General features: G+C 32.0%; 2 protein-coding genes and 1 long non-coding RNA gene across 7 annotated transcripts; 2 read left to right on the top strand and 1 right to left on the bottom strand.

Annotated features, from left to right (window-relative positions):
- The first annotated feature begins 7,970 nt into the window (after positions 1 to 7,970).
- Positions 7,971 to 104,795, top strand: LOC143056672 (uncharacterized). 4 transcript variants are annotated; one of them, XM_076229827.1, is made up of 60 exons: positions 7,971 to 8,038; positions 11,197 to 11,346; positions 16,800 to 17,022; positions 18,617 to 18,835; positions 19,608 to 19,821; positions 20,453 to 20,637; positions 20,897 to 21,022; positions 23,086 to 23,216; positions 24,851 to 25,043; positions 26,330 to 26,427; positions 29,950 to 30,131; positions 35,281 to 35,459; positions 36,958 to 37,176; positions 38,547 to 38,735; positions 39,301 to 39,402; positions 39,772 to 39,970; positions 40,616 to 40,764; positions 41,945 to 41,981; positions 44,848 to 44,951; positions 46,306 to 46,541; positions 47,245 to 47,548; positions 52,142 to 52,235; positions 53,331 to 53,504; positions 54,013 to 54,092; positions 55,288 to 55,408; positions 55,893 to 56,081; positions 57,169 to 57,302; positions 58,076 to 58,138; positions 59,595 to 59,612; positions 62,271 to 62,393; positions 62,789 to 63,505; positions 64,212 to 64,344; positions 64,944 to 64,985; positions 68,312 to 68,494; positions 70,610 to 70,775; positions 74,926 to 75,100; positions 76,523 to 76,669; positions 77,080 to 77,169; positions 77,755 to 77,861; positions 79,257 to 79,341; positions 79,688 to 79,834; positions 80,431 to 80,595; positions 81,019 to 81,117; positions 82,214 to 82,308; positions 82,658 to 82,805; positions 84,000 to 84,117; positions 85,586 to 85,787; positions 86,666 to 86,732; positions 87,675 to 87,836; positions 88,962 to 89,054; positions 89,924 to 90,097; positions 90,446 to 90,517; positions 92,283 to 92,393; positions 93,909 to 94,070; positions 94,340 to 94,555; positions 97,496 to 97,588; positions 99,024 to 99,209; positions 100,404 to 100,510; positions 100,726 to 100,874; positions 101,595 to 104,795. In XM_076229827.1, exons 2-60 carry the CDS (start codon positions 11,285 to 11,287, stop codon positions 101,762 to 101,764), a joined length of 8,928 nt encoding a protein of 2,975 aa, XP_076085942.1. In that variant the 5' UTR covers positions 7,971 to 8,038; positions 11,197 to 11,284; the 3' UTR covers positions 101,765 to 104,795. The 4 variants fall into 4 exon arrangements, with proteins under 4 accessions (XP_076085942.1, XP_076085944.1, XP_076085945.1 ...); XM_076229828.1 differs by having other exon boundaries at positions 7,995 to 8,081; XM_076229829.1 differs by lacking the exon at positions 59,595 to 59,612.
- LOC143056673 (uncharacterized) lies at positions 49,420 to 51,719 on the bottom strand. Its single transcript, XR_012972454.1, has 2 exons — positions 51,571 to 51,719; positions 49,420 to 50,063 (listed from the first exon to the last, which is right to left on the bottom strand). It is a non-coding gene; the product is annotated as an uncharacterized LOC143056673 (long non-coding RNA).
- A 3,782-nt stretch (positions 104,796 to 108,577) lies between the features above and the next one.
- Positions 108,578 to 120,848, top strand: LOC143057299 (uncharacterized). Of its 2 annotated transcripts, none has more exons than XM_076230596.1 (12): positions 108,578 to 108,621; positions 110,577 to 110,763; positions 111,751 to 112,021; positions 112,600 to 112,773; positions 113,298 to 113,485; positions 114,287 to 114,446; positions 115,449 to 115,560; positions 116,212 to 116,362; positions 117,222 to 117,366; positions 118,689 to 118,860; positions 119,376 to 119,548; positions 120,750 to 120,848. In XM_076230596.1, exons 1-12 carry the CDS (start codon positions 108,593 to 108,595, stop codon positions 120,806 to 120,808), a joined length of 1,821 nt encoding a protein of 606 aa, XP_076086711.1. In that variant the 5' UTR covers positions 108,578 to 108,592; the 3' UTR covers positions 120,809 to 120,848. The 2 variants fall into 2 exon arrangements, with proteins under 2 accessions (XP_076086711.1, XP_076086712.1); XM_076230597.1 differs by lacking the exon at positions 108,578 to 108,621 and adding an exon at positions 109,080 to 109,206.
- The last annotated feature ends 4,513 nt before the right edge of the window (positions 120,849 to 125,361 follow it).

Here is a 125,361-nt window from a genome sequence, read left to right as displayed (position 1 = left end):
TAAGAATCGACCTGCTTAGCGCACTTGTTATTCTTTGCATCCCTCATCTGTTCGTCTGTCATCCAAAAACTTTTCTTTAAAAAATTCTACTGATAATGGATTGAAGCCAAAGTATGTCTTCTATTGGGTGGTCAACTACAAAGTTCGTTTTCGTGGTCCATGTTGACATCTGACAAGAGCAATACTAATAGTTCATGGAAAATATAAGAGCTAGGTAAAAAGTGTAAATTGCAAAAATTATCAACACCAAATGTATTTGTCCTTGAAATTTCACAAATTCTGTTGTCCTGTTCAGAGAGTTATTGCCCTCAGATATACATTTTTATACAACCGCAAAATGTGTTCGTTCGTATTATATGTTATCACACTGTCAACTATGTCGTTGTCGTCTTCTGAAGATATTGATATGCTTCTAGACAATAACTTGAGTATAACTGTATGTATCTCTAATCAATTGTATCAGACGGTTGTATAACTAAACATAAAGGTTGGGATTGATTATGGGGGTTATGGTCCAAACCGTTTAAAAATAAGGGGTCAAAAGGGGCGTGGAATATGTTTCTGGACAATAACTTGAGTATACAAATATGAATCTTTATTTAATTGTACCAAAATGTTAAATACAAAAAAATGAAGATTGAGAATGATTTCGGGGGTTATGGCCCTTTAATACCATTTGGGAAAATAAAGGAAAAAAATACACTTCTTTAATACTTTGTACAAATTGCTTATTTCTTGAGCAATTTCAATGGGGTTTAACTCGATGTCTTGAATTCTTAGGATTCTTTAATATACGTTAAGTCTAACGATCTTTTTATTTTAGTTTTTTGTCCACATTTAGGTCCAAAAGGTCAAAGATTATACCGAATTTCATTTTAACAAAAAATGAATTGAAGGGTATATTATATATGCTGAATCAAAACTTGTATTTTGAATTAGATTTTTTTTTTTTGGCCCAGTTTTCAAGTTGGATAAAAAGATTAAACATTGTTTGGTGTCATTCAAAAACTTTATACTTGTGGTTATTTGATATGTTGAATCCAACAATATATTGGACCAAAATAGGTAAAAATCCAATTTCTATTCTTTAGTTCTTCGACAAAATTCATTCTGTGACAGAACCATATGATGAGTAAAATATTTAGTCACAATCCAAATCAAGCTTGAATAATTATAGTGTCAATACTTGTCCCCCTTCATGATTCAATCTCTTCGGTCGTAACTAGCTGCGCAATGCGGAACATTTTTATTTTCATTGTCTTGCTGTTGCTTAAGATATCATTCAAACACGTGAATAAGAAAGGACTATATGCTCAAAAAAGAGGGACGAAAGATACCAAAGGGACAGTCAAACTCATAAATCTAAAACAAACTGACAACGCCATGGCTAAAAATGAAAAAGACAAACAAAAAACAGCACACATGACACAACATAGAAAACTAAAGAATAAACAACACGAACGCAAAAAACTAGGGGTTATCTCAGGTGCTCCGGAAGGGTAAGCAGATCCTGCTCCACATGTGGCACCCGTCGTGTTGCTTATGTGATAACAAATCCGGTAAATAGTCTAATTCAGTAGGTCACATTCATGAAAGGGAAGGGAATTGTAGTTACGACGTAAGGAACATATCCGATATCATTTGTAAAACGGTTATTCCATAACGGTCAACGACATCGTAATAGACGGTCCGTAAAATTTACGAAGGGATGATTTCATCTTCACCATTTGGAACTCTTGGTTTAATAGCTTCCTTGTAAGCAGCAACCCTCTATCAAGAAAATCATGATAGGAAATGCAAGCACGGAAATATCGTATCAATTGGGAGATATATACCCCGTATGCAGGTGCTGCTGGAATGTTGCTACTTAGAAATGGAAAGTTCACAATTGGAAAGCTGAAATCATCTCTTTTGTCGTAAAGTTTTGTTTTCAACCGACCCTCATTGTCAATTTCTATAGATGTAAGTCAAGATATGAGGCCGACTTAACTGTATGATCTGTGGTATCCTTTATCTCTAGCTCGATGGGATAGATGCGTTCCACATAGTCACCAAATTTTGAATAATTTAGTGAAAGAACATCATCTATATAGCGGAAAGTAGAGTTAAAGGATATTGCTAACTTCTTATCTTTCTTCCTAAGAAGTTCCTGCATGAAGTCAGCCTCATAATAATAAAGAATTGAAATTGTCACTAAAACTTACTTATTCAAAGCTCTAAATTCATAAAAACTGTTTTGGGTCATCTTTCTAAAGAAAAATTTTCATTGGCCATGGTCAACCCATGAAGATTCGGTCAAACAATTATGTAAACAAATAAATTTACATTCCATGGAAACCAACCTTTTCCAAAAAGAGGCTAGTTTTATTAACAGTGACCATGAACAGATATGCATATTCTATCCTTCATCTTCCATCAGTACAACTATCATTCGCGTCTGGCGTGATTATAAAATTCCAATCCTGGTATCTATATGATGAGTTTATTTACAACCACTGGGGCGATGCCACTGCTGGTGGAGTTTTAATTCCCCGAGGGTATCACCACTCACCAGCCCAGTATTCAGCACTTTTGTGTTGACTTGAGTTCATTGATATGTTCATAATTATAAATTACAATGTAACTGTAAAGCCCCAGTCAGACTATCACGTTTCGGCTATCCCGTTGTGCTACGTTAGCGAATCGTATCGACACGTACTTGAAACGGCTATATATACGTAGAGCTATGCGTGGATTGACACGTGATCAGTCCCTTTTGTAGTGGTCTGCACAATAGAAACGTGACTAAAATAAAAAAGTAGTAGGAACGTGGAAAAGCCCAGTAAAACGTAGAAGAAACGTAGAACTACGTATTAGAAACGTATCAAATACGTATACTAAAACGTATATATTTGATTCTAATCACTAGGTGTTATTACGGTTTAGTACGTATCTGTCACGTTGTATAAGGTTTTTGTGCGGTACATTACGCTTCATGGTACGCATTACTAGGTTTCAGGGCGTTTTGCTAGGCATTATTACGTGTCTATGCGTATAACTTCGCATGTGTATCTTCTTCTACGAATAATCAAACCAGGTGTATCCATATTTGCCGCCAATTGCTGAAATATTTCCTCAGTCTAAGAGCAAGATGAACAGACAACGGATGGAATTGACAAATTGTGGAATAGTGATACATAGTTATTTCAATAAATGGTTGCCAAATCTATTCTTGCACCCCAACTACATAGCTGAACACTGGGTTTATTTAGACCAATTAAAATAAAGTAATTGACCATGGTCATGTCCATCGCCAGGAGCCCAAGCCATTGCATGGTGACACTTAAAAACTTTTTTAAGGGACTCGTGATTTGTTTGACTAATACTTTTCTTTACTTTTCTTTCTGTTTTTCATGTTTATCAGTTTAACAAACACAGTAAAGACAATGTTTTCATAGTTTGTAACATGTTTATTTCCCAGAGTACTGTGTCTATCAAGTTTGTATGCCTAGGGAAAGCAAAAAGAGGTCTTGTTGTCAAATAAACGTTTTTCCTTTTAGTCATCTTTTAATTTATCCAAGTGTTTTTAAATTTTATTCTTTATGGGTGTTTTCTGTCTTGCGAACACTGTGGAGAATACCAAAGAAATCGACTGTAATACATATATTTGGATTAAACCATTATGTAGCATTCCTTTGTTGTACAGTCACTTCCTACATAAACTGAGTTTTAATTTCCTTTTTTTTTAATATCCCTTTTATTTTAAGGCGTTCAGAAAATAACGCATATTGTGTTTGCAAATCTACTTGATCGTTCGTACATCTCTTAAACGAAGCATTTCTCCTGAACTTACTTTGCTCCTTCTCTGCATCTCTGTACTGTCTTTTCTGAATGATTTTATTAATTACTGACGCCGTTTCATATGTCAATTGTCATATCGTAGTGACACGTGATACTGCGTATAATAAACGTAAAAAACAGTAAGAAAACGTGCGAAAACGTGTTTAAATAACCGTAGCGAAACGAATTAGAAACGTACTTATCCCTTGTAGTACAACGTAGTTTATACGCAATAAAACGTATTGAAACTTAGTAGAACGTGCCCCGTGTATTTATCGAAAAACCTCAGTAACAAAACGTAACAATACGTAGACGAACGTATCAAAACGTGACATTACCTAGTAAAATGCAAGGAACGTTAAAAAAATATTAAAAAATTCATCAAACGTAGCATTTCTAAACGTACTAAAACCTAGCTGTCGAAACGTGACAGTGTGATACGTTCGATTCGTAGTAAGCACGTTTTGTTACGTTCCACTAAGTTTTGATACGTATTTACTATATAGGTTTCACCTTCGTTTAAATTTTGACCACGTTTGTTGTGGAAATTTCAAAACATACGGGGCAGGTCCTGTATAGAACAAATGATGACTACGTTTCGAAACGCTTCGTTACGTATACTCCCGTTTCGCTACGCTTTCAAAACGTAGTAAAACGTAACTCTTGAAACGTGACAGTGTGAATTGGGCTTCACAAAACTTTTAATTTTTGAAATACTAATGCTTTTCTACCTTAGGAATAGATTACCTTAGATGTATTTGGCAAAACTTTGGGGAATTTTGTCCTCAATGCTCTTCAACTTCATACTTTATTTTGGCCTTTTTAACATTTTTTTTTATTCGAGCGTCACTGATGAATCTTTTGTAGACGCAACGCACGTCTGGCGTAAATATAAAATTTCAATCCTGGTATCTATGATTAGTTTATCTATTCGTGTAGGCCAACTCTGATTTCAAAAACTGAAAAATTTCCATTTTGTGATTGAGATAGCTTTGAACTAGGACTTAGTGACCTCAAAGGAAAGGAAATTATCAGTTTTTAAAAATGTGTCCGATGACCCTGTCTGCTAACCTACAAGGCAAACATGGCTAAAATATGCAGTTTTTGACTTGGATCTCTGAAACTAGTGCAAAGGTATACAAGAGGGACGAAAGATACCAGAGGGACAGTCAAACTCATAAATCGAAAATAAACTGACAACGCAATGGCTAAAAATGAAAAAAGACAAACAGAAAAACAATAGTACACATCACACAACAAAGAAAACTAAAGAATAAACAACATAACGGTTGCATTATTTCATGCATCAATTGTAAATAAAAATATCAGTTTGAGCGACACAGGCTCCTCGGAGCCTCTAGTTCCAAATTAATTTTTTTTATAAAATGTTTCTTACCTAGCCACTGCACTTGGTTAGATTGAGTCACTATGCTAGGCTAATTGGGAAGACTGAGCCACCAGGTTTGACATAGTCTTAAATATGTGTTTACCTTGCCATTACACTTACAAAAAATGTAGTCAGAATGAGCAATTATGCTTAGGCCCACTGAGCGTACGCAATCAGATCGTACAAGTATTAGCAGATACGTATGAGAATTTCTCGTTGCATTGAAGACCTGTTGGTGACCTTCTGCTGTTGTCTGCTCTATGGTCGGGTTGTTGTCTCTTTGGCACATTCCCCATTTCCATTCTCATTTTTACATAGACTGGCTTAAATTCGCCATATGTATCATAAATATATAGTATCCAACTACTAAAGGACAACGGTTACAGAATTAGTTCAGATCATTAGTCATCTGTGTATCGATTAATCATCCGTTCCGTATTCTAACAACAGTGATTGAACAACAGTTATATACATATCCAAGCTGTTCTGAAATTTGTACATAATCATGCATGATCAGCCTGGAAATGATAAAAAAAAAAAGAGTTACATAACAGCTAAATATGCAACTCCAAGTCAGATTATGAAAAGAAAAGAACATTTCTCACTATTCAAAGAAAACACTTTGGAGTAGCACAACCTAGTCATACTGGTGTCATTTCGAAAGAGTTGTCGTACATATGTTAAGATGTTGCATAAATTGACGAAAAGCTACAACTATATATTTAGACACTGGGAAGTGTTACAATGTTTATATATAAGCAGAAACCTGTGAACTTTTAGCCGGTAGCAATTTCAATATTGAAGTTATTAGATTGATGAAGAAACAGAAACTAGTCATGAGACAAAACAGAAACTGCACTCCCATTAGACCAGTACATCCTACCCTTACTATAATGAAATCACATTCTCTCACAGATTCACTCCCTATCTACATTCCACTCACAATCATACACCCTTAACCTTTCCATCATTCTAGCTTCCTCTCTCCCTTTCTCAACCTTTCATATTTTCATAACACCCTTAACCACCTACCACCTATACCCCTGCTGCTTTGAATTCGTGTTAAGTCTCTATGAGAAATTTGGAGTAGTACATGAATACGATATTATAAAAATGATGTACCAGATATGGGAAACTGATATTTTAGAAATAAGAAGACAATTTAGAACTTATTGACATCAACATAATGATACTGAGCCTCTTTCAGAAATGTTGTCTTATTTTCTACACATAGTGGTTATCATAGCATTCGTACAATAATATTAAAAGCCAAAGTTACAGAAAGCCAAGTTGTGTAATGTAAATTTGAAAATAAAATGATGAACATTATGAATGTCAAAAGATTATATTCAACTCTTAAATTATTTGTTTGGGGTGTGTCGATGAAAAATTATGTTGTAAAAAGTGAGCACAAACCCGATATTAACCCCGAACGTATAAAATCTACTGATGGATATTCAACTGGCAAAAATGCAACAAAATACAGGAACAAGATTATTTTTTGAAAAGTTGATGTTAAATTAATTCGCCCCATTATTCACCTTATCAACGGAAAACTAACTTTACATGTACCTATCCTGTATTTGCCACCTCTATCCGGTGAGATGAACAATGATGACCCACTGGCACTGTGTAGGTTCTTGTTGAATCCTTATGAATATTGTCACCGTATGAATATTCTCGGACACCACAAAAACAGTGCGCTTATAAAAATCAGTTGGATAAAGATATTGAACCAATGCTTTGTACACTGTACATACCCCACCAGCCACCGATATTTTATCTATAAAGTTATAAATCGTATTTCCGATGGGACTGCAACTTAAATGTCATCACATATATATCATGTCCATATCACATTACTATTTTCTACTTCACTCCTAGTTTCCTCCCGGCACTCCTGCTTGCCGTCCGCCAATAAAAATTGGCCGTCACGAAATAGCCTAAATGCAGTGCTTAAAAGTGGCGTTAAAATTTCAAAAATCAAAATCAAAACAAATATATACTTTCTTCCAGGTCTACAGTTAAGATTTTTTTTCTGGATGGACATATTTTTCTACATGACCTACGATAAGTTAGTACTATGTACGATTGGATATCTCAACTTAATTGGTTTTATGCATATCAGCTCTGGATCATAATGTAAATGTTGTTGTTTGACAAGAAATGTAATTAATTAATTTTACAAAGCAAGTTGACAAAGCAGAAATGCCGGAATATTTCATCAAACAGAGTTCCACTGATGTCGATCTTCAGGTTCATAATTTTGCATACTAAAAAGTAGTTGACAAATGATAATTAGTCTTGCAGAGGATCAACTTAATTTTGCTCTGTCTTGTTGAAGTGTGTAGCTTCCACAATCAAGCTTGGATTTTATATGTTACTTCGTTTGACCTGGGGAGCAAAAAGCTCCCCCACCTCAACCTACCCGCACACTAAACCGAACATAATGCAGAGGCGGATTAAGGGGGCCCAGGGAGCTTATATAGGGAATCACTGAAGCGAGACTGGAGCGGACCCCTCTTAGGCAGTCATTGGGCCCCCACTCCGCAGTGGATCCATCAGTGTAATGAGCTTTCAGCACCAATAATTATTTAACGGAGTCTTTTTTTTTTTACTTAGTTTTGCTTATTTTTTGACGATTTGTTTTTATTTGTGGTGTTAACAGAAAGTTGTAATCTAAATCACGCTCAAATGGTAAATTTAGTTTCTTTTTTTCTAATACAACAGCTATTCCGGAAATATTACCGGTTTTATTCCGGAGCTTATTGTAGTTTATCTTACCAACAACCCAAACGAATAAAAACAATAGTCGAATATTATGTTAAATAGGTAATAATTAATTACAAGACATGCAACATACTGGGTTTGTGAGGTATTTAACATCTATATAAACTTTTTAAACCACTGTCATATATTGAACATGTAAAGTAAACACGAAATGCATGCTTCCTGTAAGTGTTATGTAACATGTATCACAGGCACTTGTTTCTATCCATTGGAAGGCCAACTATCAACGTAGTGCCTGTGATATGTATACAGTTAGCCTTATGAAATTTTGTCACCTCCAAATGGACAATATTTCACCATGAAATTCTGTCCTGATAATGACAATAGTATTACACTATGAAGTAGTGTCCATGGTCAGTATTTTTTTTATTAAATTTTGTCCAACAGACAATATTTGACGGAGGACAATATGTTCACTATGAAATACTATTATCCGTCACCCATGAAAACAATACTCAATCAAATTATTTCAAATTAAAAACCTTACACAAGCATGCAGCATGCACATTTCAAAATTTATATTACTGAAAGTGAAATCATTTTATAAAGCAAGTTTTGGTATCTCTATCAAGTTTAACATTCATGAACTTCAAGGTTTTTTGTAACATCATTTGTTTTCTTGTCAGTGTTTTCCCCAAATATTTCATTTAGCATCCTGGTAAACAGGGGAAATTGAAATAACATCTTGTTTCTAAAAATTATAGCATCACATCCATAACATAATTTATAAGAAAACCACTTCAGATAGCATCACATTTAAGATTGTAGTATCACATTACCTTGATGCTAAAAGGTCCAGGGGAGAACACTTCTAATCAAAACATTTGGAATTAATTTCATTATTTTGTAAACAAAATGACTTAGCATTTCTTCTGATTTATTTAGTATACTATTACATGTATTAGTCTTTATTGATTTTCAGAAATACTTTCCGATACAACTTTTTGACTAAGAAATTTGAAAGTATAATTCCTTACCATTTATAATCAAAAGTAGTTTTCTATTTTTACCTGTATCATGTTATTAATTTGTGTTTATTTGTTATTGTCAATCAAATTTTACACTTTTATGATATCATAATCCAACATGATATTATGCTGATAACCTCCCCTTCATGAGACAAAGTTTCATGACAATCTGTCTATGAAATATTGTCTCAATACAACAAAATATTACCTCCCTTTATTAGGACAGCTTTTCATAGTATTCAGCTGTCAAATATTGTCTTTATACAGATGTAATTTCACAATGAAAAATTGTCCTTCGTTGGATATTTTTTCATAGATAAGGACAATATTTCACGATACATGGTCATGAAATATTGTCTTGGTGGACAATATTTCATAGGACAATATTTTGCTTTACATATTCATCTATAAACAGATATTAAAGAATTAAACACACGTAGGCCAAAGATGTGCTATAAGAACAATTCTTTTAATTACTGAAAACCTTCCGATTTGACCACAGACTTTTTTGTCTAACTCTACTTTTGTGAAATAAGTCTTTCATTAATTGTCTTTAACCTAGGTCAATACATAATATACTCAATATCTTTACTTTACATAATAATACTAATTTATCTATTTTCATAATATAATTGAAATTAAATACTATAAGTAAAAAAAACCTTTGTACTACATTGTCACACTACAAATGTAACTAACACTTCCCAAATCCTTAATTCTAGATGTCATTTAACCCTCAGGGGATTAAATAATAAATAACTTTATAATATTGTGAAAATTTATATTAAGAATTTATCAAGTAAATGATTCCTAAAGCTATCATTTAATATCTTAACAAAATACTGAAATATAAGAATTCTAAAAACATGCTGACACCATTCCCCTTTTGCATTCTCAATTTTATCTATAATAAATTGGTTATATATAAAATTATATATATATATATAGATGGATAGATACAACTCGTCTAAACATCAACCCAACAATGTTAGATCTGTAAATTTGCTTTCACGAATTTTTTGTTCTTCCCTCACCAGGATTCGAACCCATGCTACTGAGATATTGTGACACAAAATCGCCTGCACTGTAGCCGTCCCGCTAGACCACACGACCACCTGGGCTTCATAAAAAATGAAGCTTTTGGTGCCCAGGTGTTACCTTTCCACGTTAGTTTTAATCCAGTGTCGTACTACAGTACATGATATATATGGCACGGAGATGTTATTTTTACAGATCAGCTAAATTATCTATAGCAAAGGATCCTACAAATTAATGTAAGAAACAGTCACAGAAATAATTATATTTATAAGTACGTCTCAACCAGTGACAACTCTATAACAGATTTATCCATTGGATCACCATCAATACATGGCTGTGTACATTCTGTATATACAACTCGTCTAAACATCATTTTGAACATCAACCCAACATACAAAAGTTCATAATTTGAACATGTTGAAGGAACACAAACTGAAATTATATGTATAGGCCATCTCTGTTTCTAATAATTACAATGTGTTGATGCTTGAATTCTTTTACTTCCATCCCAGGCCCATATTGAGTAAAAGGTTTGGTTTAAGGTAATTTATCATGAAGTTAAATCTTGAAACATATTTATTTAAAATGTATGCTAAATTAATGTTTTTTCATTTTTCTGAATTTTGCAGTTTTTAATGAACAGGTCTATAAATGTGATAGAGAAATGTGTCCCATCTGTATCAGTGTATTGTTACATCGAAGTTACCAGTTCTGGCTTTTATTTGACCTGAGATCAACAGAGAGCACCTATTAACAGTTCATACCTGCCAACTTTTCAAAATGCCCATAGGGTTTTACGTGCAAGATGATTAATAGTCCAACAAAACCTTCAAGGAGGCCTACAAATATACTTTAATGCTGTTTTTTTGGCTTCTTCATGCTTTAAACAAGCTCATAGCCATTGTAAAATTAATTGTTTTCTTTAAAATTGTGGACAAAATTGCTCTACAAATTTCCATTTGGGAGCCTCCATGGGGAAAATCCCCCGCAAATAGTGACAGTTGGCAGGTATGACAGTGTTGGAGATTGGGTTTGAAACTCTCGACTGAGTGAGAGCACACTTGTCTTCTTTCATTACTTTGGTTTAGGTGTAGTCTTTATCATGTTTATGAAGAATGAAATCGTAAACATATTCTTGTTTTAAGCTATTTAACCACTTTTAAAGTCTAACATTGTTTTTTTGTATACTTTCAGGAATACAAATGTGAAGAATCTGTAAAGCATTGAAATGAACTGATTATACAGCAAATTATTTTGAAATAAAGAAGAAGAAATAGAGAAAATGTCAAAGAAGTTTGGTGGGAAGAAAAAAGGAGGGAAAGCTTTTGGTAAATTTGGAAATGTGTAAGTAGATTTATATCCCATAATGTAAGTTTTGTGACTGTGTCATTTACATTTACCCTACATCTATTCAATAATGTTTTTAACATACATTAGGATATATATTTAGATATTAATTTCCTGGGGTTTGTCTGTGACCAAGGGAATTATATTACAAATCATGCAAATGTTATGTGTTGTATAAAACTTTTACTTTTAAGACACACTTTAAACAGTTAAATATTGTAACAAATACTGGGCCAAATGGCAGATGGCAGATTATATATACTCTTTTTTAGGTATTTCTAAAAGAACAATAGAGACCTCAGGTTGGCTTATCAGTCAATATACCAGTTCTTTTTTTCAGAAATGACTGCCCTTAATTCTATACTACCGCATGATTCTGGGTACCTTGCATACATAGTAAATTAATTGTTTTATTCATCCATTCATGTATATGAAAATAAGAAGATGTGGTATGATTGCCAATGAGACAACTCTCCTTAACACACCAAATGACATAGAAATGAACAACTATAGTTTACAAATTACAGCCTTTAACAATGAGGGGAAAATCCATACCACATATGGCATCAGTAATAACATTAATGTTTCCATGTCTAATGTTTCATTGCTAACTGCTTAATAATATAAAGTAATGATAGCAATATACAAAATGAAGTATTATCTAATTGATTAAGTTGGTAAGAACCTGTTTCAGTAATTATTAAGCTTTGCAAGTGAAAAGAATAGCCAACAATACAGGATCTTACTCTACATGTCTGAATGACTGATTGTTGGTTGTTTAAAGTTTCCCTTTATGTCTGTTTAGGATTAATTTCCTCAATATTTAATACTTCCTCCTATTGTAAAAATGTGCTGATAATTGAATATTTTCTTCTTAATTGTTGCATGTACATTGTTTCTAGGAGTAACAATAGATATAAGAAGATGTGGCATAAGTGCTAATGAGACAAGTCTCCATCCAAGTATTAATTTGTAAAAGTAAACCATTATAGCTCAAATTAAGGTATTAAACATGGATCCTCACTTTGAACAGCAAGCCATTAAGGACCCTTAAAAATCACTAGTGGAAAACCATTCAAACATGAAAACAAACATGATAAACGCTTCATTATCTATATAAAAGCAAGAAAACTAGAAACACTTATGAACCACATCAACAAACAACAAGTCTGTTTTGGATTTCTCATTATTTATTACTTTCTTCCACTATCTTTATCAGTTGTAAACATGTGTTGATAATTGAGTATTTTTTCTAGTTACATGCACATTGTTTTAGGAGTAACAATGTGTTTTTTTTTGCATGAGATTTGAAGAGCTAGTTACACTGGATAATATGGAGGGGTCATGTTTAATGTTTTCTCTATAATAATCATTTCTTGTTCAAAAGCGTTTTCATTATTAATGAAAGAAAAATAATCTTGCAGTCATAATTTACATTTTTTATGCACAGATCCGACACTGATTCTAGTGAAAATGGTCTGAGCTTTGGAAAAGCTTGGAATACATTCAAAAACATTCAACTCGAACATAACGCAGCTAATTCAGCTGAAACAAGTATACCAGGAATAGATGAACAGAATAAATCGTCAGTAACATTAAAAAGTCTCTCAGAGCTGTGGAGAAAAATTTTAGTTTTTGCTTGAAATAAGCTTCTAATGACTTAATTGCATTTGGTTGATGATGCATTTTCCTTTTTTTGTATCCATTATTTATTATGCAAATGGCATTTGTTTGATTTTCTTTTTTTTGTATCCATTATTTATTATGCAAATTGAATTTATTTTCTTTATATCTCATTTTTCTTAAGACAAATAAGTTCTGTTGTGATTAGATTGGTTGTGAGGTTGCACTTAACTATTTTAAAGAAACCTTTAAACGTTGTCAGATTCATTAAAACATCATTTAAAGTATGTAAATGATAAAAAATATATGAAAAAAAATGTTAATTTTAAAAATGAATCTTAATTTATGATTTTTGTATTTGATTTACAATTTTAAAAAAAAACCAGAAATAAGATGTATCCTGTAATGACTATTTTTCCGAAGATTGTTTTGAATTTTTGTCTATTATTTTGAAAACTAAAATAGATAGAGATTTATATATATTTTTCTTGCATCAGACCTGGTAGAGAAAAAAAACCCAGTTATTTGTGTAAAGGTATTAGAAGATTTGGTATGAGTGCCAACAAAACAACTGTCCATCCAAGTTACAGTATTTAAAAGTAAACCATTTAAGGTCAACACAGAGCCTTGACTCAAACCGAACAGCAAGCTGTAAAGGCCCAAAAAATGACTAGTGTATTATGCAAAACCATTCAAACAAGAATGATAAAATGAGATATATTAAAACCTTTAGAAAAAATTACTTGTGAAATATTCTTCTTATAAAACACATCAACTGGATAATATTTATTTGAAAAAGGTTTTAGTAGTTTGATACTTACTTGAGGAACATGCCCATAGCTTTAAAGGTGGATGGTCTTTTAAATTTTACTTACATAATAAATTCTGGTGGCAGTATGTGACAGCTTTGTCATGACATCAATATAAATATTTATACTGCAACTAGTTGTGATTATTTCCTTAATAATTACATTAGATGTATGTTACATTAGATGTATGTTTCATTATAATACGTTATTCTAATTGGCTACACTGCAATCTCACGTTATTCCTTCAGCAACTTCATTACACAATAAAGTGCACATGTAAATTAAATAAAAACTTGATATAAATCGTGTTTTCATGATCCTATAGATAAAAATGTAATTATAAGTATTGAATGCTTCTTTTTGTAACTTCATATTGTTGTAAAAGCGTTGACTGTGCGCACATTTTAGAATGCTGCTTTCGCGATTAATACAAAATGTACTTAGGTCAACACGTTTACACCCGAATATAAAGTTACAAAAAGAAGCATTCAATTCTTAAATATAGTAACATAGCTATATTTTGTATAATGTCAATTTCATCATGGAACACTAAGACTTTCCACAATCAGACGTCCATTAAGGGATTAAAATAAGTTTGACATTTGTGTTACAATTAAAAAAGCTATCATATAATTAATTTAAGTTGCAGTATAAAAACAATATTAGGTCAATGTTTTAAAAATATAAACTTTTTTGTACTAATGGCGCAAAACTGGGGAACCGCTCAGTAAGAACCTCGCCCTTCCCCAGTCTCTTACAAAAAAGTTTAATATTTTCCTGACATTGACCTCAATATTGTATATTTATTTATGAATTACGAATGTGTCGAGTTTTGTGATTGGATATTACAACACAGGGACGCAGTATATATTCAGGAAATGTTTTTCACCCTAATTGGAGCCTAAAAAATGTCATCAAAACTAACGTAACTATGTGACTTTAATAATAGAAGGTCAGAGGTGCAAAGAGGGAAAATAATGATATTTATCCGTTTTAAATTGGATATATATTATCCTGAAGTGTAATTTCTTCCATCAAATAAAAGTTTTAATGTTAAACCCACGGGGGTTAACTTCGATATCTGTTTGGTAGGGGTGTGCCATTTTTGCCTCAAAAAACGTACCCATTCTAATATAGCATTCACTGAAATTCAGTACCTATAGTTATATAAATATTCAAGAAAGAATGACCTATACTTATATACAATATTTAAAATATGACCCATGCTTATATACGCACTAACTCATCATCACTCATAATTTATAAATATACCAGCTACCATTAAGTTTTTATACGCACGTCAAAATTTTGACGGGACGTATTATGGTATACAAATGTCCGGTGTCCGTCCGTCCGTCTGTCTGTCTGTCTGTCTGTCCGTCCGTCCGTCTGTCCGTCTGTCTGTCCGGCGTAAACATGTCGCACCGTAACTTGAGAACGACTTATCTAAATTTCATGAAACTTAATATAGTTGTTTTTTATGATGGTCAAATGATCTGTATACTTTTTGGCGAAAATAAGATTTAAACTTTTTGAGTTACGGCACTTTGTAACTAAAACAGGGGTGTGTTTTTTTTCACATGTCGCACTGTATCTCAAAAACGATTTATGATTATTGCTTAAAACTTTACACACTTCTTAGTTATATTAATCTTAATATCTGTATACTTTTTGGTGATGATTCAAAATTTCATTTTTGAGTTATTGAGTATTTTGTAAAAAAGGGGGGAGGGTTTTTTACATGTCGTGCCGTATCTCAAAAACGATTTATGATTATTGCTTAAAACTTTACACACTTCTTTGTTATATTAATCTAAAGATCTGTATACTTTTTGGTGATGACTCAAAATTTTATTTTTGAGTTATTGAGTATTTTGTAAAAAAAGGGGAGGATTTTTTTTACATGTCGCGCCTTATCTCAAAAACAATTTATGATTATTGCTTGAAACTGTACACACTTCTTTGTTATATTAATCTAAAGATCTGTATACTTTTTGGTTTGATTCAAAATTTGATTTTAGTGATATTTGTAAAAAAAAAACAGGGTGGGGGGGGTTTCACATGTCCCGCCGTGTCTCAAAAGCAATAAATGGTAATTGCTTAAAACTTTCTCAGAAACTATTTATGAGTATTGCATAAAACTTCCACACAAGACGTCGGGCGTATCATGCGCTCATGGCGCAGCTGTTTATTATATATGAATTGACATCGTTTGACCATTAATAATGTGAGATTCTCAATAGCATATTTATATATGATATGTAGATCATACCCCAAATCAATATACAGTTATCAAACGTAAATGCATTTTAATATATAGGATGTCATTTAAAAGGAGGGTAATTTTTATATAAAATCTCGCAAAATTATGACCCATATTTTTGGCACATCCCCGTTTACCCAATAATAAGAAGTTATCCCCCCGTGGTTAAACCAAAATTAAATACTGCACAGACCTGTCATATCAATGAAATTACTTCCCTTTGACTTGATTAGACAAATCCAATATGATAATCTGTTTATTACACAAATCTCCCAATGCAGCATTATGGATGATAAGTTGACATTATTGTTTTTGAATTTGGGAAAAATATTACAAATTTAAAACAAAAAGTGCTTAAATTTATACATGTAAGTTAAACTGCAACTTCTATTGGTGAGGAATTTTTCTGGTCAACCTTTTGTTTTTGAGATTGAAAATGGAGGTTTTTCAGATGGATCACTGTTGCAACTCATTCAATTCTATAAAACTGCTACCAATCAAAATTTGCTAGCTTGACCTAAACCAATACACCTGACATTAAACTGCATCTAGAATGCTCAGTGCTGAAAGGTTGAAAAGCTAAAGAAAAGGTTACAAATTTAAGTGGACTAGTAATTATTAGTAACAAATTGGGCAGAAGGAAAAAATCTTATACCTGAGTTTTGCTTGTTGAAATGGTGTATTTTGAATTAGTCTAGAGTGATTTTAGCTAACACATGTTAAAAAATAAGTATGTTTTTGATATTACTTTTCAGTGACCTGTCTAACACTAATTCCAGTGAAAATGTTCTGAGTTTTGGGAAAGCTTTAAAATCTGTGAAGAATATTGAAAATGACTATACTGCAGCTAATACAAGTAACCAAGGAAAACTTGTAAAGAAAATATCATCTGTATCATTAGAAAAGACTCTCAAAACTTTGGAGAAAACAGTTTTCAAATGGAAGAGCTTATCTACTAACTACATAGCATTTGTTGAGGTAAAAAACTGTTACCAGGAATAATTATTTGATTATTACAGATATTTATTAGATGAACTTATTGGCTGGCCTTTCAATAAAGGTTTATACAGGAAAATAATTCATTTTTTACAAGGGCATACATTTTTGTGATTAGGAAAATATTGTATTTTTCATTGATGTTTCATTTCATGGTTTTTACAAAGTCTGCATACAAGCATAAAGAAAACATGAACTTCATTGGACGTTTAGGAAGAATTGGTATGATTGGCAATGAGACCTGAAGAGACTAAATGATGTAAAATTTAGCAACTATAGGTCACTGTACAGCTTTCAATAATCGATAATGAGCAAAACCAAACCGCATTATAACAGAAACATATATTCTACAGGGTTATAATATAAATGTTTCTGCAATAGCAATTAAGTAAAAAAAGGACATTTTTAAGTTTGCAAAGAATCTTCACGAGCAAATGATCTACCGGTAATATTAATTCAAAAATCTAATGACATATAATTTTAGCTGTTTTTTGCAGTTTATTTCAAACACAAGAAACTTAAATGCTTTAAGGTCATACGATACAGTTACAAGGGAGGTAATGAATTTGCTTACGTAAAATTTTATGTTCGCGACATCAAACTGTGATATATCGGGAAATGATGCATTTTTCGACTTATTTTTATCATTCAAACTGATTTAATTTGAAATAGAGTTTATGGACACCACTTTTTTAAAATGACATTTGGTTTAATTACAGATGAAGATTATTTGTACCAATTTTCAAAAAAGTGTCAATAATGCATTTTTTTTAAAATTTGATAAATATACAGCATAAAATATGAAGTTTTTTTCTTCATTCATGAATATTTGAAAACTATGATTTATCTGTAAAAATAAAATGCATAAATTTAAAGAATATCTTTATAAAACTGAAATTACAGAAAATTTAACAAAAACAGCTTGTGTTTATCTTTTAAAATAAAAAAGTTATGTATTTCTGTCGAAAGGAAAACTACATTCCACAAAACCAAATTTTGTGCAAATATCTGAAATTTCTACCTCATTTTACTTAAACAGTAGCACATGAAGGTATATATTTTATTTAAGGAAAGACTGTAATATTTTTCTGTCTATGAAGAAATAAGCATAAAAAATGTGGTGCACACTGAATAACGCGCATAGTGGGTTATTAAACAGTGTGCACCACATTTATTATGTTATTTCGAATAGACAGAAAAAATATTACAGTCATTTCTTATAATTTAATTCTTAATTTTATTCTAAAACGCAGAAAACCATGAAAAAACGTTGATGACGTCAGGGTCACATGACTAAATTATGTCTATGGTCTGATAACAAAACAATATCAGCCAATCAGAAGACGTGTTACATCCAAAATTAAATTATTACATATTTGGTTTAATCAGGTAAAAAATAGCCTATATGCAAATGTTCATCAAAATTTCAATATAGGATCAAAACTGTATCGTATGCCCTTAAAGAAGGAATCAAGATATATATATAACAATAAGTTTTTTTTTATGGACTCAGAAATATTTATTGGACAGATAAATAAAGGTTTAAAATTCTCTTGAATTATGCATTTCTTTGCAGGATTTGTATAATAAATTGAAAGATGTAAAGGAAAATGAACCAGTCCGTTTAAACTGGACTGGTTTAGAACACTTGACTGATGCTGTTTTTGGTTGCCTCCTTGAAAAGAATGATGTACCAGGATACAAGTTTGTTATCGGAATTGTTCTCACTGGATGTAATCAGCTGACAGACGTTGGAATAAAATGGATGTCACAATGCTTTCCTAAACTGAAGGAGGTAAAATTATATCAAATGTTTTAATTTGGTTTCAAATGCATCCTATAAGGCTTTGAAGAGAGTTATGACCCTTTGAAATATTAATTGTATGGAAAGTTGCAATGTAAATTGTCTCGTGTATTTTCATGCCAAATTTTTATGAAACTTTTATAAACTTTTGTTATAGATTTATATTATTAATGTGTTGGACAAGTTCGAAAATCAGTGTAATCAACTAGATTTAAAAGAGTCATGGCTTTGGACATATTGATATAATTGAAAATTGTATTGTAAGAACACTCAAGGCTTCATTTCACTAACATATGCTTAGAAAGTTTAAAAAAAAAACAATAAAATATGTGCAATACAGGGCACATTGGAACTTTTTTTATTATTAAATTTTACAATATGAAAATTGTAACTGACTTTAACTTTTTTTTTACAAGGAATATCTGCCTTTTTGATGTAAAGTTCTGACCATGCAAGGGCTTACCAGCCAATGTAGGTCGTTAAACACCACCAGTTATATAAAGTACTATACAACATTTATTCATAAGATATTTTTTTAAAGTACATGTATATCAATGATATTTCAATTTTGACTTGTGAAAGATGCTTGCAACCCACAGTATACAGGTGATTTTCTCCACCAATCAAAACTTACCACCAAGATATCGCCAATAGTACTGAAAGTGGTGTTATAAACCATCAATAAATCATAATACCATCTGTTTATCCTTATATATTTTTTCCACAGGTTTTTTTTCTATCTTTACATACATTTTTTCCACAGGTTTCGTTAGCAGGATGTATTAAAGTGACAGAGACGGGTGTATACAATTTGTTAGAGAACTGTTGGGACCTGAAGTCTGTAGATCTGACTGCCACAGGAGTAATGATCCTACCGAGCCAGATTGTTGGTAAAGAGGTTGATACAGCGGGATGTCCACTCGTCTCTCCTAGTGAAGGATTTGTACAACAGTATGGAGGTTTAGATAAAATGAAAGGTATTCACCACCTTGTGTTAATATTCTACTTTATGCTTCTATATTTTAGAGGGGCCTCTGTGGCTGAGTGATCTAAGTAGTTACTACTGTATTCACTAGCTATTCAACACTGAGGTTGTGATTTTGAAACCTGCTCGTGCGGGTGCACACCACTGCAATCTTAATTTACTTGGATTGTCAGTTTTCCTATCAAATGTTGGTGGTTTTCGACGGGCGCTTCGGCTTCCTCCTCCAATTAAAACTGACTGTCACGAAATAGCCCAAATGTGGTGCTTAAAAGTGACACCACAAAATCAAATAAAATCTATTTTTAGTACCATAAATAATAGATGAATCTGCAGTGCAGTATCTCAAGTAGGTAGATTGTACATGAAGAAAGAACTGTGCTTTTGGAAAATTTACAGAGTACTTTCAAATGGTCTCTTTCTCTTTTCCAAGTTTTATTGCTATAGTCCAAAATCCAGTATAAAATGTTGAGGGCTTTTTTTTTTTAAATACTTCTATTGTTTTATGTCATGTCTGCTTGAATTGTCTAATATGTCATAAAAGTCCTTTACATTCAAAAGATATATGAAGTTTTAAGATGTGGTTTTAAAATTTTGTCAAATACGTGTTACATTTTGTTTTGCAGAACCATCTTTCAAGAAGCCAGACAATAAGAATTTAATTAAAGTTTGTGTAATTCGTCCAGAGAATTCTACAAGTAGTATGATGCCATTGTTTTCCAGTGAGACAAGTAATTTACCTGTGTCATTCAAAGAGGGATTTAAATTTGACAAAACAGACATTACAGCTAATATCATTGAATTTGAAGAGGTTAGTAAAGACTACAGCCGATTGCATTGAGTGTGAAGGTAAAGTTAATATCTTTGGTTAGCTTGCTTTTTAGCTTACCAGTAAAGTCATTATTAGGTTAGGTATACTACCCTCCTTTCACCTTGTATATAGGAAGTGGCCCCCCAAAGTATTTGCCAGACATGAAATGTGTTTTGAAATAACTACATTTTTACTATGAAGGACAACATTTTTATCAATCTTTTTATAGTTTATAAAAGTGCTTTTATTTTATCTACAGGGAATGATCGATAGATTTGTATCTAAGAGATCAGTTGTCATGGTAACTTATGAACCAGAGGAGAAGAAATCTGTGGATGACATTGTTTCTTGGTTGTTTTCTGTATATTGTCAAGTCTTGTCAAAGGTAAGTTTTAGGAAGGTTACTATAACTTCAGAAATTATTGTGAGGTTTTTATTATTGCGAATAATGCGACAGAGTTGAAAATGCAATAATTTAAACTCATATTTTGGAATTAAACAGGATTTTTCTCAAAATTGTAAAAATCAAAATCACATTTAAGTCTAAAATGACAAAATAGCAATAATAAATGCACGCAATAATTTCTGAATTTACAGTACTATTTTATAGAATCAATTGTCTGTTTTAACTGACCAACAAATGTCTTGCATTGCGGTCTTAAAACTTTGGAGCATGTTAATTGTACTCAGAAATAAACCAGTTAGCCATTTTAAGCATAAATTTTGTACTCTGAGTAAAGTGTTTTGACCGAGAGCCCAGGGTCCTCAGTCATAATACTTTACTCAATACTTGGAGTACAAAATATGTGCTGGATACATCAAATCCTGGATTTTGATTGGTTGATTTCTGAGTCTTAGTACACTTATCATACTCGAAAGCTTTATGACAGCAAGGCCTGGTCTTCTTATGTATGCATTAACCTAGTATGTGGTTTGATATATTTCAATGGAAGTGTATGGAAGCATAGGAGTCTACATTCAGATCTTGGTGGTCAAGTTGGCTAAGTAGTTCATCTGCTGTGGTCAGTAACCTATCAACTCTTAAAGGGGCACTAGCTGTCAAATTCATGTTCACCGATTTTAATCAAATTCTCATATTTGATTTATAACAATGTAAAACATTTATCAAAACTATTTAAAGTCTAAAATAATCAATTAACAGGACACGGGCATGAAAATACGTAGCTTCATTTTGTGTGTATTTTAGTCTAGACGCCATCTAATTAACTATCAAGTTGACCTCTAAAATCATCCAATGACCATATAAGCGATGTAAACATAAATATAGATATAACTAGATTAAGCAAACTCGTGCTGTTGGATTTTTCTAGGTCTATTTAATTTCATATTATAGATGAAAAATAAATGTCTATCATCGTTTTACCTGTATAAAAATGATTTTTTTGTGGATCAAATCAGTCAATCAAATGAATTACCTTGGTTTCACTTTCAATGTTGACATTCTTTTCCTTCACATAACTTTACACATACAATTCATGTGTTATACATCTCAAGCTAAGGGATTAAATTGAAGTGAATAATTCATAATCAATGTTTTTTTTACCTTATTTTGACAAAATTGAACCATACTGGCTGCTAAAAGCGAATTATTATTTCACTATTTGCATTTCATTAATGATTGAGCAAAAAATAATAATAAATTAGATTTTTTATATATCTCGTAGCTAGTGCCCCTTTAAGGTTGTGAGATTGGCTAGTGGTAATGTGTTTTTGACTCTGATATTAACGTACCAATCATGTCTGTCAATAGCTCAAGTATACTTTCTGAAGTTATTATGAAATGTTAACGTGCAGTTTTCTTCAATCAATGTCATTTATTATATCTAGTCTAGACTGTTTTGTGATTGGTAATATCATGAGCTTTTTGTACAACTCATTCTGTTCTTAATTTGTTAATGGTCACCTGTCTTGTATAGTTAGTGGATTTTATTAGTAGATGTTAGTAGATTTTGTTAGTAGATGATAGTAGATTTTATTAGTATATGCTAGTAGATTTTATAAGTAGATGTTAGTATATTTTATTAGTAGATGTTCATAGATTTTATTTGTATATGATAGTAGATTTTATTAGAAGATGTTAGTAGATTTTATTAGAAGATGTTAGTGGATTTTATAAGATGTTAGTAGATTTTATCAGTAGATGATAGCACACTTTTTAAGTAGATGATAGAAGTTTTTATTAGTAGATGTTAGTGTATTTTATTAGTAGATGTTAGTGGATTTTATTAGTAGATGTCAGTGGATTTTATTAGAAGATGTAAATGGATTTTTTTAGCTGATGTTAGTAGATTTTATAAGTAGATGTAAGTAGATGATAGTAAATTTGTTGTTACTGGTACCTATTTTTACTTGAAAGTTAATGTCGGACGAAAATCTTTTTTATCTGATAAATTGATTTTGACTTTTATTTTTAACTTATTTTGATAGGTTTCAAGAGCATGTGTGCTGTTTGTAGCCATGGTTAAAGATGACAAGACAAAAGTAGATCAACATTTGGCTGCATTCAAGATCATGTTAAAAACAGCAAAAGATAAACTTATTCAACAGAAAAAAAAGTTGTAAGATTAAGTGTTAGTCATAGTGATTTGAACAAGTAAAGTAGCAGAAAAGGTTAATGGTTGCACTTTGTGAATACAGCTGTTTCTCAAACCACGCCTCTTTTGGGGAGATTTAGAATATTCATAGAAAATTAATTGTGTTACATACTAGTTCCCAGTTATGCTTTCTGTGTTCCATCTCATAGAGACATAACTTGGGAATGTTACCAGTAAATATACATGTGCATATTGTTTACATTGAAATCTGTGGTAACCCTTCATTCGAGGTAGGGGTAGTTTAGAAAATTAGTGTTAGTTTAAACTCTGAAAAGTTCAGGGCATATAAACGTTGAAAATATGCCGCACAGCCCTATATTTTGACCTTTGAATAAAATTGTAGTGCATATGAACTTTCAATTCTAGGATAAGATTTTTTTCAAAACTTCATAGTAAAAGTGGTACAGTTTTAGCCGTAAAAGGAGTTCCTATGGGAAATTGCATTGTCAATATTTACAGAAATTCAACCTAATGTTGAAATGCTTTTATAGATACATGTATATGCTGTAAATTAACTAATACTATAGAGAAAGATTATTTTTATGCCCCACCTACGATAATAGAGGGACATTATGTTTTCTGGTCTGTGCCTCCGTCCGTCTGTTCGTTCGTCCATTCGTTCGTGCCTCCGTTTGTCCCGCTTCAGATTAAAGTTTTTGGTCAAGGTAGTTTTTGATGAAGTTGAAGTCCAATCAACTTGAAACTTAGTACAGATGTTCCCTATGATATTATCTTTCTAATTTGAACGCCAAATTAAAGTTTTGACCCTAATTTCACGGTCCACTGAACATAGAAAAGGATAGTGCAAAGTTCAGGTTAAAGTTTTGGTTAAAGTTTTTGGTCAAGGTAGTTTTTGATGAAGTAGAAGTCACATCAACTTGAAACTTAGTACACATGTTCCCAATGATATGATCTTTCTTATTTTATTGCCAAATTAAAGTTTTAACCCCAATTTCACGGTTCACTGAACATAGAAAATGATAATGCGAAGTTCAGGTTAAAGTTTTTGGTCAAGGTAGTTTTTGATGAAGTGTCACATCAACTTGAAACTTAGTACACATGTTCCCTATGATATGATCTTTCTAATTTAAATTCCAAATTAAAGTTTTGACCCCAATTTCACGGTCCACTAAACATGGAAAAGGATGGTGTGAGTGGGGCATTCGTGTATTATGGACACATTCTTGTTTTTTTTAACTTTCCCAAGCAGAAAAATAACATGAATATGAATAATGACTGAAGCTTAAAAGGTTGTCCAAGAGGAAAGAATTTTATCAGAATGCTAGAAATTGATAAAGCTGTAATTCAACAATATTTCTTTTGACTGACCTCAAACCTTTTTAAGTGAGAAAGGTCAACAATGAAGATTTGTGGGAAACCCTTCAGTATTGCAATTAGACATTAGAATCTGATGAATTCTCGATAATATTTTCACAAGCCTACACTAAAATGTTGTGATTGACTGAAACGTCCTAAACAATGGAAGTTCAACAAATAATGTGACATTATTTTTATTTTGGGAATATGGAAAATGGAATTATCCACAACGCTTAAATATATGAAATGGCAAATTAAAAATGAAATTAAATATTTTTAAGATTGGAACAAAAACCAACAGAGAAGTCACCCATTACAAGGATAGACCAGAGTAACTTCACATACACAAAAGAATTGATAGAAATGATGGAGACACAGGACACCAATGTTACATTTTTGACCTCTGTCAAAGGTCAAAACATAACAAAAGTCGTTGAAGGTCAAAACAGGACGCCTAACACTGGAAGAAGTCAGGTGTGTAGAATTAGATCTTAGATCTGATATTGGGTTCTTAAAAGAAGTCAAAAGATCTTGAATTGTTAATACCATTAAATAATGCATACCCTGGTATTCATTGTATAAATCTTATAAATGATGATCAGTTGATTAGGAAGGTTCAATTTACTATTTGATTGTAATTCTATCTAACTGCAAAGACATCTTAGACTACAAAACCCATAGTTAATATAAGACAAAGGAGAAACATTTTAATGACTTTAAAATAAGACTAACTTGATCTTTACTTAAGGGGGTTCGCGGGTCTAAATCATTTATATAGGATTTCTCCATATTTTTCTATAAATGAACTTTATCTTATAGTTAATAGAAAAATAAAATAAAAAAGTGGGGTCACCGTTCATTTGCGCTAACAATCTGCCTTCGAAAGAAGCATACATTTTTGTAAAGGCGTCTTTTTTCTGTTGAAGTAATAGGAGAAATAAAGGTAATATCGAAATAAAAAAAGGAAATTTATTACAGAAATCGCTAAAATTTTACAATAATTTAGTTTAAGTACAGCTTATATGGAAATTATATTAAAAAAGATAGGTCACCGATGAGTTGAAAAAGATATTTCAATTTTAGAGCCAAAAAATGGCATTTTTCCACCAAAGGGAGATAATTTGGAACTTTTTCAATGATGTATACATTTTGAAAGTCATCTGGGGCCAACACGAATTGATTGTTTTGAATGATTTTTGTACCATATGATAAAGTAACAATTACAAAAGGAAATAAATAAAATTTGTAATGAAAAACAAATGTTTGATTTTTTTCTGAAATTTTTATACCCGGGAGCCTCCTTAACAAAAGTAAATGTCAGCAACCTATTAGTAAAAATATTCTACCTGTGTAAAATGTCAGCAACTGTATGCCTTTGATAAAATTGAGAATAGAAATGGGGTATTTGTCAAAGAGACAACAACCCGACCATGCATAGAACAGACAACAGCAGAAGGTCACCAATAGGTATTTAATGCAGCGAGAAACTCCTACAAGGCGTCCTTCAGCTGACCCCTATACTAGTTCAGTGATAATGGACGTCATACTAAACTCTGAATTATACACAAGAAACTAAAATTAAAAATAATACAAGATAACAGACTTGTCATAGTGATCTATAGTTGTTAATTTCTGTGTCATGTTGGTCTCTTGTGGACAATTGTCTCATTGGCAATCATACCAAATCTTCTTTTTTTTGTCATAGTGTTAGATAGAGTGACAATTAGTTTAATCAATTACTGTGTATTGTATTTTTGTAGAAGGAGATGGAAGAACTTTTAGCGAAGGTTGTCCCAGTTGTAGATGCTGCTAGATCTGGTTTAGAGGATATATCTAAAGGAGGCATTGCAGAGCTGAAGTATGAGTCTATATCCTTGTTATACACATAAAACCATAGACAACTTGTTATCCTTATCTGCACATACATTCCTCCCTAAAACTGAAATTAGTTTCAGCTCTCTAATTTAAAAAATGTCATGATACTTATACACAAGGCTTTTTAGTACAAAACACAGATAAATTTAGAATTTGGGTGATGTCACCTATACTGTTCTATGATAATGTATCTTTATAACTTATATACAAGCATCATTTGTGTCCTATGGACACATTTTCCATTTACTGTAAATTCAGAACTTATTGCGAGGTTTTTATACGCCGTCAAAATTTTGACAGGACGTATTATGGTATACAAATGTCCGGTGTCCGTCCATCTGTCTGTCCGTCGTAAACATGTCGACTCTAACTTGAGAACAACTTATCCAAATTTCATGAAACTTAATATAGTTGTTTCTCATGATGGTCAAATGATCTGTATACTTTTTGGTGAAAATAAAATAAAACTTTTTGAGTTACAGCACTTTGTAACTAAAACAGGGGGTGTTTTTTTCACATGTCGCACTGTATCTCAAAAATGACTTATGGTTATTGCTTTAAACTTTACACACTTCTTTGTTATATCAATCTTTAGATCCGTATGCTTTTTGGTTTTGATTCAAAATTTTATTTTAGTGATATTTATTTTTTTGTAAAAAAAAAGATAAGAGGGGGGGGGGGGGGGTTCACATGTCCCGCAGTATCTGAAAAAAACAATATATGGTTATTGCTAAAAACTTTCTCAGAAACTATTTATGATTATTGCATTAAACTTCCACACCAGACGTGGGGCGTATCATGCGCTCATGGCGCAGCTGTTTATTATAAATACAAATAATGCAACTGAGTGAGTATTGCAATAGTAAGAACACACATTCTTATATCTGATACATATATATATATATGTATGCAGACTTTCCTGACATAGCAATACTTCATCTCCAATGCTTGTCCATTTTTTAAAAATCGCAATGATAAATGCATGCAATAATTTCTGAATTTACAGTATTTATTAACTGAGATTGGTATGCTTGAAATGAATTTGAAACACTCCCTGTTAAGAATAATATTCAGTGAAATCTGTTCCATCTATTAAATCAATAGCCTGAACATTTTATTTGGCTATGACACATATATATATGCATGTTGGATTAGTTGAGAAAAACATGTGTGCATAAAAAAAAGAAGATGTAGTATTATTGATAATGAGACAACTCTCCACAAGATAAAATTGGGAAAGGAAATGGGGAATGTTTCAAAGCGACAACAACCCGACCACAGAGCAGACAACAGCCGAAGGCCACCAATGGGTCTTCAATGTAGCAAGAAACTCCCGCACCTGGAGGCGTCCTTCAGCTGGCCTAAATGACAAAGAAATTGACAGCTATGTGAATGTTCAGCCTTTAACAACAAGCAAAGATCATACCCCATAGTGTGTCCTTTAACAACAAGCAAAGATCATACCCCATAGTGTGTCCTTTAACAACAAGCAAAGATCATACCCCATAGTGTGTCCTTTTACAACAAACAAAGGTCATACCCCATAGTGTGTCCTTTAACAACAAGAAAAGATCATACCCTCTAGTGTGTCCTTTAACAACAAGCAAAGATCATACCCCATAGTGTGTCCTCTAACAACAAGCAAAAATCATACCCCATAGTGTGTCCTTTAACAACAAGCAATGACCATCCCCCATAGTGTGTCCTTTAACAACAAGCAATGCCCATACCCCATAGTGTGTCCTTTAACAACAAGCAAAGATCATACCCCATAGTGTGTCCTTTAACAACAAGCAAAGATCATACCCCATAGTGTGTCCTCTAACAACAAGCAAAAATCATACCCCATAGTGTGTCCTTTAACAACAAGCAATGACCATCCCCCATAGTGTGTCCTTTAACAACAAGCAATGCCCATACCCCATAGTGTGTCCTTTAACAACAAGCAAAGATCATACCCCATAGTGTGTCCTTTAACAACAAGCAAAGATCATACCCCATAGTGTGTCCTCTAACAACAAGCAAAGATCATACCCCATAGTGTGTCCTTTTACAACAAACAAAGGTCATACCCCATAGTGTGTCCTTTAACAACAAGCAAAGATCATACCCCATAGTGTGTCCTTTAACAACAAGCAAAGATCATACCCCATAGTGTGTCCTCTAACAACAAGCAAAGATCATACCCCATAGTGTGTCCTTTTACAACAAACAAAGGTCATACCCCATAGTGTGTCCTTTAACAACAAGCAAAGATCATACCCCATAGTGTGTCCTTTAACAACAAGCAAAGATCATACCCCATAGTGTGTCCTCTAACAACAAGCAAAGATCATACCCCATAGTGTGTCCTTTTACAACAAACAAAGGTCATACCCCATAGTGTGTCCTTTTACAACAAACAAAGGTCATACCCCATAGTGTGTCCTTTAACAACAAGCAAAGGTCATACCCCATAGTGTGTCCTCTAACAACAAGCAAAGATCATACCCCATAGTGTGTCCTTTAACAACAAGCAATGCCCATACCCCATAGTGTGTCCTTTAACAACAAACAAAGATCATACCCCATAGTGTGTCCTTTAACAACAAGCAAAGATCATACCCCATAGTTTGACCTTTTACAACAAGCAAAGATCATACCCCATAGTGTGTCCTTTAACAACAAGCAAAGATCATACCCCATAGTGTGTCCTTTAACAACAAGCAAAGATCATACCCCATAGTGTGTCCTTTAACAACAAGCAAAGATCATACCCCATACCCCATAGTGTGTCTTTTTACAAGAGTTCATGATTGATGTTTGTTAGATTCAAACAAGTTTCGTTATTTCAGATGTCGCATTAGTTTTTAGTTTACAATTCAAAAATTTTATTTATGATTCCACAAAATCATTTATTTGCATGAGTTACTTTTTATAGTGATTGGTAAACAAATGACAAATTTGACAAGATTAATTTTGTTATGATTTCAGGAAATGCTGCTTTGAAATAAAGATATAAATGTATGAAAATCTAGGATTTATTCTTGAGAAATGTTTCCTTCAACATTTTTTGTAGTGATATAAAATTCAGGAACTTTCTGTATGCTTTTAGTAGGTTAATCTAAGAAGCGGTTTTGAAAAAAAAAATCAATTTTAATGGCTTAGATGTATGAAAGTGCAATTGCTTATTTAAAGGATTATTTTTAAAATACAATTAATTCACAAAGCATGTTTTCAACAACTCTATCAGTTATGTTGTTAAACTTATTTCTTTGAAAAAAAGATTAAGACAAAATTTAGAACTACTGTAAATTAAGAAATTATTGCGATGTTTTTACAATTGCGACCAGATTATGATAGCAATATTAAAACTTGCATTTTGGAATTTTTTATATGAACTAAACAGGATTTTTCTGAATATCGCAAAAATTAAAATTGAATTTCAGTCTTAAATGACAAAATCGCAATAATAAATGCATACAATAATTTCTGAAACTACAGTAATTTTTTTTCTATATTGCAGAGCATTAAATAACCCTCCAAAGGCTGTATCAGATGTATGTGCATGCCTTTTGATTCTAAAGAGTAAAAAGGACACCTCCTGGAATGCTGCTAAGATAATGATGGGCGATAGTTACTTCTTAAAATCACTTCTAGAGTTTGATGTATCTACAATAAGTCAACAGCAATTCAATGCTGTTAATAGTAAGTTGAATATTGACAGTCTATTGATATTTTAAGTATTACAGTGACTTGACTGTTAGTGTTGCTCTTCAACTGTTGCAACCCATTCAAAATTCTGACCAAATTGCAAATTGTTTTATCAAACCAAACTGTTCAACTGGTCAGAGTTTTCAACAAACCTGTTGAGTCAAAATGTGAAAGTGCAAGGTGATAAAATAAAATACATATACAAACTGTTAAACTAAATTTTCAACATTAAAGTGGAATTAAAGTCTTATAGGATTGTAAGTACGTTTTATTTTCTCACCTTGGCTGTGGTTTTCAACAGCAGTTTGTTCAAATTTCTGACCAGTTGAACAGTTTGGTTTTATAAAACAAATTGCAATTTGGTCAGAATTTTAAATAAGTTGCAATAGGTGGATAGCAACACTAACAGTCAAGTCACAGTAATACAAATAGGATTACAAATTCAATCTGATTAATTAACAAACCTGTTTTCTAGGTATTATTTGTCTTAAAGTTAGCCTAACAATGATAGATCTTCAAATTTAGCCAAACAATGTTAGATCTTCAAAGGACAAGGTACACTAAGGGCCGTATTTGGCCCCCTATTTTGTCAAAAAATCATTTTCATCTTATAAATGAACTCAGCATCATAAAATATCTTAATATATTTGTTCTTCAACACCACATGCCTAATTTGTCTTCTAGCATGGCAGAAACCTGATTTTGGGTTGGCTAAAGTGTGTTGATAACGTCAAAAGAAAGAAAAATGTCCATTTGTGGACTGCAATCCTTCGTTTTTAAAGACCTCCTCCAACGTGAGCCACAGTAGTTTTTTATCTGTATATCAAAGTGGAGTGTGTTTTATCGATTTAAATCAACACCTTACATAGTGAAAACATATGCACTCGGGACACACGATAAACAGGCGTTTTGCAAGTGTCCCCCTCATAAAATAAAGCGAAAAAAGTTTGAATATTTTGTTTTCCTTTTTTGAGTTCTTTGGTATAATGTGTAAAATCGGGACAAGATACCTTGGGTCGAGTCTGTAATTGCATACGACTTTGCAAAAGACCACCGCCGAAAAAGTTAATTCTGTTTAATATTAACGTGAATCTTCTTTGTTTCGAGTACACATCGTCTCGTATAAAGGAATTTTAATTGAGAGGTAGTTCTGGGGAGGTAGTTAGCCCAAGTCCCAGATTTCTTTTTTCATTTCTATCATGACTTTACAGTATGCCTAAAAATACATATATTTACCACATTTGAGACATTGTGGCAACGTAGTGTAGTGGTATCGCGTCTGCTTTTGAATGCCACGATTTACGTTCGTATCCCACTCAGTGTATATTTTTGTCCAAGACGTTTTTCTTCAAATAATATTTAAAAATATTTCAACGAGATAGTATGGCTGGAGTATTTGTTTTGATTATAGCAGCTATCAATTTAGTTGGTTGTCAATACACATTCTTTTTTAGTATTTTTCAATGGGATGTTTAGGGACATTCTTCACGGTTCTAGTCTCACTTACAGTGTTTCTATATATGCCGTTGATTTCCTCTGATTCTGGGTGGTTTAGTTTTAACAAATAAAAGCTGTAGAGGCTTTTTGGAAAAATAATATTGAAGGAAGTACCTATCTATATACATCATGTAGTTTCAAACGCACATGAATTTTTAAGGGTGTAACTTTTGTCAATGGATAGCAGACAGATGTCCTTACAAATGATTTTTGTATTTGAAAAGTTGAAATGATTAATAATAATGACATGATAAAAAGGTATAAAAATAATCATGGCCAATCTAATCATTATGATATGTAACTTTTGCTATAATATATATATATATATTACTCGCAAACTCTTTTTCAATTTATAACTTTACATCTAACCCTGTCTTTTAACAAATATGAAATTGGCATCCTGAAAATGTAAACCATGGGCGCAACATAATGCAATACATGGACTGTCTTGTGTCTGTTCTCAGTAAAGGGTATAGTTATTTTGTTGTATATCATTAAAGACCTAATGATTTTGCTATTCAAAGATTAGATCAATTTTTAAGCGACCGGGAAAATGTTTGCGTCCGTATAATATACTCATATGTTGTTGTTTGGTGTTTGTTGTTTATATCTTGACCAATTTCAATGGGATTTAATTCCGGGGGTTCTCTAAAATGCTGCATCTAACTGTGTTTTTATGTTTTTGGATTCAAGGTCCCGTGTTTAAATTGGTCTAAACATGAGGTTTAAAGGTCCAAAATTAACATGTATGCCAAATATATCCGTGAATATATTTTTATCTATCTTGGGCCCGCCTTCATATCGGTCTACAGTACAATGAGGCCTAAATGGTCCAAAATTATATTTTTTTGGTTTTACGAAAAACAAAATTCTTGCGGTTCTTTTGATGAGCTGAATCTGGTTCAAATTAAATTCTTTAACAAAAAAGTGAATACATGGGATACTTGATCTGTATGTTACCGTTTATATAGATTTTAGATTTTAGGCCATGTTTGCAAATTATTTTACATTGAGGTCTGAAATTAAACTTTCTTTGATTTCATAAAAATTAATTAGTGGGGTTCTTCGGTTTGCTGAATCTAACAACATATAGAAATCGGAGTTATAAAAGTTATGTATCTGCTTACCCTTCCGGAGCACCTGAGATCACCCCCAGTTTTTTGGTGGGGTTCGTGTTGCTTATTCTTTAGTTGTATATGTTGTGTCATGTGTACTATTGCTTGTCTGCTTGTCTTTTTCATTTTCAGCCTTGTCGTTGTCATTTTTTTTTTTCAATTTATGAGTTTGACATCAGTGATATTCCTAGTATTTAGGGGAAGGAGCTCAGGGCCCATGCAATTGAGAATAAAGTTCGTGAAATGTTGGATTGTGGGGAAATATATTAGTTTATTTATTCCTATGGCACACAACACCAGCCGCTTGCAACTTTGAAGTGGGGTTTTGGGACTAGGTCCTCAAGAAAATTTTGGAAAATTATGTGCAAAATTCTGCATTCTGAAAAGGAATAAGTTATAATTGCATAAATTGTGAACAAAATTCTAGAAATTTGTAAAAAAAATACCACACTACGACACCAACAAAATCTTGCAACGATGTCTTTATGAAAGGATATACAAATGGTGATTTTAGAGCTGAAAATTGAGAAAAAAGAGCATATTTCTCTTTGGGACAGGGGCCCATAATCGGACCCAAATATGAGGATTAAAAAAATCCCTAGACTGTCCCTCAGGTATCTTTCGTCCCTTTTTTATGAAGTCTGATTTTAATGTTAAAACTATAGGGCAAAGGTTAATCATTATGTTTATGATGTCATGAGTAGGTCTGCATAAAGGTCGATATAATTTCAATTTTGAATAAACACTTTTTTCGTATGTCATGTTTATTTATTTATTTATTTTTTTTGTTTGGGGGGGGGGGGGGGGGGTTGTTTGTTGAAAGTGAACACCAAGCTATTTTCATCCATTGTCGGACAGAGATAAATCTAAAATAGCTCATTTAATTAGACGACAAAATACTATTAGAAAAATACAACATCAACAATGAAAAAAGTCGTTGCTATGCAGTTATTACGGTTGCTAGGTAGTTTCCTAGCAAAAATAAACAAGCCAAACAAATTGTAAGATTTGTACAATTGTCCTAAAAGTACCTAGCAATAGAAACATAGCTTTGGTTAACATATTATTGTTTACGTAAGCCATGAACATATACCAAAGTCTATTGTTGCTTAATATACACTGCTGTTGCTAAGGGCTATACTGGTGGTTAAGGTGTTGATAAATACTTGTTCAATTAATATAGTTAAGCAAAACATTACTGCTTTAAATTTCCATATATGTATTTTACAATTATACATTTTGATTCATATACATGATTTAGAAAATACGTTTTTTTTTGTTAGATAACGTTTAAAATAGCATGTTATTGGCAAGTTTCAAATCTGTTGCTAGGCAACCAAAAAATGGGAATCACCAAAAAAAAAAGCCATTTTCTTAAGCTTCTATACCTAGTCTAATGAAATTGTAAAATTTAATGTCTTTCAAGAGGGGGCTAAAAATGGCCCTTATTGTACCTTGTCCTTTAGCCAAACAATGTTAGATCTTCAAATTTAGCCAAATAATGTTAGATCTTTAAATTTAGACTAACAATATAAGATCGTCAAATTTAACCTAACAATGTTAGATCTTTAAATTTATGTTGGCAGGATTTGAAGATCTAATGTTGTTGGGCTAAATTTTTGACGAATTATACATACATTATGGTATCATTAAAAAAATCATACATCTTAGACTAAAATATCAATCAGTACACAGACTAAAATATCAATCAGTACACATCGAAAATCCAATAGATTTAGTGTAAAAAGTTATGGACAGTCAAGAGAAAAACATGACCTGTCTAGATCTGTTATTTAAAACAGGATAGTGCATCATCAGCTTAATTGATTGGCTGAATCATTACATAATACTAAATCAACATTAAATTGTATACATTAAGGTTGACAAGAAATATATATTGACTGGACATGACCGTACCTAATTGTAGCTGATTTATTGTTTGGACATAGTTCATAAAGAAACGATACGGAAACAGATGTGTTAGAAACATACTGGCTATTATTCTAATGATTTCTGATAATATCAATAAAATGTCATTCACACTAAATTTTAAAGTGATGCTAGTGTATCAAACTTGTAATCTGTCACTTCAATTTTGTTATAATCGCATTCATTTCCTCACACCAGGGTACAGAATGCAAACAGGGTAAATAAATTGGCGCTGATTGCATTCCCAAATTCAAAACCATTTGAAAACACTTCATCTAATAAATCACACTTATTTGTGTCATTTATTTGACAAAACATCTACTTTATGATAAAATTTGTATTTATTTACAATTAGAATTCTGTAGCTAAGTTAATGAGCAGTTCCGATAGATTTTCTGTCAGACACTGCCATAATCCATTAATCTAGTGAAGTCCTGTAAAGTCCAAGATTTTCTCAATTTCACACAGTAAAGCCTATCAGATTCATTTCCCGTTAGATATACTGTTCCCAGGATTGACTCCAATATACTATTTATTCATTTATCATTCATCTAGTACACAAAAATTTAACTAAGAAGACATTCTCCTTTTGTTTTATTTAGCAATACTTTCTGATAAATCTCAAAACTTGACTGTGGAAAATGTGAAAAAAATGTCAGTGACAGCTGCAGCTTTTCTGAAGTTTGTACTGGCCATGATGGAGTACTGGGTTGTGATGAAAGAAATGAAAACCCCTAAGAAAGGTTACCATCAACTTACCAGAGAAATCAAAAGAGATAAGGTAATTGTTGATAAGAAAGCCATCAGAATTTACTAATACAGTCAAACCTGTTTATGAGACCACCTGTATTATTTAGCAAAAAACCTGTGTTATAAGACCATTATTTTAAATCCCTCTGTAGTGCATTTCATCAAGTTTGAACCTGTATTAAAAGGCCACCTGTCTTAAGAAACCAAAGTTTTGCACTACCTTTAGTGGTCTCTTAAGACAGGTTTTATTGTAGTTATGTTTTTTACAATTTCTTTTTTTGTATGACACACATTTTTTGAAATTTATCAATGTAAATGTGTAAACTGGACCAATTAATTAAGTTAGGGTACAGTTCTCTGTATGATGTAATATTTTGAGGCATGCACATTTGTGACCTTGAGTTGTGATTTTGTTTACAAAGAGAATCATTTTTAGAATGCAAAATACTGCTAACTTTGTAAATCTTTGACCAGAAAATGCTTAATCCCTGGAAAGGTGAGGTTCCCCCACCGTGAGGATAATTTGAGGGTTCATTAAAGTGTTTATTTGCTTTGATTCATGTTGTAGTCATTTGCACTACATACTCATTTCACATAATCAAAACGCATGATTCAAAAAGAATTCTACTTGGTCTTGTGAAAAAGTTTTACTTTAAGGTACTCTGGCTCTAAGTCTAGATCTAGAGCCTGACTGATTTCTTGATTTTGTTTTTTAACAATTTTTTTAAAGGACTGCTTTTGGACTATTTCCAGGTGGCTAATTTTTATTTTTATTGTACCTCAAAGTAAAGTCCTTAAAAAAATGGTTAAAACACAGAAATCAGTCAGGCTCTAGATCTAGATCTTTTAATCATCTTTTTTTAAGGACTGCTTTTGAACTATTTCAAGGTGCCTAGTTTTTATTGGTGGAGGAAGCCGGAGTGCCTGTAGAAAACCACCAACCTTTGATAACTTCTTGAAAAGTTCTACAATAAAAACTAATTAGTTTTCTATTTTTCCTACCAGTATTTTCAAAGCATTAAGAGAAACTTCCATCCTGCAAATTATAAGAAGGGTTTCCTTTAAGACACAGTCAACTCATTATCTCAAAGTCATCCGGACCAGAGAAACTTTTAGAAATACCTATTCTTATTAGGAGTTCATATTGGACTTTTCTGAAATTTTTAGTCAGCTGACAATTAAATGTACTTTGATATCTATATTGTTCATATCATTACATCTGATTTCCTTAAGCTTGCAAAGTAAAACTTTGGTTGACTTGCTTGCTTTGTTTTTATAATTATTTATACAAGCTTTGTAAATAAGATTGACATCTTTAATCAATATATATATAGGCATAGTTTAACCTGTATATATTAAATTTGCATTTAATTGGATGTTATCCTAATATTTTTGTACAATATACAAACAAAGCAAGCAAGCTAACCAATGTTTTCCTCTACATGCATTAGGAAATTAATCAAATTCATCAATATTCAATCTGTACCGGTAGTTTGAATATAACAAAATGTTTGTTTTTTTATTTCTAGCTTAGCAACAACTTATTGGAAGAGATACTTAGTGCTGCAGAAAGAACTTTTACACTGTATCCAGAATTTGAAGAAATCTCTAGTCACCTGTACCAGTATATATGCTCAGAAACTTCTATGAATATGTTTAAAGGGGATGATAACACTCCAAGTGGTATTCTGTCACTAGAGGGAGCTGCACTCACTACAGCCAGAACTATGGAATGTTTACATATGTTTGTAAGTTGATACATCAAAACTGTAAATTCAAAAAATATTGTGAAGATTGGTAAAAAATTCTAAATTAATTATTGGGATATCAGGAAAATCTTCATAGAGATACATGTATATCGGATATCAGAATGCAAGGTCTCATTATTGTAATATTCTCCCAATTCCTTTATCTAAATAAATAAAAAGCTTGCAATAATTTCTGAACTTACAGTATATATATATAAAAAACAAAACAGAATACATTAATGAGACACCCAACCATTAAAAAAAAAAAACCCAAAAAATTAAAAAACACAAGACAATGTTAGTAATAAAGAATGATGCCCACCAAACAGTATGCTGATTGAAAGAACCAAAGCATAAACAATGAAAATCTGTATTGTACTGAAAATAATGCTGATGTACAAGCATAACAATATGTAACATACCATATGTCAACTATTGAAGTATGTTTTTTGCTCATTGTTAAAGGCTGTGACCAATATGGCAGTATATAGTTAAATGACTTCCAAAGCAGTGTAAAGTTATTATCAAGATTCCAATTTGTTTCGTAATTGCTATACTGTAAATTCAGAAAATTATTGCATGCATTTATTATTGCAATTTTATGGGAATAGACAAAAACGAAAATTTAATTATTGCGAATACTGTACTAATAAATGTCTATGGTTCTACTCAAACACTTACTTGAGTTAATTACCACACATGAACCATTTGCTTTGAAAAGTTTGGCAAAAGGACAGAGGGAGTGACTATGAGCTACACTCAAATATTTGCATTGATCATAAAATGAAAACATAGAGGTCCATTATGTAGACAAGTTATTGTTGCTTTGACACATTCCCCATTTCTATTCTCAATTTCTTTTTTATAAGTTATTAAGGAAGCTGGCTTGTCATGTTTTGGATTTTTTGATAGATTTTCGGAATCCTCTGGTTTTATCCATTTGAATGCCTGGAAAAAATTTGCCCGGTGACCCCCATTTTTCTTTTTATAAATCTTTTACATGTATAATGATAAACAATCTGTAAAAGTCTTATAAAATTTTAATTACTTTTTAACAGTTTTTGAGAACTTCAACTTGTCAATTATAAAGATATGCAAAGTGAAGAGAGAATATTTTCCTGCCAAAATTTCAATGGCATATATCTCGAAAACAAGCACGGAGACCTGTATATTTTTTTTGCTCTTTGGATTCCTTTAATAACCCCCTATCTATATAAACTAGTGTTTTGAAAAGTTAATTACTTTGAAACTGAGAAGCGAACTTCCTTCAGACTACCATAAAACAGCCATCAAGGAAAAATTTTCTAACCAAAAAAATCTGTTCTCTGTTACATATAAGTAACTGTGGCATTTCTGATTTTGTTTTCCAGGGGAAGTTACTCTATGTGTATCAAGATGACAGCCATATAGTAATGGATGTCAAATGGATGTTTAAACTATTGTCAACGGCAACCATGAACCAAGCCAACACAGGAATGTTACCTCATGTTTCAGAAACAACTAATGTGGTACTGATTGATGATATGGAAAAGAAATCAACAGAACTCAAAATAGGGGAGGTAAGTCATTTTAAGTAGACATTTGTAAATTATTTCAAAGAAAAAATGCAGTTTTAGCTAAAATATTGGTTCAAAATTAACTTTTAGAAACAGATAAATTATCCAGCATCTAAACACTCTTATTGTAAAAAGAACATTGGAACTTTTTTGCCCTTATCAAATTTACTTTTTTGAGCTAAAAGTAGGGGCCATTTTAGGATCTTATTGAACCTATTCTTTATAAAGGTATAATAAACTGGAAACAAGGTTATATCTTGTTAGATTTGATTGAACTTTTTTAATATACTCTATGATTGTATAATGTTAACTAATAATGTGTGATTGTCCATCAGCTCATATACATTATTTTGTCATCAACGTTTTTTTCATGATTTACTTGGCCTTAAAATGACCTGGGTTATTCAGTTTGCATCACATTTTTTATGCTATTTCTTGATAGACAGTAAAACTATTAAAGTCATTCCTTAAATGGCTTTTAATGTGATCTGAATTGAGTGATAACTGAAGTCTTTAGATCCTGTTTGAGTAAATGCATAGGTTTTGAAATTGATTCTTTTTTTTTCAGAAAAACTCTTTTGCCATGTTAACCAAACTTGGACTTGGCATGTCACATAGGATTGCCTATGTACCTTACAGAAACTTAGAAAATGAACCACCTGTATCCATGGTAATGTTATTGAAAAAATAATATAAGAACGAAACAAATATATATATATATATAGATAAAAGGGAAATGATTAAATTAAATGATAGAATATCTGCCATACAGATTCAGCAATATTTGCATTATATGTTATATAATATGATGATGGAGTTGTGTCCCTTTGAAGTGTGATCTGTTTTATTGCAATGATCATAAAAAAAAAAACAGGGAGGTGTTATCTGCAGATCATTTCAATGATTATTCTTAGGAGTATTTGTGTCTCATAAACTACTTTAAAAATTGGACACTTTCTGGAAAATTTCTTATATCTCAAAGCTTATGTAATTATTTTAAAACAGACTTTTGTGTCACATTCAAATTTTCAATTTTTAGGATGAATATTTAGGCAAGGATTCACAAGTTCAAGAGATTAAGTACCAGTTTAACCTGGTTCACAGTCTGTGTACTGATATTATGAACAAGATATTTACGTGTACTTCCAATATCAGGCGACCCACCATTTTATGGAAGAATGGCATTGTCATCTTAGAAAACCTCTCTCAGATTGCTATACAGTTGAAAAATTCAAAAGGTAGGCTGTATATACCTGATAGCAGTAATGATGATATTAACTTGAATCTGGTTCTTATATACCTGCCAACTTTTCAAAATGTCCATGGGGGTTTTACATGAAAGATGGTTCTTATAGTCCTACAAAACCTTCAAGGGGGCCTTCAAATATATTCTAATGTGGTTTTTTGGTTTCTTCGTGCTTTAACAAGCTCATAGCCATTGTTAAATTAATTGTTTTCTTTAAAATATTGGACAAAATTGCTCTTACAAAATTTCCACTTGGGAGTCTCCATGGGGGAAATCCCCCGCAAATAGTGACAGTTGGCGGGTATGTAATCTTATCCATATATGCCATGTTAACTAATCATTAGCAGTTCTGTTTATTATGTTTATGCGAAAGAGATTAGAAACAACAGAAAGAAATGTTTTAATTCACAATGGGAGATTTTTTGTGAAATTTTACTGTTTACTTCGGGTTTTGTTTGCTTAAAATATTCGAGGAAAAGGCCACACAAGTGCATATATTTTATAAATATCATAGAGGCAGAATTATTTATGTAGTTTTAATGAAAAATCACTTAATAAGAAAGTTATAAATGAATGTTCTAGCTCAAATGATATTGTATTTGAATGTATGTCATAGTTAGAATTCTTTGTTTTACAGAAAATCCCCATATAGAAGTTGTAGTGCAGACTTCAAATAGTCAGGCTGGTGATCTGAAAACTGTATTACCTAAAATCCTTCTACATCCTGCTAAAAAGATAAAACTAATTGTGGAGTATGTCCTAACCAATAGTGGAATTCCTTTCAAGGTAAAACAGTCTTTTGGGTAATTTAAGTTAATTTAGGATATTTTAAACAAAGTTGCTACAAAAGGTATATTGAACAGAAATATCATGTTATGGAGGGGTATTTTGTGAAAAATACCCGACTTAAATTCCCTAAACCGCTAGGCATACTGTTTAATTACTCAGGATAGATTCTGATTTAATTCATAATACCGTGGGAATAATACATGTACTTAAAAGCGTTTTATGTAACACCTTTTTTTCCGGTGCCCCAGTGTGTCGGATTACACAGGTTACACTATATATATGCAGACTTTAAATATATTTACTTACTTTACTGACTTATCGCTGTCAGTAACACAAAGTACATGTTTTAAGTGCATTATGTACATTCATTTGTTCTGGCAGTACTTACCATTCTGTATGTAACTAATGTGAATTCATTGATATTTGTTGGATGCCAATTTTCGGTTGATTTCGTGGTTGCATGTTAACAACAAATTTAAATATTCAATGAATTGTAATTTTTCCATTGGCTTGTATGCTGACTTTTAAAAAACCAGGAAGTAAAATATCCACGATAGTGTCAGTTTTCTTCTTTTCCCAAAAAATTGATACTCACGAAAATAAATGAATCTACAGTAAATAGAACACATCTCTGAAATTTGTATAAAATCCTTGATCTCCTAATGACTAATGTTGATCAAAACATTCAATATAAAAAGAATACAAATTTTTGACACAGGACACTTATTATTATATTACTGAAATTCTTCTGACATTATATGCAAAGAAGTAGATTGTGGCCTGTTGAAAAAACATTTAAATCTTTGGGCCAATACTGAGGACTCGTTATTGTTCGTTGGATACTATTTTGTGGTTTTTTTGTTGGAAGAGGTAAAACACAATTTTTTTTTTTTTAAATTCAAATTATCGTAGGTTGTATGTAGACTTTGTCAAAACCACAAAATCACATATCCACATATCCACAAATAGGCCAGTTTTCTGCACTCCACGAAAATTGGTACCCACTAAAATAGATAAATCTACTAAAGTTCAAATTAATGAAATTATGATCATGTTATTAACTATTTTTAGTTTCTTTTACCTATATTCAAATTTTATTTTTTGATATGCTGCATGCAGCATAACTCAGTTTTTTTATGCAGTGCACCAATTTTAAATCAGCAATTTTCTCATTCAGGTTGAAGCTAAAGAAAAGCTGAAAACAGTTCCAGAAGGTAGGAGAAATAACATTACATACACAAAGTCATTATCTTTTTAAGTACATAATTGACAGTTCTTATATGACAACCTATAGTGTCAACCAGTATAAACACAAGCTTTTAGTCATCAAAACACATACCCCCTCTATGAGTAAACACTAAAAAAATCTAAAATGAATTTATCAAAAAAATAGATTGACTAAGACTTCTTATCTGTTAGATAGAAGATACATTGTGTCGTGTATAAACTATAATTTAATAAACAAAATTTCCTTATATTTACTTTTAGTGCAGTTATGACCAGATAAACTCAATTGGCAGAAGGAAAACACACATTTTACGTAGACCAAGTTTCAAATACAATACGATTATCCCTGTTCTAATGCAAAATTAAATAATTTAATTAAAGATGTAACACGTCTTCTTATTGACTGACAGTGTTTGGCTATCAACTCATAGACATAATTTTGTCATGAAACCATGATGTCATCAATGTTTTTTCTTCGATTCACTTCGATTTCAAAAGGAATTTAGAATAAAATTATAAGAAATGACTGTCTTTTAAAAAAAAAAAATGGTGCCCACTTAAAAAAAAAAAAGTTTGCCAGACTATTCAGTGTGCACCACTTTTTTTATGTTATTTCTTTTTTTTTCACAGTCATTCCTTAATTATGAGACAGATTGACAGTTATGTTGAAATCTATGTTTTATATTTTACTAAATGTTTGACATCTCTATATTGAAAAAATGTCACAGTAGTTGTTGTTATTTTTTTATCCGCAGGAAAATATTTCCCTGGGATATATTTTCCTTTGCCGTGAAATTCTATCTGGAAAGTTAACTTATGGAATAGTTATTAGAAAAAACTTATCCTTTAAAAATACTATGAAATAATAATAGTGTATTTGAAATAAAGCAAAATTGTTAAAAAAATGTATTATAATGAGAAATAATTTCACAAATTATCCTTGAAAAAATTTCCTGAAATATTCAAGTCAATATCTTCCTTTTAAAAAGAAAATTATTATGAAACATAGGGAAGAAAACCAGAAGTAATTCCAAAGATCGTAATTGTGAAAATAATATCATGATTAAATACGCCACAAGTTACCGTTCCTGACGTTATCGAATAACGTTCACACATACAAGCCAATGCAGCAGGTTTTGCAATCACAAAGTGATTAAATAATAATTAAAAAAAATAATTTTGGTTACCATGTGACATTTTTAACGGTAACTTTTTCTAAATGCAAAGTGCAGAGAGTTTTGATGCAATATATAACGGTTAACTTATTTGCTTTTTTGTTTTCCAGCAATTCTACTACTCATTGTTAATCTTTAAAAATGTATTACTTTACATTTAAATATTCTGTTTCTTTAATATTTAAGCATCTACACGATTTATCTATATATATTCGTATGCATAACAGACTGAGTTTTATCACTTTATTTTATTCTTGGTTTATTTTTGCAATAAATACTTATTCATGATGCACGCCGTATCCCAATCAAAATATTGTTTTGAAAATAGAAATATGATTTATAGAAACTTAGTATGATGTGTAAAAAACACAGGCAATTGTACATCTATTTTAAAATTCGTGTTAAAATGGTCATTTAAAACACCGCTCAGGCAAAATGGATAAAGTAAATTTATTTGGATGAGAAATTGGATAGAATTAGGTGAAAAAGCACAATACAAGCAGACTTTAAAACTCATACAGAAAATAGTTTGTTAGTATGGAATGTAAAGAAATGGTTTAACTTGGTAATTTTGCCAAATAACTTTCTCTGTGTTCCAGTGTAAACAGTCTCTGAAATTCATTGGTTTGTACAGAGTAAATCTGATATAGTTTTGGAAACATTTTTTTTTTCACGTGAACTTTACAAAAATATGAAGGTAATTTTCATGATTTTAATTAAATTTTAAAATAAAGATATATTATTTGAATAATCTTATTTTAAAAATTTACGTGAATTTAACGTGTACCAAATTCCGGTGATTTATTCATGAATTATTATCATAAGATTCACGTGGAACCAACCAGTTCAAGCAAGTTTCAAGTATATGCTTATTTGGTGTCAAAATCAGACGAGATTAATGTTAATTCATGTGAGTGAAATTTTCATGTGCAGGACGAAATAAATTATATCAGTAGAATTTTATATTGCATTACTAGAAAATTTACGACATGGGAAATGAAAATAAAATAAACACCAGATCCCGACACATATTTTGTTTTCCACATCTCTCAGTAGGAATAACGATATATTCTGTGTTCAATAACGTCACACGTTTTTGGTCAAATTTTAAGGGTATCAATCAACTTTGAAGCCATTTATCTAAAAAACAAGGATGGTGACATATGATTATCGATACGTGTATGGATTCAGCTTGCAATCCTGGATAGTATGTTAGTTTTTTGTTGTTCTCAGTATATAAGAACATAGTCATCCATTGGAAAATCTATAAAGGTAAGCCGATAAATAGACATTTCCCCTATATATTATTAAGTAAATTTGTCACCAAAATTTACGCTTTCCTATCAAAATACCAAGAAAACAAAAATGGTACATATTCCGATGTAACTCGATTCAAAGAACACGTGTGCCAAAAAGTTTGGAAATCGGGAGATATTCCATTCAGTATCGGGTTACCTTAAAAGACAATAACCCAGAATAAAATTTGAAAATATTTCATTTCATTTGTGTGTGTTTTACCAATAAATGTACTAAGTTTTTAGCAATCAAAACTGACAGCAATAATCAAAAGAGAGAAGCAGGGTTAGTGACACCATATACAAAAATTATAATAATTAATGAGTCACTTCAGTTGATATTTTTTGTAAGTATATCTTCAAATTTCTGTTGTTTTGAAAAGGTATCTGTGGATTTATTGATGGACATAGAATGTCTACCAATGACAGTGGTGCTGTGTTGTGCCAAAAGTGTGGAATGTCCAGCAGACACAATGAGTTTATGATGGTAAGTAAAGCATATCTTGTTTTTATTGAAAGTTTAGGATTAATGCAAAAAAACATATTTGCCTGGTCTGAGATATATAATCCTTGTGTAAAAAGTATTTATGCCATGGTGTTGTCAGTTTGTTTTTCAACTTTTGAGTTTGAAAGTATCTTTGGTTTCTTTTGCCTCTCTTTTTGTTGAGCCTAAGACTTTTGTGGCAAAAGCGAGACTTAGCGATCCTACATTCCGCCAATGCAGGCTGCGGTGGCATCCATAATCTGTGGTTAAATTTTTTGAAATTTAAATAACTTTCTTAAAATATCCTGGACTTCTACCAAACTTTGACAGAAGCTAGTTTATGATCATAAGATAGTATCCAGAAGTAAATTTTGTAAAATAAAAATCCTGTTTATCCGTATTTAACTTAAAAATGGATTTAGTTTTTTTCTGACAGTTAACAATACATTCACTTTGTGGTTAAGGTTTTAAATTTTTAAATAACTTTCTTAAACTATATTGGATTTGCACCAAACTTGGACAGAAGCTTGTATCTTATCAAAATCTAGAATCTAGAAAGAATTTTTCTGTTTTTCTGTATATTACTTATACATGGACTTAGTTTTTCATCCAGATAACATTACATACAGTCTCTAGTTAAAGTTGTTAAAACATTTATTAGATTTATAAACCATCCTGGATTTTTACCAAACTTGGATACAAACATCTTACTATCAAAAGATAGTATATGGAGGTAACTTTTTAATAATATTTACCCCATTTTTGTTGAGCCTGCGATTAACCACAAAAGAAGGCAAGGCACTTAGGTTCTGCAGAACCCTTATGATTTTTTTTTATCCAAGATATTTGGGATTCAGTATACCATAACATAGACTTTGTCATTTCTGTTTATATTTTTGGGAGACAGCCAGCAACACACTTCTTCCATGAAAGTCTTGCCGATTTTATTTGACATGTGACGAAAGTTTGTCTATTTATAGGAGTATCTGTGAGCCTTTGATTGTGCATAAAGTGGCAATCAAAATTTGTGTTTTATAATTTGTTAATTGTAACAAAATAAGGGGCAGGTGTAATTAAACTATTTTTGACAAACAATGAGTTTTTCCATGTACACAACTACATTTTTCTAATAATAATATTCCACATACATAAATAAATTTTTCTAATATTCCATGTACACAACTAAATTTTTTCTAATATTCCATGTACACAACTAGATATTTCTAATATTCCATGTACACAACTAAATATTTCTAATATTCCATGTACACAACTAAATATTTCTAATATTCCATGTACACAACTAAATATTTCTAATATTCCATGTACACAACTAAATATTTTTAATATTCCACAGGAAATGAAGAAAAAGATGTTAATATCTGACTCAGTTCACCAAGTAGACACACCTGAAAAGGAAAAAATAACAGGAGAAAGTGTTATCGATTCTGACATTGTATTTAAGGGTGTTGAATCCGGACAAAAATATCCTTTCATTGTTGTTCAACCAAATCTTCATCCAATTTATCAACCAGACATCAGTTTTACTCCATTGGACTTAGATAAAGTAGAAGATGTTGTAATTGAACTCAGGTTTGTTGTATAGTCTAGATTCCTATTATATGAGACCCATTTCAAAGGTGGCTATACTTCTGTTTTGAGAGCAGATATAGTCATTGGACTTTAATACACATGTTGGAATTTCACGGTTCACAGAACATAGAATTAAATAGTGGCAGAGGGCATCATGTCCTATAGATAAATATTCTTGTTTAAGTTTAATATTGTCAAATAAACCAATATATGAGGGTCTTGATGGGGTTCCTTCATTTCTTATTCTATAACTTCGTATATAATAATCTATTCCTAATATTCCAGTACCCCACTATTCTCTTTTTATATCCCCACTTTATACCTCTGTCTGTCTGTCTGTCCATCTGTCCCATGAAAAATTTTGGTTGCATCTTTTGTCCGGAACTACTTTATAAGAATACATGTATCTGAAAGTTAGTTTCAGGGTTTATATATTAGTCAGATAATACCTCGTGATGTGTTTTCAGATTCATCACTCAACAACTTCCTGTTGACCGAACACTTGCATCATTTTACACATGACAATGATGACATCCAAGTATATTTGGTAGAGGTATCATCTGTGAGAAGTAGTTCACAGTTTCACTTTTATTTTGCCTTTTTTGTCTACTCTTTATAATTTTGAACTTTATTCTGTACTTTTTGCTCATTATTCACTATTCTGTAAAAATACACATTTATATATGGTTTTGACTTGTTTCAGAACAACTGTCCAGAAAGGTACAGTGCTGTCATACTCCTTCAAAACAGGCCAAGTTAAAAATCCTCAAGACTCAAAAGTACAACAAGTCTACAAGAAAGACCCACTTGGAAAAACTGTTAACTTTGCAATGTCACCTTGGCCAACCACAGAAAAAGGCGATATGTTTTCTAAACTGAAGTTGACAATAAATGGCGAAGCTCAGATTGAATTGAAGCTGCCGACAAAGTTATATGTACCAGTATTAGTTTACCATGGTGTTAAGTCAGCTGACATGAAGTCTGTTATCATGGTTCATGGACATACGGTGAGGTTTATAAAATCTACATAGTCCTTCAACTCAATTTAGAAGATGCATGTATTGTAAACCAACTAAATTTTGCGACTTTTACGAGTAGAAAAATAATGCGAATTTAAATAGTCACATTTATGTATAACTCGGATCTTTTCTTATTTAAGTAAATCAAGTAAATTAGATAATGGCAAAGTAAATCGCTGCGATGTAGACTAGATAGGGCTAAACGCGAAATAAAGTATCCACGAAAATTAGTTGGTTTACATACCGTTACTCATGTATGTAGTGGTAGATTCCTCTGTAATTAGGGCACACCTGGAGAGCTGCAAGGGTCCAGTTTAAATCATGTACACCTCCTATCAGGATTAATGGAGATGTGTCACTAATGTTTTTACAACAATATTTTTAAGGAAAATCCCTACCCCAACACAAAAATGTGTAGAAAAAAATAATTAATTTGTTTGTTTATCGTTAATCATGATCGACTTCGTCTTATATTCATAATTTGTATAGATCATTAAAAATTGAATACTTATTGTGTTCATTATTAATTGGGTTTGTATTAAGTTTTTTCTATGATTGTCGGTAAATTGTTTTCTAAGTGTTTTTTTTTCTTTCAAAATTTACATTATGAGCTTGCATTGAGTTTTTTTTTTTTTATTTTTATGATTGTCGGTTTATTTATGGTTTCTCCTTTTCACGGTTTGTGTATTTAGGACTTACATTTAATGATCATTTAATAGAAAATGGCAATATAAGTCTCACTTTTGACCTCGAATAGAAAGAGATTAAACCATATTTTAAGTGTAAGGAACTGATAAATATACGATAAAAACTCACAGCAGCAGGTATTGCTGCCTTTTCATGTAACAATTTTTGTAAGAAGAAACATTTTACTATGTTATACTTCTGTCAGCTTGGTAAGTTGACTTCAAAGCATACACCAGTTTTAATGCCACGTTGATATCTAAATGTTTCGAAATGTACACGTTTCCCTTCTTTCTTTCTTTTTAACTTTTGGACTAGTTAAAATCTCCTTTTAGTTTTGAAACGGACATGCACATGTGTAAATAGTTTTACAACTATTTGACTTGATTTGTAAGTCAAAACCTTTTTGTTTTACTTTATACAAACTGCACGAAAATGCGCCTACCTTTGTTGTTGATCAGGCTGATTTAATTGATGGTTGCCTAACGTCCAGTGGAAACTATTTCATGGCATATTTTTAATATATTGATGTGCGAGTGTATGACATTTCTTTTCTGTACAGTATATGCAATATAATATTGAACTCTCCACAAGAAACCAAATGATACAGACATTAACAACTGTAGGTAACCATAAGGCTCTTATCAATGAGTAAAATTCATACAGTTTTTTTTTTTACTGCACTGCGAACTATACAAGGTCTATTTACATGTATGAAAAAGGTTTAACAATTCAAACAAGAAAACTAACCGCCCGATTTATGTACAAAAAAATCCAAATATGATATACAGCAACAAACCACAAGTGAATTATAGGCTTCTTACTTTGGAAAAAGACAAAGATAATAAAGGCATGATAATATATTTCACCATTATCACAAGCCGTACAATTTTATGTTTTTGTTTGTTTTTTGTTTGTTATGTTTCCCCCCCCCCCCCCACAGTAAGCATCTATAAATCATATAAACCAATTAATTTGGTGTGGCTTTTGGATAAACCAAATTACATCATTCTGTAAAAAAACACTGTCATACATCCCATTATTCTGAAATGAAAAGGACCAGTCAGACTGAGAATCAGAACAAGTATTTATGTATACAATATATCTAGACTATCACTACACATCATTCCATCCTTTTTCAATAATTAAACCAAGATATAAGAGAACAAAACTCATTCCAGGTATAAATAATATTTTTATTATCAAACATTCACTTATAATGTTACTGTCAATGATAACTGAGAGCTTCGTGCTAATTTCCCTGCAACTGATCTGGTACAGTTCAACTGTATGCAAATTTCGGTATCTGTACAACTAAGGATATATGTACATGTATCATTGATGCTAACTTGTAATAAATTGCATAAAGTCTGAAAGGGAGAATGGGAGAAAGGCATGGTTCTTCATGTTCATTGTGTGTCTCATTCACTACAATATATCTCAATTACAAATGTATTGTGTAATAAATTGCTCTGTGTCTTCCAGTGGTGCAAGAAAAAAATCAGCATGGCAATCAAATTCAAGCGTACATATTTTTTCATTCTCAAATGGCTGTTCTTTTGCTGCATAAGTGTGGTCTGAGTGTTCATCTAACAAGAGTTCTCCTTTGACTTCTTCTGATGTAATAGAAATTTCCTCAGAACGTACAAACTCGACCAGAGATGTGTCATAATTGGATGATCCTTTTCATCTTCAGTGTGGATTGAAACTTCAACAGATATCTCCTCCATAATGGTATCAACAGCTGTCCATGGTCGAGGATTACTTTTCTTTTTAACTCCTTTTGTTAACTTACTACATCTTTTCCTCTTTTGGCATTCTAAATTAAAAAAAAAAATTTTAGAGTTGAAAAGAAATTTGAATTTGTAGAGCCTATTATACAACATCTATTTGTCTTACTTTTAAACTTTACTTCCTACATGTATGTCATACAACATTCTGCAGGTTTTTATTATGCTAAATCCTATTTTAAATTTCATTTTGTCATGTATGGACCTTTCAAGCTTGCTATTAGGAACAAATATTTGATATATTTGTCAATTGTTAAACATCGTACAGTGAACATACAATGTAAGTTGCTGACATCAACTTTACTTAGTCTCTGCTTCTATCTCATGAGGGTCTGGAAGCAGGGGCGGATCAACCCAGGATAAAGGGGTGTTCCAACCACATGTCCCCATTCAAATTCATTGATCATCCAAAAAAAGGGGCTGGATCCGCCAATGGGAAGGTGTTTACAAAAGGTAAACAGACAGAAAGTCACAGGACATAGAGTCACAAATTTGGTAGGACAAAAAGTCACAAATAATCTGTTGACAATTGTTTGTTTATATAAGAGAAATATCTTTAAATATTTACTTTTTAATACATATATTCATATTAAAGTTTAATAAATGTGTCATTATATTTGAAAAATGAAGATTTATTTAATTTTAATCATGCAAAAGAAAGATTTCTTGGCACCATGAAGCCATTTAAGTGCCAACCAGTTTGACATTTTGTTTTTTCAACAATTATTTGATCATTTTTTAATTGTTTTTGATAATTTTTTAATTGTTTTTGATAATTTTTGTTTACAAAGTTGGTTTATATACAATTGTTCAAGAATAGAAATAAGCGTTTTTTTGTTCAAAGAAATAATCAGAAAAAATGAATTGTGACTTTCTGACACTGTCCTACATTCATACAATAGGAGTATTGGAATAACTGCATAAATTGAAATCAGAAAAGTAAAGACAAGAGGAAACATTTTATCAAAATATCAAGATTGGAGAATGATGGGGTGCTAAAATAAATAAAGAATAGAGAATAATGGGCAAAATTTATAAAGAAAAGAAGAATATATTGGGAATGTGTACATGTCCATGGTATACACATATATGCCCCGCTGATCTTATTTTAACAAGATAACATTTGGAATTTATACAGGCTCATTAAATTGCATATTTATTCGATAATTTCTAAGTTTTATGAAAAAAAAGGTAATTCTCGCATAGCTGGATTTGGGTATCAATGTGAAAAAAATAAATCACCTTTGATGGTATTTTATGAAAACACTATTTGATCAAAATATACGAAAATAGTATCATTTTAACGAGATAACAATCGGGAGTAGAATAACACTTTAAAATTGTATATAAAATCGTAAATTTTAAAGTTTTATGGAAAAAAAATGGTGGGCCACACCGGTTCTACAACAATAAAGAGGGGAAGCTGAATGGACCGAATTTAAATTGGTCTGCATTTGATTATTATCATCATCTCAGTACATTATAGTATAAACAAATTGGTAGAACTAGTTAAATTTATCTTTTGAATATACTTACATGCTTTAGCTGTGAAAGCAATCGACATAAACGAGAAAACAAATCTGTAAGCGTATCGTCTCTTTTAACAACAATGGCGGAATTTTCTCATCTCGATCCTCCTTCATCCCAGGTCACATCATAATCACAAGCACTTCCGGTGGCCAAGTGATTTCATTGGCCATTATATAGACTCTACTAGAGTTGCTAATCTCTTGTATTATATGTCTCTGCTGGAATCAAGAAATTCATTACACACTGACAATTTAAATTATGCAAATAATCAAAATGTAAATGTAATTAATAATAGGCAAAATGTAAATAAAAATTATGATATGGGAAAGAGACAATTTAAACAATAAAGTATAAGGTGGAATCAGAAAATTGTTATTATTAGAAAGAATATAAAGAAAATTTAAAAGCAAGGAAACATGTTACCATACCAACAAAGGCAGATGTTTATAGATGACAGTCACAAAACTTATAGAATTGGCTTCATGAGTTGTCACAGTCAGAATATCATGAAAATCTTATTATATAACAAAACATGGCGGTTATTTTGGATTTATGTTCTTATTGTACTCTTTTGTAGCAAACAAATGGCCAAAGTACAGAAGTAAAACCTGGGATGAGATTAGAAGCTTTGGATAGAAAGACACCAAACTTTTGGTGTGTTGCTACTGTTCGTGAGTAAAATTTAAACAACCTTAGAAGCTTTGGATAGGAAGATGCCAAACTATTGGTGTGTTCGCTACTGTTTGTGAGTAAAATATAAACAACCAGCTATGAATAGAAAGATACCAAATTTAAATTTCATATTTATTTCTACTGTTTGTGGTTTGTGGACAAACCAGAGCATACATACACTTGTAAATGGATTTGAAGATTCAATATTATATAATATACCAAGGTGACCCATACCGTATTCGGCCGTGTATAGTCTGCATTTGTGTATAGTCCGCACCCTTCTTCATCCCCAAATATTGAGGAAAGAGTCTAGTTTGCTTGTATAGTCCGTGGCAAGTTTTGACAAGATCTGGTCCGCGAACAATGACGGAAAATACTAATTTGCGTTTTTTTTTGCTGAGATCAGCAATATAGTAAGTATTGTTGTTGAAAAGATCAATAGTCAGTTAAAACTTATGATAATTTTTAAATGGGATAATTAAAGATATGATTTTAATGTTTGTTAAAGACCGGCAACACGGTACTCATTGTTGTTAACAGATCGATGTAAATTTATGATCAGTTTGTGAAAGTGGACTTAAAAGATACGTATTTAATCTATTTTAAAAGTCTTCAAAAGATTCTGTTTAATTGCTTAATTAAATCGTCTTTCAGACTATCATTCTTTACTAATTAATTTAAAGTCCCAAACAATGAAAGTAAGAACTGTATTCATGTAATAAATGTGAATTAATTCAATCATGTACATTTAACTATTGGCTTATCAGTGAAAGTGGTAGCTTGCCCAAGCCAATAAACTGTTTAAAATTCTGAAAATAAATATTGCATTTGAAAATTAAATTTATGTGTGGTTTAATCATTTTATACCACTAAGCTGAGTAAAAAACCCAACAATTACAAAAAAGGAATATCCAAACCCAGCATATATATAGTATAATATGGTAGTTTATCAAATCATTGTTTTTAACATTGCTGCACATGAGACCAGACATAATTCTGTTAAATAAACATATTCTTAAATTAAGCTGAATAAAACTAAATAAAACTGGTAAAAAATAAAATTGATATAAATGTATCTGATTTTGTATTTCTAGAGACAATCAACCCAGACGACTCATTCGTGATACATTTTGATGGTTGGACTAGCGGCTATGATTATGTATGTACTCCTGACTCTACGGACATACATCCTCTAGGTTGGCTGTATGCTACTACTCACAAGCTTGGTACACCGTCTGGCAAGACTATTCGTTTGCAAGAACCTAAGCGTAATTATTTAAATTTATATAATAATTTAACTGTTGAAAAACATTACATGTCTCATGTGACCTTGTATGATCAATGAATATGACATTTGTATTGTATCCTTATTATGCTAAATGAGAAATTACATAATAGTGGTATTTTAAATCAGTGTCTTAGTATATTATAGTCATGGTAAATTTCCTCAAATGTATTGGAAATTAAAAAAAAATAAGAAAAATCAATTATGCAAATGCTTTTACTTGAAAAAAAACAATTTTAGGGGAAATTTCCAGCCCTTGGAAGAGGTTGCTTTCAGTTATATATATGAAATCAAAATGTACAGCACTTTTTATATTCAAAAATTGACATTTTTATAGCTGTAGTAGACTAAGCTTTGACCATGAAATATTTATGAACTGGATAAGATTAATGAAAAAGTTTTTTTCAAATATAAACAATTTTGATTTTAACTTATAATATTAAGCTGTTTTGATCCATTAAAAACTAAGACTTTTTTATATTTATTCTTAGAGTATGGTAAAGCATTTGATTGGCCGATATATTGTGAAGAAGTTGGCTGTTTACCAGTTCCATATGATTTTTTCAGTGATGTAAGTATAATATTATGTCGATACATTTCAAAATAAGCATAAAATATATTCCAATTAGCTCTCGCCACAATATAGCCTTTTTTGTCGTAATGCGGCGTAAAGCAACCAACAATCAATCAAAATAACCATTGATTTATGCTCAAGGAAATAAACTTGTTGAATGCTTCTTTAAAATTTCACAGAAAATTTGGAAATGCATAAAATAAAAATAAAAATAGATTGAAAATGAAACAAGATTTCCTATGGTGTATCCAACAATTTATTTACATCATCTTTATCTTAGCATATGTTTTTTTCACAAAAGTGAAAAATTTATATGCAGCTACAAATAAGATATTCTATAATTATTTCATGGTCTCATCAAATAAAAAGTTTTTGGTACTCACAATCTTTCAATTATAGGACGGTGTGATAAAACCAAAACATGGTACATTACTTCTGGATTCATATAAAAAAAAAGAGCTAAAAAATTATTCCATTGAATTGAAATTTTTATATATGAAGTTAACCCTGCATTTCATTGTAAACAAAATGCTTTGATCCATAATCTGAGCCATAAACATACATCTTGGCTCATTTAAAACACATTTTCTTTTAATTTGATGTTTCTACAAAATATTTTGGAAACGTATCAAGGTTATCTGGTTACTGAAGTTGGTAAATAAGGAAAAAGGAATGAACAGTGAAATGTCATGTGAAATTTGGTCTGTAGTACTGGACATGATAAAGCATTACTCATGCCAAGTATTACTTTTTTTCAAACAAAGATGAATTGTATTTTCTTAACAATTTTGCCCGTTTTTATGTTGGATCAAATATTGGTTTTATTGACCCTCATCCTGAAATAACACGCAACATGGAATATTGTTATGTAATTTGTAACATGAAAAAGTAAAGATAATATTATTATCATGATCTGTGAAACTTTAAAAAGAAATTGGGTAAAAGTCTTTTAGACAGCTACCTAAACAATACAGTAAATGAAAAAAGAGGAAATCAGCTTTCAGTCTGCAACAATAGACAAGCGAATAAAATGTAATGATTTGGCTCTTATGACCCTGATTCAACAAATGTACATAAATTTAGCAGAAGACACTTGCTATCTGTCAATCAGGACAAAATTATGTTTATGACCTGTCAGCAAATCAGAAGATGGGTTATATCTAAAATTAAATTATTTGTTTATAATCAACAGGAGCAGAAAGGTGAAACTACTTCTGACGAGACACAAAGAGTTTACGATCATCTAGGAATATCAATGGTTGGTTCTAGCAAGGATACATCTATTTGTTCGGTGGAAAATATACCTGGATATTGTAAGTAATAAATGGATTGATTTAGATCTGCGAATTTTCAAAACTAATAGGGAATTTCCACTATAAGAGATGTTAAAGATGTTGGCCTTTAGCTGTTTTCTGCTCTTTGATTGGTTTGTTGTCACTTTGACAATCCCCATTTCCATTCTGAATTTAAATGATGTGAATTATACAGAATCCTCTGGTTTTACCCATGTGATCCTCTTAAACTTAAATACGAACTAGTTCAGCAAAACGGGTGTCAATCTCACACTAAATTCAGAAACTAAATTTAAAAAAAATAAGACTAACAAAGGCTAGGGACTCCTGACTAATGACACAATGGCACAGGCAAAAATGTGTCTGGGTTAAACATGTTTTTTGTTAGATCTCAACCCTCCGCTATACCTCTAGCCAAGTTGGTATGTGCGGTATAAAAACATCCTGCATTTGAAATCTGTGTGTTTAAGACTTTATGTTATATTTATTGTATATTTCTTTTCAGTTATAGAAAATCAAATGATGCAGTTAAGAGACCAGTCAAGCGATGAACTGATTAGTTTCTATAGCAACCATCGCCAGTTTCTGTGTCTCTTACCCGAGAAATTTGATTTGAAGAACCTACGATTTCCTTCATTGACCTCAGTAATGGATATAGAAAAACAAAATGTCCATTTTATATGCCCCGGACATAGTAAGTTACAGCATTATTCATTTGCAATGTTATTGATGTTTCATTAATAGTTTCATCTCTTTTTGGCAGGTGTTCACTTACATTCTGATTCCATTTAAAATTTTCAAATGTTTTTGAAAAAAGGGAGGTTATTTCAAAGAATCTGCAAGTTTGAAAAACAAATGTACCTTGTTGTAAAAAATATCACTAACAGAACATAGGAGACAGCAACCTCAGTCTTGCAATTTGCACTTCTTTGGTCAACAATCACCAAAAAAAACACCATCCATTGGCATTGATTCACAAGAACCCTTACGTGAGGGTACCCAAATTGTACCTATTTTGACAGTTTTTTAACCTTAGTTTATTTATGCTTCAGACAAAAGTTTTCATTATGTGTTTATTTTGAAGATGTATCATTGTTTACTATATGGTTTTACTCATTTAATTTTGAATCCATATGGAATCATAGAAAAATTGGTTTGAACTGACCTCCAAACTATCAATGATTCCGTAATGAGGAGTACCCAAATTGCATCCCTGCTTAAATTTGCATTGTCAAAAGTCGAATAACAGAGCTTTTTTTTTTAATTTCTTCAAATATGTTGAACAATTTGATATAAGTCTGTGCTTACTCTTCATTTTTTAAGAAATAGATACTTGTAACATATTGAATTTGCTAATTTTAAAAAGATGACGTTTTGATGACGTCGCATGACAATGTTTTCCGTACATTTTGCTTTTTCAGTAAACACTTCATCTGTTGATAAATATTGTGAACGTTTTGTGTATATCTAAATATTTTTACCTATTTTGAAAGACGTGCATAGTATCAAATCATAAAAATACAAATTGTTTAGTCTCAAGGAAATGTTGTAAGATCTCGCTGCTATTTTTGCTAAATAGGTGCAATTTGGGTATTCGGTGCAATTTGGGTACCGTTACTTTAGAAATGTATGAATCAGCTGTGTCACATTTTCCCAGAATTGAATTTGACATCACACCATTTTTTTTTGGCAAATACCTGAACATGAGGCAACTAGTCAGCAATATTGTAATTCTCTTCAGTAAAGACACTCGGAATAATTATTATTTTTACTTTTTACAGAAATGGAGCTATTGCACATGGTTGATCATGCTGGACTGCCACTACATCACTATTTGATATCATCATCTGAAGTTGATATAAACAGCTTGTATGCTTATCTCGAGATGATCTATATGGGACTTATATTACAACCTGTAAGTTAATATTGTTATTATTATACCCTGCTTAAAAAAACTGGGGTTATATACCGATACTGTTTTACCTCTGTCTCTCCGTCCATTGGTCATCCATCCATCCAACAGTTGTCCATCCCATTACATTTTATATCTTTTGTCCCGTCCATCGGTCATCCATCCATCCAACAGTTGTCCATCCCATTACATTTTATATCTTTTGTCCCATCTTTCTCAGTACTACATTACATGGATTTCTTAAATTTGGTTTATATATATGGACAGTAAATTCAGAAATTATTGCGATATGTTTTTATTATTGCGAAAAATGCAACAGTCTTATAAACGCAATAATTCAAAACCGCATTTTGTAATTTTGTATATAAATTAAAATTTCTCAAAATTGCAAAAATTAAAATTGTTTTTTAATCTTAAGGTGGTACCCAACACCTTGACTAAAATTAATTTGGCTCGTTTAATTTCATAAAATTTTGAATAAAATATTTACTTTGACCCCTTGAAAAAAATATAAAAATTTCAAAAAACTTGAACCAATCACTTTCTAGGAAAAAATTGGTTGGATATATAGCAGTTTGACAAACACTAATTTTGATCAGTGAGAAGTTTAACATTTCCTTAACAATACAACATAATTAAAACCTTTAGCTGATTTTACAGAGTTATCTCCCTGTAGTGTTAGGTATCACCTTAAATGAAAAAATCACAAAAATAAATGCATGCAGCAATTTCTGAATTTACAGTACCTTGAAGTCAATGATTTGTTTATTTTTCAGAGTCTCTTACCGTCAGAACTGGTCAATATTTGTCCTGGTGTAGATATATCAACAGAAGACAAGGTATTTATACAAATATAGTAAAGTTATCATTAGTTTCTTTTTGACAGATAAAAGAAAATGCCTTCCTTGTTTCTTTTTGACAGATAAAAGAAAATGCCTTCCTTTTTAAAGAATCATGGCAAATGTGCATACTTAAGCTTCCCATCTCTATATTTTTAATTGTCTATCATGGAAATCTATAAAATTATGGAATTCCATGGATTATTGGAACCTGTTTTCCATGGAATTCCATGGAAAATAAAGAGAAAAAAAGGAAAAATAATATTTCGATCTAAAAACATAGAAAATGATTGAATAAGTGAAGCATATAATGTTTCCATCACGGATGGAATATATTCCGTGGAATTCCATGAAAAAGAACAAAATTTCCATAATTTTCCATCATTTATTTATGCTGCATGGAAAATCTAAGGATGAGTTGGTTTAGTTGTTTTTTCCTTCTATTTGTAAACCTTGTTCAGAAAAATCTGAATTCTTTGATTCTTACAAAGATAGGCACTGAAGAAAATTTTAATAATTACATAAGTTGTAATGAATAACTGTGATTTCCCAGTAAAAAACAATCCTGTAATTCCACATGTGAAATAAATTTTGGGTAATTGCATTATCATCGTTGAATATTGATATAGGTATGATTTGATATTGCAAAAATTTGTGAGAATGCTATATTAGCATTTCACCAGGAACAATATTCAACAATATCCTTATAAAATACTTATTATGTATTCTGACAAGTTATGAAATGGTATGCACACATTAACACTTGATCAATATGGTACCACTGTAATACATGGAATATGGTATGTACACATTAACACTTGATCAATATGGTACCACTGTAATACATGGTATATTGTTGGTGGTTATTACTTGATTTATTTCAAACAACTGGGCGGGGTTTAAGGTGGTACCTAACACTACAGGGAGATAACTCTGTAAAATCAGCTTAACATTTTAATTACGTTGTGTTGTTAAGGGAATATTAAGCTTTTCAATAATCAAAATTAGTGTTTGTCAAATTGCTATATAACCAGTGTAATATTTCTGACAAAATGGTTGGTTAAAATTTTTTGAAATTTTTACATTTTTGTTAAAGGTCAAAGTAAATACTTTGTCAAAATTTTATGAAAATTAAACGAGCCAAATTGATGATAGTGAAAGTGTTGGGTACCACCTTAAGAAGTTTGCTTATTTAAGACCAGTCCATCTATAGACAGTAGTTTTGGGATAAAGTCATCAATTATGTGTCCTGATATTCACCCAAGATCATACACTAAGTTCTTTTGTATATGTGTTTTGTGACACTGATAGATGATCATCACACACATCTTCAAATAGACTGTCCTTATGCAGATTAAAACATAAGCTCCACCCGATCAGTTGAAATATCATTGGTAATATGTTCTACAGAGAAATTATGTTGCTGTACAATAAATATATATATGTTACACTTCAGACAAATAAATCATTAAAAGTAAGTATATAGTGTTGGAGTTTGTGGGTTTGATTGATAAATAATTAATTTAACTGCATACCATACACATACAAAACATTAACTAACAAGCTCTCTATGATCTTCATGATTGTCTGCAGGCTTCACTGAGCTAGTACACATTTGTGTTTATGGGCCATTTTTTCCTTCCTGTATATGTCTGACCATTATAGTCACCTGCATATGTTTGTCCATCATATTGCCTCCAGTTATCAAAATAAGCTACCTGCTATGTTGATGAGAATAGTTCATTGTATGTCTTTCAAATATGCTTAAACTCTTTCAAATAATGCTATATATAGCTGTCAAGTTTTTCAACAGCATGTTATCAAATGAAGTAGGGATCCTTTACTATTCTTAAATAAAATGTGCGTGTTGGCCTTTTAAATAAATCTGGGTCTAAAAGTATTTTTATTATGCCCCACCTACGATAGTAGAGGGGCATTATGTTTTCTGGTCTGTGGCTCCGTTTGTTCGTCCGTTCGTCCGTCTGTGCGTCCGTTCAGGTTAAAGTTTTTGGTCAAGATAGTTTTTGATGACACTGAAGTCTAATCAACTTGAAACTTAGTACACTTGTTGCTTATGATATGATCTTTCTAATTTTAAAGCCAAATTAGACTTTTGACCCAAATTTCACGGTCCACTGAACATAGAAAATGAAAGTGGGAGTTTCAGGTTAAAGTTTTTGGTCAAGGTAGTTTTTGATGAAGCTGAAGTCCAATCAACTTGAAACTTAGTACACTTGTTGCTTATGATATGATCTTTCTAATTTTAAAGCCAAATTAGACTTTTGACCCCAATTTCACGGTCCACTGAACATAGAAAATGAAAGTGGGAGTTTCAGGTTAAAGTTTTTGGTCAAGGTAGTTTTTGATGAAATTGAAGTCCAATCAATTTTGAAACTTAGTACATATGTTCTCTATAGTATAATCTTTCTAATTTTAATGCCAAATTAGATTATTACCCAATTTCACAGTTCATGGAACATGGAAAAGGATAGTGCGAGTGGGGCATCCGTGTACTTTGGACACATTCTTGTTTCTGCATTTTGTTAGAAAAGTAGAAGCATGTTTCTTAATTCTTCCTGCACAATTACCTAAATACCTGGTGAGTCAATTTCCTATAAATAAAATATAATGTTATTTTTTGCCTGATAACACTATTTTCCCCTTAAGAGAAGACTGACTTTCTTAAGCCTCATATCAAGCCTTTATCCACTGATTTTTGTAGTTCGTACTTATGTTGTGTTGGTACACTTCAGATCCAGGTCAGGGAGGGGTGGATACCCACAAAATGTTAAACCCTGCCACACTCTTGATGTGTATATCCCAAGTCAAGAGCCTGTTATTCAGTGGTTGTTGTTGGTTGCTGTATATAATTTTTTTGGTCTATTGTTTTGTAAATTTATCAGTTTGTTTAAGTTTTCTTGTTCAAAATGTTTTACAAGTTTAGAATTACAACAAATTAAATGTCTCAATCTTGATTCCTAAAACAGTCTTTCCACCCTTTTATAAATAAAGTAAACTTACTTATTTTTGCCAGCAGTTTGGTTGGTACTTGGATGAAAAACTATTTTTGAGATTGAATTTAAATTGTTTCTAAAATGTTAAAGTTATATCTCCCTAATATGATAAAAATTATGAAAATATGTAAAAAGGGCGAGGCACAAATAAGTTTTGGGGAAATACGTTAACAATTTTCAAGTAATAAAAGAAAAAACAGCTGGGTTTGAGGCACATGTAGCAGATTTGTGTTTTACCAGTTAACCATTATAACACCAGTCTGAACACTGTGGATATTATATATCTTTGATTTGATGTATTTTTGCACTGAGCAATATGGTTTAATAAGTAAATTTTTATTTACTGGTGTGATATGTTCAAAAGTAGTTATACCGGTAAACATTATTAAAACTATACAAAGGGTCCCTGAAGGGATTTCTTTGGCTTGTAAAATCAAAATTAAATCTACTAGAAAATAGTTATACATTTTGTTTAAGATCAAAGTTAATAAAACATTTAAATTTAAGAACTTTTAACAAAAATTGTACATATAATAAAATTTAGTTTTTTCCCTTTAAGAAATGATTATTCAGTATTTCTAAAAGTTCATTGTTGATTTTCATTAATCCTGAGAAAAAAGAATGATATGATAACTATTCATCTATTAAGTAAGAGAAAATGATTTTTCTTATTACAGCAAAATCCACTGAGTGTGTAGGTAAAGGTAATATCTTTGGTTAGCTTGCTTGCTTTAAGTTAATTGAATCATTATTAGGTTAGGTATGGTACCCTTCTTTAAGCGTAGACCAATCTTACATATAACCTATCTATCTGTCTGTAGGACTAGACTACTCTGAAAGGAGGGTAGTATAGTTAACCTCATAATAACTTCATGGTTCAGCTAACAAGCAAGCTAGCCAAAGATATTACCGTTACCTACAAACTCAATGCATTTTGCTGTAGGTAGTGAATTACATTAGAGGATAAATAGCAATTTAAATATACATGTGTTTTTTTGCATTTTAAACAGATTAAACAGAATAGACCTATAATGTGATCTATACAATAATCCTATAACATGTATAAATTGAAATTCAACAGAATTTTACAGCTATGTTTTTTTCTTTCTCTTTTTTAGTTGGAGTTGTTAGAGATGGGTTTCAAGAGGATATTTTTCCATTACTTCCTATGGATTAACACATACAATCACTACCTAGTGGTTGGTAGTAACAAGAGGTCCAGGAAAATAGATAGGTCTACAGTGAGTGTAGTTGTAATCAAATTGAGCTTAGCATACATACAAATCAATATGTAGCTGGACAACCTCAACTTTTGTACATGTTTCTGTACTTTTTAAACATCACACTGCTTATGCTATGACATCACAGTAAGAGTATGTAGTATCAAATGGCTTGTTTAATCATTATTCAAATACCTTATGTTTTAAATTTGCTCAAATCAATTATATGTATGCAAAAAATATCTCTTGCGGTTATATGTACCTTCCCTTTTGAGTTTTCCTATGGTTCTCAAACAAACAAAAATCATGTTATATACTGTATCAAAAGTATTTTAAGTTGTATGTATTAACATATTTAATTCAGAAAAATTGTTTCTGCTGACATTTATTGAAAGCTTGCATTTTTTTTTCTCTAGACTCTGCCAGCAAAGATACTCAAAGATGAGAAATCAGTGAAGAGTTTAAGTTCAAAGTTTAACATAACTGGTACCTCAAATGTTATTAAATGTGAAGGTCATAGCCAATCTAGCATTTCTCATGCAGATCTTCATGACTTTGATTCCTCAGCTTTCAAAAATTATGCAAAGTTCATGCACAAATTTGAATTCCAAGATAACGCAATTGAAGCTTTGCCTGATAATTTCTTCATGATGTTTAAAAATTTGAATGAGCTGAATCTGTCTCAGAATAAACTTTCGTCATTACCAGAAGGATTTTCATGCCTCACTGGTTTAGAGAGCTTAGATGTAAGCAGCAACAACTTATCCAAACTTCCAAACGATTTTTCTTCTGTCAAAGAAACGTTGGAAAATTTGAACATAAGTTTTAATCCATTGGGTGGTATTCCAGCAGAAGTCTACTCTTTGACCAACCTACAAGTTTTAGAGGCTAATAACCTCGGTAAACTTAACTTGAAAGGAATTGGAAAGTTAACGTCACTTGAGAAATTCTATGCTGCATCCAATATAGTGGAAGAGGTACCACAAGAAATGTGTTCCCTGCCTCTCACTCACCTTGACCTTTCTGGAATACCATGGTTTCCAGATTTCCTGGAGCAGAAAATTCAGCCAAATAAGAGCACATTCATCACAGCTCTTAACAATATAACAGTGTTTAAGATGATGACAGAAGAGGTTAGTGTTGTATCTGTTTTGATCCTCATAAGTTCGTGAGTGGGTTTCACAAAAAAACTTACGATTAAATTTCATCATAAGTATCTGAACTGTTCAAGTCTGTTTTGATGTGAAATAGACTCCTGGTTCATCTAAAATAAGACTGATTGATGATCATTGGTTACTAAACCAAGTTTTCAAATACACGTAATCCTTTTTCAAATCAGTGGAATTAAAACTTAAAACATAGATTGTAGAAGAGAGTTTGATAAGAGTTAGTTCAGAAAATGTACTTAGTTCTATAATAGACATCACACAGCTTCATATTACTGGTACTTAATAGCAATAAGTTTCATTTAAGAATTGAATGCTTCTTTTTGTAACTTCATTGGGGTGTAAAAGCGTTGATTGAAGTACATTTTGTATGAAGCGCGGAAGCACTTCATTTCAAAAATATGCGCACGGTCAATGCTTCTACAACCCTATGAAGGTATAAAAAGAAGTATTCAATACTTATAATTAAATTTTTTATCTATGATCATCAAAACATGAATTTTGTTATTGTGTTATTTAATTCACCTGTGCACTTTATTGTGGGACCACGTGTTATCATGAATGATAAGTTTTATTGAGTAATGCAATTGCTTAAGGAATAACACATGATGTGCAGTTAGCCAATCAGAATAAAGTATTATAATGAAACATACATCTAATGTAATTATTTAAGGAAAAGAAAGCTTTATTTGTGGAGGTGGACAAAGATGCCAATGGAATTCTTGACAAAGATGAGATTACATTGGTTAACAAAATCATCTTTGAAATGTACCCTAGGTTTGGAAGGAAAGGACAGTTCTATCCTGGTAAGTAAAACGACCATCTTTAAGATCTTCACTAGGTTTGGTCTTTCAAATGAATTTCGTTAAATTATTACAAAGTTATTAAGAAAACAGAAAACAACACAATAGAATTATAAGTTCTTACACTGATTGGGATTGCATGTTTACAGGTGAACCAAATGGGTCAATTCTTGGTCCAGTTCTTTTTAATGTCTTTATAAAGGACATATTTCATTTTGTACAAAATGCCATCATTGGTAATTACCTGATGATTACACTGTATCATATAGTGTTAAATTTAATAAACTGGTTTTTGATTTATTTAATGAAGGCTTTAATAATCCTGACAAGTTCCAGGCTAATTTAACATTCAATTTGTAATTTGGCACTACTGAAGCATAAAAATCTTTTAAAATGGATAAAACTAAAAAAAAAAAATCCTAGGTTCATCTGTGAATTTTATGATAGTTCATACAAAAAACTGCTAGAAAAGTCAAAATTATCTTCTTTAAAAGACAGAAAAATAAAAAGTATTGCAACAGAAACTTTAAACTAATTCACCAAAAACATCCAAGGTATCTTGGTGATTTTATTGATAATAAAGTTCAGAAATATAATTTAAGATCACAAGAAACAGCAGAACTCCCTAGAGTCAGAACCACCAGGTAATGGTATGGCTTAAGATCCGTTTTCTATAATGCTGCACAAATCTGGAATGAGCTGCATAACCATTGTAGAATGGAAACATCTTCTGACCAATAAAAACTTGGTACAAATATGGGATCCAAATAACAGCTCATGCCAGTGAAATGCATGCAAATAGTATTTTTATGCCTCTGCTTTTTTTTTTCTTTTTTTTTTTTTGTGACTATTTTATTTGTTTAGCTTTTTTAAATGCTATCATCTGTTTTACTTATCATTTTAACTAATGCTATGTTATTAACTATACTTAATCTTGCATGGTGGCCATCAACTTTTATATGCTCTTTAAATTTGGTATAGTTGTTGTCTCTTTGACATATTCCCAATTTCCATTCTCAATTTCATACTATGCTTTGAACTTTTGTATGTCATTGATGGTATTTTTCTATGCATGGTCTGTTTAAAATTGTGTTGCTTTCATGACTTCTTTATGTGTATATATATGTTTTATTTAGTCAATTTCGAAAAGCTCACTAGAGCTTATGTTAATGTAGTTTATGGAATTAAACTTGGAGTTCTACTTGAATTAAATGGAGTTCTACTTGAATTAAAACTGTCATATTTCAAATATTATGTTCAAACAGTTTTGTTTTACTGTACCACTCTGTGCACTGTTTATAAGTCTATGTGACTAAGATACTACCAATACTTCAAATAGCAACCAATTTACACAAAAAAAAAATTAGATTTGAAACAATAGTATATATGTCAAAATGTATTGCAAAATATGTGAACAATAAGTTTCAGGTTATGTTGTGAATAGGTTCAACAGAGACTAAGTATCAAAGTTTGTGATTTGGTAAATTGATAACAATCATTATTGTTTGAATATTCGGTCCTGTTACATTTTTATACGACCGCAAAAATTTTAATTTTTCGTCTTATATTGCTATCACGTCTGCGTCGTCGTCTGCGTCGTAGTCGTCGTCGTCCGAATACTTTAGTTTTCGCACTCTAACTTTAGTAAAAGTGAATAGAAATCTATGAAATTTTAACACAAGGTTTATGACCACAAAAGGAAGGTTGGGATTGATTTTGGGAGTTTTGATCCCAACATTTTAGGAATTAGGGGCCAAAAAGGGCCCAAATAAGCATTTTCTTGGTTTTCGCACAATAACTTAAGTTTAAGTAAATAGAAATCTATGAAATTTTGACACAAGGTTTAGGACCACAAAAGGAAGGTTGGGATTGATTTTGGGAGTTTTGGTTCTAACAGTTTAGGACTTAGGGGCCAAAAAAGGGCCCAAATAAGCATTATTCTTGGTTTTCGCACAATAACTTTAGTTTAAGTAAATAGAAATCAATGAAATTTAAACACAAGGTTTATGACCACAAAAGGAAGGTTGGTATTGATTTTGGGAGTTGAGGTCTGAACAGTTTAGGAATTAGGGGCCAAAAAGGGGCCCAAGTAAGCATTATTCTTGGTTTTCGCACCATAACTTTAGTTTAAGTAAATAGAAATGTATGAAATTTAAACACAAGGTTTATGACCACTAAAGGAAGGTTGGGTTTGATTTTGGGAGTTTTGGTCCCAACAGTTTAGGAATAAGGGGCCCAAAGGGTCCAAAATTGAACTTAGTTTGATTTCATCAAAAATGGAATAATTGGGGTTCTTTGATATGCCAAATCTTACTGTGTATGTAGATTCTTAATTTTTAGTCCCGTTTTCAAATTGGTCTACATTAAAGTCCAAAGGGTTCAAAATTAAACTAAGTTTGATTTTAACAAAAATTGAATTCTTGAGCTTTTTTGATATGCTGAATCTAAACATGTACTTAGATTTTTTATTATGGGCCCAGTTTTCAAGTTGGTTCAAATCAGGATCCAAAATTATTATATTAAGTATTGTGCAATAGCAAGAAATTTTCAATTGCACAGTATTCAGCAATAGCAAGAAATCTTCAATTGCACAGTATTGTGCAATAGCAAGAAATTTTCAATTGCGCAGTATTGCGCAATAGCAAGAAATCTTCAATTGCACAGTATTGTGCAATAGCAAATATTTTCAATTGCACAGTATTGCGCAATAGCAAGAAATATCTAATTGCACAATATTGTGCAATAGCATGAAATTTTCAATTGATTGGAGTTATCTTTCTTTGTCCAGAATAGTAGTTGAATCAACTTAAATCATTGTTTTATACAATATACAATGTATATTCACTTTTACTACCAACTGATAAATTAAAACAATCTTTACCATTCAGTGATAACAAGCACCTTTTGTTACATTTTAATATTTTATGATGTATTTAAATGAGTAGTTATTGTTGCAAACTCCATTAGAAATTTAAAGTGAGATCAGTTTTGAAAAAAGGGAAAGTGGGATGTGAAAAAAAAAAATGGAGGGGGGGGGGGTTAAATTTTTCTCATTTCAGATTTCATAAATAAAAAGAAAATTTCTTCAAACATTTTTTTGAGAGGATTAATATTCAACAGCATAGTGAATTGCTCAAAGGAAAAAAAAGTATTTTAAGTTCATTAGACCACATTCATTCTGTGTCAGAAACCTATGCTGTGTCAACTATTTAATCACAATCCAAATTTAGAGCTGAATCCAGCTTGAATGTTGTGTCCATACTTGCCCCAACCGTTCAGGGTTCAACCTCTGCGGTCGTATAAAGCTGCGCCCTGCGGAGCATTTGGTTTCTCCTTAGTATTTTTTATGCCCCACCTACGATAGTAGAGCGGCATTATGTTTTCTGGTCTGTGCCTCCGTCCATCCGTTCGTCTGTCCATGCGTCCGTTCGCTTCAGGTAAAAGTTTTTGGTCAAGGTAGTTTTTGAAGAAGTTTAAGTCCAATCAACTTGAAACTTAGTACACATGTTCCCCATGATATGATCTTTCTAATTTTAATGCCAAATTATAGTTTTGACCCCAATTTCATGGTCCACTGAACATAGAAAATTATAGTGCGAAGTTCAGGTTAAAGTTTTTGGTCAAGATAGTTTTTGATGAAGTTAAAGTTACATCAACTTTAAACTTAGTACACATATTCCCTATGATATGATCTTTCTAATTTTAATTCCAAATTAAAGTTTTGACCCCAATTTCACGGTCCATTGAACATAAAAAATGATAGTGCGAGTGGGGCATCCGTGTACTATGGACACATTCTTGTTTATCTTATATTCATTTTCTTGTTTGAATTGCTTGCATTGTGAGTTTATTAACTGTTTATTTGTTTAGATTTTACCTAGCAAAGGGAAAAATATACATTACTGTTAGAATTATAATATTTTCTTCAAAGCAATTATTAAAATTTTTATCGTGTTTTGTTTTATTTTAGAAACTGCAGTACCTCCTGTGATATGGAAACTAAAAAGTCTTCAAAGTTTGAGCTTACGTTACCATGCTTTTACCCTGGTACCTGATCATGTGAAGGAGCTACTACAGTTAGAATCACTTGACATATCACATAATCCAGACATAGAGAAGTTGTCAGGGGAACTAGGTGGACTGCCACTAAGAGGTAAGGAAAGAGTTCAGTCATGTGTTAGTTTGAAATCCTCAGTAATTTTTTGCGGAAAAAAAATCCATATGAATTTCTATTTCGACCATGGATAATTATTAACTAAAAGTAAACTCAACATTTATATGTTTTAGAGTTTAGTAGGACGTCCATTTTCACTGATCTAATCACAATCTTTTTAAGAGGCCAGCTGGGGACCAGGGATTTTCTTACTGTGTTGAAGACCCATTTGTGGCCATCAGCTGTTAACAGCTCTTTGGTCGTGTTGTTGCCTCTTTGACATATTCTCCATTTCCATTCTCAATTTTATCATCATAAATATTAGGCTTACGCCAGATGCTGTGATGATGTTTCATATTCTTAAAACTCATTAATGATGCCTGAATCAAACAAGTTAAAAAAGCCAAATAAAATATTAAGTTGAGGAGCATTGACGACCTCAAAATCCAAAAGTTTTTGCAAGATCCATGCAAAACTTTTATCAGTTCACAATTTGACAGATATGAATTTTATATAGATCATTTTATGATAAAACAGTATTATATGTAAAAATATGCATTGACAAACCTTCTTTAAAAGTCACTCTTTTAATTAAAGTGAAAAACCTGTCTTTGTCTGGTCATTCTCTTCTTATCTTACTTTAGTTACATCATAGCATTGTACAATTAAAGGTCATCTCTCTTATATTAAGGACTGTTTTCTCTCAGGTCTTGAGGGGGACCATTATAAGTATTATATATACCACGCTTTTTACGAGTTAACATATTTAAAGGACAAATCTGCAGGATGAGTTTGTTTAAATATGTTAATGAGTTAGGTGTGATATGTTTTGTAACATCATTCAAAAGTGGCCTGGTGATTTTTTATCCAATAAAAAAACAGTGGGAGTGTTGTTCTAGCCCGCTGCTTAGCGCATGCACGAGAAAACCAATCGAGTTGGGAATACGGCACATCAGATATGACAAAAAGTTATTTTCTGAATTGAGCAACTCGGCCTCCTCTAAGGCACATACCATTTGAATTTTTGGGGGCCTCTGAATTTTTAGAACAAAATATTGCGGCTCTGATTTGTCATAAAAAATTTGTTAAAAAGAAAAGAATTTCCCCAAGAAAATTGTATTGCAACAAAATTTTATTGCATTTATTAAAGAAAAATAATCTGGCTCAGGTATAAACAGCCCCCACCCCCCCCCCCCCCCAAAAAAAAATAAAATTAAATGTTGTGTAATTTAATCTAATTTCATGGACCAGATTCCTTCTCTGTTTTCATGAAACACTGGCCGAGTCGTTAGAGGTGTGTCTGAAAATGTCGTTGAAATTTATGAAGTCGTTGAAGGGATTCCCAGAAAGTAATAATCCTATTTGTAAAGAAAAAAAATCCTTGTCCAAGTGCATTCAATAATCTGTCAATCACAAGGAGACGTAACAAATAGGTGGAGATTTAATCATGGTTTAATATAAAAAATATCAGATTAAACCAGTCCAAGCTCCGCCTATCTACATGAAGATGCAAGAACAAAGTACGTCATAATTCTTTTTTAATGGAATAACATATCAATCTTTATATTAAACTATGGTTTTTCAAAAATCAAACTATTAAGGAGATTATCATGGAGAAACTTCAAAGGAAAAATGCAGTATTATGTTACAATATGGTTTTACCGTAATCCTTTTAATGTAGGATGTACTTATAGATAATCGTTGATCATCTCAATGAGATTGATTTTCTCGCTTGAGCTGGTACAGCGAAAGTGAGAAAAGCAATCGAGTTGAGATGACCAATGATAATCTGTTTATCACTATTTTACCTATGACGACGTTGTCAATTTCATGTCAATTTCGTTAGCAACGCCACGTGCCTGCTTAGTTTCTAGCGATAATTTTCCATCTCAAGCGAGTAGCATGATATGAAAATTATCACAAAAAAAGATCAAAAGAAAAATGCACAAAATAGCGATAAAAATTATTCTTTGTGATCACATGCAGATTTCTGATGTTATAAATTATTAGTAGTTGAAAATTGAAATCAAAGTTATTTTATAATGAACAGCTCACATGTTGTGAAGTTCAGACTTTTTTGATAGGAGGGATTAATGTGTTTATCCATTTTTGTAGAATTACATTTGAATGGATGTCCCTCTCTGAGAACCCCTCCAAAGGAGATTGTCAGTAGAGGATTCAGTGTTGTGTATGGCTATCTAAGGAGGCTCCAACAAGGCTCTGTAGAGTGTAAAAGAACCAAATTAATGGTGGTAGGACTGGGAGGTGCTGGTAAAACTAGGTAAGGTCATGCATTCTAAAGGAATTGGCGACCCAAACAATATATGCATATTGAAGCTAATTTCCTAATGCAAGGAGACCAAGACTTTGGTTAGCTAGTCCAATCAAATTTAAATATAATATCTACAGGTTTAACTATGCCTATATATATTGCTTGAAGATGTCAATCTTTTTTACAAAGCTTGGGTGAACATTTACACAAACAAAGCAAGCACGCCAACCAAAGCTTCCTCTACAAGCTTTAGGAAATGACCTCTAATGGTACCAGTACAGTAATACTTAGTATTAAATGATGTCACTTACAGAAGATTTTCATGAAACATGATAGTCAATTGCACACATAGTCATGTTATTCTCGATCTATTCACCTTTATGTAATTTCCAAAATGTTAAACAATTATAAGATTTTATAGAGATTGCATCTACAAACAGGTCAATTTTTAAACTGTCTGTATTGCCTTGTGATGGTGTGTTAAACTCAAATGCTGGAGTTTAGTTTGTAATCTGACAGAGTCAATACCAAAGTCTTCAAAAATGGTATTTGCTGCTTTTTGGTGGAAGAAGACTTTAAGTCTTCTGAAGGCCTATGGTGCCGGCTGTAAAATCATTGAACCGTTACCACCTCTGTATTCCGCATCCGTTTCTGTGTATTACAATTTCATAACAACTTCCGATTCTTGACATCGATTTTTACACATGATTAAGCATCTGAATCATTTAATTTGTAAATTAGGATTGAAAAGCAATCACTATAGTAAATATATACCCTTTTATTTATGTAAATTATTAGATTTCACCTCATCTACATGAACATGTTTACTTGTAACCGGATGTTTTTAATATAGATATTTGTAGTACGCATGCATGAATTTGGTATCGGGTCGACTTGCCCTGTTTACCTATTCGCCCTTGGTCTGTTCGTTGAGTTCTTTCGCCCATATAGTATGTTCAACCTGTGTTCATTCTCTTTACTCTTATCAAGGACGTTTAATGATACGTCCTTGCACTTATTAAAAAATATTAATATTAAGGGTATCGTTAAAAATCCTCCAAAACATGAATTTGTGAAAATCATCACAAAAATATGATTGTTCCTTATTTTGTTCCCAAGGTAAGACAATCGTGTTCAGCCAATCAAATTCAATGTTTCTCATGATCAAATTAATAAGCCAATCAAAAACATTTTCTCTGAAGATTATTCTAACATGCTAGATTTTTAACTTGTGTTGTTTTCATCTGGTTGTAAAATCGTGAACATGGCAGGTGAATTTTCATCTCCAAGAAGGTTCTTACACAGCTTAAGGATAAAAGCATGGCTGATTGACAAAATTCAATGATGCAATGACACAACTAAATCAACTGGAACTGATGGAGTTGGACCAAGAATTTTAAAACTATCAAGGTCGATTTTAGCAAGCCCCCTTGCTCACATAATAAACCTTAGTTTATGTACAGGAATATTTCCTAACATATTAAAATCTGCTAAAGTTGCTCCCATATTTAAAGGAGGGGATAAAACAGACCCAAACAATTATCGACCCATTTCAATTTTACCCACTGTGTCCAAGTTATTTGAAAAAACTGTCTTTAAACAACTATATTTATTCTTAACCACTCACAAATTATTAATACAACAGCAGTCTGGATTTAGAGAAAAACATTCTTGTCATACAGCACTCATTAAAATAATTGATAAATGGTTAATAAAATTGGACCATGGAAATTTTACTGCCATTCTCTTTTTAGATTTTAAGAAGACTTTTGATAGGGTAAATCACAATATACTTTTATCAAAACTCAAATTATACAAATGTGATGACCACTCAGTAAAATGGTTTTCATTGTACCTCTCTCAGAGAATGCTAAAAGTTAGAAAAGTTAAGAACCACTGAATCAGAATATAAAACTGTAATTTTTGGAGTTCCTCAAGGTTCTATACTTGGACCTTTATTGTTCCTCATTTATATAAATGACTTACCATTAACCTTAGAATATACAGAATCTGATCTATATGCTGATGATACAACTTTACATTTGTCATCTTAATCTATTGTAAATTTAAATATATGTTTGAATAAAGACTTAGACAATGTTATTAAATGGTGTAAAGAAAATGATATGACGATAAATAGCAACAAATCAAAATGTATGCTTGTTGGATCATACTAAAAACTGGTAAACTGTAATTAATGTTTATGTGTTTTATCACAAGATAATATTTCTTTCGATAATGTTGAAGTTGAAAAACTTGTCGGAATTCATATTGATAAAAACCTATCATGGTCAATTCAAATTGATAAAATATGCGAAACTATTTCAACCAGAATATATTTTTTAAAAAGGTTGAAACGTTATTTACCATTAAAGGGTCTTATTCTTTTTTACAATAGCTATATATTATGTTTGTATTCAATTAAATCATTTAAAGCACAATGAACTATTCTTTTTTTCACAAAGACCAACAAACAATGGGACCCCCCCCCCCCCCCCTTCAATTATGAGTTGTGTCCTGTCCCTAAAAAAAGGGTCATTTTACTTTTGAAAAAAACAAAAAGAATTTTTAACTCAAAAGTGGGAAAATCCATTATATTTGGAACAACTTTTCTAAATGAGGGGTCAAATTAATAAAGAAGATATAAGTTCAGAAACATCACAAAAATCTTTTGACATGTTTTGACCATTTAATACTTGATAGATGCATAGTTCTTGGGGAAAATTTTCGTCAAATAATATGAATATAAAGGTGCTCATTTTTACAGTGGGTTGTAATGTTCTTCCAATGAGGGTTTCTCCTAATTTGGAGTGCTGTTTCCCAACCTGTTAAAGGTTCATCTTTGTGAATAATTCAAAATTGGAAATTTCAACAAGCATTTAATATCCTAACACAAGAAAATAAATCCTGGTCTACTAGCTACATGTTCATCTTTTCTACTGATTTAATAACTAGAATCATGCAAACAAACTTAAGAAAAAGGCATGTAAGCTCATCATACAAATATGACACTTTTTCTAGACAGTCCAGATCACGCAAAATACTTTGCTAAAAATTGTAACCTTTAAAATTGTTGTCACGCACTTAAAAACCCCATGGGAACTTTCAAAAGTTGGCAGGTATGTAACAAGTCTTACTTTTTTATGCCCCATTTATGGGCATTATGTTTTCTGGTCTGTCCGTCCGTCCTGCTTCAGGTTAAAGTTTATGGTCGAGGTAGTTTTTGATGAAGTTGAAGTTCAATCAACTTGAAACTTAGTACACATAGTTCCTTATGATATGATCTCTCTAATTTTACTGCCAAATTAAAGATTTTACCTAATTTTCACGATCCACTGAACATAGAAAATGATTGTACGGATGGGAAATCCATGTACTTATGCATATGACACATTCTTGTTTAAATAAAAAAAATATGTCATAACGATAATGGAACAAAGCAGACTGGGTTAGTGGGGCTGCTTTTATGGTAATTCAAGTTACCTTTTATTCATCTTCTTCCACCTCAGAGCAATCAGCTCTTTGATTTTACTAGCATGTGGCTTTTTGAAGTAGGAGTGAAGAGTGGTGGGCTCAAACCACATCTTATCTATTTGAGTCAGAATATTGTCTCTTGGTAGGGTGACATATCTTACTGTTTACTGTTTAACTTTTGAACCAGCAAGTTAAGATTTGAATGAGCATGTCTCTCTAGATAAAAGCAGGGTTGTTCATATTCAACAGGCATATCAAAAGTAAAATCACAAGAATAGAGAACTCTGAGGAAATTCAAAACCGAAATTCCTTTATCAAATGGCAAAATCAAAGGTCAAACACATTAAACAAATGGATAACAACTGTCATACTTCTGACTTGGTACAGACATTTTCTTATGTAGAAAATGATGGATTGAACCTGGTTTTAAAGCTGGCTATAAACCTCTTAAGTTGTATGACAGTTACATAAAATTCCATTATATTGACAAGGATGTGTAAACAAAACAAACAGACATAATACTAGGTAAAAATGTCAAAATAGGGTACAACAGTCAACATTGTGTAAGAAATTAACTGTTCTCGTCCTGAGTATGCATTTAATTTGACACTGGACGTTAGTTTAAACTGACATATATACATCCATTTATGTTTTTGCATGCTCATTATGACATTTTTATTTGTAGTTTAATACGAGCCCTAACCAACCCAGGATATTCATCATACCATGACTATGGAGAAAAGATTACTGATGGTATAGACATAACAAATTGGAACGTTCCTGTCCCTAATTCAAAATCTAACATCACCTATAGTGTATGGGACTTTGCTGGACAGACTGTATATTATAATACACATCAGGTAAGGGACATAATGTAACATCACCTATAGTGTATGGGACTTTGCTGGACAGACTGTATATTATAATACACATCAGGTAAGGGACATAATGTAACATCACCTATAGTGTATGGGACTTTGCTGGACAGACTGTATATTATAATACACATCAGGTAAGGGACATAATCTAACATCACCTATAGTGTATGGGACTTTGCTGGACAGACTGTATATTATAATACACATCAGGTAAGGGACATAATGTAACATCACCTATAGTGTCTGGGACTTTGCTGGACAGACTGTGTACTATAATACACATCAGGTAAGGGACATTATACAATGAAACATTCTAAAGTTGTGGTGGACTGTTAAAGGGATATAATCTAACATCACCTATAGTGTCTGGGACTTTGCTGGACAGACTGTATATTATAATACACACCAGGTGAGGAACATATGTGCAATTATTACATTGTATGTTTCTTTATAATATGTTATTTTGATTGGCTAACAGCAATATTGCGTCATTAAGAAATTAACCTACATTTCAAAATAAAATGTCACCTTCATGATGGCAGGAGCTTCAACAATAAAATGAACAGGATAATAAAAACAAACTTTAAAGAAATCCTGTTTTCAGGATTCTAGCAAAAAATAAAAATATAAGTTTTGAATTCTTCTTTTAGTAATTATATAGGGTTGTAAAAGCGTTCACCATGCGCACATTAAAGAATTACACGCTTCTGTGTTTCATAAAAAATGTACTTTTATTAACTCTTTTACATCCCAATAAATTTTAAAAAAGAAGTATTCTCAAATAAAACATTTCAAGGCTGAGGTGACTGTATTTGTTATGACCTTATACATCACTGATGTTTTCAGATTTGTCTATGCATACAAAAGCTAAAATCAATTCTTTTATCAATTCTTTTATAAGAAAAAATAGTTTCTTTTTTGAAAATATCTGTTTCCTGGCTCAAGTATTAGACATTTAATTCAGTAAACATCAAATTTCTCAAGGAATATTTCCAAATGTATTTCTAATACAGGACTTATTTATGATTTAAATGACAAAGATACAGTCAAACCTGTTTTGTCAGTTTAATGCCTTTTCAATTTTGGATATAGTAATACCTATGCATCTTTTAACAGAATTCAAAGGTAACTCTCTTATTAAGTAAATTTTCTCTGCCCTAGTACATTGTAGTATAAATGGAATCCTATGAAAGGTTAGAATTATATAAGAAAAAAATTTATTTTTGGTTGAGGATTATATATATATTATTTTTTTTTAATATAAACTTAGGCAGGTGCACTCCAAAGCTTTACTTAACACTTTTATTCTATCAGTGAGTACCTCATCCATTTAACTCATCAATTACATTGAGAAAATGAGTTTTTTAACATAAATTGTATAATTAAAGCAATCTTTTTTTTCAGTTCTTTCTGTCCAATAGAGCCTGTTACCTTTTGTTATGGAATATACGTCTTGGATTTGAACATGCTGGACTAGATTTCTGGTTGAATTCTATAGCTTGCCATGCTCCTAAAGCTCCAATCCTTGTAGTAGGAACACATTGTGATAAGGTCAGTACCAAATAAAAAAGACTTTTAATGATATATCTTATTTTGTGTTCAGAATGGTTCAAAGCAGCCAATTATTAGATAAGATCATAGAATTGTATATTGGAGACGTACGCAGACGTGACATATTTTGCATACTTCACCATTTTGGACTACCACCGTATAATGGGGAAAAAAATTATCATTCAACTGATTTATTTTCTCAAATAAGACAAATGAAAATTCTTAAATAGATGAATATGTATATATATACTCAATCCATGAGATTATTATAGAAACCTCAATTGTTTACTTAAAATTTTAATGGACGTCTCAATTCTCATATTACATTTAATATGTTACTGTTTGAAGAATTTGGAATATATCTCAAAGATAAAATATTATTTTTTTCATTTATTATATTTATATTTTAGGTTGAGAAATCCAGGATTCCACAGAAAGAGTTAATGGCTACCTATCCACAGATTGCTGGCTTTTATTTTGTCAGTTCTTACTCGGGAGAGGTATTCAGATTGATTCTTATCATTTACATATTACTTTGAATTGATGCCTAGCATAAAAGTGTGTACTTATTCAATTTCAGTTGACTGAAAGTGAGGGTGATTAGAAAATATTTAAATCTTCTTTTTATTACCTCGCATAAGTATGGATGATAATGTTTTGAGTGACAAGCTAATAATTAATGCATGTATTTAATTTATAACCCTAGAATATACTTTGTATAACAAGTAATGAGGGGGATAGGACCTGTGTATCGGGACTCTTGGATCGGGTGTTTTTAAGCTCGGGATTTTGGGATTGACCCTTTCGGGATCTGGGAATTCTTGTTTCGAATTTCAGGATTTCGGGATTTGAATTATTTAAATTCGGAACATCAGGATTTCAAGTTTTAAAGCCTGGGATTTTGGGATCAGGACCCCTCCTACCCCCCTCAGTAATTAGGTTGATGATATCTGATTGGAATCAAAATCAATGTTATAAACAGTGTTTTCATAACTTAAGTATAAGAATTAAAGTCAACTGAGATTGAAATATGTTGTATGCAATTACTTCATACAGAGGAATAACTTTTTTCATATTTTTTTCAGGGTATTTCCAACTTACATAAATCTCTTGTGGATGTTACACTACAACAGAAGTATATGGGAGAGAGTATTCCTGAAGCTTGGCTGTCTCTTGAAAAATTAGTCATGAAGTAGGTAAAGGGGATAACAAAGTAAACTCTATGGCATCTTAAATTAGTTAATTACAAATTTGATATGATTTTAATATTTTTTCTTTGCATTTCGGATAATTCAGGTTGATTTTTGCTTGTTTTTTTTCAGTAGATAATATGTCATATCTTAAGGTTTTTAATTATTTGGAGAATAGTGTGTTAATTGCAGATCTTTAATTGTTTCTGTTCAATTTGTTCAAACTTTTATAAACTCAGAGCTTTACTTTTTGTACAATCACCTGTCCTTTGTTGAAGACTGTATGTTGGTATATTGCCTTATTGAAGATTACCCCACTCTTCCTAGATAATAAATAGATCTCAAAGTATGTAAGAAGATGACCTATAAAAGTGCCACATATTGGCAATAGCTGTACAAATCCTTTACGACATTGAGTTCATTTGTTCATTTAGATTGGGAAATCTGACAACTCACAAAGCGTAAATGATAAAATTTATTCAGGTTAGAGAAAAAAAATCAAAATAAAAATCTAAGATAGTAATGACTGCCGCTGGATATTAACCAGTAATGACTGCCGCTGGATATTAACCAGTAATGACTGCCGCTGGATATTAACCAGTAATGACTGCCGCTGGATTTTAACCAGTAATGACTACCGCTGGATTTTAACCAGTAATGACTGCCGCTGGATATCAACCAGTAATGACTGCCGCTGGATATTAACCAGTAATGACTACTGCTGGATATTAACCAGTAATGACTGCCGCTGGATATTAACCAGTAATGACTGCCGCTGGATATTAACCAGTAATGACTACTGCTGGATATTAACCAGTAATGACTGCCGCTGGATATTAACCAGTAATGACTACTGCTGGATATTAACCAGTAATGACTGCCGCTGGATATTAACCAGTAATGACTGCCGCTGGATATTAACCAGTAATGACTACTGCTGGATATTAACCAGTAATGACTGCCGCTGGATATTAACCAGTAATGACTACTGCTGGATATTAACCAGTAATGACTACTGCTGGATATTAACCAGTAATAACTGCCGCTGGATATTAACCAGTTAACAACCAATCAATCCAAGTACTATAGGACACACAATAAATAACACAAATCCAGATACATTGAGATAAGAGTTTCCAATTATTTCAGCAACTATCAAAATGAAGAGCAGCAATAAGATGAGTGCATGTTCCATTGAAATTGTGGCTGCTTCCCGGGTTTTTTATAACTTAGAATCACATTTTCAATTACATTAGATATAGTCCTTTCCAATCAATGATAATCTAAGGGAGTCTTATGTTTGATTTATCACCTATTCAAAAAGAAATGTACTCTTCAAAAAAATATAAACCCCATGGAAAAAGAATTATAGAATTAAATGATTTTCTTATTTCCAGACAAAGAGAAAATAAGTTAGACCTTATTCCATTGAGTGATGTGAAGACTATGAGCAGTAAAGTTGGTATTCTGGACGAGGCAGAGGTATATAAATTATTATCATATTTCTTGCATTATTGTACAGTATATAGAGAATATGATGCAATAAAATATCAATCTGAGGATTTGTTATTTAAGCTAGAGGGTTGATATTAGTTCATATTTATAATGCATATTTTACCACGCATTGTCTGCTGCAAGTCCAATGGTGTTTAAAATAAGATAAGGTAAGATTAAGAAATTGGATAAATTATGGGTGATGCAAAGTATTTTATATTGACAGTTGTATCACAAGTTGTTAAAATAGGAGTAACATTTTTTACCCAAATTCCAAAATTGAAATGAAAGTTGTATTGAACAGATAGTAATAATTTATACCTTTATATTTCAGCTGATACAAGCAGTCCAGTTCTTGCATGACTTGGGATCTTTGCAGTTCTTCAACACAGAATTCCTTAGGTCACTGGTAGTTATTGTTCCTCAGTGGATTGTAGATGTGATGGCATGTGTAGTCACAGTACATGTTGGACCCATTCAGGTAATTTAAGAGGCCCAATTTAACCTATTTAGTTAAACCTCAATTCTTCGAAGTGGGTAATTATAAGGTGTTAGTTCTAACTTCTGTATATGTTTTTGCTCTTGAATTTGAAGGCAAAATTTTGTTAATCACTTAAATAATCTTACTGGCATAATATACTTTTGAACCTCATATTTCATTTCCAGGTAAATAGCTAAAGTTTGAAACTGACTTATTGATAAAATGTGAGATTATCTGCCATAGTAAATAAAAATAGGTTAAAAATCAGAAAGTCAGATGCCCTATGTATAAAAGGGGAAAACTAAATTAATTCCAAATTGATATCCTGTAGTACACACATACTGCAAATTCAGAAAGTATTGCAATTTTTGAAGAGTGGATAAAAATGTGAGATTCATAAAGGGGATATTAGGAAAAGCTGCATACAGATATATGTTACATATATCAGATTGCGAGTTCTTTTTGCAATAATCACCCAGTTGCATATTATTCCCAGTAATAAAACCTCCCAATAAATTCTGAATTTACAGTTTATGAATATAGGTATGCCAAAAAATAAAAATGATAAACATTTCTTGAAAAAACTGTTCTTACAGGAAGGCAAACTGTTACATAAAGACATGAAAGTTGTTTGGCAGAGCTACCCAAAGGAACTGCATCCCTGGCTGCTCAGGTTAACAGAGGAATTTGATCTGACTTTCCCATTATCTGATGAAGAGGCCAACCTGGTGCCATGTCTTCTCCCTGATACTGTTGTAGAGGTAAATATCTATTTTCTTTTAGTATGATCTTTCAGATACTTACCTCCTGTTTGATAATACTTTGCTCAACTGGTTTGAGTTGTTTATTTTGATTAAGTGTGTATGAAAAAGGAGATGTACTGTGATTCCCAATGAGACAACTCTGGACAAGAGCCCAAATGACACAGAAATTGATAGCTAAAGACCACCATTCGACCTTCAGCAATGAGCAAAGCCCATTTTGCATAGTCAGTTGTAATGCGCATTCAAATATGTCAGAGATCTACTTGTTGTTTTCTGGTACCTTGAAATAAAATTTCACCAACATATGCATTCTTGCTGCAAATGATACTGTATTGAAATCAATTAAATCATTATCATAAAATTCAAGTTTTATCATGGTGTTAGTTGATATGGCTGCTCATTATTTTTTTTTGATTTTAGGTTCCCTGGCCTGCCATAGAAGAAGATTCAGATATAAGAGAAACAAAGGCCATATACAACTTCAAATATCTACCAGCTGGACTTTTCAATAGAGCACAGGTAAAAAACATTGTCTGTGAAATGAAATGCAATGCAACCCAATAAAAAGCCTCAGAATACATAATTGTAAACAAAGCAAACAAAAAACGGCCAGCAAGTCTGAAAATGAAGATCATGTACAAGAGCTTTATTGTGTGACATGTTAACATGTTAAGATTTATATTAAGATTCAATAAATAGATATAGGAGGATATGGTATGAGTGCCAATGAGACAACTCTCCATCCAAGTCAAAATTTGAAAAAGAAAAAACCATTATAGGTCAAAGTACGCTATCCAACACTGAGCCTTGGCTCACACCAAACAGCAAGCTATAAATGCATTGATTTTAAGTTTTTTGAAACATTTCATTTTAAGCTCACATGGCCCATGTGTGCTTCTCAAGTCATCTGATTACTTTGTATTGATTTTATAAAAAATGTAAAGTAAGGGATACAGGCTCCCTGGAGCCTCTAGTTTTATGTCCTTACCAAAATGTTCTTGAGTCAATTGTCTTAATTTAACTATGTATGTCTTTCAGTATCTTTGGAGCCTCTAGTTTTATGTCCTGACCAAAATGTTCTTGAGTCAATTGTCTTAATTTAAATATGTATGTCTTTCAGTATCTTTGGAGCCTCTAGTTTTATGTACTTACCAAAATGTGCTTGAGTCAATTGTCTTAATTTAAATATGTATGTCTTCTCAGTATCTTTGGAGCCTCAAGTTTTATATTCTTACCAAAATGTTCTTGAGTAAATTGTATTAATTTGAACACTTTTGTCTTGTCTGTATTGGTAATCTCTCTTTCAATTACTGATTTGACACCCTTATCACCCCTAATGAATTAAGACTATTTACCAGTTTAGTTTATTTATCAGAAGCAACAAGACGGGTACCTCATGTGGAGCAGGATCTGCTTACCCATCCAAAGCACCTGAGATCACCCTCCAGTTTTTGGTGGGGTTTCTATTGCTTAGTTTTTAGTTTTCTATGTTGTGTCTTTTGTGCCATGGCATTTTCAATTTACTTTTAATCTATTAGTTTTGAATGTCCCTTTTGTATCTATCTCCCCTCTTTTACACAGAATTACACGAAATATAAACACTTAATAATTTTAGGTAAGACTTCATCAGTTTGCGGAGAGTGGACAGTTATGGAAGAAGGGGATGTTCCTGAAAAAGAATGATCATATAGCTGTTATCAGACAGAAGGGGTAATACTTCTCTTTAATATGTTAAATAAAGGAATTTATAGACAACAATCAAAGACCTAAGATGAAAACACATTACTTATTTTTATGCAATTTATATTTATAAACTTCTTGTTATAAGACATATGTATTAATTTCATAATTATAAATTTTTTAGAGGATATGTAATATTTATCTATAAATTTCAGCATATATTTGTGATTTATTTAATTAGTTCTTTTTTTTCTTTTGGAATGAAAATTATACAACCAAAGTACAAAAATGTATATTATAATGTTTTCATAGGCAGTACTTGAAATAGAGACTTAAAATTATTAGAGCAGGTAGTATGAAATTTTTCATTTAATTTCAGACAGACCATTCTAGAAGTTAAAGCCCAGGGTTATAGACCAGAGAACATTCTGTTTCTAGTGGATGAAGTCATATCCACACTGATAGCAGAGTCTTACTCAGGAGTTTACTATGATCTGATGATTCCCTGTATAGAATGTCAAAATCTGGTAACATATTTAATTGATATACACTACTTACTTACTTTTCTTCCATTAAAATTAGATTAGTGATATTGACATTTCACCCAATTGTTGAAAGAAATATAGATTCTACTACTGCATCAGTGTGATACGATAAGTTATTCCTTCTTTTCAAATAATCTGCAAAAAGATGTGTTCTTTCCTTGTGACTTCATCAGGCATGGTCGCCTTTTTTCACCTTTGAGCATTATAAATCCAGAAAAGGGCTTCAGACACACAAAATTTATGCTCTATGCTCATTTTAACATGAGTGGCATTATGTTTGTCAAATATGGTCAAATATAATGCCTACTCACGTTAAAATGAGCATAGAGCATGACATGAAGGAATTATATCGATTCTAATAAGACAAATATTAAGTATTTTGTAGGTCAAGGTGTACAAAAATACCTTAAAAATGTTAGGTTGTTCTCATTTTCTCCCGGTGGAGTCTACTTTACATTTTTATGCCCCACCTACGATAGTAGAGGGGCATTATGTTTTCTGGTCTGTGCCTCCGTTTGTCCGTCCGGTTAAAGTTTTTGGTTGAGGTAGTTTTTGATGAAGGTGAAGTCCAATCAACTTGAAACTTAATACACATGTTCCCCATGATATAATCTTTCTAATTTTAATGCCAAATTATAGTTTTGACCCCAATTTCATGGTCCACTGAACATAGAAAATGATAGTGCAAAGTTCAGGTTAAAGTTTTTGGTCAAGGTAGTTTTTGATGAAGTTAAAGTTACATCAACTTGAAACTTAGTACACATGTTCCCTATGATATGATCTTTCTAATTTTAATTCCAAATTAAAGTTTTGACCCCAATTTCACGGTCCACTGAACATAGAAAATGATAGTAGGAGTGGGGCATCCGTGTACTATGGACACATTCTTGTTAAAAACTAATATTAGGGTAAATATATGTTGTTTTATAAAGAAAATATAAAATAAGTTAATGTAAAATGCTAAAATGTATGTAATTTATAACAGTAACAATGAAAATAACAAAAATATAAACAACAGATTTGTGGACATGTGTCAAACATATTTAGTGCTAATTAGAAAAAGCTTTGTATTCAAAGTGTAATTATGAAGGACATCATATTAGAATTTCATATTTTATACAGGTTTATGTTTTATAGCAAAACATTTTAATATTGTTTGAATAATACACATTTCAGGGTATGGTTGATCCAAGTATGTTTCCATCGTCAAAAGTACACAGGGCGGTAGAACTAAATGCTCCATTCTTACAATGTGATAAAATGTTCCACGTTCTCTCTATACCAGAACTCAAATGTAAGTACACAGAGCAGTGAAACTTAATACTTCATTCTTACAATGTGATAAAATGTTCCATACTCTTTCTATTCCAGAATTTAAATGTAAGTACACAGAGCAGTGGAACTTAATGCATCATTCTTACAATGTGATAAAATGTTCCATACTCTTTCTATACCAGAATTTAAATGTAAATTAAATTTATAGGTTATTTTATCACACTTTATGTATTTTTTTTTTGCTTTTCATCCAGCATAGACTTCCATATTAGCTACAATGCTAAAGGGTTAATATTGATCGAGGGTTTATAATTATAACATTGTGATATGTCGGGCGTATGACATTTGCGCCGATTTTGAAAATTTCCATTCTTTCATTTGCGCCAATTTCATTTTTTCATTTGCACCGATTTTATATTTTTTCTTAATTGGATTTACAGGTAAGTTACAGGTAAGTTCATACTTTAACATTGTCTGAGCACAGAGTATAAAGACAAATCAAGTGACATTGCAATTGGTAAATGGCTATCCCAATGTTTCGGGTTACCATTCATTTCCCTAAATGAAATCGATGACTGCTTCACGTTTGACAGTGTCTGACGCTCCTTCTGATGACAAATGTCATATATTCTTAGACAACGTACAATAAAACATTCCATAACTGTCAACCAATTCGTGATGGCGTCCATAAAATTAACGAAGGGATGATTTCAACTTCACCATTTGGAACTCTTGGTTTAATAGCTTCCTTGTGAGAAAATGCGAACTCTAGAAATGCCCCCACTAGTACGTATGCCAGACAAAGAAAAGATAGCCTTCGTTATCGACAATTACTCCAAATATAGAAGAGACGAAATCATAAGAAAGGAATATATTAGATGTGTTGCCTATACATACTTGGCAAGAACAGATTTATGATTTGAATGTATTCCGTTTTTATGGATTTGAATGCTGAGGCTGTACATATATTTTTAATTTGTCATTTTAGTTTAAACAAAGTGCTTTTATCTTAGGTTTTTACTTCTTGATTTTAAGCAGGAGACAACAGTTATACACATGTTATGATTGACAATTCATAACATATGTACAACTGGCTAACGGAAGAGGTCTTTAATGATAAATGAAAATGACATTACTGGGATGGAGAGTTGTCTCATTGGCACTCATACCACATCTTCTTATATCATTTCACCTGTAATTTACCTGTAAAAAAATCAGCGCAAATGAAAAAAAATCGGCGCAAATGAAATGCAGATCGGCGCAAATGCAAAACGCCGGATATGTCATATGAAAAATGCCATATTACATGTATATTACAGTTGTACATACGATATAGTAATTTTTATGTTTGAACTTAGGAATCAGCAACTTCTATATAAAAATGTAATCCAGTCTTTCTGTGAATTCTAATATATTGAACAGTTGAATAACATAATGTATATGTTTTATTTTCTGTGTGTAATAATTTTAACCCATGTTTCTATCAGCTCTAATGCCACCAAACAAGACGACAGAATTTGATGAACATTTACGTCGCAGTGTGTTTGAACTCAAAGATTTAGGAGAGGATGTTAACATCAGTGTTATATTTTGTTATTCCAAGAAAAATGTTCCTGATCTCGCCCAGGAAAATAAACTAGTACATCCTGGTAACATAGTGGAGGACCTCAGGAAAGATGGTTTCAATGTGTAAGTCATTCCATTATTATAATGAGAAATGAACATAGTCCCCTTTAATTTGGGATACTTGCACGTTTTACTCCCAATAGAAAAACATAAATGCCCGAGATAAGTATTTTAGTTCCAAAGCAAGTTGAAACATTCAGCTCATATTTCCATTAAAAGACAGCTCCTGTTTTGAACCGAAATTATAGCGCTCATGGTCGTTCATTTAAACCTGTGTAGGAATTGTAGACTAGACTACTACTTGTCCTGTTAAAATAATGATTACAAAGGACAGCCAACTTCAATGCCAAATTCTTGCAGATTAAATGCACATGTATAAAACTGAGTGCAACATGCTTATCTTGTAAATAGAAAAAATATTTAATTGAAAAACTAATGAATGGAGAGTAAATCATACAAATAACAACTCTATATATAAATGTCAAATGAAATGCAGATTAAACAGTTCTGAATTGTAAAAGAATTGTCAGATTAGGGCTACAGTTGTTACATATGTTCTAAATTGGAGTTGATGAATTCGTGGCCTGACAACTTAAAAAGGCAATTGCATGACAAAAAAGTTATATAATTTATATATAATATATATTTATATATATAAATATAATTTGTACTGGTATTTAGTGTGTATGACCATAATATGACAAGGCACAAAAATTATGTAAAAATAAATTCAATATAACATAATGATAGTAACATTAAACTATTTTTGAAGTTTATACCAAACTTTTATTGTTAAATCATTGTTATTCATTCTTATTGTTCAAATTATGTTAACATTAGAGATAACTTTTAACTTTTTTTTACGTTTCGGTATTTTTCTATTCTAACTTATTTTCCCTTTATTTATTGTGAAAATTTTATCATGCTTTTGTATTTTATAGGACTATATGTGACAATCCAGAAACTGCTGATGTTGAATCTCTCACCATAGCATTTAAAAGTGCTCAGGTAAATATTGATTATAATGACATGGAAATATAATCCTTTGAAAACCATATATATATTATATCTAAATTGAATTCAACATTTTACACATAATATAAAGTTTTTTTATCAGCCTTAAGTATGTATACCAATGGAATTGGGTTACTGTCCCATTGTGCAAATGCATTATATATATCCTTGTATTCATACCTCTGATAGCGGCATTAGCCTGCTCTTTTTTGAAATCTACAAGGGTATCTTTTACATGCAAGTTATTTTCTCTCCGGAGCTGGGATCAAACCAGGAACCTTTGTGTTAGCAGTCTAATGTGCTAACCACTAAGCCACGGTTAAACCTCTAAAACTCTTGTTAATTTTATTTTTTAATACAAATGTTTATTGTTTCAAAAAGCAAAACATTGATAAACTTAGTTTGAATTTGTGTATTTTTATTTTTCAACTGGTTAAAGCTAATTGGCAGCTTTTTTTTTTAGGTGAAAACACACCAAGAATGAATTAAAAAACCTTTGTCCACATCTTGTTTTCTGTAAGGGTTGAAATTAAATCATTATTTGTTTTATTAGTCAGACTCACTAACTAAGGAGTTTCTTATCCCAGGCGTTGATTACCTTAACCTTATTTGGCACAACTTTTTTGAATTTTGGATCCCCAATGCTCTTCAACTTAGTACTTGTTTGGCTTTATAACTATTTTGATATGAGTGTCACTGATGAGTCTTATGTAGACAAAATGCGGGTCTGGCGTATTAAATTATAATCCTGATACTTTTGATAACTATTTATACTATTATATTGTTATACAATTAGCTGTAGAACTATAGCTCTTACAGTCCTTGTAATTTTATTTGACAATTAGTGGACCATAGATTGCGACTTGTCCAAAAATATGACAACAATCATAATTTTGTATTTACTCTTTCAACTTAAACTTGTACAACTGTTTGCAGGTGATCCTGTTTGGAGCATCAGATGAATTTTGTGCTGATGAAACCTGCAAAAAGTTGTTAATCTTTGCTAAAGAGACGCTGAATAAACCAATACTTCTAGTAGTCCTAGGGAGCAGTTTAAAGTTTTTGGAAACCAGTATTGGGCTCAATATTGCTGATGAGGTAACTATTTATTGGATTGGTATCATCTTCTATTGTTAGGAGACAACAATTCTAAAGTTACAAATTGAGTGCATTAAATGGCGTTGATTAACAATTTGTGTATAGAAGAACATTTTGTTTTTCAAGTTAGGCTTACTCAACAGTTTGCAATTGAGGAAACAAGTATACACTTAATATAATATCTAATAGTACATATTTTATTGTCCAAAAAACAATAGGATCAGACACAATTTTTTGAAACTTAGAACACCTTCTTCATTACATACAAATAGTAAATAATCTGATGCATTCGATAGCTGTAATAAAGTTATGCAAGTTTGCATAATTGGATAATTGGTAAATAGTATGTAAGTTAAAATAAATCACTATCTTTCAAAAATTTACATGATACATGTTATTTACTGAAAGTGAATTATGGAATGTTACTGTTCTGGTGCAAACATGTATTCATGTTAATAAAGGTAGAAAAAAGTTTGACAGAATAATAGATTTTTTTAAAACTTTCATGGGTAATATATAAAGATGTGGTATGAGTGCCAATAAGACAACTCTCCATCCAAATCACAATTTATAAAAGTAAGCCATAACAGGTGAAAGTATTGTCTTCAACATGGAGCCCTGGCTCACACTGAAACAGCAAACTTATTAAAGAGCCCCAAAAATTACTAGTGTAAAGCCATTAAAACTGGAAAATCAACAGTCTTATCTATATAACAACAAAAAAAACGAGAAACACATATGAACCACATCAACAAACTACAACTACTGAACATAAGGCACATTCAATTATTGGTATGAACAGGCAAACTTTGATTTAAAGGTCACTGCATACTTACTTTGCTTAGTGTACAACTTTATTTACTGTAAATTCAGAAATTATTGCATGCATTTATTATTGCAATTTTGTCATTTTGGACTTAAATGTGATTTTGATTTTTTATGATTTTGAGAGAAATCCTGTTTGATTCATAAAAAATATTTCAAAATGTGAGTTAAAATTATTGTGTTTACAACTCTGTCGCATTTTTAGCAATAACAAAAACCTGGCAATAATTTCTGAATTTACCGTATGTGATTGTTTTCATTACTTTTAAGAGTTCTTACATTTAAAAATGTGTTTTGCAGGTGTTTGTGAAAATGACAGATGTTGGTAGGTACGAACCAAAGATTAAGGAACTGAAAGCAGCATTAAAGAAAAAGAAGGGCAAAGGGGCATTGGTAATATATATTTAGAACTATTAGAGCATCTCTGATTGTATCTCAATTGCATGTTAAACCAGATGCGGGGTTTTCTGATTGTGTTCAAGACCTGCTGATGGCCTTGAACTGTTTTCTTCTCTTTGGTCGGCTTGTTGGCTCTTTGACACATTTCTCATTTCCATTCTCAATTTTATAATGTACTGTAAACATTGAAAAGACAAGGTATTGGACATTATTGATTATTTCTCAATCACACAAAATGTGTAAAAACATCCCCTGCAGATATAGTTTGTAAAAATGTCCATTTTTGATGTGAAGGGCAAACTTATTGTTAGATGTGCAAATTCCGTATGCTCATAAACGGATTTTGCATAGAAATTTGGAAAGTATACATGTTTTTAGTATCTGTGCTATTTTTCACACTTTCCAAACAGGCTTAATATATTCATCACTTTGAAAAGCATGTGATTAATTCTGTACATATGTTGACTTTATAATGACTCAATTAATAATACAGTGTATGAAGCAAAGCTGACTGTTGGTAGTTGGTGTGCACTGTTTTTATTTATGATTATTATACACTTGCTTTATACCTCTGCTTTTAAAAAGTGAGTGTACCGGTATACTGTTTTACCTCTGTCTGTTCATCCGTCCATCCCATAAATATTTTCATTGCATCTTTCTAAAAAACTACATTATAGAGATTTCTGAAGTTTGGTTTCATGGTTTATATAAGTCAGCTATACAATGTGATGTGTTTTCAGATTCTTTACTCAACAACATCCTTGGAGGGTGTGGGGTATCATCAGTGAGTAGTAGCTTACAGTTTCACTTGCTTCCGTTGTCCTTTTAATTTATTTTCAACTTTTAACTCTTGTATTTTACAGGATGATAATCCTCAGTGTTTTATTAGTTACTGTTGGGCTAACTCAAAAGATGCAATAGCCAAAGGAACCGCAAAGCTAGAGGGCGCTATAGGATTTGGTGACCCAAGAGAACTAGCCACAAAATTACAAGCACAGAAAATACCTTGTTGGTTAGATATACAGAGAGTTGGTAATGTAAGTCGGTAAAATAAATAGTTACAAATCAGCTTAAAAAACAGCCAAATTAAGATTTTTAAAACTTTTAATGATAACAGTATGCAAGACAATTATCGATTGACCAGCATTTTCAAAAATGACTGCCAAGCACATGCAATGATTCATTGGCATTGTGCTTAGATTTTAACAAAACTTTTTATTTACATAGCACATATTCTGAACTTATTCTAATGTCAAAATTTACAAAAAATGATACTGTTTGAAAATATATTGCTTTGTTGGCTTTAGAATTCCATGTTAGCTTATTATGGATGCTGGATTATTTAATAACATAGCTGATAAAATGCTTGTTTGTTTATTATCTAGTCTGGATTGTTTGATGACATAGCAGACGGACTGAGAAAGGCCAAGGTCATGGTTGCATGTGTATCAGATGAGGTAATCTTTTAAAAAATATTGTCATTAAAATAAGTGAAGTTTGAAATAGTTGTAAGTTGTAGGAGACATTGGGATTAGTGTAATCTAAAGAATATTATATTGTTAGCTCACCTGGCCCAAAGATCTCTCTGCCCTGAAATTTTCAGATGAATCGGACAACCGGTTGTTGGGTTGCTGCCCCGAAATCAGTAATTTCAAGGAAATTTTGCAGATTTTGGTTATTATCTTGAATATTATTATAGAAAGAGATAAAATGTAATCAGCAATAATGTTCAGCAAAGTAAGATTTACAAATAAGTTAATATGACTAAAATGGTCAGTTGACCCCTTAAGGAGTTATTGCCCTTTATAGTCAATTTTGACCAATTTTTTGTAAATTTTTGTAATCTTTTACAAAAATCTTCTCCTACTGGGCCAACCAAGATGGCTGCTATGGCTAAAAATAGAACATAGGGGTAAAATGCAGTTTTTGGCTTATAACTCAAAAACCAAAGCATTTAGAGCAATCTGACAGGGATAAAATTAATTATCAGGTCAAGATCTATCAGCCCTGAAATTTTCAGACAAATCGGACAACCTGTTGTTGGGTTGCTGCCCATGAATTAGTAATTTTAAGGAAATTTTGCAGATTTTGGTTATTATCTTGAATATTATTATAGATAGAGATAAACTGTATACAGCAATAATGCTCAGCAAAATAAGATCTTCAAATAAGTCAACAAGACCAAAATTGTCAATTGACCCCTTAAGGAGTTATTGCTCTTTAAAGTCAATTGTTAACAATTTTCATAAATTTTTGTTAATTTTTGTAAATTGTTAGGAAATATTTTCCACTGTAATTACTGGGCCAAGTTCTTATAGATAGAGATAATTGTAGCAACAAAAATATTCAGTAAAGAAAGATCTACAAACACATCACCATCACCAAAACTCAATTTTGTCATGAATTTATCTGTGTTTATTGTTAATATGCACATAGACCAAGGTGAGCGACACAGGCTCTTGAGAGCCTCTTGTTTATAGTTGTCTGAGTTTGTTTAAGGGTCTCACTGATTCTTAATGTGATACATTTCCTTTTTAACTTCAAAGTATAAAGCAAATCCCACCAATGTCTAACAACTACTAATTTAATATTGTTTAAGGTGGTTCCTAACACTACAGGGAGATAACTCTGTAAAGTTAGCTAAACGTTTTAATTACATTGTGTTGTAAAAGGAATACTAAGCTTCTCAATGATCAAAATTGGTGTTTGTCAAATTGCTATATAACCAGTGTAATTTTTCTGGCAAAACAGTTGGTTCAAATTTTTTTTAAATTTATATATTTTTGTTAAAGTGTCAAAGTAAATACCTTGACAAAATTTCATGAAAATTAAACGAGCCAAATTAGTTTTGGTGAAATTTTTGGGTACCACCTTAAAAGAGATACCAAAGGGATGGGATATTCAAACTCAAAACAAGCTGACAATGTCATATCAAAAAAGAAACGACAAACAGTACACAAACCCAATCAAAAACCAGGGGGTTATCTCAGGCTATCAAGAAGGGTAAGCTGATTCTGCTCCACATGTGTAACTAATCGTGCAACTATAAAAAAATGTTTATAAGTATTACACATCACCCAATAACAATTTGTTAACTGATTCATATTTAACCCCAAATCATCCATATGTATTTTGTTTAAATCAACATATATTACATATTATACAAAAAGTAGTGAGAATATCTGTTATTAGTACTGATTGGTGTTTATTTACGTTTTACAGTATGCTAATTCAAAAAATTGTAAGATGGAGTTTAGATTTGCTGTTGCAAAGCTGAAGATACCTACTGTGTTAGCAGTTGTTGGTACAGGGTATAACTGGGAAAGATCAGAGGTAAGTTAAATCATTATATAATTACTGTATCAAAGCAGAAAGCACCTGTTGATATCATATGATAGGCTGTAGTCAGGTTTTATGAAATTTCCTGTATTTAGGCTAGATATACCAACTGTACCTAGGCTTACAGTTAAAATTGGCACAATTAGAGTTCAGTTACCATAGTTGCACTGATAAAACAAAATTACTCAGCGTTAATAAGTGCTGATGATCTTGGAAAGAAAAGTATATATGAACTTGTTTTATGTGGAACAGCCTGTAGATCATCATCAGGTTTTAACATTTGGTGATTTTAGTGATTTATCTCCCTTTGAAATAATTGTATATAGTGTAATCTGTACACTTTATATCTCCAGTTACACAGATTCTGCATATAATAATAAAAATGGATTTTGTTAAATATTAATTTATCTCTGAGTTATCCATACAAAAGCAGATTTACCACTGGACATTTAATTAATCAAATTATTTAGGCACCAACATAAAAAAAAACCAATTAGGGTATACATATATATAGAACAAATCAATTATGATTCACATGTGCATAACAAATAGATGGTACTTTTCGTCACATCTAGAGGTTTTTCTTTTTCTTTCTCAAAAGAGATTGTACATATATTTGTGTTTGCTCTGCTTCATTGAATGTTTTTGTTGTTCTAGATTGATATGTTAGCAGTGGGGTCTAAATGTCTCAAAATCATGAATACATTAAAATGTTTTTGTTGTTCTAAATTGGTATGTTAGCAGTGGGGTCTAAATGTCTCAACATCATGAATAAATTAAAATGTTTTTAATGTTCTAGATTGGTATGTTAGCAGTGGGGTCTAAATGTCTCAAAATCATGAATACATTAAAATGTTTTTGTTGTTCTAAATTGGTATGTTAGCAGTGGGGTCTAGATGTCTCAAAATCATGAATACATTAAAATGTTTTTGTTGTTCTAAATTGGTATGTTAGCAGTGGGGTCTAGATGTCTCAAAATCATGAATACATTAAAATGTTTTTGTTGTTCTAGATTGGTATGTTAGCAGTGGGGTCTAAATGTCTCAAAATCATGAATACATTAAAATGTTTTTGTTGTTCTAGATTGGTATGTTAGCAGTGGGGTCTAAATGTCTCAAAATCATGAATACATTAAAATGTTTTTGTTGTTCTAGATTGGTATGTTAGCAGTGGGGTCTAAATGTCTCAAAATCATGAATACATTAAAATGTTTTTGTTGTTCTAGATTGGTATGTTAGCAGTGGGGTCTAAATGTCTCAAAATCATGAATACATTAAAATGTTTTTGTTGTTCTAAATTGGTATGTTAGCAGTGGGGTCTAAATGTCTCAAAATCATGAATACATTAAAATGTTTTTGTTGTTTTAGATTGGTATGTTAGCAGTGGGGTCTAAATGTCTCAAAATCATGAATACATTAAAATGTTTTTGTTGTTCTAGATTGGTATGTTAGCAGTGGGGTCTAAATGTCTCAAAATCATGAATACATTAAAATGTTTTCGTTGTTCTAGATTGGTATGTTAGCAGTGGGGTCTAAATGTCTCAAAATAAATTTCCAAATGTTAAATGAAGCAGGATATTTACAACTTTTCCAAGAGATACAAAAGTATGTCAAGGTAGAAGAAGAAAAATCATCGGAAGCTGATGTGGAGAGAAAGAAACATGCTTTTGGGGTAAGTATTGTTATATTAGTTAATATCTAAAATGGGAAAAATTCACATTATGATTCTGAGCAGTATCTTTGCTTTTCGCTTATAAAACTTTGGTAGCGATAAATTTTGTGGTTTTGTCTCTAAATTTTATTTCATGGGGGTTATAGCCTCCGTGGAGTCAAGGATGTAAAAGTAATAATATCTTTCCAGAAAAAAATTGATAAAATCCCTAAAGGAAATAACTGCTTTTATAGTATGTTACAAAAATATTTTATTTTATTGTTTTATAGGAAATCTTAGAATCTGCTGAAAGACAATTCCTCCGTCATTTAATTAAATTCAGAGAAAAGAGTTTCACAGCAGATTATCCTCGACTTGTGATCATTAATCTTGTGGATAAAGAGAAAAGACACAAAGAAGAGGAAGAAAGAAAGAAAAAAGAAGAGGAAGAAAGGAAGAAAGGAGAAGAAGAGCAAAAGAAACAAGAAAATGGAGAAAATTTGAAGGTACATATTTAAGGGCAAAGCATTTTGTTAATAAAGAATTACAAGAATCTAAAATTAATTTGATGCCACACTATGAACAATTGGAAAATTAAGTCTCCTGATTTGTTAAAAAATTCAATGCAAACCACAATATTATTTAGTAAAACAACCTTTTATAGCCGACCTAACAGGATGTTTATCCCTCATTGTTGAAGGCCTTACAGCTGCCTATAATTGCTTACATCCCCCTTCTTTTTTCATTTGGACTTTGGTGGATACTTGTCTCATTGGCAATCATACCACATTGCCTTATTTTTAAGCTCATCTGGCCCGAAGGGCCAAGTGAGCTTTTCTCATCACTTTGCGTCTGGCGTCGGCATCGTCCGGCGGCGTCGTCCGTTGTTGTTAGCTTTTACAAAAATCTTCTCCTCTGAAACTACTGGGCCAAATTAATCCAAACTTGGCCAAAATCATTATTGGGGTATCTAGTTTAAAAAATGTGTGGCGTGACCTGGCCAACCAACCAAGATGACCGCCATGGCTAAAAATAGAACATAGGGGTGAAATGTAGATTTTGGCTTATATCTCTGAAACCAAAGCATTTAGAGCAAATCTGACATGGGGTAAATTGTTCATCAAGTGAAAATCTATCTGCCCTGAAACTTTTAAATGAATCGGACAACCGGTTGTTGGGTTGCTGCCCTGAAATAAGTAATTTGAAGGAAGTTTTGCAGATTTTGGTTATTATCTTGAATATTATTATAGAAAGAGATAAACTGTAAACAGCAATAATGTTCAGCAAAGTAAGATCTACAAATAAGTCAACATGACCCAAATTATCAGTTGACCCCTTAAGGAGTTATTGCCCTTTATAGTCAATTTTGACCAATTTTGCTTAAATTTTTGTTAATTTTTATAAAGGAAATATTTTCCACTGTAATTACTGGGCCAAGTTCATTATAGATAGAGATAATTGTAGCAACAAGAATGTTCAGTAAAGAAAGATCTACAAACACATTACTATCACCAAAACACAATTTTGTCATGAATTTATCTGTGTCCATTGTTAATATGCACATAGACCAAGGTGAGCGACACAGGCTCTTGAGAGCCTCTAGTTTATTACTTTTATAACTTTTACAAGTAGAAAAACGATATGAACAAAGATGGTGACCAATATTGCAAGCTTTGGATCGTTTCATTGCATAAAATATAAGTTTTATTATTAAATGGGTCATTTTCAAAAAATGTTGAATTTTGAAAATTTTGAAAATTGAAAAAAATATTAAAAGTTACTTATTCAAACAACCCTCTACATAAGCAAATCAAAACAAACAGTACTTTAAGAACAACATATTAAAAGATGCAATCTAAATGATGTCATACAAGAATATCTTGAAACATTTTTTGATCGGTGGTACAATATTTTTTCTCTCCTGTTACCATTTTCAAAAGAAATTTTGGGTTATTTAGAAAAGGTTTAGATAAAATGTTAAGCTTGTTTTACATAGACAATTAGATGGTTTTCAAGAGAATAATCTTCTATATATATTCATTCTGTAAAACAATGGATTATTTGCCAATTTTCCAGGTTGTACTGAAAAATGCCTCTAAAAATTGGTTTTCAAAGGTTGTAAAATTTACCACCAGTAATGCAAGTCTAAGATAGCAATTTATATTGTTCAGCATTTTTTCACCCTTTCAAATAAACCCAACACCAAGTAAATCCCTCATAAGTTAGTTTACTTTTTTCTTTATTTCATGGTAACAGGAACGTACATTTATGATATATCACTATATAAAAGTCTATCCTCTTACCGATATCAGTATTGCACCTGCAAATGCTTAATCGGGAAGATTAAGACGTTATAACCTTAAGATGAGTTCAAACAAAGAAATATTTCATTCGTTTTGCACCTATATGTTAAGATAAAAAATTTAACGACGTTTTTTGTCTACAATTGTCTATCCTTGTTACTATAACCATATCAACCATAGTAACAAGATATACATAACAGGATAAACAAATTTATTTGTTTTTGATTGCTGTGAAATAACTACTCCCTTTGGTGAAGTGATTATGGTTTTCTAATGTTAATGCACTTTTTACAAGCATACTGTTGGTGTAATTAATCAAAATTGTTGGTAACAGCATAGACATGATAAAAAGTACACTCTTTTTTTTTCACACTAAAAGTCTTGAAATTTCTTTTCTCATTCAAGAAATGTGGCGTTTTAAAGGTGAAGGTAACTTTGAACTTTTGAAATCAACACTGACTGATTCAATATTCATAGGGAGAACATTTTAACGGCTGATTTAAGTAGCGGTAACAGGATGGACATGAACTTCCCGTACGCTGATTGAATTTAGTTTGTAGATAATATGTTACATACAACGATAAAAAAGCTACTATTTTTCATTAGAGTAATAATTAACGTTTTTAAAAAGTCCCTTTTGCAGATACCAAGGCGATCAAGTAATCAGAAAAATATGATTTGAAATGTGTTTTTCTGACACTGTACGCACACAAATACCCCCAAAATCAGACTTAAATACAGTTTAATCTTATCAAAATATATGTAAAATGTGTTTATTATTAAATTAATGTTCTGAATCATAAATCCGACAAGCTTTCATTTAAACCATTACAACTGAAATTTCCATTAGAAATAAAAATTTTAGCATGGATGTAATGAAAATTCAATATTTTTTAAAAATGACCCAAATGATGAAAAGGTTAAAACAATATTTTTACTTTAAAATATAACTGATAGTACAGAATTGTCCACTAAAATTACATGTCCACTAATTAGTTATGCATAGGAAAATCTGAAAGTTCGAATATGTTTATTTCTACATTATTTTGTGCTTTCCTTCATTTTCAAACTAAAAGGTGGAAGCCAAACTTTTAAACAGTCTGTTATGCAAAACATTGTCAGTCATATACAATCTATTTTTAGACGGAACAGGAAGAAGAAGACATTGATGACAATTCCAAGGTCAAAAGCAGAGAGGCCAATTATTGCTTTTCACTGATGTGTGAAAATGAAGAGGTAAGCTTCAAATTGCTTTGAATGTTATCATTAGATTTCAAGAAAAAGTCAAAATAGCTTGACTTTTTAATTGAGTTAACAATGAATACAGTTAAAGACTTGAAGCAAAAATATACACTAGAATTGTTCAGAGAGAATTGCTTTTCATAAGTATAACTTTTTATGCCCCACCTACGATAGTAGAGGGGCATTATGTTTTCTGGTCTGTGGCTCCGTTCGTTCGTTCGTCCATCCTTCCGTCCGTTCGTTTGTTCGTCCGCAGGTTAAAGTTTTTGGTCAGGGTAGTTTTTGAAGTAGCTGAAGTCCAATCAACTTGAAACTTAGTACACTTGATGCTTATGGATATGATCTTTCTAATTTTAAAGTCAAATTAGACTTTTAACCTCAATTTCACGGTCCACTGAATATAGAAAATGAAAATTTTTGGTCAAGGTAGTTTTTGATGAAGCTGAAGTCCAATTGACTTGAAACGTAGTACACTTGATGCTTATGATATGAACTTTTAAATTTTAAAGCTAAATTAGACTTTTGACCCAATTTCACAGTCCATGGAACATGGAAAATGATAGTGCCAGTGGGGCATCCGTGTACTTTGGGCACATTCTTGTTAATACATGTTTTTGAATTGAAATCTTTTTATTGTCCATACTACCAAAAGAACAGTAAGATTGTTTTTTTAATCTATAGAATTCTACACAAACTGGTGCTAGGGAATGTCTTGAACTTGTAGATTTGTTAAGGAGGCTCAGGGTAAAAAGATTCGGGAAAAATTAAACAGTTATTTTTAATTACAAATTTTATTTATTACCTTTATTAGATGTTGCTTTATCATATGTTACAAAACTCATTCAAAAATATCAGTTTGTATTGGCCCAAGATGACTTTTAAAATGTATATATCATTGAAAAAACTCCAAATTATCTCCCTTTGGTACAAAAAATGCTACTTTTTTGGCATTAAAATTGGAATATCTTTTTTAACTCATCAGTGACCTATATTTTTTATTATCATTTTCAAATAAGCTGTACTTAAACTCAACTTTTGTAAAATTTGAGCTATTTCTGTAATTTCTTTCTTTTTTTATTTAGATATTACCTTTTTTTCTCCTATTAGTTCAACAGAAAAAAGTTACTTTACAAAAATGTATGCTTCTTTCAAAGTCAGATTGTGAGCGTAAATAAAAGGTGACCCCATCTTTTTATTTTATTTTTCTACTATGTATAAGACAAAGTTCATTTGTAGAAAAGTATTGTGAAATCCTATATTAAAATAAAATTTTGATTTAGACACGCGAGCCACCTTTAGCCTTCAGAACAGCATCAAATAAACTGCTGTACTTTTGTTAAAATTAATTATTTACAATCATCTCCTTTTTATTAGACACATGATTTTTTTCAAATCCTGCAATCACTGATTTTATTTTATTTTGATTTAGGGTTGGCATGACGTTCCAGAGACGATTCCTTTCCCAGAATTCACCGATGGAGAGGAAGAAGAGACATACCTGTCCATGGCTGCACCTTATGCTGCTAGGATCAACTCTATACTGAAATACTCAGGGCAACAGATGGCTGTCATAGCAACTCCAGCAGGGAAACAGCTCCAGGAAAAGCTTTTATCAGTAAGTTGAATGTAGTTTGTTAAAGTTCTGTAAAAGAGGGACGAAAGATACCAAAGGGACAGTCAAACTCATAAATCTAAAACAAACTGACAACGCCATGGCTAAAAATGAAAAAGACAAACAAACAACAGCACACATGACACAACATAGAAAACTAAAGAATAAACAACACCAACCCCACCAAAAAACTAGGGGTGATCTCAGGTGCTCCGGAAGGGTAAGCAGATCCTGCTCCACATGCGGCACCCGTCGTGTTGCTTATGTGATAACAAATCCGGTAAATGGTCTAATTCGGTAGGTCACATTCATGAAAGGGAAGGGGATTGTAGTTACGATGTAAGGAACATATCCGATATCATTTGTGAAACGGTTATTCCATAACGGTCAACCAACTCGTGATGGCGTCCGTAAAATTTACGAAGGGATGATTTCAACTTCACCATTTGGAACTCTTGGTTTAATAGCTTCCTTGTGAGCAGCAACCCTCTATCAAGAAAATCATGATAGGAAATGCAAGCACGGGAATATCGTATCAACTGGGAGATATATACCCCGTATGCAGGTGCTGCTGGAATGTTGCTACTTAGAAATGGAAAGTTCACAATTGGAAAGCTGAAATCTTTTGTCGTAAAGTTTTGTTTTCAACCGACCCTCATTGTCAATTTCTAGATGTAAGTCAAGATATGAGGCCGACGTAACTGTATCTGTAGTATCCTTTATCTTTAGCTCGATTGGATAGATGCGTTCAACATAGTCACCAAATTTTGAATTATTTAGTGAAAGAACATCATCTGTATAGCGAAAAGTAGAGTTAAAGGATATTGCTAACTTCTTATCTTTCTTCCTAAGAAGTTCCTGCATGAAGTCAGCCTCATAATAATAATGCAGAATTTTTGGATTAAAATTGAGAATGAAAATACCAAATATGTCAAAGAGACAGCAACCAGACCAAAGAGTTGTTATTATTGCAAAAATTAATACGAAATAAAAAATGAGCCATAGACACAAACTGGCATTGTTGCCACACTTTTACTTTTTAAATTACAAAACCCTGTGAAGACAAATTGTATTTTTTAGTACAAGCTATTATTTGAGTCCTGACTGGACTGATATTCACTCTACTATGAATTACACATTACTTTTAACTGTACATTGATTAGTACAAGACTTGCTTGATATGATCTTATTTTACAGCATGCCAGTGCAGTAACCAGTGAAGATGAAGTAGAGAAGGCTTATAACAACATAATAAAAGATGTCACAGAAAAAGATGAAGAACAAACTTATGGAGGTCTCAAAAAGTAAGATTTATTGGTCATTGTTATAAACTAATAAAAATTAATGTGCTAGCCTACCGATTTAGAGTTGTATTTTTCACATTTATCAGTTTTTCACCTCTTTCCTGTATTTTTTTTTTTTTGTAGTTTAAAAAATATAGCTATGACGACAAGTATATTGTTGCCTTTGATTTCCTCATTCCTGTACTTAAAGATATGTTGTTATTATTTATCCACAGAACAAGTTTACTGAATGGTAAAACACTTTGGTTATGTGGCAAACACAGAGAGAAAGTTGGCAGTATTACAGAACAGAGATACAAAACTCAACTCAAACCAACTCAGCTAGAGGAGGACAAACCGCAAAGGGAGAAAACTGTGGTTGAAGGTATGCATTCATTTCTATTGCTAAAAAAGAGATTGGGGGAATGCATGTGTTTAAAATACTAATCAACTTCCTTAAAAAGCAGGAAGGAGGAAAACTATCAAGGGAGAAATTGAGGGTATTTATTGATTTATGCTGGTACAGAACACTGATAATGGTCTAGATACCTAGCTAAGCCAGAGGAAAAACACTCAAAAGGGAGAAAATTGGTTTAAGTGAGTAATGAATGACCTGCTGACCTGCAGGGTGAAAATAATCAAATGGAGAAAAGACATTTGGAATCTTAATGTAGATTGGTACACATTGAATTTGTTAAGGAAAAAAAAACCAACCATAGAGCAGAAATTAGCCCAAAGCTTCTAATGGGTCTTCATTTCAGCAATAAATCCCACACCTGGAAATGGGCGTCAGCTTTTTCTAAACAATAATGTATACTTTTACAAATGTAGCATTTTAGTTCCAAATTTAAAATGACATCATTGAATGATTTACTCCTACTCTGACAAATATAGACATAAGTTTTGTGATATTAGTCTCATTAAAAATCTAAGCAGAAATGCCAAAATTTGAAAGTCATCTGTTATTAAAGGCATCTACTTAAAAAAATGAGACTGGTCAGACTTAATGAGTTAGAAAAAAACAACAGAATGATTTATTATAAACCAATCATCAAAACAGATGACTAACAAAAACCATCAGTATAAATATATGTCTTTGTTACAGCTGTGTCCAACACACCAACACAAGCAGCTGCTGGACAGCCTAAACCATCAGGAGCCTCTAGCAGTCAGAAAACACCGGAACAACCAAAGTCTCGTGTTTTCAATGCTAGAAACAGTAAATCACCAGGAACCATAAAGAGACAGACAAGTCAAGCATGTAATGTCATGTAGAAAATTCACTGCAATGATGTAAACATGTAATGTCATGTAGGAAATTCACTGCAATGAAGTAAACATGTTGTTCTTCTTTGCAATAAATTTTTCACTTTTGAAATAACAGGTTTAAGTTTTTGTTTTATAGGATTAGTTTTCCCTTTTGCAAAGGCTTCTTTACATGTAGTTTTTGTGTATGTAGTAAACATATTTTAGAATAGTTCTATGTAATAATTAGGTTGGTCGTAAATTCTTAAAAGATTTGTGATATTTCACAGGGGTAGATTAACACTATATATAGCTATATTATTAATTCTCAGGTGAACCCAATGGAGTCAAATATTTTACAATCAGCACATTTAGCATAGATTTCGATATGTTTGTGGATTCATTTTGATTGATTATATAAATATGTTAACATGGTATGTCTTGCCTTATTGTTATTTAGTATATATTTAATCTTTTAAACAAGTAAACTGTAAGTGTAATACATTGTTTTTGTACAATCAATGACAGTCTTGCTATATACAGCAATATGTGATGTTATCGATTTCAGGCTTTGTTGTTTTGAATCAAGGTTTTATTTTTTTAACAATCAAAAATAGATTAGTCTTGAAAAACAGATTTCTTTTCCTTGTATAGTTTGGTGTCACAATGTTGAATGTTGCCTTAATCCCAGACAATCATTTTGAAGCTTCATGCAATAATGACCAGTAAAGCGAGTACCGGTATGCATAGTTTTATAAACTTCATTTGTGGTTAATATTTAAATCTACATATTTTCAATTTGTAATTTACAATTTCTTAAAACAATATATGAGACTGTTAATGCCTTTACGGGATTGGTTTGAGTTACTTTTTCTGTGATTTTTTTATATTTTGGATTTCGTTTTGGCAGTTTCATTGTATGTGACAAAATAACTGAAATAAGACCACAGCACGAATGTTCCTGTTCATCATATTTATGACAAGTGATGTGTTTTTGTTTTTTTTTCCCCTGTTCATATTCCATATTTATTATATTATGTATTTATTTATTTATTTTTTCTACACATATTTCTACACTTAATTAATCTAATACATTCCTATTGTTATTTATACATATTTTTAAAATATTTAATGGTTTACATTTTGTGGGTTTCTGAATTTTTAAAGGTTTTTACACATAATGTTTTTATACATAAATTTGTAATTAATGATTTGTTATTGTCAAGCCTGCAACTTTTGTCAGAGAAAGCTCAACATAGGCCGTACGGTGACTTATAGTTGTTAATGTCTGTGTCATTTTGGTCTCTTGTGGACAGTTGTCTCATTGGCAATCATACCACATCTTCTTTTTTATATAGGGATAGTGATGCAGTAGTTTGACACAATCAACTTCTGCTTTTGTGCAGTGTGTGCACTCTTGTGATATTGAAGTGTTTACTTGTCTTTTAGAAATAAAAAAGTCATATTTCTTGTAAGATTAGTTTTCTGTGGTCACAAGTATGACCTTAATTAATATATAGAATTGAATATTACAAAACTAGGTAGTTTGAGCTTAGAGATAATCATCAAGTATGTTTGAAGTTTTGGCTGTTCATTACACAACAACATTAATAAGAAGACCCCAGCAGAAATGTTCCTGTTTACAGTATTTATGAAAAGTGATTGTTGACCTATCAGGGGTTTATTAATATTCCATATTTATCAAGTATGCCATTATTTATTAATTGTTATACTGCAAACTTTTATGTTTATTCTTTTTAAAAAATAATATATTTGACATTTTTGTATATTTCTGAATTTTTTCATGTTTACACATATTTTTTCTTATACATAACTGATGTTTTTGTGATACAGATTTTTCTACAAGAATTTAAAAATGAACTTTCCGTCCATTCCTTACAATTGTTGATATTGGGGTGAGTTTTTATTCTCCCTCAAAATGTAGATAATGTATTTCTATTTATGGTAAATTTGATGGATCCAGACAATCTATTAATTCAATTTGATTAATTTACTCATATACTTGCAAATACATTTATTTATTCTTTATTGTGTCTTTAATCATTGTGTTTTGTAATTTTTCATTGAGTTTCTCAACTAAGAATATTTTTTCAAGTCGGATGGGAATGCAATGGTGTCATTGACATAATTTTTTACTAGGAGATTATTTATGGTCTTTTAGACTCGTAGGAAAAAGTAAAATCACAAAAATACTGAACTCAGAGGAAAATCAATTCGAAAAGTCCATAATCATAGGAAGTTTCGGCCTTCTTTTACTTAAAGTTAATGTTCATTCATGGTTATGGTTAGGCTAGGGGATGTTTTAGGTTGGGGTAAGGTTTTATGGCAAGTGCTAGTGTTAGGTTTAGGAAAAGGTTAGAGTAGGGTTTGGAGTTAAGAATAGTTCAGTATAGCTCTTTTATGTGGGGACCCCTACGGTAACAGAAGTTTCATTGAGATTGTGGTGATATCCCTATAGAGTTGTCCTTCCTAGAAATGACAATGTCAGCAAATATGTTTGTTGCATCATATCACTAGTTATCAAAGAATAAAATCATTTCATGTTTGTTCAAATGATGATGTAACTGTAAGGTACATTTTGTTTATAATAAAACTCATCATAGTTTTAACAGTGTGCAGTTTTTCTCCCTTGATAAAATAAAAATGAAAATGTTTGGTTTGGAAATATTTTACCACACTTTGAATATTTAAGAAAGAAATTTTAAATAAGGCATCTGATATTTGTTAAAAATATGTGGAAGGAAAGAAATTTGAATAGCATTAAAATTCATAAGAAATTATACATGTATAATTATGTGATGTAGTCATTAATTTGCTCCTATTCATATGATAATTTCTGTACTTGTTTTTGTAGAATATTCAAAACAATAAAATCCTAGTTATGATTATTGCTATTTTCATCCTTCTACAATTATCATGCTAATAAAAAAACACCTTTTTTTCTGATTTTACAATACATAATGTGGTTTATATTTATTTATTTTTATTGCAATGCACAATATTTTCTTTATTTAGTTACATTAAAGTCTCATTTTGTGAACTTCTTATGTTTTAGTTATTTTTGCCTCTCCAAAGTTTGATTTATAACTGGTTTTTTTTTCACTTTCATTCTGGACCAAAACCAAGTAAGGAATAATTCAATGAATTAACTCTGGAAGGTGGAGTTGATTGGGTTGGACTATAAATTTAAATCACCACTGAAAGGATGATATTTTTAAAAGGGTCATAAAATTTGACTTGCACAGAACACCTTCATACCTCATAGAGAGTTGCTATAAAGGTTCTTTAATCGACAGAGAGCATTGCACGTACCCCACATGAGGTATCAAATGTATCCCTTCCATTTTGACCAGATCTGGCTACATGTATTTATACATATTGCACATCATAATAGATGACCTCTCAGCATGGGTCCTACTGCTGAATTGGATAAGCTACATTGACTATAGTTTCTATACATTTGTAACCATTTTGTGTTCCTCTTGCTTTGTGAGTTGTTAATTGATTCAAACTGGACATTTTCCTTTCACATTTGCAAACTTCCCAATTTTGGTAACAGTACAGTCAAATTCAACTCCTACTTGATGGTGTTTTTGGTAACAGTACAGTCAAATACAACTCCTACTTGATGGTGTTTTTGGTAACAATACAGTCAAATACAACTCCTACTTGATGGTGTTTTGGGTAACAGTACAGTCAAATACAACTCCTACTTGATGGTGTTTTTGATAACAATACAGTCAAATACAACTCCTACTTGATGGTGTTTTTGGTAACTGTACAGTCAAATACAACTACTTGATGGTGTTTTTGGTAACTGTACAGTCAAATACAACTCCTACTTGATGGTGTTTTTGGTAACTGTACAGTCAAATACAACTCCTACTTGATGGTGTTTCACCACATGTTGCTGCTGAAGAAAGCGCTGTTGCATTTGTTTCATTATAAGCATGCAATTGGGGATATGTGAGAAAAAAAAGGTGTAAACTTACATAAGGAAAACGAAGTCAAAGATTTAATAAGATGTGTGAATGAATCAGAAACTCCACAACACATGGCTTCCTTAGCCTCAGTTTGACTTATAATACCTCAAATTTGAAATTAGCCAGTCTTCTCAAGTTCAGAATCTATTACAAGCGAGACGATTTTGATTTGGAACTTTTAAGTTTTCCTCACCTAAACAGCAATAAACCAACTTCACCTGCATATGGAATATCCATTTTACAACTTATTCGGTATTAAGAGCTTACAGCCGCTACTCACACTTTGTAAATGTCAATAGTGTTTGAGCAGTAGGTTGATGAGCCAAGATTAAATCAAAGAGAGACGAAAAATACCAGAGGGACATTCAAACTCATAAGTCGAAAATCATCTGACAACACCATGGCTAAAAAAAAAAAGACCAACAGACAAACAATGGTACACAAATCAGAACATAGAAAACTAAAGACTGAGTAACACGAAGCCCACCAAACACTGGAGGTGATCACAGGTGCTGTAGAAGGGTAAGCAAATACTGCACCACATGTGTCAACCGTCGAGTTTCTCATTTTAGTACAAACCCGACAATGTGTCTAATTTGGAATGTCACATTCGGGAAAAGGTGACGGGATTTTAGATACTAGTACGACATTAGGAACATATCTGTTATCATCTGTGAAACTGATATACCTTAAATTATCAACCAAATCGTGGGGATGATTTCAATTTCACCACATGTAATATTTTAGTTTAAATAGTTTTTTGTGTGCAGCAACCCTGTTTTAAGGAAATACACGCCTTGGAATATCATATCAACTAGGAGATATATACTCCGGCACTGCTGCAATGTTGCTACATAGAAATTGGAAAGCTGAAATCAGCGCTTGTGTCTTAAAGTTTCGTTATCAACCTACCCACATTGTCAATTTTCAGAGGTAAGTCAAGATATGAGGCAGACTGAACTGTATCTATTTTACTCTTTATCTCGGGTTCGATGGGAGAGATGCATTCAACACGGTCACCAAATGTTGAATTAATATATAGTGAGAGAACATCATCAAATATATAGTGAGAGAACATCATCAAATATATAGCGGAAAGTAAAGGTAATGGATACTGGTGATATTTCTTTTAACTTCCTCCCAGGAATTTCCTGTATGAAGTCAGCCTCATATAACAGAAAAAAACGTCGACAAGAAGAGCGGTTCTGTTTGTTCCCATAAAAATTCCGATTATTTGTTGAATAACACGTCCTCCAAACGTAACAAGTATATTGTCAATCAAGACATCTAGCATCTTGATAATGTCAGTTGAAGAAAATTTGTTGTTTGAATCCGAGTGATATTTTATATAGTAGGCTTTATTCCTGCCCAAGACAAGTTACTTGTATCTATGTTGGCCCTCTTTTTATGATACAAAGCAGGACCAACTCTTTCAGTTTGTCTTTATGTTTGGTATGGGGAATACTTATATAACTGCAGAAAAGTCAAATGCAAGACAAGAGTGTTTGATAGCAAGCATGTCTCTAACCAGAGACATATAATACAATGTATTACATGTCTCTGCTCTAACTAAAAATCCCTTTACTCGCCGAATTTTGAGTATCCACATCTAATTCTGAATTTCGCGCCACTTCTAGAATCTAGATAGGTAGCTATAGTTTCACGATAACTTTCCCGACTTTAATTGTTGATGAAAAAAAGGTTAATGATTTAGAAAGCGGTTTCGTTGAGCACTTGGAAGACCCATGCAGGAATATATCGTTGTGTGTAAGAACACTTATGCAGTTACAGTATCCAACAAAAGTCTCATCCTGTTTCTAAATAAATATATTTGAAGATACTGAGACCTTGTTGATAAATATTATGTATTAGCTTCATTAATAATACATGATTGTCTTGTATATCCATGTTGTATTATATATTTAGGACGTTGATCGGTACTTATGATATCCGCTATTATGTTACAAGTACATGTATTGAGCTATGGTCAATTTTAAGTTGTTGTTTCTCATTTTTGCTAATGTACTATGTCTGTATGCCAACTTTGTCTATATGCCATTTTGTGTTTCTTTCTTAAGTGTCCTGGTAAGATATATTTTCACTTAAAGAATGTGACTTTATAACAGGTTTCACTGCAGCTAGTTTTATTCTATATATGATATAAATTCAATAAGTCATATTGCCAGATTTGGTTCTTGCAGGACATTTTCTCTGATAAACACAACTGTTATGATACATATGCCGGTATTCATACTTGGAAATAAACTGTACAAAAAAAGATGTCAAATCATCTCATTATATGTTTGTGTGTGCTTGTTATCCGTTTTGATGTTATTTTATATTAATAACTCATCAAATGTATGTACGGTTGTATTTCCAGTATAAAGTTTTTAGAATCCCTGATAAGAAGAATATGTTTTCAAAGTCAAAGCAGTGCATTAAGGTGGTACCTAACACTTTAACTAAAATTAATTTGGCTCGTTTAATTTTCTTAAAATTTTGACAAAGTATTTACTTTGACCCTTTGACAAAAATATAAAAATTTCAAAAAATTTGAACCAACCGTTTAATCAGAAAAATTACACTGGTTATATAGCAGTTTGACAAAAACTTATTTTGATCATTGAGAAGCTTAATATTCCCTTATGAACACAATGTCATTAAAACGTTCAGTTGATTTTACAGAGACATCTCCCTGTAGTGTTAGGTACCAACTTAAATCACTTTGGTCAAGGTCATGTCAACTAATGATTAATAGGGCAATGCTAATACACTGCGTAACATTTAAGGTATTACTAGTCCAGTGTAAATACTTATGTTCTCGTATGAAAACTGAACGATAAACAAAAGGAACATGAATATATTAAATCTTGTACAAATAAGGTAATTCTTACAAAGAATTGGTGGGATTTACTCGCTTCGGTAATGGTGTGCTTGCTATTCAATATGTTTGACACTTTCGTATTTTCAATAGTAATTTTATAACACCACTCATAAACTACTTTCTGAAATACTCATATTTTGCATCCAATTCCATATCATATCTTTCGTACATACTACCCTTTGTTCAATTGCAAGTCTGAGGGTCCGAGAGTTCGAAAGACCATAAACATGTTTAACCAGTTACTTTATCATGCTTCTTTTTTGCAACAATGCTTCTGGAATTTTGTGTCAACGGAAAGATATCATAGATGCATCGATATTTTTTAAGTTTACATGTTTGTTAGTGCCTATAGACTCTAAAACAAATTTAATTTCCAAAATTTCGTTAGGGGAATACATTTCAGCGTATCTCATTATACAAAGTAATAATTTTTAACCTTAGAACGTTTCAAATGTATGAAAGATTTATCGAGAGATAAGAAGATAGGTTAAGATCCAGAGTTCAGAAAATCTGTATAAGATTTTCATAATATATAGACGCTTGGACTTAATACAAGATAATTAAAGAAGACATCCATTTGACAGGTAAGGATATGTATTGAATCTTCACGCTAAATTACTACTTCAGGAAAAGATTACCTTAGTAGTATTGGGAAAACTTTAAGGAATTTTTGGTCCTCAATACTTTTCAACTTCGTACTTTCATTTGGCCTTTTTATCTTTTTTTATTCGAGCTTCACTGATGAGTCTTCTGTAGACGAAACGCTCGACTGGTGCATGTACAAAATCGCAATCCTGGTATGAGTTTATTTACTAACGGTTTTAAAATATTATTACACAATGATGCAAGACATTCACTCTATCTATCTTCGATTCAAAAATTATTGTTAAAAAGAGAGATGAAAGATATCATAGGAACATTCAAATTCAAAATGGAAAATAAACTGACTAAACCATGGAAATAAAGGAAAAAGATCATCAGATAAAGAGATTACACAACATGCACAAGGCACAACATAGAAAACTAAAGACTGGGAAACACGAACCCCCACCAAAACTCGTGAGTGATCTCAGGTGCTTTGGAAGCGTAAACATATCTTAAAATTATAATCAAACCAAATACAAGTATTAAGTGTTTGTTCTAGTATGTGCTGATTTATCCTGCGTGCTATTTGTGTAACTATCTGTTATGAGAGTTTGAGCTTGGAAGAGAGAGAGAGAGAGAGAGAGAGAGAGAGAGAGAGAGATTTTGCCTGAATAATTGGATGGAGGTCATTATCCAATCGTTCACACAATCAATCTATAGACATACTACTTTACATTAACAACATCATAGTTATTTTAAAACGTACATTGAGCGTTTTGACTTGATTAGAGATCATAATTTTCGTAAACGTAAACAGTTCCACATGGAAAAAAACTCATCAGATATTGGAAACGAACGTGACCTATATAATTTTTGTTATCACCAATTCCATGCTGCATCAAAATTCACATTTACAAATCTGTTTTTAAGAATAACTGTGAATAGGGTATATCTATTTCATAACTGAAAATCTCGTTTGGATTATCTTCATTCCAAATGTACCTCTATTTAACAGACAAAATGGTCAAAAACTAAAATCACAAAAATATTGAACTCCGAGGAAAATTCAAAAAGGAAAGTCCCAAGTACGTAATCAGATGGCAAATTCAGAAGCTCAAACACAACAAACGTATGGGTAACAACTGTCATATTCCTGACTTGGTACATGTATTTTCGTATGTAGAAAATGGGGAATTGAACCTGGTTTTATAGCTTGCTAAACCTCTCACTTAAAAAATATCAAACTGCTTTTCAATCAAAGAAAATGTAACAATTTAAAATTTTAATTGTAATATGATGTTTGTCACGTCATCAAGCTTTGCTTCAAAGCTGTTTTTAATATTACATTTATGTATTGTTCATCTTATAGGATGAAAGAGCTTCTGATTACTGTACTACTGGCCTGTCTGTCAAATGTTAACGCTGAAAATCAAGGTGTGTACATTACACAGAAATGGCCTGGTGGATTTCATGGTTATTTCATCTTAAGACCAGACCACACACTGCATGGATGGAATGCCACGCTCACTCTAAGCGCAGACGTCGACAAATTGACTGTACGTTGGAATTTAACATAAAAATTAGAGAAATATTTGGGACAGACATAAAAAAAAATACCAATTAAAATCGACTGCAAATGTAAATAATGATAACCTTTAGACATTATTCACTGTTCTTTTTATATCCTTTTTTTAAATCATTTAAAACTTTTATAAATGTGACTACAACACATTCATCTCAATCGTTCCATGGGTTTAAGGCTGCGTGATATGTAAGAAAGGGACACAATTTCTGTGTGTGTTACATTTTAGTGTTGTGTCGTTGTCCTCCTCTTATATTTAATGCGTTTCCCTCGGTTTTAGTTTGTTACCACGATTTTGTTTTTTGTCCATGGATTTATGAGTTTTGAACAGCGGTATACTACTGTTGCCTTTATTTGACTTTCAAAGTACACCGAAATATATACCTTTCAGAGAGTTGTCATTAAAGTTTTTTAATCTGCAGAGAGAAAGGCACGTACCCCATACGATCTCAGCACGATTTCAGATTTATCCCCTCTATTCTTTCCAGGTTTGGTTAAGTATATATACATATTGCACATCAGACAAGAGAGTCAAAAGATATCAAAAAGGCATTCAAACTCATAGATCGAAAACGTCATGGCTAAAAAAGAAAAAGACAAACAGACAACTAATAGTACACAGACACAACATAAAAAAAATAAAAGACTAAGCAACACGACCACCACCAAAAACTGGGGGTGATCTCAGGTGCCAGATAACAGAACCATTCTTGGTATGGGTCTCACTGTTGAATTAGATCAGCCAGGTTGGCTGTAATGTATATGCCTTTGTCAACATTTTGTGTTCCTCTTGCTATGTGAGCTAATCATTGATGCATTTCAGAAAGTGATGAAAGAATTGTAAAACAAAACAGTTGGATACAATGTGTCCTATGGAGTTTGGTTTGTTTCATTAAATGAACATAATTAATGCAAATATATGCTTAATTTTTTTTATACAAATATAAAATATATTTTGTAGATTTGGGCAGCTGATATTGTGTCATCAAGTTCTGGCAATACGTTTGTTATCAAGAACAAAGGGTTTTCTGCTGATGTAGCCAAAAACGATGAAATTAAAATAGAATTTCAAGGTGACAAACGAGGAATGTCAAATCCTCCTTCAGGAACTATTTCAATCGGAGGAGCAGGAGCGTTGGGAACTGGCGGTAACACAGGAGGCGGAGGAACAGGAACAGGAAGTGGATCAAATATAGGTGGCGGACCAAGTGTACCTCCGTATACAGGTCAAGGTGTGTAGAAACATTCCCTTTGATAGTAAAATAAGGAAAATGTAGACACTTGTTATAACACTATATTATTATTGTGTATATTGGAACTAATTTGACTCGTTCAGAAAGATTCACATGTTTAATTATGTTTTCAAAGGTATACTGAAAACAGCAAATAGAAAAGTGAGATTATAGAATATCTGACACGATAGAAAAAAAAAACAATCTAAAGAACTGGTGCTGTACTTCTGGCTTATATAATTTGACCATAATAACATAACAATTGTAGGCTTTGCTTGAGGTCGATACGAAGATATATAAACATATGTTTCTCTCAGACCCATATATCCCCATTGTATGAGATGAGATTGGAACAAGAATAATGTATCGACCTAAAGATGTATATAGACCTCGGACCTTAGTCAATATACCCTTTTCAAGTCGATGTATTCTTTTATCGAACTCATGCAAAAGCTATAATTGTATAATGAACTTTGAAATTAATTTTCCCAAAAAATACAGGTTTTACCGTACTTTTACCGTTCATTGTTCTGTTTGAACTATTATTTTATAGCATACATTTCTGAACTTTGTTTCAGGTCAATCACAGATGAAACATGATTATTCTAAAGCTATGACACTATCTATTCTGTTCTTTGATGCACAACGGTCTGGTCGACTTTCTGGCACGAACAATCCTATTCCATGGCGTGGGGATTCAGCTTTGGGAGACAATGGTGACGGACACGACCTCTCAGGAGGATGGTATGACGGTAAGAGAATATAATCTATACTCTCATATTTACCAAAGGAAAAGTTTACAATGATGACAACGCAGACATAGGATCACATGTTTTGAAATGCTAAATCTTTTTAAACATTTTAAGAAAGATATCAAAAGTAATAGTGATTTGGGTGATTCCTGATTTCCTACGTACACAATGTATGCATTATATTTACGTTTTATTTGTTTGCAAGATATAAAAAAAAAAATAAGAACACAAGTAAATATCAAATTCGGAATCCTTTAAAAAAAAAATGAAAGTATATGGACACTAAAAAATATCCAAATGATATCTATATCAGAGAAATATTAATATAGTCCATTGTTCGACGGTGAGCAAAAGTTAACAATCACCAAGTTACTAAAGACCGTCATAATTATTATCAATTATTTGCAGGAGGTATGAATTTTAATATACAACAATTGGATAATTTGCACCTGAGGTTAAATGTGATAAAAATACATCGGTTTTCTAGAATGACTCAATTTTAATAAAGTTACTTTTCGTTACAGCTGGAGACCATGTTAAATTTAATCTACCCATGTCTTACTCTGCGCATGTTTTGGGATGGGGACTACAGAAGTTTAAAGATGCATACCAAAGAGCTGGACAGCTAGACATGATGTATGACATGTTAAAATGGCCGCTGGACTACTTCTTGAAATGTTGGGAACCTAACAAGCAGACATATTGGGTTCAGGTAATTTAAGTAATACATATCAGAATTCCTTTTGAAATACACGTATATACTTTGATATTCCTCTGTTATGTACAGCCCATGCATGTTGTTTCCAACGAAGAAGTCGTTATTACAACTGAAGGTTTTACATCCGAGATCAGTATAATTTTTTTATCCTTCCTGAGATATTTTTTTACCCTTAAATTCTTACATTCCTATCGTTTGTGAATAGCTTGAATACCTTTAACACTGAGCTGATTCTATTATTTCAGTTTTTTGCTGTCTTGTATTTTACTGTGCTTTTCTTCTTCGTTTCGTTTCGTTTGGTTGTGTTGTGTTGTGTTGTGTTGTGTTGTGTTGTGTTGTGCTGTGTTGTGTTGTGCTGTGCTGTGCTGTGCTGTGTTGTGTTGTGTTGTGTTGTGTTGTGTTGTGTTGTGCTGAGCTGTGCTGTGCTGTGCTGTGCTGTGCTGTGCTGTGCTGCGCTGTGCTGTGCTTCGCTGTGCTGCGCTGTGCTGTGCTGCGCTGTGCTGTGCTGCGCTGTGCTTGGTTGTGCTTTGTTTGCTTTGCTTTTTGTTTTTGTTTTGTTTCGTTTTTTTTATTCTAAGTTTTAGTCTGCTGTTGTTTTTTCCAAACCATTTTATTGTTATTTCTAACACTTCAAACGTACCATGTCGCTGATTTTTTGTGCAATTCGTGTTCTTATAGGTCCCACATTTGCTATGCTGTGTTTTGTAGACTGTTGTTTGTCGTGAAGTCGTTTTCTTTTAAATTTTTGTCTTAACATCATTTTGGTGTCTTCAGTTTCTCTCTTATAAATAATAGGTTGGGGATGGTCACGCTGATCACGGATTCTGGGGAAGACCAGAGGACATGCACATGGGCAGACCAGCATTCAAAATAACACCAGGGAATCCAGGTAGTGACGTAGCTGGTAACACTGCCTCGGCATTTGCTATTGGAGCAATTGTTTTTAAAGACAAAGGTCAGTTTAGCTTTTTAAATAATAGTGTAAGCTTTATTAATTGGAAATTTATATTTATAAAAAAAAAATTCGTAAAAAATGTTTTGGATAAATAAAGAGTAAAATGAATTTTTATATAACTAGTTAAATTTAAACTGCAAAAAACTAAAACAAAGCAAAATTCCTCTTGGAAAAGAACGAATTAACGCTAAAATATTTATTGAGTCAATGATTGGTATTTCGAACTCAATGAATTTTTAAAAGAAACATAATGTTTAGCTCGATTCACGGATAGGTGTTTAACTTTTTTCAAAGAATGACTTTGAAAGTATATATGTCCAATTTCATTGTTATAAAACTACAAAGATGTGGTATATATGTCAATATGACAACTTTCCACGTGAGACCAAATACAGTTAGCAGCTTTGGGTCGGCGTACGGCCTTCAACAATGAACAAAGATTCTGTTCTAAACTTTAACGAATTTTAATGACGATTACTGATTCAATGAACAGAGTATAAATGTTTAATGTCTATATTCAAGGCCTATCTATACCATTAAACGAGAAGACCTCATTGTGTGTGTCGCTTCTCTTCCTCCCACAATAAATTAATCAGCATGCCTCTGTGTCCTTTAGGTACCATGCATAGTCGCATTTGTCTTCAATTCTTATGACTTTTCAGTTTGGATTATTTTGGGAGAAAAACGAAAATAAAGGTGTCCGAATATTGTTTCCGTTCTCAAACCGACTTTTATGTCAGACATGACTTCCGGATTTAACATTGAGAAATAATCGAATGATAGGTTACAAAAATGAAAAATAAATAAGCCAATCAGAGCGTTGGCCATATCAGTGGACTCTCCAAATGATTTTACTTATTTCAAACCGTTCGCTGTTTAATGTTTCTCAACAGTAAAATTATACAACAATCCATTTTGTTCTAACGAACACGGCAAAATCTTTAAGAATTCTTTTTTTTCATAAAACAAAATTAATCATTTGATAACGGATAATATTATTAGATGCTGGTTATGCCGGACGGTTGCTGGATGCTGCTAAATCTATTTACCAATTCGCCAAATCCCATCCCGGGATATACTCAAACAGTGTACCACAGTCAAAAGACTTTTACGGGTAATTTTTATTTCTATCAAATTAAACCAATAGTCGCATTTCGATTTGCTCTGGGCATGAAACATATACACCGAGACATGCATGCCTGTATGTGATTCCGAATCAATAGTGTAAAATAGAAATACAAATGCGCTCCAAGGTTTCAAATATACACTAGCTTCAAAGTCTGTTACCTGTGACTTTAGGAGGAGGGGACAAATAATCTCTTTTGAAATGACATTTATCAATATTAATTTAACTTCCTCCAAATATCAATAACTTCACATTTGTCAGTTTAATTGTTGACGCCGCCATCGGCTTCACTGGAAACAGCACAAATTCGTCGAGAGGAGACAAAAATACACTGAAGTAAACTATTTTTTATAATTTTAATTGACAAGGATTGCGAGTTTGTGTCGAAGGTTTGTGGTTATCTGTGGGTACTATGGCTTCTTCCAAAACAGACCGCCATTTTGAAGCCAATGTATGCAGCTGAAATTGGGGTTTACAAGTTGTTACCACCAGAAAACCAACAACCATATTTTTTTTTAAATATTCACTTACATTCCTTGCTTTATCTTAATTATCATGTCTTGGAACTTGATGATCAAATACTGTTTCTTCCTGAAGTATTAAGTCCTTTAGAGTCAGTGTAATTATAAATTATTGTAGATCTAACGGCTGGAAAGACGAGATGTGTGAAGCAGCAGCAGAACTGTTTAAGGCAACAGGAGATCAGCAGTACCTTAATGATGCTAAACAATGGTTTTCTGGTGGTACCGCATGGGGTTATTCTTGGGACGACAAAACTGTAGGATGCCAGGTACGAAACATCTTTACGTTATTTCTAAAGCGAGAAAAAGCAACACCAAATGATTGAATATTATTAATTTAGAATGGCCTACATATTCTTTTGAAAAAAAAAAAGATTTACATGAGTGTTTGTACTTCTATTCTATAAAGTTATAATTTTATTTTAAGCAAAATTATATACAGGTTGAGCTTGAATGTACAAACCTTACACTTCTTTAAGTGTTACCGTTTTAACTTAATGGTTACCTGTAAAGGCTACGGAGTGCACCAACTCATCTATTCTCAGAATTATCCAAACTTGTCATTATATACATTATTTCCCGATGAGCTGTGAAATGTAAAATTTTTTGATTCAATATTAAAAATGGTTATATGCAATGAATTTGTCTGGCAAATTATGGCAACATTCTTTGTTGAATTACTCAACATCCGTTCGGTGTTCGTCTTCCAAATGAACAGACGGCCTTGGACTTGTACTGTGGTACACCATTCTCAATAATAAAAAAAAAACGCTGTGCTTACTAATATAATATGCAGCTTAAGATAGAAATAAGGAGATGTTGTTAGGAAAGCCAACAATTAATACTTTAAAATTATATGTCACCGTACCAGGGGCGGACCCAGCCATTTAAAAAGGGGGTGTCCAACTATATGTCCCCATTCAAATGCATTGATCAGCCAAAAAAGGGTGTTCCAACCACCGGACCCCCCCCCCCCCCTTGATCCGACACTGCCTACGGTCTTCAACAATGAGTGATCGGGTATATCAGATAACTGCAGTAAATTTCAATTTATACAGTTATACCGTAAGACTGGTAAATGAATTGTACACACTAAAAAAACTTAACTTAAATTTATTTCTGTTGCAGCTTTTGCTATGGGAAGCAACTCAGGATAACCAATACAAGGCGCCAGTTGAGGCTTTTGTTAATTCATATAAACCAGGCGGTGGTGTCCCTTATACACCGTGTGGACTTGTATATCGAGATAAATGGGGATCTAACAGATATGCAGGTATATACATTCTTTACTCTGATATTCATTGATACAATATATGCGACCGATATAATACATGTATATATATGTATTAGATACTATACAAAGGTAACAAAGCCGAGGACCTTGATCTGACTACAAGTGCAGAAAAACTATACGGCAGGTTGTTTCCGGCCTGTTTTTTGATACTTTTGTTTTGTATCTGATTTGTACGACGTTTCAAGAAATAATAATACATTTTGCAAGACTAAACATTTGAGAAACTTAGATAGCCACAAAGCAGTAAATGTAAGTTATAGTATGAAAACTTTTTTTTCATTTCTCTTCAACTGAGATTTTTTTCAAGAAAAAAAACCAGGAATCTAATAAATTGATAAAAAGAACCATTTCAAGACTTAGTAAAAGATGAATGTTGTACAGATTTAAGACTTTTAGCAACTTCGAAAAAAGTAATATATTAAAGAAATATTTCAGTTGTAAGTAAGCTAACGTTTGATTTTCATTTTTTTTTCTCATAAAATTTGGGATCAAAATATCTTTTTTTAGGAGAAAACCATAACCCCCCCCCCATTTTTTAAGTTAAATGTCTAATCCCTTAGTGTACTGATATCATTATTTAGGATTTTACTGGAAATGTTTCGAAAAAGATATTGATGCTAATGTAAATATTTTGTTGTATAAAAAAGACAGGAAATATGTCAAAAAGTGCCCATGAACTCACGCACGAGTGATTCTATTCATAAAAAGTGTCCGTGTAACAAACAAAGAGAGTCCGTGTATCATCTAAAAAAAAGTCCGTGTAACACCCGTTAATGTACTAATTTTCTTTTCTATAGTTCTGCGGAGAAAGGGGGGGGGGGGGGGGCAAGTCGTACAGACATGAATATATCCGATCGTGTGTCGGGATTACAATTTGGACACTGATTTCTTTAATTTCTACCTCTACATGAAAAAGCAGAGTATACTTCATGTTGACCTTTGAGAAAAGTCGAGAAGATCAGTTTAGCTTTTATTACCCCAACTCTATGTAAATATTTAGTTTGAATTTCACTTTCAGTCGACCAATCAATTATGGTTTGTTGTGGTTGAATGTAATTCTCAGATTTCCTCACGTTCCTTAATTAATGCTTGTTATTTCTATTCATTTTGTAATGCATTAATTTGGATTTATAATATTTGATTGCAAGCAATTGTTGTTGAAATGTGAATATTGTGTTCCAACTGAGTTCTATATCTTTAACTTTATATTCACAGCCTAAAGACACAACCTAGTTTGTATAAAATTATGTTTAAGCAAGATTTTCTGCTCTGTCACTTTATTCTTGGTTGTTTATCAATAGGGAATGCTGCATTCATTGCTGTAATGGCGGCTGCTGACGGAATAGGTGGCGCTGATTACCTCAAATGGGCCATGACACAAATAAATTATATCCTTGGAGATAACAATCTACATATCAGTTACGAAATCGGTTTTGGTGGATATTTCCCTCATAAGCCTCATCACAGAGGAGCGTAAGTATATCTTAAACGTTTAGTGATAATCAATTGAAAAAATAGTCCATAAAATGATAGTTTGTTCAGTGCAAAGGCGGATTTAGGGGGGGGGGGGGGGGGGGCAGGGGGCCGGGAACCCCTTTTCTGGGAAAAATTTGGTTGCTTATATAGGGAATCACTGAAGCATGACTGGAGTGCCCCCCCCCCCCTTTTAGGCAGTCAGTGGGACCCCACTTATGAAAATTTCTGGATCCACCACTGCAGTGTAAAGCTCAGATATCTTCTAGTTTCATTTTTGATAACATCTTTTCAACTATAAATATTATGAGATATTAAACAAATGCCCGTTAGATAGCATCTAAATGGTAAAAAAAACGACCTCTAGGGGTCAACTAAATGAAAACGGTCTTCAACAAAATATATGGGTCAATTAAAGCCTAAATCGTTCCGTATCTATAAATTTTAAGTGGTTTATAAATTTAACAGAGACTCATTACGGTTTATTATAAAGCTAAATCTGTGTTTTTTTATAGATCCTGTAAACCCGGATGGTGTGCTCCCGAGAACCAGAATAGTCCCAATCAACTAAATGGTGCTCTTGTAGGGGGACCTGGCCAGAATGATGACTATTCTGATAACCGTGGGGATTACGTCAAAAATGAAGTGGCATGTGATTATAATGCAGGATTTCAAGGAGCATGCGCAGGTAATATCATATTTCCTTCATAACAATTTTAACATTATTTTTTTCATTTCACGTTTAGTTAGAATCAACATTAAGATCAATGAATATTTATGCAGTGGAATGGTGCACATTATAAAATTGAGAATGGATATGGGGAATGTGTCAAAGAGACAACAACCCGACCATAGAAAAAACAACAGCAGAAGGTCACCATCAGGTCTTCAATGTAGCGAGAAATTCCCGCACCCGGAGGCATCCTTCAGCTGGCCCCTAAATTAGCTTATTTCTTTTACAATTGTTTTCGCACTGAAAATAAAAAGAAAACGCAGTGCTGAGGAGAATTATTAAAAGTATACATATAAACCGGGATCAAAGAAAAATGTATAAGACAAATAATATTTGATTAACATGACATGTAGTTTTACTTTGTTGCAACTATTTAAAACATTCAACTTCTTGAGGTGTGCTTAGAGTGAATTTCATGAAATGTCTCATTCCCTTCATATTTTGATATATATATACGAAGATACATATAGTATTTTTATGAAAACATTTATGAATAAAGTACATGAATTAAAAAAAGACACGAGGTATACATAAACGAGGCATATACCCAATTACACACACACACACACATACCAACAATGACAACAATACAAACACAAAAATAATCTGAAGGTCAACACACAGTGTTTGGCTATATGCATAAGAATAGAGAATGGAAACGGTGATTGTGCAAAAAGAGACTACAACCCGAACAAAGACCAGAAAAACCACCAAATCGAATAGATCTTCAACACAACGATAACAGACAGCATGCACATGCCCATAAGCAATAAGTATACTAGAAATGGACACCACGCTAAACTCTGAAACATGCAAATAAATAAAAATTAAAATTAAAAAACGCAAAGACTAACACATGGTAGAAGTTCCTGACTTCAGGCCAAAGCAAAAATTCGGCGCGGTTAAAGATGTTTTTGGAGATCTCAACCCTCAAAGCCTGAATTATGTAGTCTTTAAATCACCCCGGTTCAGGCCTGTTTTCAATCTGCTAACAACAAATATTTATCATTTTTTTATTGAGCTAGCTATCAATAATAAATCTTAAGTGTATTTGTAAAGCTGCTTTTGTATCAAAATATTTCATGCAAATATATGACTTCAAAAAGTACTGATGAAACTTGTTTTCTAAATTTCATTACATTTTTACTTATTTCAGGTCTTTACCATTTTGCTATCAACAATCAACTACCGCCATCTCCACCATCGAAATGTTAATTTTATGTACAAATAAATAAATTAGTCTATTTTTTATGTATCATTTCTTGATAAAAAAAAAATCAATGTATCTAATTGTGTGAATTAATTTTCTGTTATTATGTTTGTGTATTTGATAACACATTCATTTTCTAATATTAGTCACTGTTCCATGAAGTTTTTCTACAAAAATGGAGATAATGACAAGTTAATGGTGCAAAATACCAGATCCAAAAGAGATAAGTTATTATAATACTGTCAAGTTGTTATTATTAGATTTTTTTTGTATAGACCAATTAAAGAAGGGACTTGGTAACGTTGTTAGGTCACAAGCCTAACTACCACATGCTAAGATAGTCGGTATGTTTGTCAATGAGACAACTCTCCACAATAGACCAAAATGACACAGAAATTAACAACTATTATAGGTCACCGTACGGCCTTCAACCATGAGCAAAGCCCATACAGCATAGTCAGCTATTAAAGGCCCCGAAATACTTATTTAATAACAGTGTGCTAGTGACTTATACTAACACGATTAACATGGGATCAGTAAATTGCATATGTGGATTCTATCAATTCTTCAAGGTATTTATCAAAAAAATGATAAATTGATAAAGCTGAATCATGCCAAGCAGCAAACATTACAGTCATATTGAAGATACAGGTACATAGTTATATACGGTAAAAATTCATATTGTCAAATTAAAATTATAGAAAATAACTTCTTGCTGAACAAAATAATGATATATGTAGGAAACGTCTTAACAAAACAATGATTGATTTATTGATTTTTTGGTGTGTAATGCACCTTTTTTAAGACTATTGACTATTTCATGGCGGTTAGTTTTTTTTATTAGTGGAGGAAGCCGGAGTACCACGTGACACCTTAGGAAGAAAAACTAACAATCCTAGTCGATGAGAATTAGTGTCGAACACACCTGTCGGTACCAAGAAAACCACCTGGTACCTTAGGAAGAAAAACTAACAATCCTAGTCGATGAGAATTAGTGTCGAACACACCTGTCGGTACCAAGAATTCCACCTGAAACCTTAGGAAGAAAAACTAACTATCCTAGTCGATGAGAATTAGTGTCGAACACACCTGTCGGTACCAAGAAACCCACCTGGCACCTTAGGAAGAAAAACTAACAATCCTAGCGATGCGAATTAGTGTCGAACACACCTGTCGGTACCAAGAAAACCACCTGGTACCTTAGGAAGAAAAACTAACAATCCTAGTCGATGAGAATTAGTGTCGAACACACCTGTCGGTACCAAGAAAACCACCTGGTACCTTAGGAAGAAAAACTAACAATCCTAGTCGATGAAAATTAGTGTCGAACACACCTGTCGGTACCAAGAAAACCACCTGAAACCTTAGGAAGAAAAACTAACAATCCTAGTCGATGAGAATTAGTGTCGAACACACCTGTCGGTACCAAGAAAACCACCTGAAACCTTAGGAAGAAAAACTAACAATCCTAGTCGATGAGAATTAGTGTCGAACACACCTGTCGGTACCAAGAAAACCACCTGGCACCTTAGGAAGAAAAACTAACAATCCTAGTCGATGAGAATTAGTGTCGAACACACCTGTCGGTACCAAGAAACTCACCTGGCACCTTAGGAAGAAAAACTAACAATCCTAGTCGATTAGAATTAGTGTCGAACACACCTGTCGGTACCAAGAAACTCACCTGGCACCTTAGGAAGAAAAACTAACAATCCTAGTCGATTAGAATTAGTGTCGAACACACCTGTGGGTACCAAGAAAACCACCTGGCACCTTAGGAAGAAAAACTAACAATCCTAGTCGATGAGAATTAGTGTCGAACACACCTGTCGCGTACAGGGTTTGAACTCTGAAATAAGAAATGAAGCAATGCCCACAAAACACAACCAGGTGCTCCGCAGGGCGCAGCTTTATACGACCGCAGAGGTCGAACCCTGAACAGTTGGGGCAAGTATGGACAAAACATTCAAGCGTGATACAGCTCTGAATTTGGATTGTGATCAAATTTTTGACATTACATGGTTTTTTTTACACAAAACAAATGTCAAGATTTTACAAATCAATTAAAGATTTCTTCTTCAAACTTATTTAAATCTAAAATTAAATAGTTGACACAGCATAGGTTTCTGACACAGAATGAATGTGGTCTAATGAACTTAAAACATTTTTGCCTTTGAGCAATTCACTATGCTGTTGAATATTAATCCTCTAAAAAAAATGTTTGAAGAAATTTTCTTTTTATTTATGAAATCTGAAATGAGAAAAATTTAACCCCCCCCCCCATTTTTTTTCCACATCCCCGTTTCCCTTTTTCCAAAACTGATATCAATTCAAATTTCTAATGGAGTTTGCAACAATAACTACTCTTTTAAATACATCATAAAATATTAAAATGTAAAATAAAGTGCTTGTTATCACTGAATGGTAAAGATTGGTTGGTAGTAAAAGTGAATATACATTGTTTATTGTATAAAACAATAAAAAAAACTTCATCAGCAACATTTAATATTGGCAAATTTCCAATGAAGTTATTTACATAAAGTTATTGGCAAATAAAAATAGAAAATGACATCATAGTCATGTCTGGCAAATGTCCAACATACATTATCTAAAAACATTTTAGATAAGATAAGGAAAAAAAGCTTCATCAGCAACATTTTATATTGGCAAATTTCCAATGAAGTTATTTACATAAAGTTATTGGAAAATAAAAATAGAAAATGACATCATAGTCATGTCTGGCAAATTTCCAACATATATTATCAACTACTATTCTATACAAAGAAAGATAACTCCAATTGAAAATTAATTGCTATTGCACAATATTGTGCAATTAGATATTTCTTGCTATTGTGCAATACTGTGCAATTGAAAATTTCTTGCTATTGCACAATACTTGATATGGAATCCTGATTTGGACCAACTTAAAACTGGGCCCATAATCAAAAATCACAGTACATGTTTAGATAAAGCATATCAAATAAGCCCAAGAATTTAATTTTTGTTAAAATCAAACTTAGTTTAATTTTGGACCCTTTGGACCTTAATGTAGACCAATTTGAAAACTGGACCAAAAATTAAGAATCTACATACACAGTTAGATTTGGCATATCAAAGAACACATTTATTCAATTTTTGATGAAATCAAACAAAGTTTAATTTTGGACCCCCATTTGGACCAACTTGAAAACTAGGCCAATAATTATAATTAAAAATCTAAGTACATTTTTAAATTCAGCATATCAAAGAACCCCAAAGATTCAATTTTTGTTAAAATCAAATTAAGTTTAATTTTGGACCCTTTGGACCTTAATGTAGACCAATTTGAAAACGGGACCAAAAATTAAGAATATACATACATAGTTAGATGCGGCATATCAAAGAACCCCAATTATTCAATTTTTGATGAAATCACACAAAGTTCAATTTTGGACCCTTTGGGCCCCTTATTCCTAAACTGTTGGGACCAAAACTCCCAAAATCAAACCCAACCTTCCTTTTATGGTCATAAACCTTGTGTTTAAATTTCATAGATTTCTATTTACTTATACTATAGTTATGGTGCAAAAACCAAAAATAATGCTTATTTGGGCCCCTTTTTGGCCCCTAATTCATAAACTGTTGTGACCTCAACTCCAAAAATCAATCCCAACCTTCCTTTTGTGGTCATAAACCTTGTGTTTAAATTTCATTGATTTCTATTTACTTATACTAAAGTTATTGTGCGAAAACCAAGAATAATGCTTATTTGGGCCCTTTTTTGGCCCTTAATTCCTAAACTGTTGGAACCAAAACTCCCAAAATCAATCCCAACCGTCCTTTTGTGGTCATAAACCTTGTGTCAAAATTTCATAGATTTCTATTCACTTAAACTAAAGTTATAGTGCGAAAACCAAGAAAATGCTTATTTGGGCCCTTTTTGGCCCCTAATTCCTAAAATATTGGGACCAAAACTCCTAAAATCAATCCCAACCTTCCCTTTGTGGTTATAAACCTTGTGTTAAAATTTCATTGATTTCTATTCACTTTTACTAAAGTTAGAGTGCGAAAACTAAAAGTATTCGGACGACGACGAGGACGCAGACGACGACGACGACGCAGACGACGACGCCAACGTGATAGCAATATACGACCAAAAAATTAAAATTTTTGCGGTCGTATAAAAAAATCTTGCTATTGCACAATATTTTGCAATTAGATATTTCTTGCTTACTATTCTGGACAAAGAAAGATAACTCTAATTAAAAAAAAATTTGCTATTTCACAATATTGTGCAATTAGATATTTCTTGCCATTGCGCAATACTGTGCAATTGAAAAGACTTGCTATTGCACAATACTTAATATAATAATTTTATATCCTGATTTGGACCAACTTGAAAACTGGGCCCATAATAAAAAATCTAAGTACATTTTTGGATTCAGCATATCAAAGAACCCCAAGATTTCAATTTTTGTTAAAATCAGACTAAGTTTAATTTTGGACCCTTTGGACTTTAGTGTAGACCAATTTGAAAACAGGACCAAAAATGAAGAATCTACATACACAGTTAGATTTG

Source organism: Mytilus galloprovincialis, chromosome 13 (genome assembly GCF_965363235.1).
Source record: "Mytilus galloprovincialis chromosome 13, xbMytGall1.hap1.1, whole genome shotgun sequence".
NCBI classification, from domain to species: Eukaryota; Metazoa; Mollusca; class Bivalvia; order Mytilida; family Mytilidae; genus Mytilus; species Mytilus galloprovincialis.
The sequence above is the reverse complement of the archived record's forward strand: the minus strand, read 5'-3'. Positions and strand labels throughout refer to the sequence as shown.

Coding starts and splice junctions, on each gene's coding strand:
- LOC143057299 (XM_076230596.1), top strand. CDS start 108,593: ATGAATATATTAAATCTTGTACAAATAAG. Junction 108,622..110,576: donor TTAAATCTTGTACAAATAAG/GTAATTCTTACA, acceptor TTCATCTTATAG/GATGAAAGAGCTTCTGATTA. Junction 112,022..112,599: donor ACCTCCGTATACAGGTCAAG/GTGTGTAGAAAC, acceptor ACTTTGTTTCAG/GTCAATCACAGATGAAACAT.
- LOC143056672 (XM_076229827.1), top strand. CDS start 11,285: ATGTCAAAGAAGTTTGGTGGGAAGAAAAAAGGAGGGAAAGCTTTTGGT. Junction 57,303..58,075: donor TGGGACTTATATTACAACCT/GTAAGTTAATAT, acceptor TTTATTTTTCAG/AGTCTCTTACCGTCAGAACT. Junction 70,776..74,925: donor GGAGGTGCTGGTAAAACTAG/GTAAGGTCATGC, acceptor TTTTATTTGTAG/TTTAATACGAGCCCTAACCA.